Raw genomic sequence first — 144,179 nt, forward strand, 5'->3', positions numbered from 1 at the left:
ACTATTTAAAGCAAAACCCAAAGCAAAGTTGATAAAAACCTGATAAAAATTATAAGGCTAAAGCAAGAATCGTAAGAGCTCCTTAATCATCTGCAGAATAAAGCTATTTAAATATCATAGAAACAAATACTCAACTACCATCACACATAGTAGTTTAAGTGAAATATTTTCTAGACCTTTCCAGGTTTCAGGTTCCTTTTTAAATGTATTGAAAGAACATTTTGTCTTCTTTATACCATGTTCTATCAGCCTTCAGGTAAGAAGATAGACAAAAAGATATTTTATTTGAACGTTTTGTGCATGCTTTCCTCTCGTAACAACATTTAGTCTTCAATTATTTTTTTCCCTACAGCATTTAAATTGTTTTACATTTAAACTGCAATTATTTAACGCAAAAAAGGGATGTTTACATTTTACCTTTACCTTTACTCCTCCCTAAAGTTTTATTTATTGCTTGTGAGTTCATCTGTCACCCAGTGGAGGAGAAGGCTGAGTATCCTAGTCACATGTCTTGTGTGCAACCTAAGAAAGGGCAGCACAATTAATTCTATTTTTGTCATCTTTTCTGCTCCTATGTATCAGAAATGCCCTAAGCCACGGGTGTCAAACTCACCGCATCACATGACGTGTCACAATGTATCACAACTTTTTTTGTATTGCTGGAGCTGGGGTGGGCACAGCATCTGTATGATGCAACCGGCCCACAGGCCAGCAGTTTGACACCCCTGCCCTAAGCTATGGAACCTCTATGTGTCTTATCCTTACAAAATGGTAGTTACAGCTGTAGTCACCCAGCTTCTAACACCACTTTCTAATGCCTTGGTAAGACCACACTTGCATCCAGTTTTGGCCACCACAATATAAAATGATGTTGAGACTCTAGAAAGAGTGCAAAGAAGAGCAACAAAATTAAATAGGGACTGGAGGCTAAAACAAATAAAGAATGCTTGCAGGATTTGGTTATCTCTAGTTCAGTGAAAAGAAGGACTAAGGGTGACATAATAGCAGTGTTCCAATATCTCATTGGTTGCCACAAAGAAGAGAGAGTCAAGCTATTCTCCAAAGTACCTGAAGGCAGGATAAGAAGCGATGGATGGAAACTAATCAAGGACAGAAACAACCTAGAATGAAGATGAAATTTCCTGACAATTAGAACAATTAATCAGTGGAACAACGTGCCTCCAGAAGTTGTGGGTGCTTCATCAGTGGAAGTTTTTAGAGATTGGACAACCATTTGTCTGAAATGGTATAGGGTTTCCTGCTTGAAGACCTTCAAGGTCCCTTCCAACTCTGTTATTCTGTTATTCTATTACCAAAAGAAGAAGGCATGGCCAGGAAGTGTCAAAACCAAAAGACTTCCAAAAGAGGAAGATTCACATTTCCAACTGTTCATCCTATACGCCTTATCCTGCCTTTAGAAAAGCCCAAAGCCTACCCTCTCAGTAGGCTGCCAAGGAAGAAACTGCTTCAAGTTAACAAGATGTCTAGATGAGAAAAGCAAGGATTGGCAAGCCGGCAGATAAGAAATCCACTGCTTTTAGGTGCAAACTTTATTTAGTCTTCTGCATTTTTTTACATCCAAAAGATAGAAGCTACATTCTGATCACAGTTAGAGGTTTCAATCATGGCTCCTAAATGGGCCTTCTGTGTGAATGATAATCACCTCTCAAGGACTCTGTAACATTCAGGCTTGCTTTTTTGAGAGCCTTCTTAACACTACCTAGTTGAATACCAAATGCCATATACTGTTTAACAATAGGATAAAGCTCAGTAGAAGCCAGGACAAAGTGAGCCACAGCTAAAGTCTGGTCAAAATGTATATGTTCCAATACATTTCAGAATTACTTTATCTTGTTGACAAGCCATTTATTAGTTCCTGGTTTAAAATTGTGTCTCAGAAAATTAGTCAAATTAACTTCTCTCCAGATCACTCAAGTTTTCTTGTTCAGTTTTATCCCAGTTTTGTCAGAATTAAAAAAAATGGCAGGAGCCTATTAGTAACGCTAACTTGCTCTGTTCTCCAGTTCTTTTTTTAATTATTATATGCCATCACATCATTTTCAACTCCTAGTGACCACACAGATTTTCTCCATAATGATCTAGCCTTAACCTATTCTTTCAAGTCTTCCAATGTTGAATTTATTCCGACCATAACTGAGTTTGTCTACCTTGCTACTGATCATCCTCTTCTTCTCTTTCCCTCTATGTTTCCCAGTATTAGAGCATTTTCTAGAGAGAGATGAATCTTCAGATAATCTGTTCAAAGTTGGATAATTTGAGCCTGGTGATTTGTGCCTCAAGTGAAAGCTCTGGGTTGATTTGTTTGATGATCCATTGGTGTGTTTTCTTGGCTATCCATTTTTATATCCTCAGGAGTCTTCTCAAACACAAAAAGTCCAAACTTCACTTCCAGAGTGTCATAGGGAATATCACTGCTTATGCAGTTCTGATCTTTGTTGGGATAGACACATCACAGTATTTGAATATCTTTTCCAGTGCCTTCATGGCTGCTCTACTGAATGTTATTCTGTGGCATATTTCTTGACCTTCTTGTTCCTTTGCAGTTCTTGGTTGTTCCTAAAAGGTAAAAGCTATCTACCATTTCAATATCTTCATTGTCAGTTGTAAGGACAATTGTTCCACCTGTAATTTTGGTCCCACTTTTTCACTGTGTTCTTTGACTGTTAGTACTGGGTTTGCAGACCTTTTGCATTTTTAGCTATCAGGGTACTATCATCAGCAAACACAGGTTACTGATAACTTCTTCAAACAGTTTAAAAATCATACTCATCTTCCAATCCACCAATTCATTTAGGTATTTATTATTAATATCATTAGTGTATGGCCTCATATTTAACCAATCTAAGTCACAGTACTCATCAAAACACATATGCAAAGACCTTTGGAGGGGTCCTGTTACAGGGGTCTTCAAACTTGGCACTTTTATGACTTGTGGACTTCAACTCCCAGAATTCCTCAGCCAAGGACGCTAGCTAAGGAATTCTGGGAGCTGAAGTCCACAAGTCATAAAAGGGCCAAGTTTGAAGATCCCTATGTTAGAAAGACTCCAAGTTATATCTCTGCCTTTGTAATAGCTTAGAAGTAGAGTTGATATTTTTGATTTGTGGATTGTATACTGATTTGAGACAAAATTTTATTTCCCTTTCACTATTTTTTTTTAACCAAGCAGTTTAAATGATGTATATGCACATTTTATTTTACTTCGCTATCATGATTAGTTGCAAAAAGAACTACTTTCTGAATGATTTTAAAACATGAAAAGTAAAAAAAATATGATATTTTTTGTTGTTATGTTTGTTCTTGGGTCTTTTGACTGGACTAAACTATTCAACGTCAAGTGACAAGGCATTGTGATGAAAAGTAAAAGGATTGGCAAGTTGCACAAAAGAAATCCTTCATCTATGTGGTTTGGGCAGTTTGTGGCCAAATAGTAAAAAGCCCTTCAGTTTGTATCCTCTATACAAACCTTAGTGCAGGGGTCTTCAAACTTGGCCTTTGCCTGGCTGAGGAATTCTGGGAGTTGAAGTCCACAAGTCATAAAAGGACTAATTTTGAAGGAAACTCCCTCCCCCCACTCCCTTAGTGTATTCCAACAATTGCCTGGAGATGTGGTTAACAAACAACAGTTGCTTTAATTAAGTATATAAGGAAGATTTTCAGGTGCATGTAAATTAACAAATAAAAAACCACAGGATTTTAAAATCTATTGCTTCATATTTACAGTATACGCTGATCCATTAAGCAGTGGTTTGCAAAATTTCAACAGTAATTTCTCTTTTTCTAGTGTTTTTTCCAGTTAGTCACTACACCAACAATCCCAAATTTAAAAAGCCTTAGAATAGGAGGCAAGAATCTCCTGATCCTTACCAACCCTAACAATTTGTTCCCAGTCTCTAACTTTTCTTTTTCTCTACCTCTACCTTCCTAGAAGAGACCACAGTTACAGCAAAAGCTATTAGGATATAAAGACCAAAGTTTCAGATTCATTACATATCAAGTGATTAACAGAAACCAATAGTTTTGTGATCCTTGCCACATTGCACTGCTTAGATTTTCAGGTCACTTTCAGTCCACTGTAACCCAACTTTCTTTGTTGTCACCAATTGTGTATTGCAAATGACTTTGGGAGCTTGTTACTTCTGGCTGAATAGCTATAAAAAGTGAGATGAGACCTCATGTGCGGTCAGTCTCTCCAAATAAAAAACCCCCAAAGCATTGGGGAAATGTATTGAAATATGTTTTCCAAGTACAAAGTGAAAGTTTAAGGGCAGAGGAGATCAGCAATGTTTGCAATTGAAAGCAAAACACCTGGTAGCGGATGCTTTGGCTTTGGGAGTGGTTATAAGAATCCTTGTGTGAATGTTTTGTCACCTAATTCTGTGGCAGATAACCCTGCCTTTCACCTGGACATGGTTCATCCCAAGGTTAGCACTTCTCAGGTGTCAGATATGAAATAATCAGTTGGCCAACTCTCACAGGAATAAAACCAGAGGCCTAAGAATTGAAAGCACTTGAAATGATATCTGGAAAACTGATATTTTTTTTTACAAGTAATTGACATCTCACATTTGGATACTCAATCTTTAATGGAACATTTTATCTTAAAACTCAAGGAGCTTCAGATCCATTGTTGTTTCTTTTAGAGTTTGGCACCCATCAAACATGAAAAGTTGTTAACTGTCCGTGTTAATTACTAATATGCTTATACTTTATATCACACATCAGTGATGTACTAATACTGTTGGGTGCCTGTTATCAAGTACTAAATCCTATTGTGATTATCGTTCAGTAATGCACTCACATTTTATGCCAACTGAATGTTTAACTGGCAAGTAATACTATCCAGTATTTATATTTAGTGTTTATCATTTACAACAAATATTATGTCAAGAAGCATCATATATTTGGATGTTCTAGAAAATGGTCAGTGCTAGAACAAGTAATTAAGAACTGTGTGGCTACTTAACAAGCAGAATTTTTATCATGCTACCACATTCACCATCTTAAGTTTTTGCCTCAGCTGCCCAGAGTCACCTTACAGGGAGATGAGCAGCATATAAATGAATGAATAAATAAATAAATAAATATACATACATATGCTATGGCAGTGATGTTGAACTTTGAGGGCTTGGCATGTCAAAAATTCAGAAAATACTTGACTTTGCTGGTATGCCACACACGCATACCCCTCAACAAATGACAATTCTCTATCTTTCCCCCCCCCCCAAACAACAAAAAAATATTTGGGCCCTCCTGAATACAGCACCTGGCACTGGAGTAGTGTCCCTGCTGCTCAAAAAGGCCGCCTTGCACTATTCCCCAAGACTCATAAGCCTTAGGGCAGGGCTCTTCAAACTTGGCCCTTTTATGACTTGTGGACTTCAACTCCCGGAATTCCTCAGCCAGACATGCTGGCTGAGAAATTCTGGGAGTTGAAGTCCGCAAGTCATAAAAGAGCCAAGTTTGAAGACCCCTGCCTTAGGGAATGGTGCAATTGGCCCCATAGCCCTACACTCCCCAGAATCTGCTGCATACCATTTACCCTCAAACAGTGTTGTATTTCTGTTGATAGGACCCTTTGACCTACCTGAGGCTGCTCCAGGTTTCAGGAGGCCATTTTTCCTGAAACAGCTTCAGGGAATGATCTTGCGCAGCTTCTGCAGCTCCAAAAACCTTGTGAAAATATGCCCCATTCTTGCATGAGTTTTGGAGCCCCCTCAAAAGCACGGTCCTCCTACAAATCTTCTGGAGGGTCCAGAGGCAGCACAACAGTACACCCCATTTTCATGCAGCCTCCAAAAATCATATGAGAATGGGGCATGCTTTTGAGAATTGTTGGTATTGTTGAATGCTGGCATATTATCCAAAAGGTTGTAGCATGTCTCCTTTAACACACAATTCATAGGGATACTCGGAGCCTAACAGATTGTGAATATTTCAAGGCATTAACAAATATTTCAAAATTCAGAATGATGTAACTATTTCAGACCTGCACTACAACTAATAAATATACAACCTATGTCTTTTCATGTACAGCCTGTTTTATTGTTTCAAAAAGGTTTTCAAAGCTAGACAATAACATTGTTAAACTTGTTAATAAACCAGGTTCCTTTGAAGAGCACTCTGAATCATGCTTATGAAAGCAAATGGCCACCAAGATAGATCAATGCACAGCTGATGCAAACCCACTTTAATAATTGCTTGATAAATCAGCATAGTCCACTGAGACTCAAGAACTAGGAGCAAATATTTCCATCTATGTCATTTATAAGGGTTTCTTTCTCCATTTATATATGGTTTAGAATAGCTTCTCAGTGTGCTGTCCCACTCTCTCTCACACACACACCACAGGTGTCAGGAGTCTTTATTAAGGCTTCCAAGCCTGAATTGGTATTCCCAGCAATTCCCTGTGCCAACACCAGCTCAACCCCAAAGAGTTCCACAGGCAACTCAAATGAAGCCAACACTAGTCCTCAAGGCAAAGGTGAGTCCAGTTCACTAGGCAAAAGGAAATTCCCAAGGCAAAATGGCAAGTTCCAAGAGAAAGACAAGTCCACAGGCAAAGGGAACAGCTGAAGACAATCTGAAATTCAAAGCAAGAACACACAGCAAGGGAATGAATACCTTGCTCCCTGCATCATCTCCATCTGTCTGCTGTGATAAATAGCCAGCTTCTGATGCAGCCCATCAAGAGGGGCAAGGCTGCCTCCTCACAAGTAATCTGGCTGACCTTCACTGTTCCTGCCTGTTCTCTGCCTTATGTGTTCTTCAATCAGATGCAGAAGGCAGTTTCTCTTCCTCATCACTGACAAGCTGCAGCTGCATGCTTTCCCCACCTGAAGCCTCCAGGCTGTCCTGCTGCAGCTGTGTTTCAGCCAAATCAGATGGCTGCTTGGAGCTATTGACAAAACTCCCTCCTGATGTGCCTGGAACTGGTTCATCCTCCTGTGAGCCGACATCTGGAGAGGTATCTGGGAAAGGGGGGGGGAGAGTCATCACACTCAGCTTTGGCAACTTGAAGTTGTGTGGACTTCAACTCCCAAATTCTCCAGCCAGCATGCAGGGGGAAGGGGTGTTCTGGAAGTTGAAATCCACATATCTTTAAGCTATCAAGTTTGAGAAACTGATTTTTAGAGTCTGAGGTTCTTGCAAACTATTAGTTTAAAGCAAACATTGGGGACACTTTACAGTGTGACTAAGACCAGACTGAACCTACTCAGAGAGAAGTGACAGAACAAAAGAAAGCAGAGAAAGAAAGGAGAAAAACACCACCATTATATCCTTTCCAAAAAGTATTCTCAGATCTATTTCCAACAGCTACAGCAGCTCTTAAGGCAGGGGTGTCAAACTCAATTTCATTGAGGGCCGCATCAGCATTGCGGTTGCCCTCAGGGGGCCGGTGAGTATGGCCAGGGTGGGCGTGGCCTACTGGGTAGGCATGGCTAGAGTGCATATGGCCTACTGGGTGGGCGTGGCCAGCTCTACATCGTTTGCATCAAGGGTGCCTATGGGGGCCTGAGCAGAAGTGGGACAGATCTGAGGGTCTCTGGCAGAAGGAGGGTCTCTGGGCCAGGGCCAAGGCAGTGGGGGCCGTTCCCTCACTGTTTCCAGGATGGCTTCATGGGCAACATGAAACCACTTCGCAGGCCGGATCTGGCCCCCAGGCCTTGTGTTTGACATGTCTGTCTTAAGGGATATATCATCGGCTAGAGCAGGCAAGGAAATGGGATCAGTGCCTTTTGCAAAAATAATTGCTATACATCACACAATACTTAACAAATTGTCCTATTTTTATGAGATCTCTATTTTTAAGGCCAATTGCAGGATGAATAAGGGCTTGAAAGCTGACTCAAAACTTTCTTCCACTTGTGGTAAAAGAAACAAGAAATAAGCTAAATATGTTGCAAGAATCTAATCCCATTTTCTGAACAGGCATGAGGAAAGTTGATTAAAACCTGATAAATTGCTGGTTAATCATATATTTTTTTCTTTGAAATAATCAGAAGGGTCCACATAATGAGATTCAAGGTACTAGTAATGGTGTTCAAAGCCCTCCATGGCAGGGGGCCGGAGTACCTCAGGGAACATCTGCTGCCGGCATCAAGCTCCCTGCGCCCTGTGCGTTCCCACAGAGAGGGCCTCCTCAGGGTGCCACCGATCAGAGAATGTCGATTGGTGGCCCCCAGGGGGAGAGCCTTCTCTGTGGGCGCTCCGGAGCTGTGGAATCAGTTGCCGGTAGAGCTCCGGATGGCGCCCGATCTTCGCTCCTTTCGTCGCGATCTCAAGACGTTTTTGTTTGTACAAGCCGGCCTAGCCTGATGGGGATTGGTGGGTTTTTTTTATTTTTTGTATTCTTAATTTTATCTTTGGGGTTTTATAATTGTATATCAATTGTTTTAAAATTGGGCAATCATTTAATTTCTTTTTAATATTTGTATTTTGTATTTTACTCTTGCCCTGTGAACCGCCCTGAGTCCTCAGGGAGAAGGGCGGTATAGAAATATTATTAAATTAAATTAAATTAAATTAATTGTCCCAAGGTGTGAAACTTACCACTTCAGGAAGTGTTGTTGAGAGGCATGCAGAGAAACAATGTGTTTACTGAAGCTTGAGACAATTATGTGACCTGGTTTCATTTAAAGTTGCTAGGCAAGTTGCTAGGCCTCATGGGCATATCTAAAAAACTGAAAACAGTTCCTAAAAAGGGACCATTATCAGAAGGATACATTTTGGCCTTCCATAAAAGCTGGCTAGTCATATTTGATTCATTCGCTTAAATCTCTTTTGTATGATTAGCATATATGTTCAGCTTGAAAAATTCAGTCACTGAGTTCTCCCATTTGCAGACTGAAAAGTTAATACCACATGAACAGCTTTAAGTCATCCATTTTATCTCATTTCCCAATCCTTGACGGGATCCAAATTTTCTGTGATAACCCAAAAAACATTACTGGAGACATCTCATGAATAGGCAGCCCATTTCCTCTGAATTCAGGAAGACCATGACTCTGATCAGTCTTTCTGCAAAATTGCACTACCTGACTTCATATGGGTGAATATAGAAAGAAGGAATTAAAGATTAAGGGGCCAGTCCCATAAAGAGTTGATACAACTATGTTGGTACAACAACTTCAATATTCTGAGTGCAAAAGAACAAAAAAGGGAAACACAGCATCAGAAAAACAAGCCTTAAGAAAAGCTGCAGCTTTTCTTTGAAGATACATCTGTGCAGCATAGCTGGCCTAATCAATAACACTAAAAAAGAGCTTTTTAGTTATATACACACTGGATTTTATATTTAAAAAAACCCATTTGACTGAAGTGTTATTTTCTCAGTTTTGGGGGAGAAGTTGTATCTTTGTCCTGCTTTTGTCATCCATCTCAAGAAAAGATGTCATGGAAGAAAAAGGAAAGTGGAGTGGGAAAACTGAAGAAAAATTACAGTGGTAAGAATATTGAATCATATTTTTTTTTCTGAAACCACCCAAAGTTGTATTGGGAATTGAGTTGTCTAAGAATTGGGCAAATGAAAAAATAAATTCCCAGAGCTGGCAACAGCTGTAGAAGATGCAGTTTTGTATATGGCCCAAAGAGTGCAAGCAGGTCATTTGATGGGAGCTCACCCCATCCTGCGGTAGCAACCAGATCACTAGCCTGTTGATTGTCAGCCCAGCATCCTAACCACATGAGCCACTGTGCTCCTAATGAGATGGATTTTATTCTTCCATATATTATAGGATTTCAATTGTTTTGATAAGTTTCTATTCTGTTAATGTTTAAAAGGCTTTTGTTATCATTTTGGTTATTTGTGTATTTTGTGTAAGTGTGTGTGCATGTGTTCTCTAAGCCACCAACATATGTGAGATGGGTAGCTATATAAATTGAATAACTCCAACATCCCTCCAACAATTTAGAGGTACCAACGTTCTTTTTTCAACATTTTCTGTTTTTTTGTTGTCTTTAGGGTTCAGATTATGTATCGATTAGAAACAAAGCATATGGGTGACACACACAAACACACACACAGAGCTCCTTTGTGGGAAACAAAGATCAAGGGTGATTATGCAGAAAAACATGTCCTTTTGTTTATTTACCATAGCATTTAAAATGACATTCTAAATACGGTTCAGTTTCTGTAGACTTATTTTTATCAAGCCGTCAACGGGCTTCTGGGGTCATAATTATGCACTGCTGTAGGTTATAAAAAAGAAAGTTGATTTTTAGAGGTGAGCATCACATGTTTGTTTGCCATCAGTGTGGTCAGGATTTACAGATTTATCTCAATATATTCTCTTCCCTTTCCTGGGATTTTAATTATCCAGCTTGGTTGGAGTTAACTCATTCACTCCCTGTTACAAAGAGAAGGTGTATCGCCTATCAAACTCTCTTTCCTTGTTCCTTACTGAGACCAGGCTGGATGCTCCACTGAGTAGACTCTGTGTCAAGAAATCAGCAGCTGCTCATATATCATGTTAGTCATTAGTGGAAGATCATTCTGGACCTTTGCCCACAGCACCTTGCTGTGGCAGGAAAAGGGCTATAAAACCCTAGGCCCTGTCAGCTGTTGTCATCTAGGTGAGAATTTATCTGGTCTTGGGGTGCCCTCTGACTGGATTATTATGAATAATGAATGAAGCTCTATGCCATGTTGAAGCATTAATAAGACTGGGAGAAATTTTATACAGGAAGGAAATAGCACCTGGGCTGGTCCAGTAACAGGCAGCGGGAATGTTTCCCAGGATTCCAATTTAGGGAGGAAAGGCAGCTCCTCCTTATCATAAAATTTGGTAGTATTGGAGTATTTTGGCTCTGTTGATCAGTAGTCACTATCAAACCATTCATATTGCATGGATTTTATTTTGTAAACATAAATTCTACTACAGTCTGTTAGTTCAGACATTACTTTAGTTCATAATTTCCTACCAAAGGAGTCATCCATTCACAAAAGCCCAGAGTATTTTTGTGAATGAAATGTGACCACTTGAACTTTTGTCAAGGCTTAGAACACAAAAAGGTGTCCCAAGACATTAAATATGAAGGTAGCAAATATGAGGATTCTTGCAAAACTACCTCATTACCATTGCAAATACCAATGGTTGCTAAATGAGGCAGTTGCTAAATGAGGACCACTTGCAGTTTAACATTAGAAAACAATAAAGTAGAGAACTGGACCACTGCCTCATCTAGTTCAGTACCACTTCTACATTGCTTGAAGGCAAATCTCTAGGTTTTTAGACAGAAGTTTCTCTAACAGGACTAACACACACATACCCTAAAATGCACACACCCTGCCTCAACTAAGTCTCAGTAACTCAATTTCAATTGGTATTCCAGGAGAAGCATGGAGTAGGGAACCATTTACTATTTTTGTCTTCCAAGAGCAAAGGGCAGTAGACAAACAGCTCCTTTCCCATCTTCACAATAATCCTGTCATAAACAAAAATGTCATCCATGAATATTGGTGAATTGAGATTTGAAGCCAGGTCTCTCTGAGTTTGCTTACTCTATAATATAGGCAAACTGCAGCCTTCCAGACATTTTACATTACAATTCAACCAGATTAAATAAACACGAGTTAGTATTTCAAGCATTCCTATTTCAACCAGAGCAAAAGACAACATGTTTTAATCGGTAACATTCTTAATTTCCTTGGGATTTTTTTTTTTAAAGGCATACCCAGTGGGGCAAAAAATATTTTCTGTGCAAAAGAAATGAAGAACATCAGATCTCATGAGCAAAGGGAGGCAGCCCATCATCTGTGAGTCACGTATATCCCTCCAACCAAGTTTGGTGGAGTAAGGATGTCTACAAGTAAAATCTGATACCTAAATAGCTATTTGGCATGGCATAATTGTTGCCCTATTTTTGGTAAATTATGCCGATAATGGATAAATCACCCCAAACCTCAACAAAGAAAAAAGAGGTGAACATTTCATCCTCCCCACCATTCCCACACCTCGCAAAGCTAAATCAGAAGCCATTAAAATGAAGTGTCCTTTTCCATAAGGGAAAAGAATGTTCTCTCTTCCCTTAGGTCAGGGGTAGGCAACCTCGGCTCTTTTATGACTCATGGACTTCAACTCCCAGAATTCCTGAGTCAGCATAGCTGGCTCAGGAATTCTGGGAGTTGAAATCCATGAGTCATAAAAGAGCCGAGGTTGCCTACCCCTGCCTTAGGTCCATCTGCCTAAGGAGGACGAATAAGAATCCTAATGAAAGGGATTCTTTATTCTCTCATTACTGTTCAAACCCAACATTCCTCAGAATTTAGAATCATTAACAACCTTAACGCTTCTTTAATATTTGGATTTATGACTTCCAAGAAGGGGGGGAAATGAGTATTTTACATGTTTTAATTCACAGGTCTTTTCTAGACAACCCCCCTCTCCCCGAAAAATGGATTTATTTCCAGCTACTTTCCTTGAGGGACCTTTGAAATGCTATATTGCTACTTTTCATGTTTTTTTATTTGCCCTTTGGAACAATAAAAGCTCAAAGGTTCATAAATATGCATTCTGTAAATGTATTATGCTGACAAAGTGTTGCTCAGATAGCTGTTTTCGCCTTCAGGGAATGAATAAGTTTACAGCATGCTTAAACAACAGAGGAAAGGAGGAAGGGGAATGGGAAGAGAGCTGTGTCAGCGCAGGGGTAGAAAAATAGAACAAAAAGATATCTAGGATGCTCACAAAAGAACCAGGAACGTTGATGTCAAGGTGCAATAAGGAGAAAAGGGAGCAAAAAACATTAACCACTAATGGTCGGGTGCTGTCATTGTTATTTTTATTTTGCTATCAATTATTTTTATCCAAAAAGCCCTGCATAACTTAACTTAAAAACTCTCATTTTTATTCAGCAAGCTTCCAAGGGAACTCTCATTCAACCAGTTCAGTTCAGCCTTTATTAGTACCAATTCCCTATGAACCCAAATATAGTTTGCTGCTCTTCCTTTTACTGATTTGGCCCTCAGGAATTTGGTCAATCAATATAGGAAACATTGGAATGGATGAGAAGAAAATATTTTTCTCCCCATCTCCTTCTCCCATCATTTTATATCCACTCTTAAACCCACCCAAGAAAGGATAGAGCAAAACCTCCACTGTTCCTTGGTTGCAAATATCTGAATAATAGAACATTTTAATTGCCTAATTGCAAATAGCTAGAGTATTAAAATATATACACACTCAAATTCATTGCAATCAGATGATTTGGCTAAGTTATGCCATGGATTAAATGCTACTTCCATCCTAACCAGAGCTTGTTGAAGCAGAGAATAAACATTACTAATGATTAGCATTATTATGTGAACTATGAGGTCTAGTTATGCTGCTGTTGTCTATCTTTTATATTAAAATAAGGCAATTAAATTGGTTGGGAAAAGAGGAGAAAATACATACTAATATTTGTACTCCTTTGTGATTGACACTTTTTGATCTGCTATTCCCTAATTATTTTGTGTGTGTGTGTGTGTGTGTGTGTGTGTGTGTGTGTGTGTGTTAGCCTTTTGTAAGGCAAAAACCTGGCTATGTTCCTGAGCTTGGGTTGCTGAATGCACCAAGAGCCCTTTTCCTGGCTATATTGCTAACAGATCAAATATAGTGCTCCTGTGTATCTTGAATTGGGTGTTTTAATGTCTTCTACTGGTTTTATTGTTTTTTATTTTTAAAAAAATTACATTTCTGATTGTAATATCTGTTCTCAATTGTAAATTGCCCAGAGTCATTTACTGATATGGGAAGCTATAGAAATTGAATGAATGAATGCTTTTTTTTACTTTCTTACAAATCTTCAGTTTTGTTATTTTCCTTCCTGTTCAAAAAGGACAAACATTTGGCATATTACAGTACTACAATACCATTGGCAAAATCATGTAACTCACAACATCTGATAGAATTTCAGAGTAGAGGGAAAAGAAGAAAAGTTGCCCAAGAAAAACAACATAAAATATATTGGACTTACCAGTTAAGGTCTCATTTCTACAGTGGAAAGAGAGCATTCAAGAAGAAATGCTTCAAGGACTTGGTTAAATGTTTTGGGAAAGAAGGAAACCCAAGACATGAGTGCTAGCCAAAGACAGAACTGTGGGCTTGTTAGAGACTCTGGGACGTTAGTGGTGATAGTTCTGATTCTTTCAGGATTCAGGTCTTGAAAAGTTGGCTCAGGAGCTCTTCTTTTCTGTTTAGTTCTACATTATAACAATAAGGAGTGGGGAATAGGTGTATTTCCTTTGCTTGAATATCTGGGTCTTCCACCTGCACTGGCAACTTAGGCCTTGATCTCTAGAGTGAATGGAATCCAAAAAGGATGCTTCTGAAAATGGGGAAGGGAACGGAGAATAAGGGCATTTCCCCCTTTCCCTTGTTGTTCAATCCAATTGGGAAGCCTTAAAACTGCGTTTCCTGCTCTTTTGGCCCCATCCCAAGTTGAATATCTCTGGGGTGGCTGTATTGTATCAAGACTGAAGGAGGCCTTGGTGAAACCAATGGACCTGATTGCTCTCTAAAGTAGGACAGGGCTGCAGCTGAGAAAAGATCATCTCCTCCTACAGGAAGCCACATCAGAACTTCTAGTTCTGTCTCCACAGCAAATTCACCTCAGATTTCCAAACAGCATGATTCTGTTTGCCACAAATGATGGCGTTAAGATTCATTTAGCAATAGCTGAGAAAAAGCACACCACAGAAAGCAAGTTATTTCAGTTCAGCTAAAAGGTTCAAAATACCTTATATTAATTGTATCTGAAACATAGTGAGATATAAATCCAATAAACTTGCTAGCTAATACACCTGCTCAGTTTTTACTGGGAATGCCATAGTATATAACACTATGTTGTTGTTGTTAGTTGCGAAGTCATAGTATATAACACTATAACACACACCTAAACACAGAGACTCAGATCTGAATAAGTCTCCAGTTCCCATGTTTTAGCTTGAACTTTCTTTCTTAAGAGATATGGATATCATGCCACCGTCCTTGGTTTAAGTTTGAAGAGTTGAGTTTTGTGATGTTTGTTTTTTGCAGAAAAGCATTGGAGAAACAGCAGCAGAACTTTTTCACTACCCCTTAGTTGTTAAAAAACAATGTGATCTTTTTACAAAGTTTCTGTCTTCTGTATAATTTGATTTCAACACCATTTTTAGCCTGCAGCTGGCTGCACCCAGAATTGTACTTGAGAAAAGAATAAGTTCCATTCACATGTGTATATCAATCAGATGCTATCAAACTCATGGGAATGTGTGCCAGCTTGCCTTGCATCATTCATCTATAAGGAATAACTTACATAATACCATCAAACATTTCCTATGATCCATCTGAAGAAAAACCCAAGCATAATATATGCTTATTTCCATTTGCAAACAGTTATACTTAGTACTTCATTAAAAACAAAAGTTCGGTTAAGTTTGGGAAAAATTTCCATTCTGACTCTGAGGAAAGCTGTTGCCAGTCTATGACTATCAAGCTAGATTTGATTTGATGGTTTATTCAGTAATAGACAGTTTTGTACATTTCTGAAATACTTGGAAATGAGTGGTAATGCCATTACCATATAAAATTAATACTTCTTGAGACTTCATACAAAACAAACCAGAGTCCCTAAATAACTAATACAATACATATCTGTATTCTAGAAGTTATTTTCTCATCACTTCTAGATAATACATATCTCTAATTTGTTTCTTCCCATTTACTTTTACTAGGTTATTCCAGGTTTATTTTATGCATTTATCAATGTATTTACTATAGCCACCTATCTCAAATGCATGGCTCTGGGTGGCTCACAACATTAAAAACAAAATATATAGCAATATTAACATAAAACAAGAAACAAAACAGATATTCATCAAGAGCCCCAACAGTTTCTTCAGTTGATTATAAGAACTCCACATAATTATTTACAGACACTTGGTTGCAAATTTAGAGGAATTAACTTTGGATTGTATTTGGCAACACATTATAATTTTGAAAACACTGAAGCATGTCTTGGGGATGACTAATAAACTGCTATAAATCAAATGTATATGCATAATCTCCCATCTATACAGGGTCAACACCACCAATCATTTAAGAACTCAGTATAAATCCTTGCCTTGAACTGAAATTCAGATAGAACTTTAATAAAGGGATACATGAATAAAATAACTCATCAAACAACTGATTCCAAGTTAAATCCATTGAAAAGGTTCATGTTCTACTTGAAAATTGACAGTAGAGAGACTTTGGCCAAACAGAAATAAATCAATATGTAAATGAAAAGAAAGAGAGAAGAAGAAAAAATAACCAGTGACTTTCACATTTTGGTCATTAAATTTACACTAAATTCTATCATGCCAAAATGTATCTTTCTCCCACAGTTTCATCTCCAACCAAGTCTAGCTGAGGATAGGCATTGAGATTTAGGAAATAATTCACAATAAAATCCAATGTTCAAGAGATTTGTTCAGCAGGAAGAAAAAAGAAAGTAAACGTATCCTTGCTAGAATGTCACTTAAAATGATGCACATTTTCAAAGTTCTCAATCCCCCGGTTCTGCATGTTGCATGTGTCAAAAAGAAATGTGCTTGGGGCAAACCCCAATCAGACCACACTTATGCAAACATTAGCCAGCTTTCCTCCTATTCACTCCCCAGAGCTTTATTTCACCTTAAAAAAGAAATGCTGGGACATCCCCTACTCCTAATAAGATGCAGAATCGACATAACTATTAAATCAAAATGAAACAATGCGAAGTCTATTTAAGACACACAGAAAAGAACGAACTAGGACTGAGTCTTGCCTTTCTGCAATTGGTGTAAAATTGGAATATTAGGCATAAACTGGTGTAACAACTGCCAGAGAAAAACCTCCAATGGCTCCCTCCAACACTACTATTCCTTTTCCTTCTTACTGGAGAATAAGATGAAGAAACCCTCTCTGGGCTGCACAAGCTCAGACTGTGAGGGCTTTCAAAGTGTTTTCCCACATATGTACACATACATGCACAGGAAAAGGACAAAAACACTATCCTGACCTTCTACATTACATTATGTTAATATAGGATTTATGGGAACAAAGGAAAGCAGTATGATTCACACTCTGCTTTATGTCCTCAATCACTCTTTGCAAAGTTTGCTTTGAGTAATATTCTTTTTTGTCCATTCCCCCCCCCCAAACAAATCTGGCAGTGGAAAAGAGGTTAGAATTGGGATCTTAGTCCACATGGAAATCACTTTCTCCCCCCATTGAAGCTATTGTTAGCTTCAACAGGAAAGAATCGCCAATAGGTGTAGCTATGATTGTAGAACTCTGACAATGTAGCTTCCAATGGAAGAATTAAGTATATTATCAATCATCATCACTATCATTATCAATAGAAACGGGCCCATAACATTGCCATGCAGAAGCAGGTGGAAATAACATATACACAAGCGTATATGGTCTCTCTTCTGCCAATCATGTCTAGCAAAGCTCTGCTGACAATCATTTTCCTCTCTTTTTATCCATTGATAGGATTTTTTTCATCTATGTAAGTGTTTCTTAATCAAAAGAAAGATTTCCACACAGCTCCAGACATCAAACGAGTACTTTTTTCCCCTTTACTATACTTTTCTCTTTTTTGAAAGCTATTATGGTATCAAAGACTTATTCTGTGTGGAATCTAAGGTGAATCTCTAAAATAATCCTTCTGGGATACAGATGAAAAATGGAGCATACGTGTTGGCCAGAAATATCTAATGCAATCAATTTCAAGAGGGGGAAGGAAGGAGGGGAAAAATGGGGAGGAAAGCTCTAACTTCTCTGATGAAGAAACTGTCCACTATTACAGGCAGTTTTCTAAGCCTATTGGCTTTCTGGATTGATAAATTTGCTTCTGCAGAGAAGTCCTGCTGAGTGCAACATAATAATAAATTCTTAAAATCTTGTCACAGCTGATTAGCAAGAACTAGGTGGAAGTGATCGCTCATGGATCAAAAGATTTTAGAGCCAACCCATGGGTAAGGGTTAGAAAAGATGTCAGAAGTAAACAGCAGAACTGTAATAACAATGATCAGGATGAATTTGTCTGATAAGGACACATGGAAACGTTTCTGTTGGACACAAATGTGTCCAAGCCAGTTATCTGAGCCTTCATTCCAAATCCTTGGAATCCATCACTAAACGTTGGGCAACAGAATGGTTCTCCTCCCAGTGACATTCAGGACTCCTCAGGATATTTCCTTCATTAGCACATTTTGGATAATTGGCAGATTTCCTCCCTAGCTGCCCATTGGCAGCATACCAATAAACAAACAAAAAACAGTTTCCTTTGTACAAATTGAGAAAGAACAGAGGGTGGTGTATGTATGCCTCTATCAATATGGGACTGATAACATTGATCTGGGAGTAGAATGGGTTTGGGGGAGATGTGCAGACAAGGGAAAATCAGCTAATCAAACAGGAAGGCAATATCTATTCCAGATGTTGAAGTTTTTGACTTACACCTGTTAACCTTCTATATAGTGTTATCTTCTGCAAAGTAAAAGTGGAAAATATTGATCAGATATGCAGGAATATTTCAGAATTCTCTACAGTATTTATAAGAGCTGTGCATTTTATAATGATGGTTAGTTTTGATTCATACAGTACATAATGTTCTAATTTGCACATGACACCTGAACTTATGTTAGTACAAGGGCCAGGAGGGACATTTGGAATTTTAAGAATATGTCTTAGAACTTTCACAAAGTGGCTAAGATGGAGAATGTGGTAACCCATAACAAATCCTCTACAGAAGCTGAAGATGGTGAGGCAAGATCCAATGGGCTTATGACAAACAGAATTATCTTGTAAACATTGAGCAAGCCTTCCTTATACCTATGCTTCGTTTGTTACTGATGTTTTCTGTACATCCTGAGCAATTAAAGTCCAGAATAGTATTAACTGTAAATGGGCAATCATAGACAAAACTAGCTTGGAGAATAAAAGGCATCTGATATATCTCCTGTGTTTTTGTTCCAAGTTACAGGTGGCATTTGTTTCACTGAGCCCCTTAGACTAAATTCAGTGTTGAAACATAGGAGAAACATAGGACAATCTTTTCAGGATTTCCTATCATTTTCTTTCTTTCTTTTTTAAAAAAGTCTTATGCTATTCTGTGATGGAAGCCTTAGACTCCTAATAGCATGCTGAGATACAAACTTAGTGATAAAGGAATAAGTGACTATCAAAAAATGTCTCAAGACATTTCTCATCTTACAAAATTCTGAAAAACAAAATATTGCATGTAGTCTTGATTTCTTCCTTACTTGCTGGAACATGGAAACGTGGACTAGGAATTCTGAGAGTGCAGTTGCCACACATCTCAAGGGTAACAGACTGAAGGTGAGTGTTCTCATTGATTTCAGGTATTGTGAAAAGCCCTGGTTTTTAGATCATGCTTTGTTGATGAAACCATAGTTGGTTGGGTTCACAAACTATACTAAGCCCCAAAACACAGTAGCTAAATTCCATTGATTGGTTTTGTTTAGGGACTCAGCCAATCTTATGGGATACTTTTCATTCTAGACTTACAAATCATAGGTTCATGATTTCCCAATTTTGGTCTACAACAACCAGAAATATGTTTATATAGTGAAAATCTAAACTGAGTGTGAAGAGATTAAAAAATGCCTAATAAACAGTATAAAAAGAGGTGAGAGGATTTAAAGCAAAATAAATAGGAATCAACAGAACAAAATGAATACTTGTCATACTCTAAATTATAACTGCACAACATCTTGCAATAACAACATTCCATGACAAGAAAAATATGAACAACCACTAGACTGCAGCAAAGAGAGAGAATTTATCGTGGGATTGCACAGATTTTTGCAGACCAGAGATGAAATTTCTGTGTTACATTTCATGGTTTAAGAAAGCAGAGTCATTGTATATAAGTTGGGTTTTTGGTCACTCATAATCGACTTACACAAGCAATGTTCACATCTTAAAACTGGATGTGGAACTCAGGACTACTAATGTCTAAATTAGATCTGTAATCCATTTTGCTTTACTACTACTGATAGTAAATAGAAAAAAACCTGTGAAATAAAACTTCAATCTGGTCCAGCCATTTAAACAAACCCTTAGCTGACTGCTGCAAGAACTAAATGATTACTATGGGAGTCTTAACTAGGATTGGCTGTACAAGGGATTCCTTAATCCTTTGCTTAACGTTATAATTAGGAAAAGAACAATCTGAACAGATGGGTGTTGTTTAATATACTCATTAATGATGTGGAAACAGAGGGTGAACAATTTGCAAGTGACATAATTATTTAGGATAGATATAATTAGAGGCAAATGGGCCTTTAAGGCCAAATAAATGGTTGAATTCATAATAGCCAATCGTAGTGGATGGGAGAATCTGTATCAATCAATTCAAGATAGTATATATAACAATATGGAGTTGAACCACTTTCATACAGGGAGTGATAGGCCCAAAGTGGCTGTACTAAAATCAAAGTAGAAATGCTAGCATGTAGCTCTTGATTCGGGAGAGGTTGTATGTGTTTTGCTTTGAGTGATTTATTTTGTTTTTTTGAAAGCAAGGTATATGCCTTGGCATAATAAATTTGCATAACAATAATTGCGATCTCTGAAAAGTGCAATTTTACTGCTATCTCAAGAAGCCTAAGTGCTCTACTGAAAGAACTGTATACAGCATTAAAAGTAAATATATATGCATATTTATTGCATACTCAGAGTTATGTGTAAGTACTGGAAATTAACTAATAGAACTTTAATTTTAGGGTTTGAGCCTGCAATAGATCAGTATGTAGAATTCTTGGATAATTGCAAGGAATCTTGCTGTCTTTCAGATCACTTGCCCTCTTCACTTGTGCCACACAGTAACTGAGTTTTAAAAAATACAGAATATGCATTAAACAGATGGCATTGGGGAATGCAATTCCATAAGCTAGATTCATTGAAGAACCTTTCCCCAATAGTCATCTGCCACAGGTCAAAGATTATGTGCATATGTTATAATCATTACAGATACTAAAGCTGTTCTTGCTTCAAACATAATGTGGTAAAAAATGCTTCAGCACTTCTCTGCTAATTAAAGCAGCTACATCTTTTTATTTTTATTTCTGCATGAAAACATATTATTGCTTTAAGGAAGCTGGTCATGCAGAAATCTGGATAAAGATATGCTTTAGTAAATAATACAGAGGTGCTTATGGTCTAAAACTCCTCTTACAAATCATTTTGAAGCTAGCAAATCTTATAGGTATCTGCAGTTCCTCTCCCACATTCAGTTCACTCACTGTTTTGTAATCTGTACATAAAAGTAAGTTACGCTCATAGAGACATTACACATGCAACATTTTGCCTTAACCTATTTTAGAAGGGCTTAGGATGCATTTATAAAGAAGAGGTCACTTACAAAAATGGATAGCTGAATCCATCTCAAGCCATTAGCAGGCCATTATATAGACCTAAAAAGTGATAAATGGAAGGATGTACACTATATAAAGCTTTATTAACCTCATTTCCATGACTTTTTGTTTGAATAGGTTTCAACAAACTGAGAGTAAAACCTTGATTATACAGCTTAAGTGTACTTTCCCATTCTTGGTATCATGTTTTATTTGGAATCACTAGAACGTACTTCTGTATAGAAATGTATCTTATTTGACCCCTTCCTGCTCTACTTGGTCAATAAATGCTTGTTTTGGATATTTTTAATTAGATTTTTTTTGTTTTAATTTTTAGAAAAACCTAATTGCAAATCTATGTATTTTCCATTGGTCATTCTAATTCATATTATTTAGGGAGGCCACTTGGAACATTTCTTATTCCTATAGTAGAACGGGCACAGACAGGGCATTTGCAGATGAATGTTTGACTTATTTAGTGTTAACAATACTGCAGTTGTTAATTAGGCCACTTTTCATATTAGTTATATGTAACAAAGAACTACAGAAGCTACAATCCTTGCAGAACTGAGATTTGATTTACAAGGTTAGCAATCAGACTGACAATTGAAATCAAACTGCACATTAGTTTCTCCACATTCTGGACAAGCGGGTCAATTCCTCCGATTGGTTATCCCTAGAGGGAAGTAAAGCATAGTGGAGGAAGAACATATTATGGCATAATACTCCTGTGCTAGCTATTGGATCAATAGCCTCTATCAGCAGGACTCTACTTAATGAAGCTTAGACTGTGCCATAAGTCTGCTAACAGCTGTAAGTTAACACCAATTCCAATAAAAACAACCGTTGAATCCAAATAATTGCTTCATTTTTTTTCCTACCAAAGAGATTTATGAAGAAATCACACAATGTGCATAAGACAATTGGGCATCAAACCTGCAGAAGCTAAGGGAGAAACTCTCAGGTCATCTGAAGGACAGCAAAATAGAATGCAAGACAAGAGTTGATATAGCTGCTTATTTTATTTTTCATAGCCAATAATTTTATAATCTGCTGATTTTATTAATCATATAATATAGCTCATTTATACTCAGTTTAAGACTTACATATGAAGTGGCAAACTGTAGGAACAGTCGTGTGTGTGTGTTTGTGTGTGTGCGCGCGCGCATGCGTGCATTTATGAGTGATAGTTATCTGGAGCTGTTTATTCTATAAAAATAGTGATCATTAGAAGACCCCAAGTTAATTAGCATTGCAAGAAATTTCTGGAAACAGGTCATCCTCAACATATGACAATTGAGGCCAAATTTTAGTTGCTAAGCAAGTCATCTGGTGAGGTTTTCAGTGATATTGTAACTTTGAACTGTCACTAAATGAACTGTTGTAAGTTGAGGACGACCTGTTTTCTAGTACTTATAGCAATAGCACTTAGACTTATATACCGCTTCATAGTACTTTACACTCCTCTCTAAGTGGTTTATAGAGTCAGCATATTGCCCCAACAATCTGGGTCCTCATTTTACCGACCTTGGAAGGATGGAAGGCCAAATCAACCTCAAGCCCCATCAAGATTTATATCGATATATTTACTGTATGCATATGTGTGAGAGAGTATATACACAATATATATTTTAGCCCAACATTTATACTATGGGGGGTGGGGGGGAAACGGCAGCGATGGCAGGGTGATCTGCATGGCAGGTGGGAGGGAAACCTGCCCCACTTGTTTCACGGCCACTTTCGGCCAAGCCGCATTACAGCAGCATTGGGTCCAATACGCGAGGCAGCAAACAGCTGTATCACGCTGAAACTGGCCGTTTGCCACCTCCTGCCCAATGGTGCTGGCATGAGACTGCGGAACAAGCCGGGTGACAGTAAGAAACCAGTATACCAGTTACTTGCCTCCGCCCGGCTTGTTCCGTAGCCTCATGGCAGCCACATTGGGTGTGGTGTGTGAGGCGGTAAGCAGCCATGTCGCGCCGAAACTGAGGGGCCATCAGGCTGTGGCTGCTGATGGACACAGTTGGTCCCCATGCACTCACTGTGTGTGGGAGGCCGATGGTGTCAGGTAGCAGTCGCCCCGGCCCCTGCCTCGCCTTGCCTTATGGTAATGTCACCCCTGCCCTGCCCCCCTGCCTTGCCTCACCTCGCCCCACAGGATGAGCCTCCTGCCCGTTTCACCCAGCAGAGACCCCCCTGGATCTCCCCCAACCCTGCTTGGCACCCACAGGCGTTTCTCTCCACGTGCAACATCAAGGTAGCCACATCCACCCAGTCTTCCGTGACCACCGCAGCCACACCCACCCAATGGGCCACGCCCACCCGCACCTGATGATACATAAGTGGGTTTTGGGTTGCAGTTTGGGCACTCGGTCTTTAAAAGGTTCGCCATCACTGGTATAACCAATTAAAAATACATTGATGTAGCTTACAATGCTCAATGATTACTTTACAGCACAAACAGGAACACTAATTCATAGAATAGGATAATAGGTGCATGATGCAGCCTTTGCTTTCCTGTTCTACTGTATTGTTCAGTATATAGAACTGCATGCAAAAATTATTTTCTTGTGCTAGAGAAATATAGCATTAATATTTAATAACTCTTACGATTATAGAAACAGAAATTTAAACATGCAAGGTATTGGGATATTACATTCTGATTAAGGGTGAACCTTAGGAGAACATAACCTATTCTCTATTCTCTAAAAACTGCAAATAAAAATGCTTAATTTTCACATCATCATCAACATAAGCATTCTTCAAACCTAGGCAGGTCTGAAAGAAAATAAATGTAGGTGGGTTTATTTTACCATATATTTTATCTGTGTGTTCTTTATATTAAGATATGGTACAACATAAAATTCCGAATACCGAGTACAATCATTGTGCAAGAGCAGATTTAGAAATCAAACACAACACAAATATTCATAAAGCCACAAATATTACATTACTGGATATCAAACCATGCATATTATGTCTTGTTTTGTTTAGTATATAGAATAGAAGCAAACAGCTTGGTTAAAATAAATACAGCAAATGTATTAACAGTTCACATACATGGAATCCAAAAAGAAATATTAAGGCATTTGTTACCTAGCAATTGCTAACTATGTAAAACGGTTTAGCTTGGAGAGAGTTGGGCTACCCGATTTCCCCTGTAAAAAATCAACGTTACTAAACAGTAGCTGAACAATACAGAAAAATGCTTTTGGCTGCCATCTGGTAGTTTCCAGATATATGCAATCCAGATACAGTACTGCAATGATGAAGAGAACTTGTGTAAGTTGTTTTCCTGGGTCTTGCCCTGTTGATCTTGGACTAGAACTTAAGAGTAGATCTTCCAAGAATGAAGGTCCAGAGGCAGAAATGGCCCAGCTGCCCTCCTCCTGCCTTATACTGTCAAGAACCTGAGTTCCTTTTTGGCCTCTTATGCAAGTTACCACTTTTTATTATTTGGGTGAGATCGAACAGGTGGTTGACATACCGCCCCCAACACACACGCCTCCCTATCAAATCAAGATACTAAGAAATTTATTTTGTATTCCAAAGCATCAGTAATAGTTCAAGGTAGTAAAAGTTAATGGTTCTTACACTGCTCTAGCACAGTTTGATGGATTCTTCCCTTAGCAAAGCATTATGATCCAATGATGGCTTTGGAAGATCCTACACTGCCAGTCTTGACTTTCTAGCCTATGAAGATTTGCCTCCTCACATTCCCTAATATAGCTGACTGTGGACAATCAGAGTTGTAGTCCAATATGTTTGGAGATAACTCTTCTCAGTATATCAGTGTTCTGGATGGAACTTCATTATTTACTGCAATGAATGAAAGGGATTTCTGTGCCACCAAACAGTGACTTGATTCTATACAAAGGGATGGTACTAGGGAGGAGAAGGAATTATCCTGATCATGATTTAAGGATAATCCTTAAAAATAAAAGGATTATCTTGATCTTGGTTTTGCCAGTATGTAGTGGGATTGGGGCAAACTTGCTCTTTTTAACAAGGCTTAAACCTATCCAATATGTCTGATGATAACAGAAGATATATGAAACCAGTAACTTTTTCATACTTATGCAATTAATTTACACACTCAGTCCACATCTTTATTAGCAACATCAGAAAGTTTTACAAATATGTCTTTGGTTTTCATTGGAATTAATGTCATAATTATTCCCAATATTTATTTTTAGAAGCAACTCCCCAAAGTATTTTGTGTAAGGTAGCGATACATGCGCATGTGGGCATGCGTGCACACTCACACACAAAAAATTAGTGCCCCGTACTTGGAGTGAATTCAGTAAAACTTTGTTTCAAATATGCAATGCCAGAAGGCCACATGAAGATTATGCTACTTTAAATGCTATAGCTTCTTCTCTTCAATGGGAAAAAAATACAGTATTCTGAAGTATTTTTGCATAGGAAAGCATGAATGTTGTGGTGGGAACAAGGGACTGGGATATTATTTTAGTCATTATTTTAACAAATATTAGGTTAGTTTTATCCATAGCCAAAAAAAAAAGTTTAAGAATCTTACAGACATTAGCATTTTTCATTTTCTTTGAATTTCCTGTGAAGTCAAACATGTGCTAAGGGAGAAGACAGAATTTCAAGTTTCTCCCTCATGGCTTCTATGACTACATGCTGTACTAAAGTTTTAACTATACTCCAAATATTACTGGAGATGGAATTTAAAATCACATTAACATAAGCTGATGCAACCAAAAGCATGAGTTCCATATCTGTCCAATTAGTGACCATCAGACCTCATTATTCCCACTAATCATGTATTAAAAAATCCTGATTAAAAAAAATCAGTCACCTAGCTAAGGTTGAACAGCAGGAGCAGAGAAATGGACAATGCTGCTAAACCTTTGAGAGACAGATGGCATGTATCTTGTTTTACTTAGATCAGGGGTGTCAAACTCAATTTCATTGAGGGCCACATCAAGCATTGCAGTTGCCCTCAGGGGGCCGGGTGGGCGTGGCCTACTGGGTGGGCATGGCTAGAGTGCGTATGGCCTACTGGGTGGGCATGGCCAGCTCTACATAGTTCTCATCAAGGGTGCCTATGGGGGCCTGGGCAGGAGTGGGACAGATCTGAGGGTCTCTGGAAGAAGGGCCAGGGCCAAGGCAGTGGGGGCCGTTCCCTCACTGTTTCCAGGATGGCTTCGCGGGCCACATGAAACCACTTCGCGGGCCGGATCTGGCCCCCGGGCCTTGTGTTTGACATGTCTGACTTAGATCATTGCAAGGAGGACAGAACAGGGCTGGCTGTAATCATGAAATGACACATATTTTATAGTCATGAATGTGACTGAAATAAATGGTGAATTGGTACTAATCTGTTAAGATTAATATTCACAATGAAAGATTGAAAACTTTCTTTTTTTCATTACCCCTTTCTTATGATATTATGGATTTCAACTCTGTATGTTGAGAACTTCAGAGTAACGTCTGGGAGACACTATCTTAGGGAAGCCTTGTTTATGATCTTCAATATCTTAAATAATCAAACCTTTATCTACATAATTTCCTGATATCAAAAATTAATATTCTTCCCTTTCATGATAGAATACTATTTGTTGCTTTATTGATCTATTTCATTTCAGGTAATTCTAACAAAAACATCACCAATTCAAAACTTCTTTTTTTTTAGTTCCAGCCAACTATTATTGTCTTTTAAATTAATAAAGGATTTTCAAAGCAAATACTTTCACTGTAATAGATAATTCATATCAAATCCTGCCCAGCAGTTACCTATTGCCATAAGTCTTAACCACAGTTATAATATAACTTTATCATTAGGCTCCAATTGCATAAACAAACATACACAATGGCCTCCATTCAACATTATGAGTCACAGCATATGGAGATATTATCCTATGTAAATCATTTGAAGGATCTTCCAAATGACTGTAATTTATTTTAAGTGTCCCTCATATTTCAAATATCTTGGGATTATTTTCCCACACAACGCCTTTTGTGACTTCTGTAATATTTTCTATAGCCACCCAAGCATCAGAGTACCAAAGTAACAGTAATGTAGCTTTATATTATTTCAGCAATGGCTGGATGTTACTATGAAGAAACTACATTTCACGGCTTGGTTCATCCAATGTGTAGGAAATACTGTTCTTTAAAGCAAATTTCTTTTAAACCCCAATCTCTTAGGTTCTTGGAGTCAAAGTTAAGTTCTCTACTAGTGCACTAATTGTATGTGTTTAGCAATGTAATACTGACATAAAAACTAATTTATAACTGGAGCTTACCCTTAGTAGCTACAAATTTGGAGAATGGTTACACTACAGCTACAAACCTGAACCTTAGGGCAGTAGAACAAGCTGACTTGGGAGACATTAAGTGCTTCTTTCTATTTAAGCCGTCTGTCAGAGAGATAGCAGAGAAAACCTGTGGTACAAATGAAGAAGGGAATTGGACCAGGTGATCTCAACATCCCTTCTAACCTGATGACTGATTCTAACTCCTAGACATTGTGCAAATTCTCTCTTTTGTTGAAATCAAAGTTAGGGATTGGGGTTATAATACAGTACAAGACTAGACAACAAACAATTTGACTAGATTTCTTTTCCTTTGTTTCCCCAGTGTGGGACAATATGCCAAAAAACAGATGAAAAAGCCACATAATGTTGAATAAATATACATTTTTTTGACAAACAAAACTATACATTATTTTTTAAAAAATATTTTTTTAAAATTCCTGGGAGAAGGGTAGAAAGAAAACCAACAATAAATTTACTAATTAATAATAAATTCAGTACTTATGTTTTCATCATATTCATATCCATAAATTATTACAACATTCAAGATTTAAAATTTTGCGTGTAGGAATTAAAGAGTTATCTTCCTATTAAAAACCTGCAACTCAGACATGTTATACAAAAGCTAAAACTATATAAAAATGTTTCCCCTTTATTCAATAATTGTATAGTATATAAATGAATTGCAATTACTCTAATTTGTAACAGTTTACCTATGTTCAAAACTATTTCATACCTTAAAATTTAAAAATATAAGTAGTCTTTACTTCTAAATTCTATAACAAAGGTGTGACTATATTCTTGGCACATAAGTAAATTTAAAGCAATAGACAATAATAAAAAAATTGGGGAGAAAGTATATCAATGTTTAAATGTTCACAACTTATTTTTGTTCCTCATACAGGGCAAGTCTTTTAGCTGGTAGCTGTGCGGGCGTGCATGCGTTTTGCTACATCATAAACATAGGCTATATCTGGTCGTTTCTCTGGATCTGGGTTGATGCAGATGTTAACTAATTGTCGGAGCTAGAAAAAAAAGAGAAAAAAACAGCATATAAAGAAGAAAGAATTAAAAAGAAAAGAAAAATACTCCTGTAGACAAAATTATGAGAGTGCTTTTGTACTAGAAGTTCAATGCAAGTTATAAATGCTGGGGGGAAAAAGCAAGGCAGTAACACTTAAATATGTGTTTTCTTATAAAAACAGTATTCTTTAAACCACTGCATTTCCTTTTATATAATTCTTTACATACTTTTAATCACAGTAGCAGGACTCCAGGCTATATTTAATAGTACAAATCACCTATTATATATCTAAGTACAAGATATATAAAATGGCCACACTGGACAGCAGGATGCTTAATGATGTTTCCATGATGGATTTTTCACTAATCTTAAAGTTGCTTAAAACTATTATGGAAAGAAACTGGGTTCTCTTTTCAGTGACTTTGCAGAGAGCTGAGAAATGCCTGCATGGAATGGAAATATTGTCATGGTTTCTAAGACTTGCTATGCAGAAAGGAAAGACACATTATAAAATGAATATTTTAGGCTACAAATCTATTTGTCTAAAACCACTGAAATCAACACAAACACTGATCACTCTTTGGTTTAATATGTAATGATAGCATCCAATCTTGAATTTTATTTTAGATGTGCAAAATTAGTACATTTTTTTCCACAAAATGGACTCTTTCCCCCTCTTTTGTTTTCAGTATAATAAAGCAGCAAGGAAAGTATGCAAAGTATGCTTAGAAAACATATTCGGTAAATAAAAAATTATAAAAGAGAGCACTGTTAAAACAAATTATATAACAGGAGCATTCATTCTTCTAATTGTTCATCTGCTAGTATTTCCAGGTTACTGCAGTCCTAGATCACAGGAGGCTTACAATATAATGACATACAGTAGAACAATTATATTTTGATCTAATAATAAAAAAATCTCCTTCAGCAACATCAACAAATCACCAAATAACACTGGAGCATTTAATAATATTCTTGAATATCAATAGAAGATAGTGATCCTAATTTTAGACTGATTTCAGAACGAGGAAGCCATTAGCTTCTGATACCCACCCTTTATCTTCCAGAGTAAACACAAAGACAGCAGCATACCATCCCAGCCAGTCCATACTTGGAACAGACCAGATTTACCTACGTAGGACTCAAGACTTGTACAGTTTATACATAAAATCAGCATCATCATTTCATATGCTGCCCAATTCCCTTGACTTGTACCTGGAAACAAATTGCAACCAGTGTATTTCCAGCATCAAGACATTAACCAGACTTAAAGGCTCTTACCCATTAAACACACAGACAGCTGCAACTGTGCAGCTGCAGCTTTTGAGTGGCTTTCAAGTACAACCCTATGTAGATTGAATTACAGTAGTTCAGGCATGAAAGTGACAAGGGCATGAACAACTGTTGCCAGTGCATCAATAGCAAGCATGCATAACACAACACAACACCATTCCCAGCATTCCACAGAGTTCTTAGCAGTAACTCTTCAAGCACTGCAAAGATAGATAGCATATGATTCTGAAAGTCTAACATGACTAACAAAAACCTCTGCTTTTCAGTTACTTCTCAAAGTCAAGCTGGCAAAAGAGGCAACGTATTGCTTAGGTTGTTACAGAATAATGTGAGACCCTCAATTAGTTCAACTAGCTCCAGAAAGCCAGTTATTCTTTCTGCATTTCCATAGAACTGATTTAAAGAAATATATACTGTGGACCTCATCAAAGAAGAATGTGAATGTATGCAAGACAGAAAATATATAATTAAAATGTATCGTATGTTATTAAATATTCACTAATGAAAATGCTTCTACTGTATTTCAGTAACATCTGTACTGTAGTCAAACTTTCAGCTAAAGTTTAAGGGAAGGAATATGCATACAGACACATATTCTTAATACTGTTTTCTGATCAAAATATTATCCATGCTCATTTACTGGAACAAAAAAGAGGGAACAGAAACAATATAATCTAATTTTGTTCCTTTTCTGAATATTGACCTTGGGTTTGAAAACAAAAGGGTAGAATGAGGTAGATATCACGCATTTTAATAGCTGTGATTGGGGAGAAGGGCCTGTAGGTTTGATTTAAATCTTTCTAAGTAAGATCTCTGAAAACCTTGTCAGAATATGAGCATTTGCACTGTACTCTATGAACATCACTATGACCTTGAAGCATAAGAAGGCACGTTGAAAGACCATGATTTCTTACCCAATAGTCCAGTAGCACGATGAACAAGCCCACACCGTTCTAAAAACTGCCAAGAAGCTATTCTATTAACATGGAGCTTATGGCATCATTTGTATATGGCTGCCTTCGAAAACAGTAATTTGAACTGGGCTGAGTTAGAGAAGTCAGGATGGTTGCTTATTTCCCTTAACCTGTTCTGTGAACGTTGCCCAGTGACAGTATTTTGTCTGAAGCTTAACCAGTTGGTGGGACAAATTTCTTTTTTACATTAACAGCAGGTTTGTCAGTCTCCAAGAGAGAGAAAGGGAGACAGAGTAAGAAAATGTCCCCTAGGTCACAAAGGAGGACTAAAGTACCCTGGCCATGACACCAGCAAACAAGTTAACGGAAATCTCCTATAAAAGTACCAAAAAAAACCAAACAGGCATGCTCATTCTGGCAAGGATACTCAATGTATTACTCATTATGAAATAGTGATTAAAGTGTAAACAAAGGCTTTAGTAGAAGCACTGTCAAGTGATAGATATGGGAAAAACCACAAATACTGGGAGAGTGGACAGGAGCTTCTCAGAAAGGGATCTCACGGTTGTATGGCGAACAGTTTGGAATGTCAGCCCTGTGCACAGAAGCAGTACAAAAGATAAATTTCATATCATTACATATATTTCAGTTCTGTCATTTTCCTTTCCTAAATTTTAAATTTTTAATAAAAAATCCTAAGGTTATACTTTTTTTTTTACTTTTCCAAAAAATCCAAATTGAACTTTTCCAATTTCCATATGGCTTCATTGACCTCTTTTTCCCTTTGTGGAATTTGTTTGAAACGTTTAGTGAGTGTGGTTAGGAAGTAGGAGTTTTGGCTTGACACATGCAGGGGAGAAGCATCATTTATTTTTATTTATTTTTTTAATTCCATTTTATATCCCGCCCTTCTCCGAAGACTCAGGGCGGCTTACAAGCTTAGCAGTGATACCTTGGTTTAACCAGTCTGAATCTAGTGATGGTTTGGGAGTCTTTTCTAGATATAATAGAAATTAGCACAATTCTGAACCGATGCCCTAAATTGTTACTGCTTTGTCAAAATTAGATTATTATTTTTTTTGCTATGGTTTCAATGGCATCCAGAAGCAATATGAAAGTATTTTTAAAAATATATCTCTGATTATATAAGCGGAATTCAAAATTTAAAAATACAGTACTATCAATAGATTTGGACAGATTACTATGTAAGGAGCCTAATTGAAATAGAGCAACTGAAGTGAAATCATATTTTTGCTACAGATATTTTATAACATAGTTTATATTAGATTTTAGGAAATTCAATGCACTGATATGGAGGCTTATTTTAGAAAACATCTCTCTCATTTCTAACTTTATTTGAACAAGTATTTTGCCTCCACAATTTCTATTCCAAAGACTATTTAAAAATACTGTAGGGACTACATATATTAATTTATGAGAGCCAGGAAAACTGCAGGGTATAGTCTAGGGCAGTCACCAGTATTGAACACTGACTTAAAGGTATCAACCCCCCAACCCCCCCCCAACTTAAATCCTTATTTTCCCATTTTGTTACTGTTAAAATTAATTTAAATATTAATTGCATAATATTACAAGATTCATTATCTACGGTAAATATTTTAGTTAAGAAGATGCATCTTTTTATTAATTAAAATTAGGTAATGAATCATGTAACATTATGCAATTGCTGTATTATTTAATTTAAAAATTAACTCTCAACTTTTCCTTTCAGTTTGCATATAATAAATAAAAGAGGAAAGAATTGTAAATAAAACTGCCAATATCATATAAACATCTATTTGTGAAATGTATTTAAATACTGTATATACCTGCAGTCAAAATATAAAAATGCCCTCAGAGGAAATGGAATTTTCACATACTTAATCAATGCATTATGATGGAATTTTAGTAAGCATTAAATACCTTGGAGAATCTTATTTTATATAGATTCACATTAAATATATTCCAATTTGATTTACATTTCATGGGGTATAATATTTTGTTTTGAAAATTGAGCACTCCAGTTCATATAGTCAACGCTCAAGAGGGAAACTATATGCTAAAAAGGAACTGAAAATAAAAAGGATTGGAAATAAAATTCATAGTAATTAATTCCACTTGAAACTGGAAGAGGTATAAATATATGTAGTTTTGACACACATATGTTCAGACTTTTTAGAGTTGGAAATGATACCCAAAAGGTATCCCCCATTCTTGATCTTTTTGTAGAGGGAAAGCATTATTATTCATCTGTCATGATACCATAATTCTTGACCAATGGATCTTAATTGTGGAAAAGCTGGAACAATGAAAGCACAGACCCAACGTTTTTAGCTTATGGGCAACTGAGCATTTGCAAGAAGGACAAATAAATGTAAATACAGTTGGAAGAAACAGAAATGTTTCCTTTCTATGAACTTCCCTTTCTCTCCCTCTACAATTTGAACTGTCCCCAACTTGTTGGATATTTAAATAATTCTAGGTCTAACCTGTGCCCTATACATATGGATATAAAATAACAATGATGGGCAGTTAGAATTCATGCTTTGACTGGATTTGTGCCTGCATGACCAGAAAAAGGATGAAGATAATCTAGGTTGCAAACACATGCTTCACGAAGACCAGAATAAGGAGCCTTTATGGTAACAGCCTAAGAAGCAAAAAGGAAAAATGCAAACTTTTGGGGAAGCAAACTTACTATCATCTTTTTATTTCTATATCATCATTAATGTAAAAATAAAAAAGTCTCCAAAGACAAGGCTGTCAGATTTTTCTGCTAGTAAAATTCTCATTAATGAGCTGACCTTGAGATCTAGCACATATCCCTATACTAGTTTTTGGATGGTGTCTATTCATTTGCAGTCAAAGTCAGCCTTAGATCGCGTCAGTGAGCTTGCTAGAATTAGAGAGACAAATTGTATATATAAAATTACTGCCCAGAACACACATAAAACATTGGTTTGTCAATTTCTCTCCTTCCTCCTCATCAAATATTTTTAACAACAAAAAATAAAAAACAACATGCTGTCTTTGAAACCAATACAGTAATTAGCTAATTTCAGAATACTGAAATGAGACCTCCCTTTTCATCAATTAGAAGCACTCTAACTGTTCAGACATTAAAAGAAACATGGAAATTAAATGTAGTTGTCAGCCTAAGGATGTAAAGAAGCAATAGAGCTATTCACAGAAAGGGCTTCAGATAAGGAAAGGAGCAACATTATCACAGGATATTGTGCTGGCATATGAAATGAGGAGTGTTACGCGAGAGTAAGAAACAAAAATGGGCACTCAAAGTTTTATCCAACTAGATCCTCACTTAGGAAGTATCAATTGGTTTACATGGTGGGAACTAACGTACACAGTGGTTCAAATGCTGAAAAATATCAAATGGAATAAATCTTCACTGTAGTAACTACCTACCAAAAATGGAAGTACATTAAAACAGATTTTAATTAAAAATATTTTCTTTATCTAAAAACCTTCTGTCAAAAACAGGCAGAGGTTGATGCAAAAACACATCTTTGTACATATTTCTTTGTTCTGTGACCCCTTAATTCTTCTATTCAACTGGAATGAACCTTTCAGTCTACAGAAAAGTTTAGCCTAAATTTTCTCGAAGTCTTTTGGATGCTGTGGTAGATACAATACAGTCTTCTTCTGTATTACAGAGCCTGTGCAAAACACAGAACATTAAAATGTACAGTTAACAGGGATTGTAACTATCCTTCTTTTACAAAAATACCAGTTTTGTTCTAAGTACAATTTTGGAACAATGAACTGTTCACAGTAATAGCACATCCTCTATTACTGAATTTTTCACTGTCAGGAAGTGATTTCCATACTTCTAATAGATCAGGGCTTTCCTTCTCCCAAATGTTATTGTATAGAAAAAGGGTTTTAAAACAAAGACTGTGAAAATAAAGTCCTTGTTTCTGAATAAGGGGGAAGTGCAGCCGGATATTTTTAAAATTCCCCCCTCTACTATCTATATAATAATAATTATTGTTATTATTATTACTTCCCTTTCTGAATACCAGGGCTTCCATCAGGCCTGGACTTTGATATCTGCCCCTTGGCTGAGAATCTATATATCCAACTTCACACTTAGCTGCAGTGAAGTAGCCCTCCAGGCAGGCCGACTTCAACGAACCACTAGTGGTATCATCATTAAAATCCTGCTGAAGGTCACCATGGCAACCGCCTGCTGAGGCTTCACTGCTGCACGCGGCATCTCCTAATCAGCTACCATGTGAAATGCAAATTCAGACAGTCTGAAAATTAGTCAAGAAGAATAGAGGATGAGGATGCAGGTACGTGAAATATTCATGCGCTTCGTGGAAAAAGGAAGACAGCATGAATGACACAACAAAGAACGGCCCCTGACATTCTTGCTATCATTTTGCATTATTGTTCACACCCTAACGTATTTCTAGGCCTCCGGTTCTGAAATTGCCTCTATGAAATGCCATATTTATATTCTGCACAATTGTCATAATTAAAAATGGCCACTGGAAAAAAAGAGTTAATTGGAAAAGCTACATTAAGTCAACGCTGCACACACCAGCGAAGACCATCACATCCACTTCATCGTCTTCCTAGTCATCTTTAAAAGCATAGAGAACTTCACAGTCAAATTCTCCATGTAATAAAAGTGCAAATATTATACAATGATTTTTTTAAAGAGATCCATAATTAATGGACCACAGTTTCTAATTAATAACTAAAATCTTTAAAAGCAATGAGATTCGGAGTTTGGAGTTATATTGTTCCCCAATTCCCTAAAGACAGTGAAATTTTACTGTTTACAAATTATGAGGATTTTATATGTATTTCTACATAGTTTAATTTACTTTTTCTGCTATTTTACTGTGTTTAAAATTTCAAAAGAAAATATGTTCATACATGGTAATCACACAAACACATAGTCATCTATGTATTAGTTACAAGAGACGTGAACATATCCATCCTTAGCAGAAATATTAAGACTTTTTTTGCTGTGTGTATCTAAAGTTTTTATCCTATGACTTTGGAGGCATAACTGTTCCTTGCCAGGGCACTGCATACTAATGGACAAGAATCTCTGTAAAGAATGTATTTTTCCTCTCCTCTGCAGTTACGTATGAATATACAAATAAGTACTGAATTGATTGTCAGAGAAACTGAAAGCATTTCCATTCTCTGCCACCTTTGTCCAAACAACCAACATTGCTAGAGAAGGTATGGAAAGCATACCACTGGTGCCCATTTTGTTGCAGCATGATGTGGTAGTTCCATGTACATCTCTGAATGCACACTCAGAATAACAGAATAGTGAACAGGTTTATGATGATTCCTCTATATATATAAGTACATCATGTTGGAGATATGCCTTGCATTTGAAATACAATTTGTGATATATAATAAAATGAGGTTTCCAAGATTTTTCGTATGTGTGCTTTTTGTTGGTTAGGGCATCATACATACTGCAAAATTATTATTAGGGCTACACAAGGTATTTCAAAAAGGTTGGTTTGCAAAACCTTAAAACATCCAATGTATTTCAGTCAGTATCTTCAATTGTCTTCCCATACCTCTGCGTGCACAGCCACACTGCTTTGTTCATTGTCCCACTGAGATAACCAAGGTAAGTCTTTGAAACAGCCATGCTGAGCTTTTCAGATGACACAGTTGCTTTAATGCTTCAAGGAATTCTTGCTTGCAACAATGCACTTAGTGGTGTTCATAAAGCATCCCTCTCAAATACTATGCACAGTTCTAGCCATTACTCCTGAACAGAGCGTAACTACTTTCTCATCACATCCATGTAGGCACTTAGATCACAGTAAACTGAGGGTTTCATTCTTTCACAATGTCTTCAAAAGGGTAAATAAGAACACCACAGGATATATCATTCAGAAGATATTCTATATAGCTGAAAATCAGAAATTCATGTTGTTCACCGTGGTGTAACCAATCTAAGCAAAGAGGATTTCAGGGTTAACTGCACTCAGTTTAAGCAATTTTCCCCTTATAACTTGGAATTTTAATGCCTTGCACAGAGTTGCAACTATAAAGAAAGCACAAGCAGAAGATATAAAAAATACTATGTAGAACATTACAGCAGTTCTTTCAAAACCATGGCACATTTAAGGTTCACATTTGCAGCCATATTTAAACAGCATTTTTTTATAAGTTCGGCTTCCAGGAAGAAACCAAGTCCTCTCACATTGAAATTAATGAGAGCTGTGCAAGAAAATCCCAGCTATGGGAAACTGCATGCCAGATCCTAGGAGAAATAGGATGCTTTTAAAAAGTAAAGCAAGTTCAAACAGCCCACCAAAAAGGAAGTTACTTACTTCTTCCGAGTAGTGGTCTGACGGAAGGGGTGGATAATCACATTGTTCTATCTTTTTACATAAAGAATACAAGTTCATTTTGTCACCATAGAAGGGGCTTTGCAATGCAGCCATCTGTGTGGAGTAATAAAAAGGATATACTTTTACACTGGGGTGGCAGAGAAGACTCAAATACAGAGGCTTGGCTTTATTTTTTAAAAAATCCCAGTTTAAATTAGAGGCAAATACTTATTTTCTCTCTATGCTATTGGTTTGAGTCACTTACTTCTTACATCTGATGTTCAGCATATTGGATTAGATCATTTCTACAGCATTACACTCAGCTAACATTCCTGTTGCATAAATTAATTGAAATTTCTTATGTACCCAGAACATTATACCCAAATTTTGATTAATATAGTATTTTCTCTATATAAAAAACCAAAAACCATTTACAATCACCTATACCATGAAGTTTCAATTAGAAATCAGAGGAGCTTTGGTAGAATTCACCTAGCTTACAAAGGCTCTGATTTTGTTTTTCTCTGATAAATTTTATGCTCCCTGTGACACACCTTGTATCATGAAAACTATCATATTCTAAATTACAAATTTTCACTTGGCAGATAGAATTATATTCAAAACCAAAAGACGTTTTCTGCATCATGAATGTATTTGTTCTGTTTCATTTAAATATTCTTCTTTAAAAGTTATGTGAACTATGAATAAATATTAATCCAAGCTATAAACAATAATAAGCAGTAAAATGAATAAGTTTATTATTTAAAATGAGAGTGGGGATAAATAGAAATATTTCTGCATGCTCCACTTTCTTCTGTTTGGCTATTTTTTGCCTATAGTCTTGGTCACTTTTCAACTGGTTAAGGACATTTCTGAAGGCTGTAAAAGCCATCAACTGATATGTACTGAAAAATATTAAAAATATAAGTAGTCATCCATCAATTTAAGACTTTATTTTCTGCAACTATCAAGAAGCACTTTGTTGTTCACAGAAGACAAGGAATGCAATTCCCTGCAAAGAACTGTTTGCTTTACATCCCTCTAAAATTAAACATATGCACTGTAAGGTCTGTTTAAGTCATATTTCTAGTATTTTTCTAATAAAGCATTTAATCTATTGAAGCGGTCCATTTTGCAAACATGATCCCGGTTTTACCCCCAAAACTCCATATATTTGGTATAATTATTTTTAAAATGTTGGAACTATTATCATTAGTGTCTCCACTGCTTATTTTAAAATGTTATTGCTTGGCTTTTCAAAAGCAAACAAAAAGTGCACCATACTGCTAAACTTCAAGAGATTTGTACAGAAATGTTCACATTGCCTCTGAAAGCCTTTAAATCTCTGAACCACAGCAGCATGAGCATTGCTCGAAGTGCAGCACTGCCCCAAAGTCAGTCACCCTTTTCTATATGTGCTAATAAGTTTGATTTTGGAAGGACAATGTGTACATTCCCCAGACAGGCAAAGTGTGTGTGAAACACGCTAGTCCATGCTGAGCTACTCAGTGAGCTTCAGCAGGGACAGGACAAGCTGAAAATGGCTCTCATCTGTCTTGTGGTCTTTGAGACAAGAGCATTAACTCCTTCACGACCAAAAAAGGATTCTCATTTTGATAGAGGTGCATAAAGGAATAAAGGAAACAAAAATGAAGAACTAATTAAATTTATAGCAAGAAGATCAAAATTGGATATCATAAAGGTTTGAGACTATCAAGGAAAACAATGATTTCCAATTGTATTGCTGCCATAATATTAAATCTTGAAACCACCTAATTCATGCAGTGTATTTTTATTTCAGTGCAATTAAATACAGAATTAGAAAGTTTCACCACCCAATCAGCATGCATGCACAATTGCAAAATAAACACAGAGATACTCAGCATGGTATAAAACACGTTCATTAAAAAGTAGTTCTGTTTCAATGCTTTAAAAAAGAGAGAGAGAAAAATGAAAAGGGGGGGGGAGAGAAAGCTGAATGTCCCCTAAGGAGTTAAAACAGGACTACTATATTTTCATGCATCTCCTGCTTTGACAGATGAAAAATGTCAACTGTCCTGTTTTTATTTTCAAGCTTTTGCACTATTCATCTGGTTCATTAGTGCATCTTGCTGCTGCCCCTGACAGCTGCTCGCCCTCTCCTCCCAGCAGCTGAATTTTTCAGGCTAATTTGATCCTCCACACTGAGACGATCGCTAGAATGATTGACTTGCTCCCTGACCTCCAGGGTCTGACTTTCCTGATTAGTATTCTAGGGGTGTCTGAGGGACGAAAGCCCACTGTCTGTCTTCAGGGCTGGTGGCAATGCTCTCCCCCACCACCTCACTCGCTCATTCTCTTTTTGGGGAGGCGGGGAGGGAGGAAACTGTAAGCCACCAACCTACGACCCTGTAAGGATGCAATTACTGTGCTGAACAATAAAGAAAATGTGTAATATCTACTTTTTCATGTAAAGGTCCATGTAGTGGAAGCATGGCATGTTGATTTTAATTAGTAAAGTCTACCTTGTTGCATATCAATTAACACAGGGTGATTAGAGTGTTTTGAATTGTTTTTTAAGCATTTCCAGAATATTTGAAAGTCTAATTTTCTGACTGTAAAATTAACCTTCAACAACAACAAAAAAGGTAAGTAGTTAAGGAAAGAGAGCAATTTTTAACAGACTGTAAAACCAGCCTTCTCCAATCTGGTGTCTTCCAGATGTTGTAACTTCAACTTCTAGAATTCCCAAGCCGCAACACTGGGCATTGCATTCTGGACACATCTGGAAGGCAGCAGGCTGAAGAAATGCTATATCATAGAACAGCAGTGAATAGAAACCACACTTAATTTTAGATTCAGCTAAAGTCCAACCAGACTGCCAGATATTAACATTCAAATAAAATATTGGCTGAAGAATTATTTACGGGGAAGCTATGTAATCTTTTAGGAAAATCTCATGAATATACAAAAAAAATCTTATTGCCAATCTGAAAATAATATAAACCAATGGAACTAATAATATAAGTAACTTAGAAATCCTTAAATGCATTTTATGTTGAATATATTGAGCAAGTCAAGAGTAAATTTCAGTATTAAATTTGTACCATAATTAAATTGCTAAGCACATTGATTTGTGCTTCTTAGATTGTAAGCCGCCCTGAGTCTTCGGAGAAGGGCGGGATATAAATGGGATAAAAAAAATTGCAGTATTCATGCTTTTCAACCCTCCTATTATTGGAGCTATATTGAGAAAAATCTTACTGTTCTGTAAAGTGCCCTACAATTATTTAATTTTTATTACAAAACTAAAGGTCCACAAATTCCTGTTTTTTTACAGAAACAATGGCTGAGTAAAAACTGAGAAAGTGAAATAAAATTATGGCCACTTATAATGTAAGATAACATTCCTTTATCATGTTGCTTCACAATATGCCATTAATGTGCCCCAATCCTTAATTTGTTTGCTAAATTTTAAGGTAAGTAGAAAATTAAATTCTTTAAAACATGATCTTATTACATAATTATAATTATCTGTCAAAAATTAGGTAACATGACAACTGTGAGAAAGAAAAGAATAATGTAAATACAAATCTTAGTTACTAATTTCATTAATAGTACATGTTTACAAATAGCAGCATCACAGGAAAAATATTTTTTAATAAATCCCAGTTTAAGATATAATAACTAATAAATGTCAAAAATAATGCTCTCATTAAATATTTATTTTCTTTATAATTCAGTCATCAAGTGGTAGTTGAGATAAGCAATTATATATAGCAGTAATCTAGACCAAATAGGCTTTCTGTATACATGAGTCTGAGAGAAAATAACCATTTACCCATTGAATTGTTTTGTTTTCTTTTGTTTTAAAAAAAAACTTGTCATGGTACTCAGAAAATCCTAATATTGTAGGGTTTTTTTCCCCTTGATAGAGTTTTGATGAATTCTACTGAACTGCAATGAAAGTGATTTATCACTTCACCTTGCATGTAATTACAGAAACTTTTCTAGAGAGCTTTAGAGTGAAAGACTGCAAGCCAATGGGTAAAACCATTACAGCTAGTTATAAAAATCCAGGTTTTTGTAGAATTTGGTTATCTTACTGATCTCATTATAATTAACATTTTACAAGCTAGAATTACAACTAGTTTAAACAAATCAAATGAAGGAATATCTTTTCCTGATATTATTTTTCCATAGATCCTTTACCTCTGTATCAAAGTATTAATGATCTTGTGTTTAGTCAGTTATATACAAATAGTCAGCCCCTGATATACTGTATAAAAAGGACAGAATACTAGTTTCTTAAGCTATCATCAGACTTAGAAGAGTTTAGAGATGTTAAACTTTAAAATTCAAAAAACAAAACTTTAATAATTAATGAAATAATAGCTGATACTACAAGTGTTGACTGGAGTATGTCCTTGCTAGGTCCATTTCATGTGAAGATAATGTTTTCAATTTCAAATTGTCACCTTGGCAGTTAACCTTGATACTGAAAGATGAAGACTTTGAAAGAGATTATTTTGCAAAGTATATGCCCCAAATTTTTACAAATATTTGTATTATATTTTCTTTATAATGTGAACTAAGGCAAATATGCAAATTTCACCACATATATCTGTAAAATGCCAGATTTCTTTACTTTCAGACAGTACTAATTTATGGAATGAAAAGTATCATAACACAAGTAGAAAAAATATTTTGATCAACAAAACATATCACCAACTTACGTGTATTAAAAGTTGTCAATCTTACCTCATATAACAGACATCCTAGAGACCAGATATCTGATTTGAAGTTATACCCATTTTCATGGATTCGTTCTGGAGACATATAATAAGGTGTTCCCACTACATCAAATATAAATACATAATAAACAAAAAATTAAATCAACAAAAATGATCTTCCAACATTTGCCTTGAAAAGAGTAAACTTCAGTAACTGAAAATTATTCCAAATAATTTAAGCTTTGTTTTATGAAATTAATTTCATGGTAACCTATTTAAAGAGTAGCAAAGTTTTCCATAATTATTAAGAAACCAAATTTTTTAGAAATTTAGTAATTTAATGTTATATTAACCTTACTAATGTTGTCAATCACAAAGTGATAAATTCTATATGGATATGTTTATTTATGTAGCATTTATTAAATAAAAACATATATTGGTTTTATAACTAAAGGGGTTTCCCATTTATTTTTATTTCCTTCATTGAACAAAACTCATTAGACATATTTTTCTTAAAAGCATAGGCAACATACAGTTCGATCTTTACATTATTTAAAATAAGCAGAAAAATGTTGTTTCTAAGATAATCAATAAATCTTTTTAAAGGAAATGGCATCTTTATGTTATTAAGGCAAAAAAAATTAAAAAAAGATTTTTTCCTAAAGCAGTGAATTTATGTGTATGGAGATCTGTATGTCGATCTGTCTATAACTCCTTTTAACTCAATTTAACATTTGCCAATTCATAAAATTTAACTAAAATAATAATCCAACTGTAGTTAATAGAAACAGAACTGGAAGAACAACAAAAACAGGAAAGTTTAGTAAGGAATATGTCATCTTGCTCTAACAGGTGTTTCATATTGGACAGCAACCTGAGTAGGGTTTCTTATAAAGCATTATACACCTTGAATTGATTCATTATCCCAGTTTCAGAAGTAATTTTGTATTTACCTATATAATTATGTACATAAATTTTGCTTTTATATAAGATGAAATGTTGGAAATTATTTACATTCCCTATTTGATAACTGATTAATTTGTTTTTAAATAAGTATAGAAACATTTCAAAATAAACACTGCCACAGAACAAAACTTGGAGTCTACATTATCTTATGTTTTGTATGGAATACATCTTGAAACATGTTAAATATTCTGGTTGTAAGAAACAATGGTAACGTGGAATAAACTCTTTTCCCTTATTTTTCATGTCACAGTCTCATACCAAATCCTCATAACAAGTAACAGAAACTGCAGATTAGGGCCTTTTTGAAAAGCAACAACCTCACACAAAGTAAAAAACACAAACTAAGAAAAAAACAACCTACCTTATCAAAACCTAACAAATGAAATTAACATTTTGCCTCTGCATTCTTACAAACACCCTTAATTACACTTGACCTTATACACAGATGAAGGATCAATAAGCCAACCACACCAACATAGTAGAACCTTTAATTTAAATGCATTTTAAAAACAAGATACAAAAGTATACTCTGAATGTAAATTGCAAACATACCAAATGGTTTACTCTATTATTTGTGTTAAGAACTATGTAAACTTTCCAGCACTTCTGTGAAGCATGATACTGTAGACATAAACTTTTACATTTACCTAATGGTTATTTATGTGGATTTCATTATAGCACAAGTACCATACTTACCAGGTAAGCAAAAAGTTTCAAGTAAAATAATTTCCTTATCTCTGGACAGGAAACTGCTATCTGGAAAAATCTCCAAATTAATATACTGCTCAAAAAAATAAAGGGAACACAAGATAAGACATCCTACTATTAAATACAGTACATTGTGTTGTTTAAGTGTTCCCTTTATTTTTTTGAGCAGTATATTATCTGTGTATTAACACTAGTCTCAGGGCAGTCTCTGGTCCAATACACTCTGCTTGATCCAGGTGAATCAATGAATGGGCATACGCTTTTGGAAGAAGGGACCACAGATGGATGGATAAGGTATATAGAGAGCAGCTCCTGAATGGTTTAGTGCACAGGTGCCAAACGTGCCACGTCATGTGACAGGTCATGACGTACTGCGACTTTTTTTGCATTGCTGGAGCTGGGGTGGGCTCCAGCATGAAGCAACCAGCCTGCAGCCCAGCAGTTTGACACCCCGGTTTAGTGACTGAAAACCTAACCTAAATGATTCCTAGACTGAGATTCCTAGTCTCCTGGTGGATATCACTCAAATGTTGTGGAGCAGAAATTATGCTTGAATCACTCAGGAAGGGGAAGGATTCTCTATGATTGATCCACGTGTGCTAGTATTTGCAGGCCAGCATTCATCCAACTCTAGGCAGTGGGCAGGTGGCTGCCAAAGATTTGGAAGACAAGGTAACAGAGTAGCCCAACCTGTTTTCAATGGTCAGATCCAGATAGTGGAAGCAGAACAAATTCAACTTAGGAATTAACCATCAAGTCAACATCAAGCTGTAAGCAGAGTGACAACATGTCATGTGCTGAGAAAGGAGAACCCTCTCTTCGCAGGAACACTGATTGGTGGGCAAGATACATATTCTTGTCCACAACTGATCTACGGGGCAGAGTGGGGCGGGCGGCGACCAAAGAAAGCCCCTCCAGTGGTGGAAGCAGCTGATGCACAGTGGCGGCAGAGGCCTTTCACCGTCACTCCCCCCAGGCTCTGAAATGGTGGAGGGGGACCAGGTAAGGTGACTGAGCCTCCCCCACCCATCCTCCATAGCATGGCAGTCGGCTCAGGAGGAGAGTGAAAGGGAAGAGGAGGGCGGGCAGATGGGTCATTGAAAGGGTAGGGGGAGGTCGCCGAGTGGGGAGTGGCCTGGCTGTGGGAGCCCTGAGATAAGCAGGTGCAGGGCACATGGGGCAGTTCTACCCTACCTGCTTTGCCTCACCTCATGGCGGCACCAGTGTGACGCATGTGATCTTCTCCTCCATTATGACCCTGAGCAACCAGACAAGTGGGATGGAGTGGGTAGGCTCTTAACTAGGGCTTATTTTGGGGGTAGGGCTTATATTAGGTGCATGCTAGAAATCATGCTACGGCTTATTTTCTGGGTGGGTCTTATTTTTGGGAAAACACAGTACAACCAGTTTCCATTATAAAAAACTCATTGCAGACAATGGATTCACTTAACAACAATGGTGTTTTGCTTAACCACAGTGATTCACGTAAAGACTACTTCAAAAAAGATGGTAAAATCAGGCACAGTCATGTGGTGATCCACTTATATCTTATGACCGTAATTCCAGGCTCAACTACAGGTAGTCCTTGACATACAACCACAACTGAGCCCAAAATTTATGTGGCTAAGTGAGACATTTGTTAAGTGAGCTTTGCCCCATTTTATGACTTTTCTTGCCACAGTTGTTAAGTGAATCACTACAGTTGTTAAATTAGTAACATGGTTGTTAAGTGAATCTGGTTTCCTTATTGACTTGGCTTGTCAGAAGGTCACAAAAGGGGATCACATGACCCCAGGACAATACAACTATCAGAAATATGAACCAGTTGCCAAGCATCTGAATTTTGATCACATGACCATGGGGATACTGGAATGGCTATAAATGTGAAAAACAGTCATAAGTCATGTTTTCAGTACATTGAAACTTGGAACAGACATTAAATTAACTGTTTTAAGTTAAAGACTGTCCGTACAGTAGTAGGCTGATTCTATCTGTAATTGGTTTTGGACATCCTCTGGGATACTATAACATTGAACTGGCCATGGATATCTCTTTACCAATCCTTGATCTACCACATTAAGAGGAGCAACTTTAGACAAAATTTGTAAAGGAATGGGAGCAAAACGCCATACAAATTCACTGAAAGCAAACAGGAAAGCTTAATGAGAAACAGAATCCTCTTCTGGGTGAAAGCAATATATCATTGGTTTCATGCTAACACTTTTGGAAAAAGAAATTAGCTTAATGGCACTTGACAGAAACTAAACTATTGCTGCAAAAGACAAGAATATTCCCAATGAGTGCACATCACACATCATTGGACTTGAGTGGATGAAGACCAGCTGGAAATATAATGATTTTTAATATTTATTTCCAAAGCAGCAAAAGATACTGCAGTGTCTATAAGATAATAAAGGTATTTCTTTTCTTCTCAACCAAAGACAGACCCATATGGATTCATAAAAACTATCAGCTGTTAAGCAAAAGCAGAGCAGCACACGAGGGCATGAAACCAAGAAAAAAAAAGTCTGCAATAGTAGCTCAAAGGCCTGATTATATATAACACAGCGTGATGACTAAGCAGAATAAGGGGGCAAAGATTAGCTGTAAGACCTGTGACTCTGAATCTACTTTGCAACAATTAGGAAATCAATCAATCAATAAAAATCAGTAAAGACCAAAAAGAAAGTGAACTGCTTCAGGGTCCAAATCATCCGTGTACATCAAGCCAGTTTGAAGATGTGAGTTTAGGCTAGATTGTAAGTGTGAAACCAATGGAGTTTTATTATTGTTTTCTTTTTACTAGGGTACACCATATGTTACAATCTCTAGTCTTCCCTAACAGCATGACAGTTTACATGACTAGTCTTCTCTATATGATTAATGCAGTAATGTATGATCCAAGCACATGCCCACTTAAGTTATCTTACATGGTGAATGTATAGGATAATAGCAAGAAATCTTGACAAGAGGGATCTCCTCTTGCTTTGAATCTCACCACACCAATAAACACATTTCTTGTAGAAAAAATAAGTCCCTACCATAGGCTGCATTAAACAAGCATTCAAACCAAAAATAAAGACTGACACATTTGAAAAACTACATTGTTTTGTAAAATAATCTATTAAAATCCCATTCAACAAGAATGCCATCAAAATCAGTTATAACAAAAACAGCTTAATTTTGAATGGATGTTTTTCAATCTATGCAAATGAAATTTATTTAACAAACATATTTTAATCTATATCAATAGACAGCTAAATTCTTTAACTAAAAATATATCATACAAAAGGTCTGCTGCATATACAGTACTCTAGATGTGTAACATTAACTTCCACTTTTAATTATACATACAAAGAAATCTTTCTGACCTAGAGAATGTGCTGCTGTGGTTTTAGAGCTGAAAAATCTTCCCAATCCAAGATCTCCAAGTTTTACTACTCCTGTAGCAGTAATGAATACATTTGCAGGCTTAATGTCTGTAAGAAAAAACAAACCATGGTGATTTAGATGAAATTTCTATACAAGAGCAATCCATAAGAAATAATAATAATAATAACAACAACAATAATAATGAATTTTGTGCCACCATCCAGGGCACCAATGACAAGGAAAAGACAAGCTTTGCTGCATCTATGGCCAGTGATGGAGCAATTACAAGAAGTATGTTTCCCTGCTTTTTGCAAGAAAGAAAAGTTTGATCTAAATACCAGCTGTGGTACAACTACAGAAACCAAAGAGGTATAATCTGGGCTCCATCCACTAGCTACAGATACCATCTAAAGGGCTTTTGGATTTTGTACGTGTACATACATTTGCATAGATTGGAATATTTCAGTTTCCGGTTTTGTATAGGCTGCCCCATGTAATCAAAAGGCAGGGTATAAATCTTCAAGATACATTAAAATAAGAATCTACCACACATAAAACAGCATGCATATGAATGTAGATCACTTATTTTAATTCAAATGATTTTATATATATACATAGACATACATGTTTGTAACTGACTGGAGCAGGTGATAAAACTCATTAAAAATAAACAAATGTAACTAGAGAATAGAGAATATGTCAATGGTTTGTTTAAAAATGACATACATAAAAATGTATTTTATTTGCCTATTTTAATAAATAAGAACAACTGGAAGGCGCCATCACTTGTCTTTGTAGCTCATGTAATATATACTACAGTTCTTATATTTGTACAACAGTAGTTGGGATGAAATGCAACTTATTACCTCGATGCATGACACGACGGGAATGCATATGTTCCAAGGCACTGCACAGCTGAACAAAGTATTTCCAAACTGTCCTTTCTGGGATCAGCCTCTTCTGCTTCTTAAAATGCTTTGAAATAATAAAATAATACTGCAATCTGGATTTGTCATTCAGTAATGATGCAGAAAATTATTAAAATGAACAAACGAGAAATCATTAACACAACTGAAGAGGCAGGACCATATTTAACAAAGAGAAAGATAGTTCCTCAGGGACATGCTTTCCATGAAAAGAACAGGAATTCAAGAAAACAGCTTGAACCAAAGGAAAAGTCTGCTAGGGTAAGATGAGACTGGAAGCTTATGTGTAACTTAAACTGAACCTTTACTTTCACAAGTGATAAGTCCTCATTTGGTTATGTCTTTCTTCTCCCTGAGTCTAATGAATATAATTAGATATTAGATCATGGCTTAGAATAATATGAATTATACAGGCTCACACATTCTCTTCTGGTGCATTCTTCAAGAACAACTATATACAAGAAATAAATCGCTGTTTCAATTTTTTAATTAATCACAATTTAATATTATTTCTGAATCTTAAATTGCAATTAATCTTAATAATCATTGGTTGACACAGCACCAAAACCCATAATTTAATCTACACTATGATTTAAGTCTAGCCAGAGTTGTCCCAATTTTTTTTGGTTATATATATTTAAAATATATATTGCCCTTTCCCATGTATATTTCTCCAAGAAATATACATAGATTTGCTCCAGTATTTTCCTCTTAACATCCCTGGAGGAACATCTTAGGCTGAAAGAAAAAGGCAGATGAGTCTGACCGTATAGAAATACCAAATTGACTCTCAATAGGTAATATTTAAAGGGTACCTGGTATGTTCATTTATATATGCACAGTATATGCGTACATATATGTACATATATATAAAACAAGTATATGACAGACACTAAATGCTGAAAGATCAACTTAACTAAAAAAAGTTAAACAAAAGTAGGGCTATTTAAGAAACCCATCTGAAATTGAAACCACAGAAGTTTTGTGATTCAGAATTCAGAAGGACACAGGTACAAACCAGATCATGATAGATAAGCAATCTATCTAGGATTGCATTTTGGCCCCTCTTGCTTCACTAGTCAGTTTGGTCTAGTAGTTAAGGCACCAAGGCTAGAAACCAGGGGACTGTGAGTTCAGATCCCATCTTAGGTATGAAAGCCAGAGGGGTGACTTTGAGCCAGTCACTCTCTCTCAGCCCAATTTACCTCATAGGGCTGTTATTGTGAGGAAAATAGAAGAAAGGAATCTTATGTATGTTTGCCACTTTGAGATATTTATAAAAATAATAAATCTAAAAAAGTCTTCTCAGGGTGCCACCGGTAAGAGATTGCCGGCGGATGACACCCAGGGATAGGGCCTTCTCAGTGGGTGCGCCTGCCCTTTGGAACCAGCTGCCAGTGGAGCTTAGGACTGCCCCCGACCTCCGTTCATTCCGCCGGGACCTGAAGACCTGGCTCTTCGAGCTCTCTGGCCCAGGCTGAGAATTTTAATTTTAATTTTAATTTTAACTGGGGTTTTATTTGTTTAGGGACGGATATAATTTTTTTAATTGTTTTTAACTTTTGTATTTTTGTTTTTAATCACCCTGTAAACCGCCCTGAGTCCTTCGGGAAAGGGCGGTATATAAATGTAATAAAATAAATAAAAATAAATAAATAAAAAATAAACCCCCAAGGAGTTTTCACTCAGGTCCATCAATTTCTTTCTTAACCAATTAAATAAACCAGGCTTTGATCATAATCCAGATCTGAACACAGATATTACTGATAGTTTGATCAAATTAGCTTTTGAAGGGAATCTCGTTAGCCTGGCTTGTGGCAAACAAAACACTTATTAGTGGGTAAAATAAATAATAATAGGGAGAAAGTTTCATGCAATAGCAAAAAGGAAGATGGAAGATTCAATCCTGTAACTTGTTTTTTTTACCCCTCAATTGCCATTTGAGAGAGCAAGAGAGTGATATTATGGCTGAGCTTTCCTTAAGACAAGCAACAGCATAAAATATTTAAAAGTATTTTATATTTATTTTTATATCATTTCCTTTTACAATTTTTAAAAGCTCAAATAAGGCAATTAAATGCCAGTTGCTTGAATGGTGCCATGGCTGAGACCAGGATTGAATCCAAACGAATTCAGTGAACTGTTGTCCCTATAGCTGAAATTTGCATATCAGAGAATTGTTTGATGTTGACAAGAAGACAGAGACCAGAATTCTTTTTATATATAAGTGAATACACAGCTTCAAGAATATGAATATAAAGCATACTTCTTTGTTTTTAAAATTATCCCTGAAGATTTTAGCATGTACTTCTAAACAAACTTCCCTATTTACAAAAAACTTACCTATCTGGATATCCCATCCCTTATACATCTTAATAATAATAATAATAAAGTTGGAAGGGACCTTGGAGGTCATCTAGTCCAACCCCCTGCTCAGGCAGGAAACCTTATACCATTTCAGGCAAATGGCTGTCCAGTCTCTTCTTAAAAACCTCCAGTGTTGGAGCATTCACCACCTCTGGAGGCAGGTTGTTCCACTGGTTAATTGTTCTAACTGTCAGGAAGTTTCTCCTTAGTTCTAGGTTGCTTCTCTCCTTGACTAGTTTCCATCCGTTGCTTCTTGTCCTGCTTTCATGTGCTTCGGAGAATAGCTTGACTCCCTCTTCTTTGTGGCAGCCCCTGAGATATTGGAACACTGCTATCATGTCACCCCTCACCCTTCTCTTCATTAAACTACACATACCCAATTCCAGCAACCGTTCCCTATATGTTTTAGCCTCCAGCCCCCTAATCATCTTTGTTGCTCTTCTCTGTACCCTTTCTAGAGTCTCGACATCTTTTTTACATTGTGGTGACCAAAACTGGATGCAGTATTCCAGGTGTGGCCTTACCAAAGCATTGTAAAGTGGTATTAGTACTTCACTTGATCTTGATTCTATCCCTCTGTTAATCTTTAGCAGTATAATATGTACATCTGTATTTGTATCTGTGTTCTGCTTTGTGTTTATTTATGTTGGGATACTGCATGGAACACAATCACTGTTACCACCACTGAAAATTGGCTATGGTAAACTCCCATTGTGGTAATTCTAGTCAAGTAGAAATATCAAATATCCATTTGTTAACCAAATTTCTTTATTTGACTGACCTAAATGGAAAATGTTTTAAAAAGATCTGCATGGCTACTTCTTTAACCTGCAAATAGGAGCTGCTGGATCAGGAGACAAACTTAATTTGACCCAAAGGAGGAAATTTCATCTTCCTTGAAAGCATGATGAGGAAAGATTCTTTTTTTTCCTAACCTGAATCAGAGGCTAGAATTTTTGGCAGCCTAGTGATGCAAACTAATTTGGACATTAGTGCATACAAACTTAGCATTTGTAGGTGTTCTCACAAATATTCACAAATTGTTCAGCAAATGTTTGAACTTATGATGGCGCTGAATTAGGAGAGCTACAGCCCGTTCTTGAAGTTGTGTCTGTTGCAGCATCCCCACAGGCAAATGGTCACAGTTTGGGGGCTTGGCAACCAATGCACATTTATGAAGTTGCAGCATCCCATGGTCATGTGATTATCATTTGCAGCATTCACTGTCAGCTTCTGTAAGCAAAATTAGTGGGAAAGCTGGCAGGAAATTGCAAGTCATGGTTGTGCTTAATGACTAACATGAAATTTACTTAAAGACAGAAACTGCCAGAAGTGACATCATGTGCTTTCTTGCTTTACGTCAATGTTGCTTAGCAACAGAGTTTGCAGTCCTAATTACTGTTAACCTTTCTACTTCCATCTTTGAACTTGACTGGTTACTAGCGATGCAGCTAAGAGGAATTCAAAACTGACTTGAGCAGAGACAACAAAAATTCAGCTTCACTCACTGAGGCAATACAAAATTTATTTTTTTAAAAAAAATTCCATTTATATCCCGCCCTTCTCCGAAGACTCAGGGTGGCTTACAAGCTTAGCAGTAGCCTTCATTCTATGTATATGCCTGCTTATTAGGGCTTTCACACACACACCCCAAGCGGCATTATTACAAAGTCAGCTTAATTGCCCCCAACAATCTGGGTCCTCATGACTATGCCATTTACAACAAACTAACCAGATGACTTTGAGAAATCTCCCTTCGTCTGTTTTAGTTAAAATAAAATGAACTGCACCCAATAAAAACAAATAAGCATATAGCACCAAAACAGAAAAATCCAAAACCTGATCTCATAATAAACTATAGTAGAAGTTTTAACAACGAACGACATATTCCTGGCATCACCAGACACCACTGGAAAAGGCATTATGGAAGCAACATGCATTCTTGATCCTACGAGATTGTTCTTAAAAACATCCAATTTTTCAATTTTTAGAAAGGTTAAAAAAAACAACCCATCAACCAAGCATGATGAACAGTGGAAATGACTGGTAAATTAATGTAACTCTGTTATTAGGAAAAGTAACATAATATAATTTGGTAAAATAGCTCCATTGTAATACTAAGAGCTAGAAACTAAGTCAGAGATTCAGGATAGATGGTGGAATATTACCGCTTGATCTAGCATATCACTGGAAACACTATTTACTTAAGAAATGGAAAAAATATGGCATTTTAATATAAATTAATTGGATTTTTCTTGAGTTGGAACCTAGCATCATGTGCAGGGAAGATAAGGGGGTCAAAAAGGGAGCAATATTGTTGCACGAGCACCTCCCTTTTTCTGTTTTTTGTCACACGGCACAAATGGGTGAAACTGGCAATCACAGTACTGCTGTCGTCATTCTAACAAAACAGGAAGATCATTATATTAAGAGCACACAAACAGGTTGGCAAATGTTCCTTTTAGCACATAAGTTAAGAACTGGCATTCAAGTAAATTATCTACTGCACCCACAAATCTCTTTGAAAGAACAGGCTATTTAAAACAAAACAAAACAAAAAAGCTGGCCTAATTAAGACACAAAAATCAACATCAAACAATAATTAGAGGTAGCTTCAGAACTCATAGCAACAAAAACACAAGTAAACAGTTCAAGGAGTTATTTTTATCTTCCTTAAGAAAATCATCACCATCTTGAGGTCTTGCCATCTAGTTTTATAGCTGCTTCATTCAGTACAAGAAATACTATTTTAAAAAGATCAGAGAGTGTATTTGGGGGGCATAGAGCTTGTGTGAATTGTGATTTGAGGAGGATTGTGGAATTGTTTCCAAATGCAGAGAAGAAGGTAAAGTTGAGGGTATGTGAGTTTACGGGTAGCCTTTGACTTATGACCACAATTAAGCCCAAAATTTATGTTGCTAAGTGAGACAGCTGTTAAGTGAATTTTGCCCCATTTTACAACCTTTCTTGCCATAGTTGTTAAGTGAAACACTGCAGTTGTTAACTTAGTCACATGGTTGTTAAGTGAAACTGGGTTCCCCATTGACTTTGTTTGTCAGAAGGTCACAAAAAGGTGATCACATGATTCCCAGGACACTGCAACCATCATAAATATGTATCAGTTGCCAAGCGTCCGAATTTGGTTCACATGACCATGGGAATGCTGCATTGGTTGTGTGAAAAATGGTCATATGTCACTTTGTTTGGTGCTGTTGCCACTAAGTGAATTGTTGTAAGTCAAGGACTACCTGTATAGCAGGGGTATCAAACTCAATTTCATTGAGGGCCGCATCAGCATTGCGGTTGCCCTCAAGGGGCCGGGTGGGTATGGCCAGGATGGGCGTGGCCTACTGGGTGGGTGTGGCTAGAGTGCATATGACCTACTGGGTGGGCGTGGCCAGCTGTACATCGTTCGCATCAAGGGTGCCTATGGGGGCCTGGGCAGGAGTGGGAGAGATCTGAGGGTCTCTGGCAGAAGGAGGGTCTCTGGGCCAGGGCCAAGGCAGTGGGGGCCGTTCCCTCACTGTTTCCAGGATGGCTTCGCGGGCCACATGAAAGCACTTCACGGGCTGGATCTGGCCCCCGGGCCTTGTGTTTGACATGTCTGCTGTATAGGAATTGAAGGGAAGCGTAGTTGCCTTCTGTAACCCACAGTAGACAAAACTGAGGCAGGGATTGAGAGTTGGAACAGGAATCAGGATAGGCAGAGGAAGATATGGTGGGAAACAGGGAGTCTGCCACATTTAGAGAAGGTGGTTAGTTACTTGAGACAAATTTCCCATTTTCAGCCCCTGTCTTCCTCCTATCTTGCCAGATTCTCAGAAGATCTAGTGGTGTATTTTGAGTTATTTTGATATCTGTCATAACTTATAACCAAAGTCAAACATTTTTCTCTACACTGTCTTTAAGGCATGCAATTTCTTCTTAGTGCATCAGAAATTGGTATGCCACTAGAAAGGTACAAAACACAACAGATACAACTTATACCTGTCCAGGAACTTCCTTTACACATTTCCCATGCACTGGAAGTATCTCCAATGGAATGCTGAAATACCAAACCAGCCAGGTCTATCTTTAGAAATTCTCCTCCAGGTGTTTCCAAACTCTAAGGCATGATATTCTTTAAGTCAGACATGTCAAACTCACGATGTCACGTGACGTCGCGCGACGTATCGGAACTTTTTCCCATTGCCGGCAATGGGATGGGCGCGGTTTCTCCGTGACGCTCCGGCCCGCGGGCCGGCAGTTTAGTTTAGTTTAGTTTTATTTGATTTCTATACCGCCCTTCTCCCTAGGGACTCAGGGCGGTTCACAGGGCATATATAAATAACGATACAAAAGTTAAAAAGAAATTAAACCAGTGCCCAGTTAAAAAACAATAATAAAGTACTAAAAAACACCAATTTAAAAACCCATATTCCCCATCAGGCCAGACCAGCTAATTCAAATAAGTGGGTCTTCAGCCCGCGGCGGAAGGTTCGGAGGTCTGATGCCATCCGGAGCTCAACCGGCAGTTGGTTCCATAATACCGGAGCGCCCACAGAGAAGGCCCTCCCCCTGGGGGCCACCAGTCGGCATTCCCTGACCGGAGGCACCCTGAGGAGGCCCTCCCTGTGGGCACGTACTGGGCGGAGGGAAGTTGACGCCAGCAGCAGGTGGTCCCTGAGGTAACCCGGACCCATGCCATGTAAGGACTTAAAGATCATAAACAAGACCTTGAACCTCACCTGGAAGACAACTGGTAACCAATGCAGCTCGCGGAGCAAAGGTGTAACATGGGAGTACCGGGAAACTCCCAAGACAACTCTCGCGGCCGCATTCTGTACCAGTTGGAGCCTCCGAGTGGTCTTCAAGGGAAGCCCCATGTAGAGAGCATTACAGTAGTCAAGGCGAGAGGTCACGAGCGCATGAGTGACCGTACACAGGGCATCCCGGTCCAGATAGGGCCGCAACTGGCGCACCAGGCGAACCTGGGCAAAAGCCCCCCTAGTCACGGCCACTATATGATCTTCCAGAGTAAGCCGTGAATCTAGGAGGACTCCCAAGTTGCGAGCCCTATCCACGGGGGGTAAGAGCTCACCCCCCATAGAAAGAGATGGAACATTTTGAATGTCCCGGGATGCCGGAATGCACAGCCACTCAGTCTTGTCAGGGTTGAGTTGAAGTCTGTTCCTCCCCATCCAGACCCGAACCGCCTCCAGGCAACGGGACATCACAGCGAGGGCATCACTGGGGTGGTTTGGGGTCGAAAAGAAAAGTTGGGTATCATCGGCATATTGATGATACCCAACTCCAAAACCACGAATGATCTTACCCAGCGGTTTCATGTAGATGTTGAACAGGAGAGGCGAGAGAACCGACCCCTGAGGAACTCCACAAACGAGAGACCTAGGGGCCGATCTCTGCCCCCCTGCCAACACCGACTGCGAGCGTCCCAGGAGATAGGAGGAGAACCACTGAAGAACTGTGCCTCCCACTCCCAATCCCGAGGCGCCGCAGCAAGATACCATGTTCGATGGTATCGAAAGCCGCCGAGAGGTCTAATAGGACTAGGACAGAGGAATATCCCCTATCCCGAGCCCTCCAGAGATCATTCACCAGAGCGACCAATGCCGTCTCCGTGCTGTACCCGGGCCTGAAACCCGATTGGTAGGGGTCCAAATAATCCGCTTCATCCAGGACCAGAGGGAGCTGATGCGCCACCACACTCTCAACAACCTTCGCAAGAAAGCGAAGGTTGGAGACTGGACGAAAGTTGTTCAATACAGCTGGGTCCAAGGCAGGCTTCTTGAGGAGAGGTCTCAACACCGCCTCCTTCAAGACGGTGGGGAAATAACCCTCACTCAAAGAAGCAGATATAACCGCCTGGAGCCAGCCTCGTGTCCTCTCCCTAGCTGCATAAACCAGCCAGGAAGAGCACGGGTCCAATAAACATGTGGTGGAGCTCAGCCTTCCCATAATCCTGTCCACTTCATCAGGGGTCACAGAATCAAACTCTTCCCAGATAACATTGACAAGACCGCCCGTGTCCTGATCGCCAGACTCTGCCCAGCTGGAGTCCAAACCGGTCCGAATCCGAGCGATTTTATCCGACAGATGTTGACTAAATTCCTCGGCACGACCCTGCAAGGGATCCTCCCTCACCTCCTTGATTAAGAAGTGAGCGAGTCACCCTAAACAGGGCGGCCGGGCGATTATCTGCGGACGCGATGAGGGTGAAGTAATTACACCTCGCCACCCTCATCGCTGCGAGATAAGACCTAATATGGGTTCTTAACCGCAACCGGTCGGGTTCGGATCGGCTAGTCCTCCAACAGCTCTCTAGGCCCCGTTTCCGACGCTTCATCTCCCGGAGCTCCGCGGAGAACCATGGAGCTCGCTGGGATCTGCACCGGGTCAGGGGCCGCAAGGGTACAACCCGGTCAAGTGCCTCAGTGGCTGCCCTTTCCCAGGCTTCCACTAAGGCATCCGCCGAGTTGTGAGCAATGGAGGCAGGTGGGGACCCCAGCGCCGCTTGGAATCTATCAGGATCCATTAAGCATCTGGGGCGGTACCATCTAATTGGCTCCGTACCCCCACGGCGGGGGGTGGCAAAACAGAAGACCAGCCGCAGGAGGTGATGATCGGTCCATGACAGGGGCATAATAAATGGAAAGCCCCCACCAAGATCATCCAACCACCGTCTAGATAAAAAAATCAGGTCAAGGGTGTGGCCTCCCTCATGAGTTGGTTCAGAAATTACTTGCGTCAGGTCCATGGCCGTCATGGAAGCCATGAACTCCCGAGCTAGCTCAGATGAACCTCCCAGGGATGGTAGATTGAAGTCTCCCAAAACTATAAGTTTGGGAAACTCAACCACCAACCCCGAGAGGATATCGAGCAGCTCGGGCAGGGCTGCCGCTGCGCGACTAGGCGAAATGTACACCAGCAGCAAGCCCAACTGCACCCCAGAACCAAATCTCACAAAGAGAGACTCACACCCGACTATCTGAGGAATGGTGGTCTCCCGCGGACATAAGGTCTCCCTAATAGTCACCGCCACACCCCCACCCCTACCATGAGCTCGTGGCCGATGTAGCACCCGGAGGCCTGGTGGGCAGAGGTCAACCAAAGGGACCCCACCCTCAGGGCCCAACCAAGTCTCCGTGATGCAAGCCAGGTCCGCATGCTCACCCTCAACTAAATCCCTAACGAGGGGAGCTTTGTTAACCACGGACCTGGCATTCAGGTACACCAGCCGGAGCTCAGGAGGCTGCAAATCCTCGCTCCCGGAACCTCGGGAAAGAGGCAGAGGGTCGGAGCGCCTCACCGCTTGCAAATAGCGGAGACGGCCCTCCCGGTAACGATACGGCCCTCTGTCTATCCACCTGCTGCCATTCCCCGTCGTGGGAATCGGTGATCTCACGACCCGCACATGAGCCCCGGAGACAGCCACACCCCGTTCTCCCCCCGAGCGGTCGGACCCAAGTCTGGCCTGAGCCATGGTTGATTGGCCACCCCCCATAGCCAGACAACCCCTATCTCCCATCCCTCTCCCTAACCCCATAAAAAATTTTGATAAAAAAGTAATCAGAGGCCTTCTATTAAATTTGCGTTGACGGCCCCTGCCCCTGCCCAGCCATCTCTCAGGGTCCCAAAACTCGGGCCCGTCATCGAGGTTGAGAGTGTTTAAGGAGGCGGGTCGCACCCAGGAGAGGGGGGCACCCCTGAGGGCGTACAAGTCCGTGCTAGTGTATCGTCGCATGAGTCTAGGAAGTCCAGGATAGGCATCCCATTAATTGTCCATGGGAGGATCGAACATGGAGACAGATATCTGGGTCCCCACCCAACTTCACTGCCACTCAGTTGGGTGCCCCCAGAGACAGGCCGCTCCCCGCCCTCTCACGACGGGTTGAGACTCCGTTCCTGGGGGTGGACCAGATATCCTCTGGGTAGGCAAACCCCATAGAGCTCCCACCTCTATGGGGCTGCAAATGGAAAAGTCAAGCCACTCTCCCACAGTGGCCGATACCCAGGTGTGTCCAAAATCCAAGGGGAGAGGGGGGAGGGTAGGCAGGCAGATGATAAGAAAATATGTCCAAGGCAAAAAGGGTAGGCAGGCCAGAATAGAAGGGATGGTCTAAGTCGCCGTCGTCGCTGCAGAAGCAGTCCAAAGGCGATGTGGGAGCCCCATGTCGTCCTTGCTCCAGTAAGATGACCCACGGTCGTCTTCTTCGCCACCAAAGCGGCCCGAAGACGCCGTCGCCGTAGAAGGCAGCCCGAAGCAAGGATAGAGACCACCATCGCCGCCAAGATGAATAGCCGCCCTCTCCGCCGCCAAAACGGCCCGAGGGCGACACCACCGCCAAAGCGGGCCAAGGCGGCCTGGGGCAACATGGGAGTCCCGCCGCCGGCGAAAGGGGCCAAAAGCCCAAAAAAGCACCAAAGCCAGCAGCCGGCCCCCGCAGACGAGGCAACAATCCCAGAAACGCCGGTGCAGATAGAAGCGGCCCAAAAGCAAGCTGTTAAATTCCAGGAGCGTCCAGAGCATGCCACCGTCACCAATTTATTTTGTTTGCTTATTCTCCCTTAGGCAGCCAAGTGCAAAGTTTCTTTTTTTAAGCCATATAGTTATAAATTTTCTTGTAAATTATAGTGCAAAGTATATAAGCTTATTTATGCTAATATAGTTATTAAAATAGACATGAGGACCCAGACTGTTGGGGGCAATAAGCTGACTTTGTAATAATGCCGCTTGGGGGGGTGGGGGCGAAAGCCCTAATAAGCAGGCATATACATAGAATGAAGGCTATTGCTAAGCACGTTGATTTGTGCTTAGATTGTAAGCCGCCCTGAGTCTTCGGAGAAGGGCGGGATATAAATGGGATTAAAATAAAAATAAATAAATAAAATAAATATACATTACATAATATTTATTTATTATAATGTTTTAAAGCACTGTGTTCCTATGTCTATTTTAAAGGAACTTTCTGACCTGAAAGAAGCATAGCACTTTTTGGCTGATCATTAAAAAAAAATATCTAATCTTTTCCAGATTTCTATGAAAGCCTGGAAAAAAGATGCCACTGGTTTAAGAAATCCACTCATTACAGTTCAGGCAAGTCTTAAAACAGTATCTTCTTCTTCTTCTTTTTTCCAGACCTGCCCAACAGCCTAACAGAGATTGGACTCTTTAATGAATAGCCAAGAGGTGTGATGCCTATAGTCAGCAGGGCCTCCAACTGTTTTCAAAGAATGCGCAATGCTACAATTCCATGCCAAATATACACCAAAAGAATCTAATGAAATTAGGAACAGAAGCCCATTAATATCTTAATTTAATTACTGCTTCTTGAGTTTAATTATTGATTCTCTCTGTTCACATAATAAGCAATGTACATTTAGAGGCATTATTGTTTTTCTATTGTGTTACATATCATTTCTCCTCAAATTGTCACCTAAAAAGTATCTGGAAATGCATTTCCCTCCCAACCTCCTATATTTCTAACATAAATTCATACTACAAGAACTAGGAAAATGTTACTATACCATGACACTTTATGCATATTTAAACATAGCCAGATCAAGCTGTCATTAACTTCAAATGGTAATCTGAATTCACTACATAAACATGATGTGTATGTTAAGGGGCAACTGAAAATACCATTGAACAGAACTGGGGGGGGAATAGAATCAAATCTGACCATGGACAAAATCTGGATTAAAACAGCAGGGGGAAAAGAGTCAAGTACAGTAACATTAATTGGTAAATTTACTAACCATAGATTCAAACTGTGATTTATACAAGGATATGATTACATTCAGAACTGTCTTCTCCGAAGAACTACCTAAGAGGTAACGGTATTAAAAGTAAATCAGCATTCCCATTCTGATGCTCTCCAAAAAATGGAATGGAAGCCTAACACCTCTATATAATGTGGAATATTATGGAAAATTCCTGTAATTAGAAATTCTGTAAATCTAGAAAACTATACCAAATTATTTTTAGTTCACATTTTTTCAAAAGAAACTGCCAACCATATCACTGGAATCAAAATAAAAGAATATGTATTAAAAGCAAGGTAATTAAAAGGAAGACAACTATTTCATACCTTGTCCCTGCCACATAAAAAGGCCAAAATTAAAAATAGGTAGCTAGATTATATTAATATGCATTACACATTTAAAAGAGAAAAACACACCGTATTACTTAAGCAAATGCATTCAGTTTGGTTAATTTACCAAAACATTATCCATCTATGTATCCTATTAATTAGCTTAACTTAAAACTGTCATTTTAGCAAGAAACATTATTCAAAGTAAAAAATAAATTTATTGTATTCTCTTCCAAGGAACATACAAAATAAAGTTCTATTTTCAAAGTGTAGTAGCAAAATAAAATTGTACTTCAACAAACATGAGACACTGTATTGACTTGTTAACTAATATAGTCTGAAGAACAATGCTACTGTGGTTGAAGAAAAATTAGGATGAAATGAAACAAAGAAATTGTATAGCTTTGAAATGTGTATATTACACATACTCATTTTATAGTTATTTACTTAAATATACAAATTGGAAAAATGAAAATATTTGACTTTTGGACTTTTTAAACAATATGCCAATTAGAAAAAACAAGAGTGGATATCTTTAGAACATAATTTAAATAAGTTGCCCGTCTATAAGTTCACCAAATGTTTATTTCTAAATTTCATATTTGGTTACTGAAATATTTCATAATAGAGTATGTTGTTTGTGTTGCTATACAGGTACTCCTCAACTCAGAACTGTATTTGTGTGAATGCTCCAACACTGGAAGTTTTAAAGAAGAAATTGGACAACCATTTGTCTGAAATGATATAGGGTTTCCTGCCTGAGCAGGGAGTCGACTGGAAGACCTCGAAGGTCCCTTGCAAATCTTGTTATTCTATTATTCATAAGTCATGCTGGTCATTAAGCAAGTCATCACGTGATTGGCCTGATTTTATAACATTTTTTCTGAGGTGGTCATTAAGCAAATGCCCGAGTTGTGAATCCACTGTTCACAATGGATGTTTTTTCCCAGAAATCTAGCAAATTGTCGTAAATTGTGGTCATGTGACTGTGAGATGCTGCAACTGGCTGTAAATGTGGGTTTACATATTTTTTGTATTTTATATTTAATATAATATGAAATGTTAAAATATATTAAGGATTTTCATTTATAGCAGAGGAGTGCAAGGATATTCTATATTGATTCTCTGGCATTAATTTCTTTGGGGATTCACAGAATCCTCATATTTTATACTTATGTACTTTTCTTCTTCAATGTAACATATTTTAGAGATGTGAATAAAAACAATACTGAAAATGTGTCTGTGAACATACATGTATGTATGTGTGTGTGTGCATAAGTAAAAACTATTTTGATCGTAGACCAATGAACGATACTGAAAGATGAGTATTTCCTTATTTTATTTGTTGTATAAAATATCTACTGCATTGATTTACAAACATTTAGCCAAACATGTTTCATTTTACCTGCTAATATTAATCTACTTTTAAATATAAATAAATGTATGTTCTTTTTGGAATACAATACACTTACGATTTGTTATAGAAACAAATCAAAAAAGGAAATAGAGGGAGGGGTAAGAAAGTAGATTAATATAGGTGAAGAAAGAAGAGATCATAATAGGCTGCTTGCCTCAGTATTGATTCTAGTTCTGCTTTAGAGAATCCAAAAATAGGTTAAAAAAACAAACCTGTACCAGTTGCCATACTAATTCCTAATTCATCTTTCCCCACTCCCAAACAATAGAAAGAGAATTGTATAGAATTTTTATAAGCAACTTTCAAACAATAAACTGGAGTATGACTGCTGGAAAGTATCCACATGTCTTTTGGGGAGCAATATGTGTATTCCAAAGACACAATATATAAATATGTCTGGTGGACCCATTCTTATTTATCATATATTCAAGTTCGAATTAGTTTTTATAATTGAATTCTGGGTCAAACCTGAAGGGCATAGGAATCCAATTATACTATTAGGGCTCATGTGTCTAATTTCGGGGATAATTCTGTTTTTCTTTTATCTATATTATCCTATATAATTTATTTGACAATAAAATATAATCTTTAGCAGCTGGTTATATTGTAAACATCTCAATTGAATAAATAAGATGTACATATACCTACTATATGAAATACAACATTAGCTATTTTTTCTAGATTGAATGAAATTTACTCCTTATCATTAATCAAACTAAATATCTATATGTAATTCATTCTAACAAGAAAAACTCATACCTTGATCATCCTAGAAAGGTCTCCAGCATCTGCTAATTCCAGCACGATGTTTAGTTCATTGTCTTCAATAAATGATGCATAATATTTGATTACATTCGGGTGGTTCAGTTGCTACGAAAACAAATATATTTCAGCCTACAGACTACTATTCACAGATACAATACACCAGTAGTAAAAATGATAACATATTTATATGATAACTATTACTCTGCCATTTAAATCTCCCCAAGTGGGAAAATAACTTTTCCTATTTTATAATTAAAATTAAAATTATATCCATTCTTTCCATACTCGCCAGGTTTAAAAAAGAAAAAAAAATACCTGAAGAACCCCCAACTTACAAATCAATGCAATCCTTGTTAAGGCAGCGAAAGTAAACCAAACTCAAATTTTCGGGCTGTCCCAAAAGTGCTTTTTTTAGAAGGCAACTGAACTTTCTTGTTTTCTTTGAAGACATTTCACTTCTCATCCAAGACGCTTATTTCATCTTCTTGGATGAGAAATGAAATATCTTCAAAGAAAACAAGAAAGATCTGACCTGGAAAGTTAAGACAACCCAGGTGGCCAGAAAGGCCCAACAGAGACTTCACTTTCTCAGGGTCTTGCGGAAGAACAGGGTAGAACAATGGCTTATGACCCTTTTTTACCGGTCTACTATAGAGAGCGTCCTCTTGTATGGTATTGTGGTTTGGTATGCTGGTCTGACAGCCGCGGACAGGAAAGTATTACAGAGGGTAGTGAGCACAGCACAAGACATTGTGGGCTGTCCCCTGACACCACTGGATGATATCTCCAGGGCTCGCTGCCTTGGAACAGTGAGGAAAATTCTTAGGGATGACTCACACCCTAGTCGGTATCTCTTTACTCTCCTACCATCGGGTAGGAGATATAGGACCATAGCCAGCCGTACCAACAGGCTGAAAAACAGCTTTTATCCATGGGCTGTTAGGCTTTTGTATGAGAAATAATTTTATAAACTTTATGTATAATTGACTTGTGAGGCCGGTGCATTGTGCAATTAGCTCACATGGTGTAATAAGATGGAGGTTTTGTGTCACTGTAACTTGGGGGGTGGGGGCACGAAGGGAGGCTCAGCCAATCTCAATGTATACATGTTTGTACTTTGACAATAAAGGTTCATTCATTCAGTTGCCTTGTTAAAAAAAATCACCTTTGGGACAACCATGTCCTGGATGACTAAGAATCTCTGTAGACAAGTTTTCAGGATATTCACCTCTTTTATTTTAAAATTAAATATATTTTATTTTTAAATTGTAATTATATTCATAGTATTTATTATTATAATATAAAATGCATTTTGTTTTTAAAATATAATACAATTATAATAAAATTAAATATTATGTTTTATTTACAGAGCCAGTTTAACATAGTGGTTAAAGGCACTGGGCTAGAACCCAGGAAAGTAAGTTTTAGTCTTGCTTTAGGCCTGAAGCTACTTCATGAGTTTGGGCCAGACATTTTCTCTCAGACCTAGGAAGAAGGCAATGGCAAAGAACTTCTGGAAGTCTTAAGAAACCTGCAGGGATTTGTTCAAGTAGTCACAAGGATTCAAGATGTTGGCTATACAAAAGAATACAAATAACTGCTTAGTGACAATTAGGAAATAGATTTTCTCTATGCTGAAACCTGTTCTTGCAAGGATCTATCTTCTGCCAATGCCCAATGTTGGCATTTTTTAAAAAAAAAAATCCAATACTAACACTAGCGAATGCTGTTCTTTTCAATGGAATAATATAGCATTGTACATAAAACAATACATAAAATAATTTAAAATCTAAAGACTTTAGCTTTTCCAGTGCAAAGTGCAAAGGTTTGATGTATCGTTTCCAGCATGCTGCAGAAGAAATTTTTGAAAAGATAAAATTATGGACAGATTAATGTACAATTGTACAGATAGCTGCCTGCAATTAGTGCAGGTTCGCATCCCACCAGGCTCAAGGTTGACTCAGCCTTCCATCCTTCCGAGGTAGGTAAAATGAGGACCCAGATTGTTGGGAGCAATTAAGCTGACTTTGTAATAATGCCGCTTGGGGGGGGGTGAAAGCCCTAATAAGCAGGCATATACACAGAATGAAGGCTACTGCTAAGCTTGTAAGCCGCCCTGAGTCTTCGGAGAAGGGCGGAATATAAATGGAATTAAAATAAAATAAATAAATAGTCTTTTGACTTATGATTGTAATTGATCCCAGAATTATGGACATAAGTCATGCTGATAGTTAAGTGAGTCACCTCAGGACTTTTCTCAATTTTACAACCTTCCTTGGGTTGGCTTGTTATACAAATGTGGCTGTCATAAAGCAAAGACCACAGTCATTAAGCGCATCCATTGTCTGAAAATTGGCATTTTTTGCTGAAAACTGAAGTAAATGACAGTTTTTTTTTGGGGGGGGAAATGTAGTAAATTGTGGTGACACGACCTCAGGACACTGCAAGTAGTCATAAATGTGGGGTCAGTTGCTGAGCACCCAAAATGTGATCATGTGACTGTGGGCAAGTGACCTAGCCATCAGAATTTCAATGAGCTATATGAGTAGCCCCAGAGAAGTGTGCCATAACTTTGCATGGTCACTAAATGACCAGATATAAGTTAAGAGCTATCTGCATAACTAAAAGGTGTAAACATAATAAGTGAAAAATAGGTTACATACCTAACTAATTTTTAAAATCATATGTTATAATAAACACTTAAAACAAGCAGCATATATTTTCCTATAGCAAACACTATCTGCAGATTTTAGAAACATTTTAAAAATAAAGCAAAATGGAAACCAAATACTTTACAACAGGGGTCTTCAAACCTGGCCCTTTTATGACTTGTGGACTTCAACTCCCAGAATTCCTCAGTCAGGGCCAAGTTTGAAGACCACTACTTTTACAAGGTTTGACAACAAAAAAACCTCAGTAATTGGTTCAAGTGTAATACAATACATATAAATAAACTCAGCTATGTGCTTTTTTCTTTTTGTGAATATGTTTACGTTCCTTGGCCAGTGCCTTCATCATACCACCCATATAACAAACCTATTTCAAAGTAAGGGAAGGCAGTAGAGAAAGGTAGCATGTTAACAAAAACAAGAACTCTATAACCCATGAGCAAACACTGATCCTTTTTAAAATTATAGGTAACTTAAAATAAAATTTCAGTTATGTTCTAACCTAAAATATAGCATATACCGGTAATCTATTACCATGTGGAGAAGAAACACCCAAAACTTATAAAATGTGTATGCTGAAATTAATTTCTAGATGGAAAGCCACATTAGTCTATAGAGAAAAATAACAAAAATTCATATAGGATCTTTGGTTTAAAGGTTGGATCAATTTATTATCGGGTAAAGTTCTTAAATTATGGCTCACTTTATCAAGTACATCTGGTGTATAGTAAGATCAGTAGGTGAGACCTGTTCACTCAGTTTTAAGTTGCTGGAAGACCTTTGGTGCCTTTTCAGGATTCATTCTCATTCCCCCAGGAAGAAAGTCACTAGGCCAGATTTAGTCTGCTTCAAATTCCACAGATGAATGTGAATCTGACATAAAATTTTAATTCAAACTGACCTATTGACTATTCAGTGAAGCTCTAAGCTAAGATAGCTTGCTACTCATATGTAATGACATGCACAAAATTACCTATATCCAATAACTTATTGGTTCTTTTATTATCAAAATAGTAATGTTGGAATATATTCATTTCAGAAAAGAAAAGAAAATTACCTTAAGAAGATCAATTTCCTTAATACAATCTGCACGTGCCTTTGCATCCATTAAATCAAATATCTTTAAAAGAAAATAAAGGGGAAAATTACTAGTTGATAATACATTTACAAGAAATATGTGTTCAATGTTTTCTCTTTAACTGAAAATGTGCAAGATAAAAGCAACCCATTGCATTAAGAAATTCTCAAGTACTGAACCATGAGATATAAATTAGACAAATTAAATTAAAGCCTCATGGAAGCCCAAGATACAAATTCATGAGACAGCACAAATCTTTGTAACACCTCAGCATGAATTACTGTTCCAGCTCTGCCTCCTTCACAGCAGGAGAGGTGAATAATTCTGCCCAGCTTTTCTGAATGAATGGATCATTCAACCACACTGATGCAGCAAAATAGGTGTTCTTAAAGGAAAGTCCTGGAGTCAGTGCTCTATGATCGCTTGAGAGATGTTCAGAAACTCACATTACATTTTATCACAACAAGTTCTCTACAACGTGTAAACTTTCCAAAATCATTAAGAGAAGTACCCTGAATTTGAATTCAGAAAATGAGCGTATCTTAGTTGCATGACGTCAGAAACACTGTCAGGTACAAATGATGAAATATGACATTCATGTTCTAAAAGCATTTGGGATTATAAAATAGTGACATAATTGTGCGCTAGTCTTTGACTTCCGGTTTGGCATTCGACGAGATGGGTGGAAGAACCCAGGTCTCCAGCTTCTTAGTCCGATTTCGTTCTGCCCGGCAACCCCAAGGGGTCGGAAAGTTGCCCTGGAGAGGCAATGAAGAAGGAGGGATGCCTCAGGAGTCCTGACCAGATGACTGAAGAAACCTTCTAAAAGGACGGAAGAAAGGCCCCCACCATCTATGCAAAAACAAAATTCATCGAACTTTGATGCTGTCGAGCAGAGACCTAGGACTGTGCCTCAACGTTTCACGAGAGCAGTGAAAAATCTTGATGTCTTCGGCCTGGTTTTAGTTACGAAGGAAGGTGCTTGACAATTCCTTTGACTGTAACAGCCCAGAAGTTTAGCCAAATTTTTGTCTTCCTGTTCTGGTCCTTTCCCATCCAAATTGCTGGCTTGTCTTGATGGAGTCCTGACCACTTGCTTTGATCCAGTGTTGTCTGTGCTTTGAAGGACATAAAATGTACCAGAGTTTGGCACTTGCTCCAAATCCTAGCCAATCAGCCTACCCCCATGATTCTAGCAATTTCCTGCACTCCCCAGCATGTCCGGCGGTGTACGTCCCCACCAGTCAAGTTTCCTCCATGCTCCAAAGCCTACCTGCAAAGCTGTTATCCCACCCACCATGGCCATCCTCTGGGTGGCCACCCTGGGTGGGGTCAGCCAGCCAGTGCTAAGGCTTCTCACTTCAATGCTGGCAGCCCTCACCCACCGTCTGGTTTTTCCTACACCCACAGCCCTCCTGGGGGGAGCACTGCTGGTCAAGATGGGAGCTAACAAAGTCCACTGTTGCTGGGCGCTGGAGGGCGTGACCAGTACGGCAACACTCTGATGTGCTCTGTCAATGGATCCTACTCCAGCCGGTATCCCGGTGCTTATGTGAACCCAGCAGAGATGCCTCCATCCTGGCCTGCCAGCCATTTTGAGAGCAGCATCTTGCATAGCCTCCAGACATGACAAGGAGCCTTGCATGACCAAAGATCCACGTTCGAGTTCTTGGAGGAATACCCCGATGGCCGAGAATGTGTTAACTGTGGGGCCATGTCCACCCCCTTATAGAGGAAAGATGGCACAGGGCATTATCTGTGCAATGCCTGTGGCCTCTATCACAAAATGAATGGGATCAACAGGCCTCTTATCAAGCCACAGAATGTCTTCAACTCATCGAGCTGGTCTTTGCTGGATTAACTGTCACACGACCAACACAACTCTCTGGAGACGGAATGCAGAAGGGGAGCCAGTGTGCAATGCCTGTGGATAATACACGAAACTCCATGGGGTGCCAAGACCTCTGGCAATTAAAAAGGAAAGCATCCAGACCAGAAAATGGAAACCTAAAAATGTTGGTAAAAGCAAATCCTCAACAAACAGTTCCACAACTTCAACCACCAATTCTCCTTCCTCACTTACAAACTCAGTGAGCACAGTCTCTTTAAAAACCGAATCCGCCATTACCCCACAATATCCGGGACAAGCAACAGTATCAACTTCCCAGCATCCAAGTAATTCTGAAAACAAGCTGGAGGACCCCCATCCCCAGGTCAAATATGAGCCAGAAGGCTACACTTTCCCAGCAAACCTTTCCCCAAACCTCTAAAAGGCTGCCTTGTAAGCCCAGACAGCCCAAGTCATCACTAGCCAGAAGAAAAGCGAGGAGCCGTGGCGCTCTGCTAAACAGCTGATTGTCAACAGCGTGCTGAAACTGGGTGAGCCTGCTCTTTTTCCTTTTCCCTTTGGACCTAAAAATGTTGATCCCCTGATTGGGAAGAACTATAAAGATCCCAGAAGGACTAGGGGAGAAGAGAGTTAAAAGCGGCGAGCAACTACAGAAAGGGGAAGGATTTTAAGGAATATAAAAGAACACTTAAAAATTGAACTTAGACTGACTCAAAGAAAGACTATTTAACCTACAGGATGTGGGAAAAAATTTAGATACAATTCCTAGGGTAAATAACCTATAATGAACTTTAAAAGAAAAACTTTGTAATAATCTTTTAAAACCAGATATTGACAAAAACAGTGTATGAGGACATCTAGTGGTGAAAGAAGATACTACAGTAACATTAAATAATAAAAGAATCTGAAAGTGTTTGACCTTGAAACGACACCTGGTGTAAACCAAGTGCCTTTGTATGAGTTTACAAGTGAAAAGACTTTCTACAATTATATTTGTTGACTCTGGATATAACCAAAACAAGAATTACTTGGAAACAGCGGATGTTTTACATCTGAGACTCGACTGGAGGATTTGGATTTGGCCTAAAGTAGATGGCTCATTCTTTTTGGCTGGATTTTAGCCTAAAATAGTTGGCTTTTTTTTCTTTTTTCCTTGTTTTATTTTGTTTTGTCTCCTTGAGATATTGGATTTAGCCTAAAGCAGTTGGCTCCTTTTACGGTTTGGATTTTAGCCTAAGATAGTTGGCTGAAAAAATGAGTACATCAAATCTCACCAGACTTATGAAAAAGACTTCCTCTGCACTCTCTGTTGGAACATCTAGCCCAACAACCCAGGGATCTATTGAAACAATGTTGCAGAATGAGAAAATAAGCACGGTTCAAAATGAGATGCAAACTACGTTAAAATTAATTCAAGAATCAATACAAAAAATCATGAAGAGACAAAAAGTAATTTTGATAAATTAAGTGAACAAATCTTGGACATAAAGACACAATTTGAAGTCCACCATCAAATGATTGTTAAAAATGAACAAATAATTCAGAAAATGGAAAATAAATCAGATTATATTGACAAGAAAATGGAAATACTAATACAAGAAAATGAAAAATTAGAACAAGCAAATCAAAATCTGGAAAGGGAGGTGGCGATCTTAGAAATGGAGAAAGCGGAACACTACTTAAGATTTCAAAATATCCCTGAAGACAGAGAAGAAAATATAGCAGTTGTGATTATTGATCTCCAGGCAGAGCTTTGAAAGCAGACAGAGCAGAGATGCAAATGGAGATACACGAAATATTTTGAATGAATTCAAGCTAGGTAAGGAGATACAAACTACCCAGAGAAGTGCATGTAAGATTTATAAAGAAAACAAGATGAAATACTGAGAAAAGTTAGAGATGAACCATTACAATATAAAAATAAAGAAATTGTGGTCTTTAAGCAGATACCCAAGAGAGTAAGAGATACTTGAAGACAATATCATTTCTTTTTTTTTATTGAAAAGTTTTTCAATACATTTTATCTTTAACAACCCCTCCCCACCCACCCCCTTCCCAGCCCTACCCAACCCTCCCCCCCTCCCCTTCCCCCCTCCCCGTCCCCGACTTCCCAGAGCTAAATACAAGGTATAAAAGTAAAAACAATCATAAACAACCATATGTTAACAACAATGAACTATTAAGTCTGTCGCACTTTAGCTCTTATAGAGTGACTACAAGCAATACAAATATCACATCAATACTTATTCAAATGCTAAATGAAACTTTTTAGTCCCATATTTATTCTGGATATAATCAATCCATTTTTTCCACTCCGTAATATAACGTCGTTGCGAATGGTCTTTCAAATACGCCGAGATCTTTGCCATTTCCGCCAGGTTAGAAACTTTTAAAGTCCATTCTTCTATAGTCGGCAGTTCCTCCTTCTTCCAATATTGACCTACTAAAAGTCTTGCTGCCGTAATTAAGTTCAACATCAACTTAGTGTCCACAACAGTAGTATCAGTAATAATGCCCAATAAAAACAATTGCAGACAATATCATTTCTTAACTACAAAGCTGATTGCAAAAGGCATAAATTTCAGATGATTAATGCCAGAAGGGATCTTAATCAACTGGAATAATACAAGATACCAGTTGGATTCAGTTTGGAAAGCAGAAGATTTTGATGAAAGAAATTGAGCATTCTTAGATGAAGGAGTGCAACATCAACAAGAGGAGAGAAAAGATCAAAAACAAATAGAAGAAGCAACTGAACAAGTAATTATACATACAGGAGAACAGAAAGAGAAATCTAATCAAGAGTGAAGGAATCGCCAGAGAACAGAGAATCATGAGATCGACTAGCCTAAATATAAATAATTGAAATGGAGAAAGAAAATGGATTTTCTTCATTGAATATAAATGGACTAAACCAGTGATGGCACCGAGTGTCCCAAAACCGCCCTGCCCCACGCACTCCCCCCTGCCCCACCTGCTGGCAGGGCCACCTACCACCTCCATGGCCCACCGTAGATCGCCCAGGTGGCCCTGCAGCACCATGACAGCCACATCCTCCACCTGCACCCTGTAGCATCATTTGGATGCGACGGGGCATGAGAGTGCAGTCTTGTCCCTGCTGCCTGGATGACATGTCCTTGGCTGCGCTGCTCTGCGTGGGCCACGCCCAGGGGCAACTCTCCTACGGGGATCTGCTGGTGAGGAAGGTTTTTTGGAAGGTTATTTTCTTCCAGATATTGGATCTTAGTCCAGTGGTGAACCTATGGCATGGGTGAGACCTTTCTGTGGACACGTGCACCATTGCCCCAACCCCGCCTCCCCCTGTGGCCCCCTCATCCTCAAAATCATTATATAAGAAATGCATTATTAACAACATGGGGAAAAATAAAATGTAAAATATATTTGAAAATTCCAGGGTGTTGTCAACAATGAAAGCATTTGTACACCCAAATTTAGTGAACCTTGAAAAAATCTGGACATATAGAGATATTCTAAACTCTGAAGGGAATTTAAAATCTAAAGAAGAAATGGAAAATGAGGGTATCAATCTATCGTAATGGGCACATTTGCAAATGCAAGCTAGATATGATAAAGATGTTAAACTGTAAGGATTTTATAAGGAACAAACTGTGTTTGATAAGATATTGTTAACTTCTGATGAGAAATTAATCAAGAAAATGTATAATTTTCTATTAACTTTGAAAATGGAAAGCGAACAATTTAAAGAAACAATGATAAGATGGGCGAAAATTTTTGGATATCATATAGAATTAGAAAAATGGCAAAATTTATGGGAAAGAAAATACAAACTGACAATGTCAACTTCCTACTAAGAAAATTTATATAAAATGTCCTATAGATGGCACTTGCCACCAGCAAGACTAGCAAAAATGTTTTAAAACATGTCAGATAGATGTTGGAAATGTAAACATAAGTCAGGCACTTATTATGATGTTTGGTGGACATGTGACAAAGTAAAGAGTTATTGGAAAAAGATATATACCTGGCTAGAAAAGATGATGGGAGAACATGTAGATTTTAAACCTGAACTTTTTTTATTAGGTATAATTCCAGAAAAGACTAACAAACAAAGCTTATATTTGATTTTGCATGTCACACCAGCAGCAAGAATTATATTCGCGCAATACTGGAAAAATGAAGGAATACCATCAGATGAAGAAATAATTTTAAAAAAGTAGAATGCGCAGAGATGGATAGACTGACTCTGAGACTGAAAGAAAAAGAAGAAATGGAATATTATCAAACTTGGGACTTATTTTATCAATGGCTAGAGGAAAGAATAAAGGATTAGGAATTAAATATGTATTAGCAAATGTAAACTCAGACAGCACATTTGTTGAAAAATTATTACTGAATGTATGGGAAAAAACCCAATAAAAACTTTTACCAAAAAAATTGTGCAGCTAGTTCTCAATGATCCTATTTCATGTAAGTAATTTTTTTAAGATTGACTCCAACGCATCTACAATCTTTTGAGCAAAACAAGAGATACCATACACATGATAATGATGCCAAGTAGAAAGGATCAATTCTCATACATCTGTATGGAGTCATAATTTTTCTACTTGTGTTTGTTTTTAAACTACATTAAGACTACTTGGTGCTTATACTGCTTTTTTATTTGTTTTAATCCAAAATTACAGAAATCATGCTGCCAATAACTACAACTGCTGACAGGGCTCTGAGGACAATTTATCTGTTCCTGATCTAAAACTAAGCTTCACAGTTATGATTAGAAATGCAATTTTTTTTATAAATTTGAAGCTACCAGGAAAAAAAAACTAGAAATGTTAGAGGAAATGCAAAATATACAACTCATTTTCAGCATTATTGTTACTTTATTTAGTTATTAACTTCATTGATTAGTTCATAAAAGTATGTTCATTTTAAACATTAAAAAGCACACTTTGGTCAGGTAATAACTGTAAACCTACTGTTTTTTACTTTTGAGTAAATTTAATTTTTGTTATAAATGAACTTCAACTTATTTTAAAAAATTGTTTCATTTTTCCTATTTTATAAAAAGCAGACCAAACTGTAATGTTAAAATATCAGTAAACAACATCACATTAAAACAAAGAGACATATTTTTAAAAAATACAGGAAGCACTAATTGACAGAGGAAATGGGTGGGTGAAACCAAAGCTTTTTGCATAGTCAATTTTAATTTCTGAGTCTACTATTTTTTAACTTCTTTTGTAAAATATATCTATACAGTATTAAGAACCTTTCTACCCTTTCATCTGTTAATTTGATTTAGTGTGAAAATTCCAAATATAGACCAACTTCCTTCACATCTTAATTGCCTCATATAGTATTTTAAAAAATTAGGAAATATTCATAATACCATTTTTTAATCTGACAGAACAAGCAAAAAAAGACCCTGGAGCTTTTTTTAAAAATCCAAATATTTCTTTTTTTCCCCCATTGCTTTAATCAAGAATCTAGAAAGCCAAACATCTTCATAATTAGTTTCTGCACAGAACCATCTAATTCATTTTACTATTTCAGTGTATGCATAAATTATAATAATGCACAGAACATTTACTGATATAAGAAGCCTTAAGTTCTTTTAAAAAATATCAGTGACAAATTTAGTGTTCCCCTTACATCATAATTTTTCTTGACAAAGATTCTTGTCAGGTTCCAATAATCAAGAAAGACACATAGTAATACTTCCAAGCAGTTTTGTTTATTGTTCCACACCTATAAACAGAATCTTGTCAAACTAAAGCAGACTATTACCTATAAGAAACATATTCTGGGAATTATTAGGGAGGGTTATCTTCACCCTCTTTCTATCACACACACTATCTAAAAAATTCCCTTTCTTTGGAATGCACCCCTCCCTCCTGGGAATCCAGAGTACATTCCATCACAGACTTCTCCCTAGCCGTAAAAAATCAAGGACAGTATTATTCCAACTGTTCTCTCCTTCTGATTCCATTCCCAGTTCTTCTATTCTTAATATGTTTACATTTTATTTCATTTTCTGTTACAAGATCAGGAATACCATGTGTACACATTCAATCCTTAAAACTAAAGGAGTAAAATAGAAAGAATGCAACTTCAAAAGCCCAGAGTAACTGCATTCAGTACTGAGCAATCATTAACTTTCAAAAGTAATGAACTCTAATACATAATTTATCCACATATTTTTAATGTACTGCTTCTTATATTTTTTCCTTAAATATCTTTATTAAATTTCAAAAATCAATATTAAAATACAAACTAACATAAAAGGAAAAGGGAATGGGTTCGGGGTTTGTTTTAATGTGATTTACAGGATAAGTGAAACAGTGATGAAACTATACATCATTTTCTTTATATTGTAAACTATTTTGAGATGCTTCAGCATAGAATACACACACATGCACATACAGACACACCGTCTTTTACTGGTATTTTTTGAAAATACCTTTCATCTCATGTTAACAATACATCAAAACATGTCTGTAAGAATGTTCTTTTTAATTTCCAGGAATCCTAAACAAATTGTATTTCAGAAATAGGAAATATCTGATTATTGAAAAAGCATTGGCGTGATGTAGGACTCATAGTTAACTTTCAATATTCAACTTTCTTCATTTTTCCCCTGAATAGCCTGATGCATCTAATAGAATTATAAATATATTTTAAGCCATTCTAATTGTTAAAAAATAACAAGTTATGAGTTTTATTTATCACTTTCATACATTGCAAATTCTATGACGGCAGAAAGCACCGCCTCTAATTTGGAAGTTATGACTCAGGAAGGAGACTGAGTAATATTGCACTACAATAGTAGGATATGTCAACAGAATGGAATGTGAAGATTAAAGCTTGACAAATGGAAAGGGGGAGTATATTCAGGGTTTTTTTAATACATACTGCAAAGGAAGTTAACGTAGATGAAAAACTTAGAAGTATAGATTTACAACTTCACGTTTACAAGTGAGCACATACAGTATTCAGACCTTTAGACAAGAATGCAAAATATTCTATTTTAGAACACTTTGGCACCAAAATTCCAAGATTTAGCACACATAGCCAGCTTCCAAAGATCTGACTGCCTCTGAGAAGACCTAATGGGCACACATTGTTATTATTTGTCCAGAAGAAATCTCTGAAGTTATTGAGCTACGCTTTACCTTTAGCACTTCACATCTGATTCTGGCTCTTTCAAATTTATTTGTACACAATTTTCTCTCTAGTTTCTTGATCCATCACTTTAAAAAAAATGGATAGATGAGTCAGATTAGTTCAAATCTCGTGACCTCCCGTTTAGACTACTGCAACGCTCTCTACATGGGGCTGCCCTTGAGGACCACTCGGAGGCTTCAGCTGGTGCAGAATGCGGCCGCGCAGGTTGTGATGGGGGTTTCCCGATACTCCCATGTAACACCTCTACTCCGCAAGCTGCATTGGCTCCCGGTTGCCCTCCGGGTGAGATTCAAGGTGCTGGTGATGACCTATAAAGCCCTAAATGGCTTGGGTCCACCGCTCAAGGAATGTCGGCTAATGGCCCCCAGGGGGAGAGCATTCTCAGTGGGTGCGCCAGCCCTCTGGAACACCTTACCAACCGAAATCCGGATGGCCCCTGACCTCCGTACCTTCCGTCGCGACTTAAAAACTTTCCTATTCCAGCAGGCTGGCCTGGCATGATAACGTTAATTGGGGTCCCAGTTTGTGTTATTAGTGTTTCTTATTATTTTATTGTTCGGTCTGTATACCTTCCTTCCTCTGTACACCGCCCCGAGTCCCTCGGGAGAAGGGCGGTTTATAAAAACTAATAAATAAATAAATAAATAAATAAATATCTGAGGGAACACCTGCTGCCGGCATCAAGCTCCATTCGTCCAGTGCGCTCCCACAGGGAGGGTCTTCTCAGGGTGCCACCGGTAAGAGATTGCCGGCAGACGACACCCAGGGATAGGGCCTTCTCAGTGGGTGCGCCTGCCCTTTGGAACCAGCTGCCAGCGGAGCTTAGGACTGCCCCCGACCTCCGTTCATTCCGCCGGGACCTGAAGACCTGGCTCTTCGAGCTCTCTGGCCCAGGCTGAGAATTTTATTTTTAATTTTAATTTTAACTGGGGTTTTATTTGTTCAGGGACGGATATAATTTTTTAAATTGTTTTTAACTTTTGTATTTTTGTTTTTAATCACCCTGTAAACCGCCCTGAGTCCTTTGGGAAAGGGCGGTATATAAATGTAATAAAATAAATAAATAAATGAAGACTGAATGGGAGGAAGCATGTAAGAGAAGCTTCCAACAGCTTTTTGAAATTGAAATTTTATTTTATCTGTGAGGCAACTTCTGAACAGCCCCAACGATAAGTTAAGTAATAAAAGGTCTGAAGCTCATAACAGCTCTCAGTAGCTTCCATGGTCTTGATCTGAACAGAGTTACTCTCATTCTTCTTTTGGTTAAGAAAACAGAAGTGGCAAGCCGTAATTCATTTTGAACTAGTATCTGTCATGCCTCCTTCGGAGCGTGAATCTGATGAGGAAAATGAGCTGGAACAGGACCCTATGGAGGTTGAGGGAGAGGTGTTTGTGGCTTCAGAGGAATGTGGGGAAGAGCAGGCAGAGGCAGGCCAGGGCTTTTCAGGATTGGGACAGGATGAACAGGAGAGACAGAGTTCAGGCGATGAGCAAGGGCCACCCTCTCCTGATCCTAGAGTGTGGAGAGGGAGGGAGCAACGCAGGCAGGCTCAACTACTCGGGAGGAGAGCATCCCGCCCCTCTCCACAAAGGCACACCTGGAGACTTTGACTTAAGGAGACGCTGTGGGGAGAGGCATTTGTCAGGAACAAACACTGATTCCTTGGAGTTTTGTGTGTTGTTGCTGATCTCTTGTTCTGTGTTGTGATTTCTGCTTGGAAACCCGGAAACTGGGACTGACTGACAACGTTGCTTGGATGTTCCAAGACCTTGGATTATATTTTGGCTTCTCTTCTGAAACTGCTCAGGTAAGCTTGTATTTCCACAGACTTGTTAGATTTTGGATGTATGTGTCATTCCTTGTTATCTCCGTGGCCTTGAGTAAATTACTCTTCTAATCAGACTGTGTGTGAAACTACTTGCACCCAGAGGCGGCTGAAGGTGTGTGTGTGTTCCTTTGTTTTGAGGCTTGCCAGAAATGTGGGAGCATTTGGGGAAAATTTGGAGCAATTAAAGGGCGGTTTGAATTGCCAGCTGACTGCATTGCCTCTGTGCTGTGCCCTGGGTCATCACAGTATCCATAACATATCACTTTACCTAAAATCCAAAAATTAATTAGACACATAACAGCTTTTTAAAGGAAGGACACCCAAGTAATCAGTTTACAATCATAATAGTCCAAAGAGTCAAAGAAAGGTAGAAAGAAACAGTAATCTGCTTTGCAATATGAAATAATGTTTAATTTGTTAGTGTTTAATTATATCAAACATTAAAGTAAAAAAGGAGATCAATGAATATTTGACTGTCATCTATTAATAAATACATGATTTCTAAGAGGACTTGCATTTATTCCAGTAGCATTCTTCTCCCTTTCAAACCTGTGATGCAATACAAAACTGAATAAATTATTTTATTTGGTTTAACACCTAAATCTCATATTGTGTAAATTAAACATCATGGATTTTACAAATGCATTATAGGAAGGAAAAAACCCTGAAAAGTAACTTTTCTTTGCAAAGTACAACAATCTTAATTTCATCTTCCCAATTTAAAGCTATAGCTATGCACAATCGGTTCATAAAAGCTAAATTACTAAAAAGGCAAACGTATCTTGCAAAATATGCCCACGATAAACCCCAATATGATTCTATGAAGTAATTGTGTGCAAAAAGCAGGCTGCTAAGAAAATTGCAGGCATATGTGCTGCCCGTCTCTCTTATTTGAACCTTCTCCCCAACATGGCAGAATTGCTTATAAAAGCTACAGCCTTGAAACAGGGTGGAGATTTATTTATTTATTTTAATCCCATTTATATCCCGCCCTTCTCAGAAGACTCAGGGCGGCTTACAATCTAAGCACAAATCAAATGTGCTTAGCAATAGCCTTCATTCTATGTATATGCCTGCTTATTAGGGCTTTATGGTTTGCAAGTTCTGCACCAACACTCAGAGAAAGCAAGTAAAAGGAGCTTATTGTGTTTATTTCATAAATTTATATGGCCGCTCAACTCACACACAGGTGACTGAAGGGTCTGGAGAGAAATAAAAAGGCTAAGCCAAGCCAAGCCCAACATTGAGAAAAGTACCAGTGTTTTACCTACTGCCCATTAAGAAAGAAGAAAAACAGAAGAAATCCTTGGGGGGGGGAATTAAAGACAAACCAGCGTTTGTAAAATTTAAAACACTGTTGTATACTGGTAATAGTAGCAATATAATTGAAATTGTATATTATAGCACAGAACTACAAGTTTTATAGAGTATAATAATAAAATATAGAATGAGGAACAATGTCTACAGTAGTTGAAATAGAGTATAGAAATCAATAGACATAGAAAGATTTTGTGAAGTATGTTATGAGTTTCAATTTTGTGCCTTGGATATTTTTCCAACATAAAACATCATCCCATCCCTTGTAGGGAGATATAAAAAACAAGTTGTCTAGAGTCTAGTACTTTTGATGGTTTTTTTGAGCTTGAATCAATCAAATTTGGGTATAGTTTAAAAAGAACCTGTGACAAAGTGATTTTTTAAAAAATTTAGATAGCATCTAATGAATATTAGATCCTATCAGTATCTGAATTATCATTTCTAAGTGATGTTTCCATCAGACTGATGTACATTGGGTTCTTATTAGCCCATTACAATTACTTTGTTCTAAGAAATGATTGTACATAAATCTGTTAGCAGGAGTGGACACCTCTTAATGTTTATTTTACAATAATTCTTTGATTATCCAAGTTTTCCATAGACGTGGTAAAGGGGCATGCTAAGGACACTCTAGTTTAACTGGAAGTGTCTGTAAATTGCTTCCACACATGCAATTCTCTTTTCACAGCAAGACATATGTCCTGTTGCATACAAATTTGCTATTTGTATACTAGATGCACTAAGATCCCTATCAATTGGAATAGTTCCTGCATATATACCCTTAGTTTTTAATGTCTATAATCTATTAGGGTAAGCAACAGAGGAAACAACACTAAATGAACACAGAAGCCAAAGAGCAGAGACAGACTTGCTTGCTCTTAAGATGAGAGTCAGCAAATTGGGGTGTGAGAATAGACAGGGAGGCTCTGACACCTCCCCCCCCAATCTAAGTGGGTGAGAGTCAACTGCAGATTGATGGGGAATGGGTGAATGATGGGATTTGGGAAGATTATTGAACTGGTAGTGGGTGGGATAGTCAGACTTCTTTTTTTAGCTGCAGCTGAATCTTAGTTGGGTGTTGTCTCTGGCCCTGTTGGTTAATTAAGGAGGCTAGGAAGACAGGGAGTGAGAAGAGGATAATGGAAACAATGAAAAAGGAGTATAACAGAAGATGGGGGTGAATCAGTCCAAGGTAGGAGAAGTTAGAAATCTGGCATCATTCTATACTTCAGGTTCCACTATCTTATTTTATAAATCAGATATCCAGAATACTGAGTGCTCTAGGCTCACAACGATGCTTTTCATCACCCAGTCACTCTTTGTAGTAAATCTAATCTTATCCACAATGAAGTTGAACACAAGAGGGCAGCCTTGCTGTGTGCACCAATAACTGGCAAGCTAATGAGAAAGTAGTATTCAGAGATCTATTTAGCTAGGTTTTAAGTGGTACTTAAAAAGTCATGACCTTGGTGTTGGTGCTTAAAAATCATGACCTTAAGACAGGACTAGAAATTGCAAGCTGTGAGTCCAAGAACTGGGAGAAGTGCTATTCTGCAAGTTGTTGAATGTTGAGGTCATACTTTTGAGGTTGGATCAGGGACTGAACAAGTTGGGGTTGCTGCTATTGTGCATCCCCCATATGTACAGCACCTTCCCTTTCCAACTGCTTGATCTCACTACAGAGGTGGTTGTAGAATCACATAAGCTATCGGTCCTGGGTGAATTTAATCACCTCTTTGTAAAATTATTAATCCATTCTTGTGAAATCCTTAAGGAAACGTTAACTTGATTTGTGTAACTTGCGACTGTTTGCCTGACTACTTCATGGGGGAAATTACTAAAAAAAACCAAGTAGATAGAATTTGATAAGATGACAGAGACATCTTCCAATGTTGGGGGGGGGAGGGAGCTTTGAATTTGAGGAGATGGACAGGTCTCTTTGTAAATCAGCTCTATCACAGGTAGACTAAACTGACCACCTACTTTATTAGGATGGTAAGTATAGGCACAGATAGCCGAAGCCAGGTGATAGGCAACATGGGTTTGAGGGAGGAGATAGTTTCAGCAGCTTTGAAGGAGGTGTTTGCTAGTCCAGGGGTGCCCAAAAACCGGTCCACACAAACAAGCAGTCTCATCCATGGGATACAGGCAGCATGCGAAACCACGCCTCCTTTGGCCAGGGAAAAACCTCTCTCCACGGAACCGGTCTCTTGGAGGCTGCTATGCTCGTCCACCTGCTGTTCAAGAGACCTGCCTAAATCCATTTTGACTAGTGAACTACCATCCTATCTCCATTTTCCCTTTGGTGGGAAAGGTTTTGAGGATAAAAGGTATACAATTGCAAGGAGACATCAGGATTCAGACATAGGGTTAGGACAATAGAAATGATGCTGGTTGTTTTCATGGACAACCTGAGATTTGGATGAAGGAATCTGGGTGGAAAGAGCATGATCATCCTTGTCTTGCTGTCTCAGTGTTCTTCAAATGTTTTGACCATGATATTCTATAGACCACCTAACAGTAGTAGGAGTTGGGAGCACTATTTTATGGTTCTGCTCCTATCTAAATGGACAAACATTGGTGGGGGTCATTCCGTGCTTGGTTCTCTCCCAACTTGTGTTTTAACACTCCATAAAATCATAAAATCAAGATGAGGGACTATCAATATATTGGTTATATCCAGCTGAGGTCAATGAAGGATACAAGAAACTCTTAATTAGAAGCTTGGAGACTGTTCTAGTTCCTTTTTTAGGCATAGCTGTCTGGTTGATTTTGAACCAGTTATTCTCTCTGAACACAAGCTACATCACAGGATTGTTGTGGGGAAAATAGCAACAGGAAGTATGGAATATGGTCTCATTGATCAAACCAAGGCAGAATAAAAAATAAATAAAAATGTCACTAGAAAACAGAAACACAAAAAGAGGGCACTTGTCCCCCTCTTTTCGCTCTTCTCTTTTTCTAGTCCTCAAGCAACACAGAAAAGTGAAATTCGAATGTCATTTTTCATGCAATTGATTACTATGGCAAAAGGACTCAGCATTTCCTGAGATCAAAAACTGGAAAGATTTAGGCTTAAGAACTAAAATCAAATTGCTTTCTAAACAGGTTTACTTTCTCTGATAATTTGGATCATTTGGAGGGATGGGAGGCTTGGTGGTGCAATGGTTAGAATGTAGTATTGCAGGCTAATTCTGCCAATTGCCAGCAGTTCGATCCTGATCGGCTCAAGGTTGACTCGGCCTTCCACCCTTCCGAGGTTGGTAAAATGAGGACCCAAGTTGTTGAGGGCAATATGCTGACTTTGTAAACCGCTTAGAGGGCTGTAAAGCACTATGAAGCAATATATAAATCTAAATGCTATTGCTATTACAGAAGACTGTTCCTATATTGACAAACCCATTATTGTATCTTTCATTCATCATTTTACAAATGCAACTGTATTATGAACAGTATTATTGCATGAATGAAGGCAAATATACATGTCCCAGGATAATGTTGCAGGATCCAATCTGCATTCCTCTTCTAAAACCTTACCATAACTAATAAATGTAAAAACGACATTCCTGTGTAAATACATATTTATTTCTCATTAAAAATGTTTTATTTATATCTTAATGAGATAGAATCACTATCCTGGCAAAACCTTAGCAGCAGCAGAAGCAGCACTTTGTAGAGGTTTAAATCTTGTCTACTCATCTGCCTCATAACAGCAGAATTGTCAGAAAATAATGGGGGTTACCTTTTCTTTGCTGCACGCATGGAAGTTTTCTGCCCCAAGTGAGCAGCCTGGGGTGCAGGAAAGGTTTGAAACTTCTCCTGAGGATCTATTTCCCAGTGCCGTCTCTAGAGGTTGCAGAATGACTATATTCAGCTGTCACTTCAATTATGACTTTAGGCTATCGCTCTGGCCTCTGGACTTGCCCTCTTCATTGCTTTCAGGTCACTTCTGACTTTTCCAGCAGCTTCAACATCTTACCAGGTTCCAGCTTTCTGAACCTATGAGATCTTACTTTTGCAGTTGACGGACCTTACACACAAAGTTGGAGAAAGCTCCTCATCCTTTAGGATCCCTAATGCAAATTAGCCCCAAAGCAAGCATGGGTAGAAGCTATTTAAAAGCAGTTAAAAACACAACTGAATGCTTATGCTGTCATACTACAAGCAGCTGAGGAAGAAGTATTATTTTTGGCAAAACCACAAGTCATTTTTAATTCTAATTACGGTAACCTCCTCCAAGCCACCGTGGCTTTATTTATCTATTAAAAAATAAATTACTTTCATGCGCTTAAATGCAATTTGTTTTGCCTCCAAAGCACACACAGAGAACAGGCCTATTTCTGGTGAAGCACTTATGATGTGTTAGTTGCCGGGATATTAGGATTTTGATCAAAGTGAACAGACTGTTTTAAGAATGTAAGCCAGTGATGATTAATATAGATACACTGTCTTATGCATTAAGCTGAGAAGTAAAGGTGTGTTATTTTTCAAACACTGAGCAACTGAAGCCTTATTGCCTACCTTATACTATTTGCAGTATTTTTGATTGATCAAATTTAAAGGAGGGAGATATGTGATATGTAAGAAATGGATACACTCAAGCAATAGGAGATTGAATAATAAAACTAAAATGATCATATTGGACATGTGGAAATTAAAGGACTATTGAGCAGATTATTTTTTCCCAGGTTTGTCCAAGCAACACACAGCAGCTTGGACCAATTAAATTGATTGCCTTGAGATAATTCCAAAGGCCAGATTACTATTTAAGAGAAGTTGATTGATTTACTGTAGAAGATCCCATTAAACATTATTAATAAGACTACATTCCTGGTTTCAACACAGATTCTAATTATCATAACCTACTGGCCAGCCAAATGCATACACTTTCCTTGCTTCTTTATCAGCTAGAAAGGAGTTTCAAATACTTTTGAGGTTAATCTTGATAACATTAAAATAGGTATCACCCTTTGTTATAATTTTCTGTGTCAATTTAACAGCCAAACTTAAAACTTTCTGAAAACCATGAAGGAAGCGAAGGATTGAGAGCTTGTAAAGATCAACACAATTAGATGTAAGAATGTAATCTGATAATTGAATATTTGTTTCATTCTCTCTCCAGTGTAGAATAACAGTACCTAAGTCCATAAAACATTAATGACAAGATCCTTGAGCATTAGGTAATGTGACTATAGGAATTTGTGAAAAAAGTAAGTTAATTCTTATTACATTCCTGAAGTGATATAAGCCCACCTCCCTGACTTTCAAGAGAAGCAAAATATGATGGATTATACAGATTTTTTTCATAACACTATTTTCTCATAGTATTTTGTTAACAATGATTGATTCAGAAAGGAAAACTATTTTAGTATAGATTTGTATGGAAAAAAAATAGTTAATGAGCTAAAGGAAACAAAGTTTCAGAAAAAGGAGCAAATTATCCTAAGGCTTGGCTTAGTCAGAATGAAATACTTTTGCAGTGAAAAGTAAAGAGAGCTGAGAAGGGATTTATTTTGGATTCTGTGGCAATCTTGTCATGTTTGATGAACAGCAGATATACACTTCTATACAATGCATAAGGAAACAGGTATATAGTTTAAAAGCAGGATTTTTGAATTACTAGATTATATGTTTAGCTTGGGGTCAAATCTTTTGTAGGATATAAACTTAAATTGAATCTAAAGCCAGCCCAGTTACATATATACTTTTAATATAGCTTTTGTTTACATATTACTCTTAACATTACAAATACAGTAGAAAAAGTAACAATCACAAAGAAATATTACTAGACATGTGTAGTTACTGAGATTAGAAGGATAGTTCTCAATACCTAGAGCACAGGTGTCAAACTCGCGTGTCATGTGACGTGTTGCGACGTATCGCAACTTTTTTTGCATTGCAGGAGCTGGGGTGGGAGCGGCCTCCATATGATGCAGCTGGCCCACGGGCTGGCAGTTTGACACCAGACCCAGAGTCTTTCAGTAATGGTCCAATACAAAGATGGACAAACTTTGAATCAGACAAACACTTAAGCTTTCATTTTTTAATTACAAGCTTTACTGTCCCACTTCCCAGCTTAATACTTATTAGTTGAAAATAATTAAAACAAAAATAAAAATTAAAATCATGTTTAATCATTTAATCAATTCATAATTTAAAAAGGCACTAGGGTTACACTATTTGAGAAACAAAAATCCAGACAACCTCTAAACTGGAGTAAAGTGTTTCCTGTATATCTTTATTGTCATTTACATTTGTAGTGCCATACAAAATCCTGCCAAATGTGAAGGTGCCAAAGGAGTACTGCTAGTGAAGTGGAATGTAGTTTGACCATCAATTTGGATGTCTATTGTGAAACGTTATGAAAACTCAGATGAGCCATCCATAACAAATGTCAGGGCATGCTGACTTCCGGTGTGGTGTTGGTTCACGATAATGCTCGCCCGCACACCACTACACGCACCCAAGAACTTCTGAAGCAGTTCCGTTGGGATGTTTTTGACCACACACACACCCCATAGCCTAGATTTGGCACCAAGCAACTACTACTAAGGAATTTGAAACCTCATGAGATGTTAAGACAAGTGCCTCAATTTGAATGGTGATTATGTCAAAAAGTAATGTAATGTTGTAGTTTTCTAATGTGTATAATAAAAGTTCTGTATCTGCGAGTGTTTGTCATTGATAACCAAATGGAGATTTCCAAATTGCCCTCGTATATTAGGTATACAGTAAATTAGCTAGACAAGAAAGCAACACATTGTAGTGTAGTTAGAAGTAGTTCTAAAATAGTTCTTAAATTCAAAACTTACTTTTCTTAATCCAATGAGCTAATTTAAGCCTCAACCTTTGAAATCAATTAATCTATAGATACATCATTTGGAACACCTTACATAGAAGCAATTATAACACTCCTGTAAAATCATAGGTATTTAATTCAAAGAACGGCTTTTTTATTAGAACATATAAGCTACAATCCAATCTTTAACAATGTAAATATTAGAATCTTAAAATTAAACAATATTAATTAGGTTTTTTTAAGGAAGGTGGCACAATCTAATAGGAATGAAAAGTGATGTAGCAAACCCCTTGGAATTGCTAGAGATACATAAACAATAACATAGTTGCCAAACATTAAAATAAAATGGAGAGGTATTTAACTTTATGAAATTAAGATTATATTTCTTAAGAGCAATGCAATCCTCAAGAGGCAATTGACTGACAACATAAAATAAATAATTTTGCTCCAGGATAAAAGCAACCTTTTGTCTGCACCTTCTGACAAAAACATGGAAGTAAATGCAAGAAAGCACTAAATTCCCTAAGATGTAAAATACAAGAGAGTTTCTGGCAAAGTTCCTGGGTAGACCAAGCATACTATACTAAAAACTGCCGTAGTGCATGCACAGAGAGCAACACATCTAAAACTTTTGTTGTTGTTGTTGCTGTTACTGGGCAATTCACAATCCTGCTAAGTTCCTAAGCTTAAAAAGAGTTTACTAAAATACAACACTGGTTTTTGACTTATTTATGGGATGATTTAACACTATTGTACCGTGCTTTCTCCTCTTCACTATTTTCTGTTACACCTCAATAAAAAGGGTTTATTTAAGTTGGTCTTTAAACTTTAAAAAAGGAAGGGAAAGGAGAAAGAGACTTCAAAACATGACCTACCCAAACATGGTTAAGAATTAAGCCTTAAGAACGGTCTATGGATCTACAGATTTCCTGATGAGAATTGGGCTAACAATCCATTTAAGAAGTGACTAGTCTTTGTTAAATAAACTGGCCTAGAAAAATAGTGAGATTAAGCTATACAAACATCCTGTCCAGATTCTATCATGATCTGTCACAGTATGACAGCACAAACACTGACAATACTTTGTAAATATTAAGTAGAAAGGGTGGAAAAAGCAACCTAAAAGTTTATTTTATTTATTTTTATTTTAATCCCATTTATATCCCGCCCTTCTCCGAAGACTCAGGGCGGCTTACAATCTAAGCACAAATCAAATGTGCTTAGCAATAGCCTTCATTCTATGTATATGCCTGCTTATTAGGGCTTTCGCCCCCCCCCCCCAAGCGGCATTATTACAAAGTCAGCTTAATTGCCCCCAACAATCTGGGTCCTCATTTTACCTACCTGGGAAGGATGGAAGGCTGAGTCAACCTTGAGCCTGGTGGGATGCGAACCTGCAATAATTGCAGGCAGCTGGTGTTACTTAAGGAGGCATTAGCCCACTGCTCCACCAAGGCTCATTTTGGAATAAGGAGGTGGGAATCATTGTGTTTTTGTTCTCTCTCACCCTCTTAACCTACATATCCACACAATCTTCTTATCTAGGAGAAAAGGCTTCATCTTTACCTTTATCTATGTATTTGGTAGTGCAAGGACCTGTTCTAACAATCTTAGGCTTGATTCTCTACAAATCTTGCCTAATTTGCTTTAGTCTGCAACTGCAAATATGTTGGAAGAAAATTTTATTGACACCAATGCTTTAGTATCACAAAACATAATGGTTATCAGCAGAAAGCCAGACAGCAGTATGGAAGGGTCAATTTCTTATTTTAGTCCATAGCCTGGCTTTATTATAAGAAGACTGTATCCTTCTTTTCTATCTATTTCACATCTGCTACAAGTATTCATTAGATCTTGTTTTCTAGTGTTAGTGAGAATAAAGCAAGTTTACTAGACTGCTACAGACCCACAATGAACACAGGAATAATAAAATGTTCTCATGGCAGGTAGAAATTCTCAAAAGGGTTGTACCTGACGTTGAGCTGAGATATAATTTCTAGGCAACTCTAATGCTTTGGATTCTTGCTTTGAACAAGCAGGAGCACAGACATAGCTCTTAAAGCAGCTGTATCTTTTTTGTGTGGCAGCTGCAAAGAAAAGCCAAGTGAACTAGAAAAGTTCCATAGCAAAGTGTAATTTTTATTAATTCCATTATAAAATGTTATGAATGTTGCGACTGAAAATATTTAATGCTGAGAACTCAACTGCTTCTTAAAAAGGAAGGTCTTTGCTGATTATCATTTTATGAAATCACTATCCTTTTCACAACATTGTTTCGGAAACCTAACAGGTTTTTTTGTTTACTTGTTTGTTTACTGTTTTATGAAGCATTTGTAGTTCTTCAAGCAGAACTGACTCTAAGTTATAAGGTTTGGAAAGAACAATTAAATGGCTTGCCTTCAGAAGTTGTGGATGCCCCATCATTGGAGGTTTTCAAGAAGAGACTGGACAGCCATTTGTCTGAAACGGAATAGACTCTCCTGCTCAAGCAAGGGATTGAGCTAGATGACCTCCAAGGCCCCTTCCAACTCTTTTATTCTATGTTTTACATTCTATGAAACAATATTTAAGCAACCATGTTAGAATTGACAGATTTTTTTTCACTTCCTAAAGATGCTTACCTGAACTTTTTTTAAAGCTACTGGCACACCATCCAACAAGCATGTAGCTCTGTAGACTTCGCTAAATTGTCCACGGCCAATCTTCTTTTCTATCCGAAAATTGGCTAAAGTATTATAGCCCATATCAGGTCGTAAGGCTTTCTGCAATCCAGGAAACAAAAACAAACATTTAAATAAGCTTTCTTTTATCACCCCCCAATAGAACTAGTTGTTCAGAATATTAACTCCAGAAAAATAAATGTGGGAGAAGATATTCATGGAAATATAAACTTGCATGTAGTGGCAGGAACAAGGAAATACTCTTTATTGGCAGCTATATTCAAGTGGGTGCTTGAAAAAAATTAAGCAATGTTTGTTCTGAGTTTGAAATGCTCACTTGAGAAATGGAAACATTATACAAACTATGAGATAATATATCTAATTTTAAAAATGAATTCTAAGTGCCAGTAATTTCCCACTTAAAGATCTACAATTCCCTCTATCTTTTTAAAACTGACAAACAGGTCTATGCAGTGCTTTTTTTTTTAAAGGTGCCGGAACTCACACACGTCATACAACCCGCCTTGCCTACCCTACAAGGTTCCATCCCAAAAAGGTGCCGGAACTCCGTTCTGGGCGTTCTATGACAAAAAAAGCCCTGGGTCTATGTTACCAATGGAAGGTTTGATACTTACAGCATACTTCCAGGTTCAATTTAAGCAACTAGCTTTGGTCTTCAAAGTCGTAAAAGGCAAGGATAATGTTTCTGAACAGATGCAGGGAAAGGGAGTACAAGTTCCAAATAAATCATGGAGTTCACTGGATAACCTCAAGTATGTTACATGGTTGCTCAAGTATTTGATAAGAATGTAGGAATTGTTAGCCAGTACAAGGCATCATATGAAGTGGTAAATTCTCGTTAATTGGAGGTCTTCAAACCAAGGCTATGCCACCATGTTTTTAAAAACTGTTCTAGTGGTTCCTGCACTATGCAAGGGGTTTGACTAGATGCCTCTAAAGTTCTTTCCAGCTCTAGGATTTGATGAAAATCTATCTTTGATAACTACACATTACATTTAAGTACAATGAAAGGTAAAGGTGCCTCTTAAATCTTTTCAGCTACTATTCCTTGCTATTTGCCATGTAGGGCAGTCTTAGTGGAAACTGAACTCCAAAATATTTGAGGGTGCCAGACATATGGATATTTCTTCTAAATATCTCCTTGGCACGTGTCAATATTATATGTATATATGTATGGTATATGTGTCTATGTTTGTATATACACACACACTTGTGTGAATTGAGAGGAACACACATATATATTTTACGTTGGTCTATCGGTCAGTTTAATATTGTTCATATAGGTATTACATTCAGAAGACAACTCCTAGAGAGAAAACAAAGCTTCCTATGGGCTACAGCAGACAAAGCAGAAAATATGAAGGAGACATGGAATCCACCATGGCATTTCATTACTCCAGAGAAAAACTAAAAGTTTAACTCATTACTGATGCAAATACATGGAAGAATATGTACTAAACCACAATCAGAACCTGTGTGAAAACATTTGCAAAGACATCAATTAAGCACCCCTTACTGTACTGCTTTAAACAAAATCAAGATGAACACAGTATTAGAATCTACAGTTTTCCTCCACTTCCATTCTTGATGTTCTTTTACAATTTACTATTTAAACAGACTCACACTTGATTAATATACAGCTGACATTTTATATATACAAGGCAAGACAATGAGTAACTTAGTATTCCAGACTGTATTTTGCTCTGTTATACTGTATAATGTTTGTAACTTAAAGTTTTACAGATTTGTGCATTTAATACAATAGTCTAAAGTGAAATAACAAGAACAAAAAAAAAGATCTGGAGGAGAACAACTTTCTCATTTCTAGAATTTATATTTGAAAAGCATACCAATTCAAAATGATTTGGGAACAGAAATACTCTCCTTAAAATTTCAGCAGCTACTAAACATCAACTCAGACTTTTGACTCATCAGTTAGTCAGCCCCACAATCAAAAATATTCACCAGATGAAGCAGAGTCCAAACATGAAGCTGCTTTGATAGGAATGGCAATATACCAATTCAGGAAAAATGTACTCCGAGTGCCTATGCAGGTTTAATGAGTTCAGCTTTAGCAGTTAGAGAAAAACATTCAAAGTTGGGGAAACTGTCTCTTATTATTCAAATGCTCAGACTACAGAGAAACAGAATGTAGCTTCATTAAGTTTGGAGTATTTCTGTGGTTATTTAACCAGCTTATATTTCAAAATTGGAATAGTGAATTGCATCCTCTGTCTGCACAGCAACTTGACAAACATTAGCATGAACTACTAAGGCAGTGTGACAGCCGCATGCTGAGAGCAAAGTCTCCCTAATGTGTTTTGGCATGCAGGTTTGTAATCACACATTTACATATGCAATGACCTACATTTGCATGTCAGATCACACACTGTCTGGCTTTATTAAGACCGGGCACCTCTCTGTGTTTGGCGGTCAGAGTGGCGAGAGAGGGCCAGAGGGTGGTGGGTTTTTTTGGCAGCGGAGAGATGAACTGCCACTGAGAATTAGACTGAGATAGCCTGAGCATTAGACACTTCATTAGAGGTAATCTGTTTAACAGTGGGCACTGTATGTAAACTTCACAGCCCATTTGCAGCATCTTCTCTGCCCACCCAACCCCAGTGGTCTTCCTTCAAAGGGCAGTGTGGCTGACTGACAGCTTGTCTCATCTGCTCCCTTGTTCTGTCATACATTTCAGACACAGAGACCTGACATGAGAAGCAACATAGCTGCACATCTCCAAGTATATAGCGGGACTCCCTTCCAGACATAAAGGAATTTGGAAAAGGAATAAACCCATGGATAATAGGGCCATCAGTTGGTCAGAGAACATATTATATAGCAATGATTAGACTGCGTTGTATTTTTTTAAAAAAATGGCAGTATTTTCTATAGTATCTAACAAGGGGATTCTGATTTTTTTTAATAAAGCAGAAATTCATATACTGAACTAAAATGACCTATTTTAACTCATTCCTGTATTCAAAATAAATCCATAATTTGTGAATGAGATGAGAGTTACAAGAACAGACTCTCATTCTCCTTGCCTCTTTTGACATCAGTTCTTCCCTCCTTTCCTTGGTCAGTAGACAGTATGATTTGCCTGGTACTGCATACAAAGATAAAAATTTGCAATATGCCATCCAAAGTGTAATCAAACAAGCATACATCACATACCAAGAAGCACATATTGTCACATTATACTTATAGGGAGGAAAACATAACCACTATGTAAACTGTATTTTCAGTCCAAATTCGACTACTTTGTTGAATTTGGACCCTGTCAACAGCCTTTCCCACTCCTTACTAAAGAACTGCAGCTATAGACCCGGTTTCAACATTTTAATTAAAAAGTTGCATTCCACCACAATGGAGGTCCATTCTTCCAACAATAGCAGGGCCAACACTTTTATGAAGGCTTGAAAATGATGCTTGCAAAAGAGAAAGAGAAGCACATTCTTGCTAATGATTTCCAAAATCCAAGAGGCAACTTTGCTTTGTTAACCATTACTTTCAATTATTTATAGCTGCACTATTTTGCACTGACTTAACATTCTGTGGACCCAACATAGTACATTTTCTCTTTTAGGACAATAGAAAAGGGTTCCAACATGTAAGTTTCCCTTGGGACTATGAAAAAACGCTGCAGGGATACCAGTTACATTATAGCACATTATCTAAAAATCACCTTGCACACTGCCTTTCTCCTAATTACACTATTTTGCTGCTCTGATTATTTTACAGAGTATTTATTTTTATCTCTGGTATTATTCAAGCATGATACAGGGGTGTTTTTTTCAGTCAGCTGAGGTGCCAACATCTGACACAAACCCTGTCACAAATCAGAGAGCAAGGACAGTCTTCAAATTTATGATTTAACGTTCTGCTCTGAAGCACAAGTCACAAGCCACATCATCCCTTGCAGATGTTTAGTCACACTCTACCCCTCCAGAGGTTATGATTGCAACTGTATATTAAACTAGTTTTTTATTGCATTTATCTTCCCCACTCCTGAAGCACTTTAAATAACTGTCCTGTTCAGATATACTCTTGAAACTTAAGATTGTTGAAAAATGAAATTTCTATGTCACTTTCAATATGAGGGATGGGGATGGGGAGCTGGCAGAAATACTCACTTGCAAGAACAAACTGAAGGTAAAAATGTTTTCATTACATTACGGTGAACAACTTGAACTCACTTGCACATTTCTATTCTTCTCAAAATACAACAACGGTTCTCAAGGTTTGAAGCAATTCTGGAGCCTGGCTAAATACTAACATGAGAACATATCACTAGAAACCAAAATACCTTTGAAGAAATGCAAGTAACAAAATCTATTCCTATCCACTTTAGCAGATAGGCAATAGTCAGCTATAGGAATATGTTGAAGGATTTTTCCTTAAAAAAAAACTGAAGTAGAGAGGATAGACAAAGAATAAGGTTAGGTTATTCCAATTGTGATTTTTCCTTGGAAACATCATTGTGGCAAAAATCCATTTTCTTTAAACTGTTAACTTTACAACCAGATTGAGCTATAAATCATCAATCTCCAGCTTTGTAATCTTACTACAATTTCTCAGCTTAATTTGGCAGAATACTCACAGACAATGCTCAGCTAGATGAGAATCTTCACTGCAGACAAAAATGAATTCTTACCAAACAGATAGAAAGCCCACAGAACACAACACAAATCTGGGCAGCTCACAACAACAATGTATTTGTCACCTCCCTTAATGGTCTTAGACAATTGTGATATATTTACAGAATGTTCCTCTCTTGCCTGAGAACCATCAGTTCCCACCTCACGAACCACAGCTCTCACATTATGGACATTTTTGCTGGAGCTGCAGTATAGATAAGGTCACTACATCCAAAGAAAAAAATGAAGCAATTAACTGTGATTACACACTTAAGTTTTCATCAAAAACAAAAAAATAAAAGAATATAGCATCAGAGATTTAATTTTAAGGCAAGGAAATACTTCTTGAAAATATAAAATTTGTGTAATTTCTGTTAAGGTAATTGCTAGTTTCAGGAGAATTATTTAAATTTGGCTTAAAAAATAAAAGTATATCAAAAGTGATACTTTTACTGTGATTAGTTTGAGTTATATAATCCTTCCAGGCAGTGATGGGATTCAAATATGTGAACAACCAGTTCTCTGTGTAGATGCTGCTTCCGTTCTGGGCCTGGGCAACAATTAGCTACCGGTTCTGCCATAGTGGGGCAAACTGGCTGAATCCCACCCCTGATTCCAGAGATCTGTTATTGGATGAATTAAAATTTTGATAAAAGGCTTCAATTTTGCATTGCTCTTTTCTTTCCTTTTTTTTTTGACAGTGTTCTTCATTACCCCCATTTAGCCCTGTCCATGTTCCCCTATCCATGTTTCCACTGGTTCCAGAAAAGGGAATCAGAATCAGATTCTGGAATAGATAATAAAATTGGCATTCAAAAGACCTTTCAGTCTATACAATAACAGTTCTTTTAATATTAATGTACTCCTGACTATCTACTTGTAATAGATTATCTAGATTAACTTACCTGTGGTTGAAACTGAGACACAGGAGGACCTGGCAGGCCCTGTGATTGTTCATCCATTATTTCAAATCACAATCCTTTTGAATAACCTGTATTAAAACAGGATACAACGAAAACAGATTTTTCCTTGCATTTTTATGAGACACTTTACAGGGTTAACATGAGCAAAGGATTATAATCATAGTAGTGATAAAAGAGGAAACCACAGAAAAAATAGTGAAGTCAATGTGTTTACATACAGGAAGAGCAAGTTCAGTCAGCCAAAGCAACATCAAGTGATCTTTTGCATGTAACCTTTAACCCAAGCTCATATTTAAATATCTGTGCCCTTTTCTTTTCATTTTCTACAGATGAAAGCTGGTGGCTCGCAATGTGATCTACTGTTGTGATTCAGGGTCAGCCTGTGGGTTCGGCAGTTGGGTCGGATGACTCAGAGGAGGAGGGGGGTGTTGAAGAGCTTGCTGATGAGAGCCCTCAGCCAGGCCCCTCCCACCTGGTCACGACGGAGACCCAGCTGTGTGAGCCTGACAGCGTGGATGAAGATGACCCACAGCTGGCCCTGTTCAAGGACGCCCGACGCAGGAGGCAGTCAATCAGGAGTAAACAGAGGAAGGCAATGGGGCACCTCGGAAGGAGGCAGAGAGAAGCCATGCCCTGAACTGTATAAAAGGGGAATGCGTGGGAGGGCTGGTTTGCTGAAGGCAATCGCTTGAATAGTTCCTGTTTCATAGCTCCTGTTTCATGGTTGGTGTCTTGTTTTGCTCTGTTTTATGTTAATAAATTTGGCAGGCTTAATTCCAGCCTCTTGCCGTTTGTAAAGGGGTTGTCCCTGCCTTTTCTGCAGGGCCGATAGCAGGCTGGTACAGAACATCTACATAATCTTTTTGTAACTACAGAGACATCTGCAGGATCCAAGGCATTCATCACAATGATTAAACCATCATTGTGCTATACATACAATACTATAACATATATACAGTGCATTCAGAAAGTATTCAGACCCTTTCACTTTTGTCAATTTTGTTATGCTGCAGCCTGATTCTACAGTTGTTGAAATTCATTTTTCTTCTCATTAATCCACACTCAGTACCCCATAATGACAAAGTGAAAACAGAATTTTAGAAATGTCTGTAAATTTATTAAAAAGGAAAAACTGAAATATCACATTGCATAAGTACTCAAACCCTTCATTCAGTACTTTGTTGAAGCACCTCTGGCAGCAATTACAGCTTCAAGTTTTGGGGGGTATGACACCACAAGCTTTGCACACCTGGATTGGGGGATTTTCTACCATTCTCCCTTGCAAATCTTCTCAAGCTCAGTCAGGTTGGATGGCGACCATCAATAGACAGACATTTTCAGATCCCTCCAGAGATGTTCAATAAGGCTCAAGTCAGGGCTCTGGCTGGGCCACTCTAGGACATTCACAGTTGTTCCTAACCGCTCTTGGGTTGTCTTGGCTGTGTGCTTAGGAAAGTAAACTTTCGGTCCAGTCTAAGATCCTGAGCGCTGTGGAACAAGTTTTCATTGAGGATATCCATGTACTTTGCTCCATTCAGCTTTCCCTCCACCCTGACCAGTCACCCTGTCCCAGCTGCTAAAAAAGATCCCCACAACATGATGCTGCCACCACCATGCTTCATTGTAGGGATGATATTGGCCAGGTGATGAGCGGTGCCTGGTTTCTCCAGACATAACATTTAGAATTGAGGCCAAACAGCTCAATCTTGGTTTTATCAGACTAGAGAATCTTGTTCCTCACAGTCTGAAGTCCTTCAGTTGCTTTTTTTCAAACTACAAGGCGGCTTTCATGTGTTTTGCACTGAGGAGAGGCAAAGATTGCCCAGATTGCTGCAATGATGGTTGTCCTTCTGGAACTCTGTCCCATCTCCACACAGGAACTCTGGAACTCAGTAAGAGTGGCCATCAGGTTCTTGGTCATTTCTCTTATTAAAGCCTTTCTCACCCAATTGTTCAGTTTGACTGGGCGACAAGCTCTTAGAAGAGCTGTGTCAAACTTCTTCCATTTGAGAATTATGGAGGCCATAAAGCTGGCCAGCATCATCACCTAACAGCATTCCACTAGTAAAAGCACTCCTTGAATTATTGATTTTATTTAAACAATTTATGCATCAACCAATTTCATAGCAATGACTCTGGATGACACAAAGGATTAAAAAATAAACAATACACAAAATATAAAACATCCAAAACCACTCATTTAAAATAGTACTGATAATATAACATGTGCTTGATGTCTAAAAATCATTTCATTTCAATTGATAAAAACCAGAACAGACAAATTCACTAATACTGATGGACTTAGGTTCCCAGCCCAAAATGCCTGAGGGAACATCCTACTCTTTAATGCCTTATGAAAGGCCAAGAGGTCAGGACTATTCAGCAATAAGGAGGTACATTGTTCCATAGGAAATAAATTTCTCAAAAGAACTCAGGGTCAAGCAAAAACAAACAAACCCTGTAAATGTAATCTAACATCCATTTAATCACAAAAAAAATCCTATTGAAATTTTTAAAAAGTCCCAGAGAACATTTTTATTGCCAGAGAAGCACTGTAAACATACTAGAAATAAGAGTTCATGTCTACTTATTCTCATTCATAAATAAATAAATGAGACCCTCTAAATAAAAAGTGAGCAGACATGTAATTCTGTAACTTTCTGAGGTAAATCCAACGTAAATTGGTAACCCTCATGTAAATTCCACAAGGGCGAGTTGGTACTGCCAATAATATACTTCTAAGGATTGTAGATTTGCATGCAATTTTTTTTTGAAACATGTGACTATAAAATAATAAAAGGCTAAGTACATACACAGATTAGCCCAGATTTAAATCCTATGGATGAGTTCCCAGAGGAGTAGGATTTCTTCAATTTCTCCTATTTCCAGAGCCCCAAAGGCATTAAACATTTAGATCAGTTTGACAGTTGGCCCAAATATATTTCTTCCCATTGGAAGCAATAAGAGGAAATATTTTTCCCAAATAAGAAAAAAAAGGCAGTGACAATGTTTTTATCCTGCCAGTCTTGTTACCAAACGGGCATCTGAAGCTTTTGGAGAAGGAATTGAGAGTTCTGTTCAAACAATAAGAACATTCTGCCAGTAGCAGCATGAAATGACAATTTTTAAAAGTCACATTATAAAAGCCATGAAGATAATTCTTTATTATCCATTTGTTCAAGAAGAAGCTATGACTGAAATTCAGCACTGAGTAAAATGAAAAAAAAAACGAGTACACTTTATTAGCTATAATTTTTTCCCCAATAGTATTACCTCAGGTCATGTAGATCTGAAGTAACATTAACATAGTGAAAACACTATGGAGGATATAAAAAAATGTTGCAAAGAACGGTAACAACAAAAATGCATATCTACAGTTCCTCATTAAAGCCAAGCCAGAAATCCAAATATATTGATCATAGAAACACTGAAAAAGTCTATCCAACAGAATATCACATAGCAGTATTACTGACATAATAGTTGCACTTCTAACACTGAAAGCTTTTTTAAAGTGCTATAAATAATGTAAGTTAAACTAAAGTACAAATAATCTTTCCTAGACATTTTTCACCATCTCTTATTTTCACCTTGTAATTCTCTACACAACAGTCCTTAAGCCTCTGCACTGTGCTTGAAACGTTACCAGAAAACTATTCCACAGTAGTATTTCCTTCTGCTTTTAATCTCAAAATAATTGTAACTGATGCAAACAGCATACATCTTAATAACAACCTGTACACTTAAGACCAGTGTTTTTGTGTGTGCCCATATCAGTTTTTATGTGTGGTTTTTTTCCATCCTCTCTCCATCACACACAAACGCTATACTAAAGAATCCTAGGGTTTCTTAGAAACATTAATATGATCCATAACATTTTCCATCTTCCCTGCACTATGTTCAATACAGGTGCTTTCAAAAACCCATTCATTTTCACTGGTTTAGACCAGTGTGTGTGTGTGTGTGTGTGTGTGTGTGTGTGTGTGTGTGTGAGAGAGAGAGAGAGAGAGAGAGAGAGAGAGAGAGAGAGAGAGTTAAGAGCATCCAAATCTGACAATATAAAGGCCCTCCTGTGAGATAAAATCCATAAATGATACAAATACTGGGGGATTGTAAAATGGGACTCTGTTAACATTGTAGCAGAAGTGAGAAAATGATTTTTTTTGATAAATCAAAATCTAGAATTCTCTGCTTGACTTCTTTCCAGGTTTCAACCAAGCCTAGCATAGATTGGTGGGTGAGTCCACAGTGAACCATGTCATCCATTATTTGTTTCTTCCAAGAAAACTGGTTGGTATCTGTCAGGACTCATGGGGTAGTAATTCATCCCCCCAAAATTTGTTTAAGCTAAATACTTCAATTAGCACAGACAAGAGAAAGGCACAGATTGCATAAACTCTACAGTGTTAATGAGCCAGAAGTCAGCAAAATATTGGCTCAGGCAGTATTTAATATTTTATTAAATATTTTATTTTTTTATTTTATTTTATTTTATTAAATATTTTTTATTTTATTTAATATTTTATTGTTATGTATATGTAGGGGTGTGGGTCTATAAATATGTTGTATATAGTATGTTTTAGGTGTGTCATGTATGTTTCACTTTGAAGCGGGCAACTAAATTTCATTTTTGATGTGTGCCATTGTGCCCATAGTAAAAAATGACAAAAAAGATTATCCTATCTTATCTTATCTTTTAATTGCTCTATCTAAACACTTAAGCAGTTTCAAGCAATGCTACTGCACTTCTCCAGCCATTTAATAAGACATAATATCTTAATCCAAAATGAATAAAAATATATTTGTAAGGGGAGGGGGAGATAAATAGCAGCTTCTGCTAAGTGGACTGAAAACTTAACTTTCCCTTGAAAATGCCTTTAGAAGTAAAGGTTTCTCCAAATGTAGTTCAGTTTGTTTACACCCATGGATCAACTTAATACCCCAGGAAATTTGATCACGAATGTCATCTCCTTTTCATTCCTTTAGTAAAATTTTGAATTTTACTAAACAATTTTGTTAAGAGGTCTAACTAACAAAGAGAGGTTTTCTTCTCCTCCTCTGTCTCCCCCCCCCCATACCCCATTTTTGACAAACACAAACTTATGTTGGATCCACTGGCATTTCTCTGCAAGATACAGTATGTATGTATGTTCAGTGCAACGCTTTCAAAACTGCCTAGAACTCAGAAGTCAAATTCCCACGGACTTTCACTGGTGTTCATTCCTGGATAAACGAACCTAGGCTTACAAAACCTGGCACCATATTCATCGAAAAAACTCATCTCTCTGCTAGCCTCAGCCTGATCAGGCTGGGTTAAATACTGAAGCCGGTCTGCGGCCCCAAGGCCTACGCCTTGACTTAAAAACCAGGATAGAGAGAGAGCAAGAACCAAATTGGGGCTGGGCTACATTCTCACTAACAAACTCCGCTTCCAGCAAGTCAGTTGCGGATGCCGTCCCCCAACAAATCTGGAGAGGATACCCATTCGCGTACTTTACTTACTATCTACTTACTACTTACTTACTTACTTACTATCTACTTACTACTTAAGTAATAGTTCTCATTAACTGGCTGGCTGTTCTCGTTTTCTTGCAAAGCCGAAAACCAACACCAGCCCGGCACTCTTTCTCGCTTTTCATGCTAGCGTCCCCCCAGCCGGCTGCACTCGCGGGAAGTCCTTCCTGAAAGTGCTGCCGATTTGGGGCTGAAGGAAGAACGAGAGAAGAGGAAAAGGAAGGAAAGAAAAGCTGCACCGGTTCTCGCCTCGCGCCAGGCGGTCTTGCCCTCTTTTCAGCCAGAAAGAAAACCAGCAAGCAGATCCCCCCTCCCTCTCCTCCCCTCCCCTCCCCTCCGCCACCACGTGAGCGAGGAAAGCCGGGCCACCGTCTCAGAAAAAAGGCAAGCCAGGAGAAACTACCTACCGCCCGAAAAGCGGCGAAGGACGCCAGCCAGGACGAGTCGCGGAGGTGGAACCGGGGAGGCTCAGCAGAGCGCACGCGTGACGGGACGCCCGGGACTCTCGCGCGCTGGGTCGGCCCGGGAGTGGCGTTTGGGGAGGGGCGACCGTGGGCTAAAAAAATTCCCCGGCACCGGCTCGGCAGCTTCGGAAGCAGAAGCTTTTTCAAAGCCCGGGAAGTTCTTACGTTGAGAACTGAACTTTGGAGGGGGTGGGGTGGGGGGTTTGATCTGAAAGAGACGCGCTCATAGATTGCAGCCGCCCGGCCGTGCGGTTTGGTTTTGTTTCGTTTTTTCCTCTTAAGGGCCCGCAGTGGTGTTTTATTTCCTTTTCTGAGCCTGAAATTGCTAGTTGTCGTTACGTAAGTCAGAATTTATCGCGAATGCTTCATCAAGGAAGAGGCTGGGTTCCGTTTGCTTCACTAGAGGATTGAATTTGGACTGAGCGGAGAACTTGGGCTGGAAGACCTAATGTGACTGACCTCTTCCAGTTTTTGATTTAATACAAATGAAAATTGGAAATGTCTTCAGTATAACCTGGACCTTCAACAACTCTCTTTCACATTTAGAAAAAGATTTATAGCAAGGAACCGATCGGGTAAAAATAAAGCGAAAAAGGCAAAAAAAAATCATTTCTGTGCTGTTGACACAATATTTTGCTCATTGACAAGGGTATTACATATCAAATATCGGTTACAATCATCCTAATTAAAATCCTTATCTGCAAATCACAGCCTAGCAAAATGGTTTAAAGGATTTCTAAGCACAGTGACTACTTCCTTATGACTAGTTTTCTGTAAATTTTATTTATAAAATTTATTAGCCACCCATCTCATCATAGGGTAATTCTGGGCAGGTTACAGTTACACAAAATCTAAAACAAGGTTAAAACCAAAACATTAAAACCAATTTTAGATCTTGATTTGTTTTGCTTCAGGGATGTTATTGTCTTTCTTAAAATTACGTGTAAGGGACAAAAACAGCTGTCCCTGTTTTATTCCTCTACTAGTATACTTATATATATCTTTGCTTAAAATGTAAATTTTAACTTGAGACAGAAGAAAAGGCTACATCCCTATGGATCTGACACCTAGTTATGCAACATTATATCTATTTTCCTCAAACTTCTAACTAGAGCCTTTGATTTACATTCATAGAAATGCATAAAATCTCCTTCTTCAGACTTTTGTGAAATATCTTTTGTGTTGAGTTCAAGGATACAAAGTGACCAAGAAAAACACCTCTATTTCTGTCTATTGGAGGAGTTCAAATACTTTTGTAAACTGTATATATCTATGAATCTAATGTGCCCTTTATCGTATTACTTCATTTCAGAAAACTGAATAAAGGCAATGTAGCCATAATTTTAAGGGATAGGTTAATGCTGCATTTTTCTGCTAAACAGGAATACTAATATTAAACACCTATGGAAGGGAGTTACATCTTTATGATGCTGCCAACTGTTATATTTTAGCTTCATTAGTAATAAAGGAAATATATATTAGAAACATGCATCTCTCATTTGTTATATTTATTTTGCTGAAATAAATACAATAAATAAGAGATGTATGTTTTAAATTCCTCACTATTTCATCAGATATGAGTAGGGCACTTGGCTAATTGGAGAACTTACTTTATTTTCTCCATTTTCCATTAGATGTAACAAACAATTATGAGAGTTTCAGAGATCTTTTTCAATGAAATGTGCAGAGTTCCCCAAACCTCTTACTAAACTTTTTATACAGATAGTCCTTGACATACGACCACAATTGGGCCCAAAATTTATGTTGCTGAGACATTTGTTAAATGAGTTTTCCTCCATTTTACAACCTTTCTTGCCACAGTTGCTAAGTGAATCACTGCAGTTCAGTTAGTAACATGGTTGTTAAGTGAATCTAACTACCCCATTCACTTTGCTTGCAAGAATGTCGCCAAAGGTGATCACATGTCTCTGGGACACTGCAACCATCATAAATATGAGTCAGTTGCCAAGCGCCTGAATTCTGGTCACACGACTGTGGGGATGCTGCAAAGTGTGTGAAAAATGGTCCTAAGTCACTCTTTTCAGTGTCATTGTAAGTTTAAATGGTCACTAAACAAACTGTTGTAAGTTGAGGACCGTCTGTAAATAGCACCAGCCAGATAGATGGCTGCTTCCTTGGTGAAAATCACATTATTGGAACTACTGTTTGTTTCTAACAGTAAAATGAGAAGTTTTGCTCATAGAATTTTTCAAAAGGGGATTGGATAAATTTATGGGAGATATCTAGCCTTCTGGAATGTGAGTGTTCACAGGACCTTACTACATTCATCAAAAGGACATAAACAATGTCCCATTGCACTGCAAGCTGCTCCTATTTCTTATGTATGCAAGTATCACTCTATCTATACTGCTTTGGTATTCTGCCCCTCCCTTGCCTGCCTCTCCCATAGATACTGCTGGTCTTAAAATGGTTAGTCATTACAAGAAACAAAACGCTGAACTAAGATGACCCTTGACTTGATCCAGCAAGGCTATTATTATGTACTTATTTCTGGACTCATCACTGTTGTCTCAGTGACTGTGTTTGTGTGCCAGTTTAGACTGCTACACCAGCCACAACTCCACCTGGATAGAGGCATCCTGGCAAAACACACCAATGACTTCTAGCTGGATTATTGCAATGTGCTGAATTGAGATTGTGGCTGCAAATGGTTTCAAAAACCTCAATTACTTCAAAACAGAGCAGATGAACTAGTAACTGGGCTGGCCAGTACAATCACAAGGTGCTACATTGCAGCCCACCAGTTTCATTACATTTCTGGGAGGGGAGGGCTGTCCAAAGTATTTGTGCTATCCTATAAACTAAAGACTTAAGTGGCTGAGGCTCAGATTACTTAAAAGGACATCTCCTCTCACATGTTTCTATTTGGTTAGTGAGATTTTTATCATTTCTCCATGATTGTCTTTGAGAATATGGCAAAAGCTGCAAGCCACTTCTTATGTATTTAAATGCATGAAATACATAGATACATATTTATTACAAAGGAAATCAATGATGTTCAAGTACAGTTGTTGAAATATTTAAAAATAACCAATATATAATATAGTAATATAAATGCTTTATTAATGCATTAAATCAATAACAAGGCAAGCTAAATTTCTGCTAGAGCTTAGTGAAAATAAAGTTATACTATTTTCCCCATCCAAATGCATGAACCCCTTGAACTCTGTCTAGAGTAAGGATCTCTGCCCTAGAGAATGTGGTAAAGTAGGGAGAGACAAAAGAAAGAACATTTTTAATAGTGATGTCCTATTTCAAAAGTTCACCTGCTCACTGCATTATGATCTTTTTGACAGCAGGCAAATACCTTTCTATTTCTGTAATTCATTTTGCTGTAGTGACTGCTAGTTTGAGTGAGCTCTATCTCCTGTTATGTGACTGTTGTTATTACTGAGGATCTTATTGCTTTGCCTAAGGCTGCTGGTTTATTGTTTATAACATTTCAATATTGAATTTCTAATTATATGAACCAAATGTCTTTTAAGCTATAACAGAAAAAACATTAAATAAATGGACACGTTCTATAGGTAATTTTATTATATTTTAATCTGTACATGCTTCACTCAGGTAATAGCTGATTTATAATATAATATAATGCAATCTAATGCAATGTAATGTTATTATAATATAATATAATATAATATAATGTAATGTAATGTAATGTAATATCATTAATATCATTAATATCATATCATTAATATAATATAATTAATATAATTTAGAATAAAACTGACATTCCAGGTGGATACAGAACATGAAACTACTAGTGGACAGCCTCTTTTGAACTTTACAATTACAGTCATTTATGCAAAATCACAGCAAGTGTCAATGGAAGAGTTTTATCTAATTTTTACTATAAAATACTTGTTAGTAATTTATAGCAGTTAATTTTTTTTCTTTACAGTAATTTTACATAATAAGAAACCTCAATGTTCTGCCTTTTGGGGTCTAGAACTGAATCAGGAGCTTAGCTCTAAGACATAATTTGTTTAACCATGGTTGAGAAAATCAAAATTGGCTGAATTCATACAACATGCAATTTCTGAACATACAGTTTGTAAATTACAGTGGGTGAATTGACTAAGATGTTAAGACAAAACAAAATGAGACCCATTATGCCTTAATGCAAGATATGAATCCAGCCACATTCCCTTTGTGGAAATTAAGTTATGAATGCAGCTTTCCTGGGTAGAAATATTTTGGCCATAAATATCCCTGCCATCTATCTTAATTGTTATCCAGAGGTTTATGAAAGTTGCATATTATTTAGAGACCTAAAACAATAGGTAAAGTTCGGTAGCTTTTTTGACATTGCTCTGTTTCTATTGAGATGTTTATAGCATTATAAACTGTTTAGTTGCCAGACAATGTCACTTCTCTATCTATTCAATAACTATAAATTCCTTTGACCTTGAACAGTTGCTCAGGACCAAGATAATGAATCAGCTGAACGAATAGAGGAAGAAAATATGTTTCCGAGCAGAAGATAGTATGATATCTCTATGAACATCGTTTGACTATTGTTTTTGTATTTTGTTGGATCTGTTGGCTGTAGTTCAATATAGAAATTCAATACTCCCCATTTGTGTAGATTTATTAGCAACAATAAATGGAGTATAGCATTGGATTTTAAAGGATGCTGTCAGTTAATGTATCATTCAATGTATTTTCTGTTCTTTAACACCATTATTAAATGTTCTGTTACTTTAATGGCTCCTATATCTTCAGCAAGTAATAATCACTATTACATCTATGAAAACAAAGAAGTCTTCTGGCTCAGATGGTTTTCCTATCATTGTATAAGACTTTTACTGATTTTTTTGTTCCAATAGTGTATGTGATAGAAAGATGGTGTGACTCAGCAAAGAAGGGAAGATAAGGCTGTTATTAGAGAAAAAATATTTGAGTAGTGGGAAAATTCAAAATGTGGGTGAGAAACCCCACATAACTCTGCCTTAGAGCATTAGGTATAAGCTGAAGTAAGGAAGGTCTTCAACAGGCTTTCAAGATTTTCTTACATTATCCAACCATATTAAAGTGCATTCTAAGAGTACCAGCAATATCTGTTTCCTGATTTTGCTACTTCAAAGGACTGACATTGTTTATAATGATGCTTTTTTGAACAAAGCCTCCCCAGGTTTCCTTGCTCAAGCTTATATAACCCCAACTTTAAAGGCAGATAAAAATTCAGCTCATTATACAAACAATTTCCCAAACCCCTTGTTCAACGTTGATGCCAACATTTTGATAGCAGCATTAGCACACAGACTACAGAATATTACCTTTGATTGTCCATCTTGCACAAATTGTTTTTATAAGGGAATAATAAGCATAATATAGTAACAGTTTATTGATTGATATTTTGGACATGAATTCAAAAAAATTGGAATTGATAGCTGTGGTCACAGTTTGAAATAAATAAATGGTAAAAAAAAATCCAAGGAATTATGGAGGAAGGTAAATATTGTAAAAAATGGATATAGTTTCAGGATAGATTATATTTGGAAGTATTATACTGTTAATAACTTGAAAGTATTTTAAGCAAATTGATGAATTATTAGAGTAACGTCTCCATCCAAGCTTTGTCCCTGATTGTTCTACAAGCTCCTGGGTGCAGTTGAATTGAATTGTAAAACTATTTATTGCTGCACACGTTGTGGGTAAAGTTTTGATAATCCTGCTGCTGAATCTACAACTGTGGTGGCAAGCCTATGGCACATGTGCCACAGGCGGCATGCAGAGCCGTCCCTGTGGGCACGTGCGCCATCACTCCAGTGGGAGGCGGGGCAAAGCTGCTCCCCTCCAGCTCTCCACATGCGCCTACGCTCTCACTCTCTTTCTGTCTGCACTGGGAGTCAGGGAGCAGCTGCAAGAGCTGGGTGGATCCAGGCTGGATGGTGGAGGCAGCTGCCAGTTATGTCTGCAAAGCGATTTTGCACCTCTCTGCAGGCATAGATCCAGGTGGCAGAGGCCTTTTCCAACCCTCTGGACCTCATATCATGCCTGCGGGGTGATTTTGTGGCACCCCAGTGGCCCAATCTGGGCTTCAGAGGCCTGGAAAAGGCCTCTGCCATCTGGATCTATGCCTGCAGATTGATTTTGTTTCCCCCCCACAATGGCTAATCCAGGCGGCAGAGGCCTTTTCCAGGCCTCTGAAGCCCAGATCAGGCCACTGGGGTACTGCAAAATCACCTCACGGCCATGGATCTGAGCTCTGGAGGCTTGGAAAAGGCCTCTGCTGCCCGGATTGGCTGGGGGAGTGGGTGCAAAATCACTTTGCAGGCATAGATCTAGGCAGAATAGGCCTTTTCCAGCCCTTTGAAGCCTGGATCGGGCTGCTGGGGGCCCCACAAAATCACTCCATGGCTATGGATCCAAGCTCCAGAGGCTTGGCAAAGGCCTCTGCTGCCTGGATTGGTCCTGGGGGGGGCGCAAAATCACTCTGCAGCCATAGATCTGGGTGGCAGAGGCCTTTTCCAAGCGGCTGCAGTGGCAGGGCAATCCATGCAGTGGGTGGTAGGGAAATGGTGGCAGCAGCACGATCCGTGTGGCAAATGGGAAACGGTGGTGATGGCAGCGCGATCTGTGCAGTGGGTGGGGGAAATGGTGGCAGCAGTGCGATCTGTGTGGCGGGTGGGGGGGAAACGGCAGCGATGGCAATGTGATCCGTGCGGTGGATGGGGAAAACAGTGACGGCAGCGTGATCTGTGCTGCGGGGGAGAAATGGCGGCAATGGCAACGAGATCCTTGTGGCGGGTGAGGGGGAAATGGCAGTGGTGGCAGGGCAATCTGTGCGGTGGGTTGGGGGGGAATGGTACTAAGGGCAGGGCGATCCATGCAGCAGGTGGGAGGGAAACAGTGGTGGTGGCAGCGCAATCTGTGCGGCAGGTGGGGGGGAACCTGCCCCACTTGTTCCACAGGATCAGAGTGGTGGGAGAAGGGCACTCTCCAAGGGTTGGGTCGGTGCAGCAGAGAACGGTACTCTGCGAGAGTTGGGTCGACACACGTGGGGCTTCTGCCTTGCTTTCTGTGCCATGCTGGGGCTGTGCTGGGCTGGGCGTGGAACCTCCATGCTGCTTCTTCCCCTACACACATTGGGAGTGCCACCCCTCATCCCAGGGCAGCTGCCACCATCCCACGCTCTTCAGCCTGTTGCCGGCCAGCCTCCGCCTGAGGACACATGTGGGGAGAGGCACTGCCCAGCTCGGTAAGCCATGGTCTGTTCACAGGAGGAGGAGGAGGGCTGGCTGAGGACAGGTGTAGCGCTACCCGTGGGGGGAATCTGACCAGCCCCAGCCTGGAGTGGGGGGAGAGGCCGAGGAAGCCTGAAGAGAGGCATCCTGGCATGCACAACTGCCTGACAATGGGCTGGAGAGCGCCGGATGGTGGCAGCTGCCCCGGGACAAGCGGTAGATAGGGTGGGCACTCCTGATGTCCGTAGGGGAAGAAGTGGCGAGGAGGCTCTGCACCCAGTCCAGCCCAGCCCCAGCACAGCAAGTGAGGCAGCAGCCCCAAGTGCATCTCCAAGCATGAGCATGCCCTCACCTTGTGAGGCAAGCAGAGCCACGGCATCTGCGGCAGAAGAGCGCAGGTGGGCAGCGGAAGGCACGAGGAGCCCCGATCCCAGCACACAGCCTCCCCACTCTCCTCCTTCTCACCCCTTGGAAGAGTTGCAGGGCTCAGGAGCCTCCCCCCACCCCCCAGGGAAGAAAACCATCGCAAGACACTCTTCTGTTTTAACTTTTTTTCCTTGTTGCTTTTTGGAGTTTTCATCCTGCTTTCATGAGATAGCAGTGTTTAGGAGGGGATGTAACTGCCCCCTTCCCCCCAAGCCATCAGCTGAGCAAGATGCCCTCCTGCCCACTGCCCCACCAGAGACCCGCTGGATCTCCCCCAACTGTGCCCACCCCCCACAGACATCCTTCCCCAGGAACAACATTGAGTTGGCCATGCCCACACTGGCCACGCCCACCCAGTCTGCCATGACCACCGTAGCAACACCCACCCAGCGGGCCACACCCACTAGCGATACATAAGTGGGTTTTGGGTTGCAGTTTGGGCACTCGGTCTTTAAAAGGTTTGCCACCATTGATCTAGAACAGGGCTTTTCAACCTTTTCACCCATTGTACCACTTTTAGGAAATGGCAACATCCAAGTACCACCAGTCACCCAGCAAGGTGTCAAAAACTTGATGACCAAAAAAAAGGGGGGGAAGTGATGAAGTACAGGTAGTCCTCAACTTACAACAATTTGCTTAGTGACTATTTGAAGTTACAATGGTTACAGTGCCCCCCAAGCCACAGCCGAGTAAGACACCTGCCTGCCCGCCTGGTGGTGCTCTTCCTCCTGTCCGAGGTTTTCATTGTTGTGAGCATTTCTGTTAAGGATTGGAAGTGGGGGTGGGGGTATTTGGTTTTTATCCCCCTCCCCTCTGCTGGGTGGTTGCAGCAGGTTTTGGTCACTTCACATGACCCTGGGACACTGTAACCATCATAAATATGAATCAGTTGCCAAGCATCTGAATGTAAATCACAAGACCCTGGAGATGCTGCAACATCGGTGCTTCTTCTGGGCTCAGCAGAAGCACTGGGATCAGTGCCAAGCTCCACCTGGAACCTGGCGCTGATCCTGGCACTTCCGCTGAGCCCTGACAGCCCCAAAGAAGCGCTGATCCTGGTGCTTCCGCTGAGCCCTGACTGCCCTGAATGCAAAACATGTTTGCTTTTCTTCAGAAGAAGAAACACTGTTTCCATTCATTTCATAATCTTACTGTTCTTGATGAATCTAAATATCCTGGCAGCTCATTCGGGGGCACATTGTCTCTTGATTGCACATTCTTTCTTCCAATCCTTTTTTTTTTATTGAAAAGTTTTAACATACAATTTTTCTTTAAACCCCCCCCTCCCCCTCCCTTCACCCTCCCCCCCTACCTCTCCCCCCTCCCCCCCTCCCCCCCCCGACTTCCCAGAGCTAAATACAAGGTATATATATAAAAAAACCAATCATAAACAATCATATACTAACAACTATAAGCTCTAAAATCCATCACTCTCTAGCTTATATAGGATAAAACAAACCTTAGTAATATTAAATATATATATAAAAAAAAACTAAAAGAGAAAAAAAAAAGAAGAAAAAAGAAAGAAGACTTATTCAAATGCTACATAAAACTTCTTAACCCTATACTTATTCTGGATAAACTCAATCCATTTTCTCCATTCCATAATATAGCGTTCTTGCGAGTGATCCTTCAAATAGGCCGAAATCTTCGCCATCTCTGCCAGGTCGGAAACCTTTAAAGTCCACTCTTCTATAGACGGCAATTCCTCTTTCTTCCAATACTGACCTATCAAGAGTCTTGCTGCCGTAATTAAATTCAACATCAACTTAGTGTCCACAACTGTAGCATCTGTAATTATTCCCAACAAAAAAAGTTGCGGACAAAACTTTATCCTCTGTTTAAAAATCTTCTGCATGTTCCACCAAACTTTTATCCAAAAGGCCTTAACCTTTTTACATGTCCACCATATATGAAAATATGTTGCATCTTCATCACTGCACCTCCAACATTTAGGCTGATAATTCGGATACATACTTGCGAGCTTTTTGGGATCTAAATGCCATCTGTAAAACATTTTGTAAAAGTTTTCTCTTAAATTTTGAGCTTGTGTAAATTTTACGTTCCTCACCCAAATCTTTTCCCACGTGTCCATTGTAATAACTTCCTGGATGTTTTGGGCCCATTTTATCATACAATCCTTAACAAGTTCTGTTTCTGAATCAATCTCTATCAATGCAAGATATATCCGTTTAATATGTGCCGGTCCCTGATTTCTAATTTGCTTTATCAAATTTTCATCAGTCATTGTAAAACCATTTTTCTGATCTTCTTTCCACCTGGCCCGTAACTGAGTATATTGGAACCAGTTTTGAACAACCTTCTCTTCTCGCAAGAGACTATATGATTTCAAACACCATACATTTCTTTCCAAACTTAGGATCTCCTTGTACGTAGTCACATCATGTTTGAAACCAGCATGTATATTTTCTATTGCGTGTTTTGGAATTGCCCACAGTGGTATCTTGCAATCTAGCTTATGTCTGTACTTCTTCCAAACTCTCAGCAATGCCTGTCTTAAAATATGCACTCTAAACACATTGTCTACCTTCTTGTCATACAACAAATTTGCATGACAGCCAAACAACAAATCATGGCCCTCAAGATTTAATAATCTCTTCTGTGTCAAATTAATCCAATCACTTATTCCTACTAATGCAGCAGCTTCATAATATAGTTTAAGATTGGGCATTTTAAGCCCACCTCTCTCACGAGTATCCTGCATAATCTTAAGTTTAACTCGTGGCTTTTTCCCTGCCCACACAAATTTATTGATACCTCGCTGCCATTCCTCCAAATTAGAATCTTTCTTAAGAATCGGTATCATTTGAAATAGAAATAAAAATTTAGGCAGGACATTCATTTTCACTGCTGCAATCCGTCCCAACAAAGACAATTGCAATTTTTCCCAATTCTCCAATTCTTTTTGAATTTTCCCCCATAGTTTTTCATAATTATTTTTATATAACTTTGTATTAGAGGGCGACAAAAACACCCCCAAATATTTAACCCTTTTAACAATCTCAAATCCAGTTAGTCCTTCTAAAAGAGCCTTTTGCGAAACTGTCATATTTCTGACCAAAATTTTGGTTTTCTGTGTATTAACTTTAAATCCAGAAACCTTCCCATATTGTGTTATTATCTCCATCAGGTCCACAACAGAGTTCTCTGGCTGGGTCACTGTAACAACCAGATCATCTGCGAATGCTCTCAATCTATAATCCTGATCTCTAATTTGTATCCCCTTAATTTTTTCCGAATTCCGTATTTTAACCAATAATATCTCTAATGTTAACACAAATAACAAGGGCGATAACGGACAGCCTTGCCTTGTGCCCTTCTCAATATTACATGCTTCTGTCAGGCTATTATTAACTATAATTCGGGCAGTTTGTTTTTGATATAATGCCCTAATCGGTTGCAAAAAATTTTCCCCAAAATCCATTTTGTCTAAAACTTTCAACAAAAATTGCCAATTCAATTGATCAAAAGCTTTTTCAGCATCTAAGAAAATTAGCGCCGCAGAGATCTGGTTGTTCCTTTCCAAAAACTCTAACACATCAACTATATGCCTCACATTATTTTTCATTTGCCTACCACTAATAAACCCCGTTTGGTCCCCATGAATCACCTGTTGCAGAACCCTCATCAATCTATTAGCCAAAACCTTAGCAAATATCTTGTAATCTGTATTTAAAAGCGATATCGGTCTATAATTTTTAACTTGAGTAGCATCTTGGTCTTCCTTCGGAATCAAGGAAATAAAAGCTGTTCTCCAAGACGGTGGCACCTTTCCCCCCTCTGGATTGTCTGGAACAGTTCCTTTAACGGTTTTATCATCTCTATTTGTAGATTTTTGTAATAGGCCGCAGTCAAACCATCCGTACCTGGTGCTTTATCCACCTTCAATTCCTTAATTTCTGTAACAATTTCTTCTTCTGTAATCAATTGATTAATCCCTTCTTTTTGTACTTGCGTAAGAACCGGGATGCTAGCATTTTCCAAATATATATCAATGTCTTTTTCATTAATTTTCTCCTTAGCATATAATTTAGAATAAAAATCCACAAAAGCGTCCTTGATAAGGTCCTGTTGAAACACAACCCTTCCTTTATGCTCAATCTTGTCTATATTAAAAGCCCTTTGTTTTTTCCTCAATCTATAAGCTAACCATCTACCTGGTTTATTAGCGTTGCAAAAAGTATTATGCCTGGCAAACCGCAAATTGGTTGCCACTTGGTCAGCCATTAATTTATCAAATTGTCCTCTTAACAATTTAATAGCCTCCTTAGTTTTCACATCCTCTGAGTTCAAAATCAAAGCCTTTTCTTTTTCCTTTATTTCATTCTCCAGTTCTTTCCTCCTAGCTTCCACAGCACGTCTATGTTTATTATTCATATATATCAACACCCCTCTCATGTAGGCCTTGCTAGCATCCCAGACCATATCCATAGAGGTACCCTTGTTCATATTAATTTCAAAAAAATCCTTCATCCGCTGTTTACATTCTTCCACATTTCTCTGATTTCTAAACAAATTCTCATTTACGCGCCACGAGCGCCTGTCTCTTTTCTCCTTATCAATCTCTAACCAAACTGGACTATGATCAGAGATAGTTCTTGCACAAATCTTCACCTTTTTAGTCCTCAAAAAAAAGTCATTAGTCACCAAAATAAAATCAATCCTCGAAAAAGATTGATGTCTATCAGAATAAAAAGTATAATCCTTTTCCTGCAAGTGTCTCTCACGCCAAATATCTCGCAGTTCCAAGTCATCCTTCATTTCAAAAAAAGATTTAGGCAGTCTAGCATGACTTGGAATGCGCTTAAAAGCTCCAGCCTTATCCATCTGTACATCCAAAACACCATTCCAGTCCCCCATAAAAATAAAAGATTTATAATCCAACTGGGTAAGCTTTGTATGAAGTAAACTAAAAAAGTCAGCCTGTTGTTGTTGTTGATTAGGGGCGTACAGTCCAACTAAAAGCGTCTTTTTGCCTTCTAGCAACAAGTCTATCAGTACATATCTTCCATGCTTGTCTGCTTCAATTAAGTCCGCTGTTATGGCACTTTTAATATAAACAACCACTCCATTTTTCTTATTCATTGCAGAGGCAACAAAGTGCGTACCCAGTCTTGAGTTCAATAAAAGCTTTTGGTCCATAGCCCTAATATGCGTTTCTTGCAAACATATAACATCTATCTTGAATTGTTTTAAATATTGAAAAACTTTCTTTCTCTTCTGTGGTGAATTTAGTCCATTAACGTTCCAAGTCAAAAATTCTTCCAATCCTTTATATCAGCCTTATGTTAGGCAAGGTGGTGGTCCTAGATATCAATCTCTTACTTCAGGCAAGATGGTACAGATAGCTTACAATGCAAGCCCCACCCTTTTCTGTTTGCCTTGCCTTGCACACCATCTTGCCTGTCTTAACACAGAGAAAAATCATAGATGCTGTTGACCTTCTCCAACCTGATCCTATTAAATGTGTCAGGACCCACCCCAATTCACATCTTAGGAAATAAGGACTATTGGAGCCGAGTTGTCCAAAAGGAAAAAATTTACTAAGAATAAGATTGGTTGTGGAGATATGAGACAGGATCTGGTCTTGAGTCACATTTCAAATCTATATAAGCATTCCCGGTTCAACCCACTCCCCTCAAAACTCCATTTGGTTAGGATCCCATCAATTTGGTTGTCAGGTCCTTCCGTGGGAAGAAAGGAACTTTGTGCATTCCTTTGTTGGTTGCCTTCTTCCTACAGCCCCAACAGACAGATCACTTCCCCCACCTTTGTTCCCTCAGATCAAAGGTTCTTTGAAAGCAGCTACAGATAGACTGAATAAACAACCCCCTCCCTCCTTCTACCAGTATGGCAGAATCCCGGTAGGCACAATATTTTAACCATACATTTATGAATGTGATATCAATGGATTCTGACAATCTGCTCTCCTTTCAAAAGAAGGATAGGTCCATCTGCGGGAAGAAGAAAAGAGGAAAAAAATATATATATAAATGTTAACCCGGTTTGTTTGGATAATCTGTATGAAATCTCTTGAGCAACTTTGGTGCTCTAACGTGGTGTTTATTAACCCACCCATTTTCCGAGGAAGGGAGGTGTTTCCATGCCACTAAATATTGGATCTTTCCATGGTGTTTTCTGGAATCCAAGTTTTCTTTCACCTCAAAATGTTGTTCTCCCTCCACCATGATTGGGGGTGGGGGGGTTCTTGTTCGTAGGGGTGATTGTTGTTCTCTCTTTATTAGACTGCAGTGAAAGGTTGGGTGTATCCGTCTAAGGGTTTTGGGTAGTTCTAATTCGACTGTCACTGGGTTTATGATCCTTTTAATTGGAAAAGGACCAATATATTTTGGACCTAGTTTCTTACAGGGTTGGAGTGATTTGAGGTATTTTGTGGATAAATAAACCATCTCTCCTACCCTGAAAGGTGCAGGATCAGTTCTTTTTTTGTCTGCCTGTGTCTTGTATGCTTTTCTAGCTGCTTGTAATGCTTCCCGAACAATTGGCCAGGTGTTTTGTAATTGAGCAGTCCATTCATTCAGCTCGGGAATGACCGGTTCCTTTGGGGTTAGTTCTGGTATTGGGTTAAAGCTCTGACCTGTAGCTACTTGAAAAGGAGTGTAACCTGTGCTAGAGTGGACTGCATTATTATATGCTACTTCTGCGAAAGGCAGTAGGTCCGTCCAATTTGACTGCTGGAAATTAAGAAAGCATCTTAAATATTGTTCAAGTACTGAGTTCAATCGTTCAGCCGATCCGTCCGACTGAGGATGATGACTAGATGACAGTCCTTGGGTGGTTCCTAAAAGGGATAAAAATTCTTTCCAAAATGCTGACATACATTGCACCCCTCTATCAGTTATGATGCGTTGTGGTGCCCCATGCAATCTGTAAATATGCTGTATGAAAAGTTTCGCTAATGCTTTTGCAGTTGGGATTTCTTGGCAAGGAATGAAATGTACTTGCTTAGAGAACAGATCTGTGACAGTCCAGACTACGGTGTTTCCATTACTTTCTGGTAGTTCTACAATAAAGTCCATGGCTATTTCTTTCCATGGGGCTGAGGGGTTCACTACTGGTTGTAGCAGTCCTGGCGATTTCCCTTGCAGCCTCTTAGCCATTGCACAAGTTTGACAGCTGCCCACATAGCTTTCCATGTCTTTTTTCATGGATGGCCACCAAAATTGCCTTTTAGTTAAATGTAAGGTTTTTACAAACCCAAAATGTCCTGCTGATTTTGTATCACGGCACAGTTGCATGAAATTGATTCTCTGGGTGGCAGGTATATATAGCTTCTCCCCCACCCAAGGAAGTCCATCTTTAATTGTGCACACATGTCTATTTTTCTGGAACCATTCATCACTTTCCAAAGCTTTCCGGAATTCTATTCCAGTTTGGCCATCCACCTTCGGCTTCATTTTTTTTTGTGCCCTGGTGGTGACTGGAACTGCCAGTTGTTGTTCAGGCACAAGTGGTTTAAAGACAGTAGTCCTTGTGCTGTTATATTGGGGCAAGCAGGATAATGCGTCTGCCAGGAAATTTTTTTCCCCCAGTAAGTGTTTGAGCGTAAAGTTGAATCGGTGAAAATGTTGGGACCAGCGCGCTTGCTTAGGAGTGAGTTTTCTGGGCGTTTTTAGTGCTTCCAAATTTTTGTGATGTGTCCAGACTTGGAAAGGTATTTTATTTCCTTCTAAAAATTGGCACCATGTTAGTAATGCCCACCTCAACGAAAATGCCTCTTTTCCCCATATTGGCCAACATTGTTCTGTTTCTGTGCGTTTTCTGGATGTGTATGTGCATGGTTGCAACGTCCCCCCATCATTTTCTTGTAATAATACAGCTCCTACCGCTACATCACTCGCATCTGCCTGTATTACAAAAGGTTTGTCGGGATCTGGGTGTTTTAGGACAGGTTCAGCAGAAAAAAGTCTCTTTAGCCTCTCAAATGCTGCTTGATACTCCATTGTCCACTTTACAGGCTGGCTGGATTTCACGGGGGACCCCCCTTTCATTTTCAACAAGTTTGTCAGTGGCATGGCTATTTGGCCAAATGCAGGGATGAATTGGTGGTAGAAATTTGCAAACCCCAGGAAACTTTGCAATTGCTTCCATGTGCGGGGGTGTGCCCACTCTAATACTGCCCTGACTTTCTCAGGGTCCATTTCGATGCCCTCTGGGGATATGCGATATCCCAGGTAGTCAATTTTTTCCTGGTGGAATTCACACTTCAATAATTTAGTGTATAGATGGGCAGCTCGCATTTTTTTCAGGACTGTTCTGACTAGTTTGATATGTTCCTCTTTGGTCTCAGTGAAGATAAGTATGTCATCTAGGTAAACCAGGACCCCCTTATATAGGTGCTCTCTTAGCACATCATTAATTAATTGCATAAAGACTGCGGGGGACCCATGCAGTCCAAATGGCAGTACTTTGAATTGGTAGCAACCCATTGGGCAGTTGAATGCAGTCTTCCATTCATCTCCTTCCTTAATCCTAATACGGTAATATGCTTCCCTCAGGTCTAGTTTAGTAAAAATCCTTCCTTTCGATAGGTGGGATAGCATATCCTTCATCAGGGGTAAGGGGTACAGATTACATTCACTAATTGTGTTCAAATTTCTATAATCCACACACAAGCGAAAATAACCATTTTTCTTCTCCCTGAACAGGACTGGGGCGGCCACTTTGGGTTTGGCAGGCTCAATAAATCCTCTTTCTAAGTTTTTCTTTATGAATCTTTCCATTTCTGCCATTTCCCTTGGACTCATGGCATACATCCTGGGTTTTGGGAGTTTTGCCCTGGGTTTGAATTCTATAGCGCAGTCTGTGGGGAGGTGTAGGGGGGGAGCTCATCTGCCCGTTCCTCACTGAAAACCTCAGCAAGGTCCCTGTATTCCTCTGGTATCTCTGGTAACTCCTCTTTCCCCACTGCTGCTGTCTCCTCCCTTCAGGTTGGAGGGGTGCTTTGGGGTTTTAAGCTTTTCTGCTCCCCCTTTGGGAAGTTGAGTTCTCCTGTCCTCCAGTTTATCCCGGGGTTCCATTTCTTCAGCCATTCCAGTCCTAAAACCATTGGGCATTCCATGCCTGGGGCCACTATAAACGTTATGTCTTCCTCATGGGACCCCAGGGATAGGTGAATTGGTAAAGTGGCTAGGGTAGCTGGTCCCCCCTGCTATTGATCCATCTAATTGACTAAAAGAGATTGGTTGTTTTAGCCTCCTCACTGGGATGCTCAATCTCTCCACCAGCGTTGGGCTGATGAGGCAGCGGATGCAACCAGAGTCTATCAGAGCTTTTATTTTGGCTGCTTCAGGCATAGAGGAAGCTAATATAGTCACTGTCTTAAGTATGGGTGGAAGGGGTCCACTTACCAATGGTTCTCCCTCTGAGCTGTCTTCTGAGTTGTCCACGGTCCCTGCGGTGCAGGCCAGAGTCAAATCCCAGTTCCTGGCAGGAATTGTGGACTCTACAGCCCCTGTCCCCTTCATGGAAGATTCTTTTGTGTTGCCTTGGGGTTTCCCTAGTTTCTTGGAGGGTGATGCCTCTGTTTTACGCTGGGGGGGGTTGAGTGGCATTCTGCAGCGCAGTGACCCTCTCTCCCGCATTTGAAACAGCCTGTTGATTTTTTAGCTGTGGGCAGTGGGTTCTCCCTCTCGCGTGTTTGCTCAGTTGGTGGGCGGCCCCATGGTTTCCCCTGATGGTGTCTCTTCAGTAGGTCTATCTCCCCCTCCTCTTCCAGGACATACCAGTCGTCGAGATGGTGTGGGTCTCCTCAAGGCAGGCAAGCATCATACAGGTCGTAGTTTAGCCCGTCTTTGAAATGGCTAAGGAGGATGTCTTCTGGCCAGTTCAGCTTGCTGGCAATGGCTTGAAATTCTTGGGTGTATTCAGCCACTGGCTGTCTGCCCTGCCTGACTGTTTCGATTCTCTCTCTGGCTTTACGATTAGCCAAAGGATCTTCGAAATGCCACCTCAAGGATGCCATGAATCGGTTGAAATCATTGACTTCTGGGGCATTGGAGTCATGTAGGTTCACCACCCAGTCTGCAGCTGGTCCGTCCAGGGCAGATTGCACAATTCGGATGCGGGTTTTGTCACTGGGGATGTCCTGTCCATATTCTTCCATATAGCTAAGGACTTGGGTTAAGAAAAACCCCAATCGTGATGGCTCCCTCTTGAATTTTGTTTCCAGGGGCGGGAGTCTTTGACTGGAGTGTTGTCTGCGCCACGGACGGTATCGCTCCTCATCCTGCTCCCCGTCTGTGGTTCGGGGGGGTACTGCTGAGGCAGTGACTCCTGTTCCATTGGATGGCCCCGGGGTTTCAGGTGCTGGATCCCCTCCGTTACCTCTCCAGTTGCGGCCCCAGGCGCTGCCTCAGTTGCGGTTTTCAGCTCTCTCCTCCCTTAGTGAGCTCAGGGTTGCTTTCATCAGGTCAATAGCTTTTTCCAGAATCTGCTCCTCCTCACTGGAGTGCAGGGAGCTCTCCATCTCTTGCCTCCATTCCGGTTGGTGGTTGCTCCGTCTCAGGGTCACTTCTCCCGATGCCTTTTCCCACTCACTTTTCCTTCCAATGCCCATCAACCACCAGGGTTTTTGGTCGTGCTGCTCCACCGCTTCTTCCCCAGGGAAATATGCCGCTTCAGCTTCCCATCGTCTCTGGGATTCCATTCGGGGGGAAGACTCCCTCTCCATGGGGCTTCCCTCCTCTCTTGCTTCGTCGCCAGACATAGTATTTCGTGCAAAGTCCCCCGGTAAGGTTTTCCCTTCCAGGTTGACTCTTATAGCAGATCCTGTCTACTGTCAGGACCCACCCCAATTCACATCTTAGGAAATAAGGACTATTGGAGCTGAGTTGTCCAAAAGGAAAAAAATTACTAAGAATAAGATTGGTTGTGGAGATATGAGACAGGATCTGGTCTTGAGTCACATTTCAAATCTATATAAGCATTCCCGGTTCAACCCACTCCCCTCAAAACTCCATTTGGTTAGGATCCCATCAATTTGGTTGTCAGGTCCTTCCGTGGGAAGAAAGGAACTTTGTGCATTCCTTTGTTGGTTGCCTTCTTCCTACAGCCCCAACAGACAGATCACTTCCCCCACTTTGTTCCCCCAAATCAAAGGTTCTTTGAAAGCAGCTACAGATAGACTGAATAAACAATCCCCCCCTCCTTCTACCAGTATGGCAGAATCCCGGTAGGCACAGTATTTTAACCATACATTTATGAATGTGATATCAATGGATTCTGACAAAATGTTTTGAAATTCTAAGAGGTAGCTCTTTGGAAAAAGTTACCTTATACTAATACTATGCCTTTCATTTTTATGGAACCAATTAGCATCAGGCAAACAATGTTTTTTCAGATATGTAAATATAGATGTAAATATAAACCAGATATAGATTAAGATAATTTGCCTTAATTTCCAAATTCAACCATTTCTTCTAGATGCATGTCTTGTTCTGCCCTTTTCTGACAAACACATCTCAAAGGAAAGGGGAAAAAACATTGTATACAAGGCAAAACAGAAGCAAAAAATGATTTTATGTCATTCAGAGATGTCAAAGCTACAAGCTACATGCTTTCTGAAGTTTGGACTCTTTTAGAAGAGACAAGAGCCAGACAGACTACTTTTAGAAGGGAGGTGTGAAAATGATTTCTCTGCTTACATCAGACTACTAGTTAATCACATCAGCTTACTTATTTAAAAGATTTATATGGCCACCCATGTTAGAAAGCACAACTCTGGGCAGATCACAACAACAATAAACACCAAAAAACAGTAAAAACCAAACAACAAAAGGTGGCATCATCCTCTGATGCATCCAACTCAGCCATTTGCAAGCTGCATATTTATGACTTTCTAGAAGCTTAAGAGAGGCATGGCCAGCCAGGTCTCAGGTAGAACAATGTCCCACAGGGCAAAGGCCACTCCTGAAAAGGCATACTTCTTCAGTCTCATTAAATGGAAACATTCAAGGGAAATAACATAGAAAGTGCCCACTCTATCCAACATGGTGGAATAAGCAGATACTCTCAGGGAGATAATCTGCAAATAATCTGTCCCTGTGCCACATAGGTTTTAAAGATGAAACCCGGTGCATTGCATCTGGAAAGATACCGGGAGCCTTTGCAGCTTGCACAACAGATTTGCAATATGGGCAAAGCAAGTGGCTCACAATACTGCACATACTGACCAGTTGTAACTTCAAGGAGAGCAGGTTGCCATAAGCCTACCAGATGTGAGTAACCATGAACAAACAGTCTAGGAATGGCACATTCCATCCCATAACATCTTTTAAACACAGTCATGTATAAAGGCAGATACTTTTAAAATTAACTTCTGTGTCATTGTTCAAAAATATCCTTCAGTATGTCCAACGTTAAAATATTTTACTCTATTTTGTATTAGTAAATCAAATTTAAATGTTCTCCTTTAATTGTAATATTGAGGTTTCTTCTAGTTCTCTCTATGTCCAACCTTCAAAGTCCCATACTATTGTGTTGTTGTTTTTTAAAAAAAAGTCAAAACAAAAGCATTTTCCGAGGGGGAAGAGTCTTAGATTTCCAAAAATGTATTTCAAATCCATCTGAAGGTCTACGGAGATTCTCAATCATCCAAGTATGGTTGTCCCAAAGGTGCTTTTTTCAGGAGGCAACTGGACTTTCTTGTGCTTCTTTTGAAGAGGTTTGTTTCGCTTCTCATCCAAGAAGCTTCTTCAGCTCTGACTAGATGGTGGGAAGGATTTATATTGCTTGCAGATAGATGGTCATTTGCATTCCTTTAGAGAGTCACTGAAAGCCTGTGCCTGTTTTCAACAGTGAAGGGACACAGGCAGAAAACATCCTGCAGCCAAGAAGGCTCCACACACATTTGCACTTCTCAGGTTACCCTGAGGACATAGGCAAACCTCCAAAAATGGTTTCAATGACTCTCTAAAGGAATGCAAATGACCATCTGTCTGCAAGCAATATAGATCCTTTCACTCCCCATGATTCTAGTCAGCACTGAAAAAGATTCGTGGATGAGAAGCGAAACATCTTCAAAAGAAACACAAGAAAGTCCAGCTTGCCGCCTGAAAAAAGCACCTTTGGGACAATCCATTTGGACCTTAAATCAATTAGCAACTTTCCAAAAATCAAAGTTGTAATCACTTTTTTGCTGTTTCTAAAAAAAAAAGTCCTTAACTTTGTATTTAAAATTTCATTCACTAAGGATTGAAGGAAGCTGTTTTTAACAGTCAAAAGGCATTTAACAAGCAATTTCCAAAAGTTTTTAGAAAAGGAAGGATGTGAACCCAGTGTCCTTTTCAAGGGACTGACTATGACACCATTGCCTTGTAGTTATCTCATGAGGAATAACTATCTGAAGCACCTGTGGGTGATCTCAAGTCCTCTCCTTGTCTGGAGAGGAATTATGAAGTACCTGTATACTCATCAACTCTTTATTCTATCACTGTCATTGGCTCTGCTTTTAGCAGAGCTGTCTTCAGTTCACCATTTCTTCCATGGAAGTCACTACCTTCAAATTCCTTATTTCTCCTCATCTCTCCTCCTGCCTTATCATTATTTCACGAAAACACACATTCACACACACACACAAACAAACAAACACATGCATGAAATGTACTGCAGTCTGCATCTTGGTTGGTATTGTGGGAAGAATCCAGAGAAAGAAATATTTTGGGGAATATTAAAAAGGCAGAATATATTTCCCCAAAAGAATAATGGAGAAGATCTTTAAAAAGACAGAAACCAGCCCTCAGAAATCAGCCCCAGCCCCTAGGCAGAGGCCAGCTTTTAGAAATGCAAATTCAATAATCCATTCAGGAAGGTTGGAGCCAGGAAGCTATTAGAAAGACAAAGACACCTAAAATCTACATATCCCCACCCAAATTCTAAGGACCGAAGACATAGTAGGATTAACCCACCAATACCAAAAGGGCACACTCAGACTCAGGTCAAAGTATATGACACAGGAAATAAAAAGCCTCAAACAGGAACAGGAAACTTAATTTAATTTTTAATTTAATTTAATAATATTTCTATACCGCCCTTCTCCCTGAGGACTCAGGGCGGTTCACAGGGCAAGAGTAAAATGCAAAATACAAATATTAAAAAGAAATTAAATGCCCAATTTTAAAACAATTGATATACAATTATAAAACCCCAAAAATAAAATTAAGAATACAAAAAAATAAAAAACCCCACCAATCCCCATCAGGCCAGGCCGGCTTGTACAAACAAAAACGTCTTGAGATCGCGACGAAAGGAGCGAAGATCGGGCGCCATCCGGAGCTCTACCGGTAACTGATTCCACAGCTCCGGAGCGCCCACAGAGAAGGATCTCCCCCTGGGGGCCACCAATCGACATTCTCTGATCGGTGGCACCCTGAGGAGGCCCTCTCTGTGGGAACGCACAGGGCGCAGGGAGCTTGATGCCGGCAGCAGATGTTCCCTAAGGTACTCCGGCCCCCTGCCATGGAGGGCTTTGAACACCATTACTAGTACCTTGAATCTCACCCGGAAGGCAACTGGTAACCAATGCATCTCACGGAGCAAAGGTGTAATGTGGGAGTATCGGGAGACTCCCAACACAACTCTGGCGGCTGCATTCTGTACCAGTTGGAGCTTCCGGGTGGTCCTCAAGGGCAGCCCCATGTAGAGAGCGTTTCAGTAGTCCAGACGAGAGGCCACGAGCGCATGAGTGACCGTGCATAAATCATCCCGGCTTAGATAGGGCCGCAACTGGCGCACCAGGCGAACCTGGGCGAAAGCCCCCCTAGTCACAGCTCCTATATGGTCTTCCAAGGTGAGCCATGAATCTAGGAGGACTCCCAGGTTGCGAGCCCTATCTACGGGGGGTAATAGTTCACCCCCCATAGCAAGAGGTGGAATGTCCGAATAAACCCGGGATGAAGGTATGCAAAGCCACTCAGTCTTGTTGGGGTTGAGTTGAAGTCTGTTCCTCCCCATCCAGACCCGAACCGCCTCCAGGCAACGGGACATCACGTTGAGGGCATCACTGGGGTGGTTTGGGGTCGAAAGGAAAAGCTGGGTATCATCAGCATACTGATGATACCCAACTCCAAAACCACGAATGATCTCACCCAGCGGTTTCATGTAGATGTTGAACAGGAGAGGCGAGAGGACCGACCCCTGAGGAACTCCACAAACGAGAGACCTCGCGGTCGACCTCTGCCCTCCTGCCAACACCGACTGCGAACGTCCCTGGAGATAGGAGGAGAACCACTGTAAGACCGTGCCTCCCACTCCCAATCCCCTGAGACGCCGCAGCAAGATACCATGGTCGATGGTATCGAAAGCCGCTGAGAGGTCTAATAGGACTAGAACAGAGGAATGTCCCCTGTCGCGAGCCCTCCAGAGATCATTCACCAGTGCGACCAATGCCGTCTCCGTGCTGTGCCCGGGCCTGAAACCCGATTGGTACGGGTCTAGATAATCCGCTTCATCCAGGACCAGAGGGAGCTGATGTGCCACCACACTCTCAACAACCTTCGCAAGAAAGCGAAGGTTGGAGACAGGATGGAAGTTATTCAATACAGCTGGGTCCAAGGCAGGCTTCTTGAGGAGGGGCCTCACCACCGCCTCTTTCAAGATGGCGGGGAAGCTACCCTCGTTCAAAGAAGCCGATATAACTGCCTGGAACCAGCTGCGTGTCCTCTCCCGGGCTGCATAAACCAGCCAGGAAGGGCACGGGTCCAATAAACATGTGGTGGTGCTCAGCCTCCCCATGATCCTGTCCACTTCCTCCGGAGTTACAGAATCAAACTCATCCCAGGTGGTATCGACAAGACCGCCCGTGTCCTGATCGCCAGACTCTGCCCAGTCAGAGTCCAGACTGGTCCGAATCCGAGCGATTTTGTCCGACAGATGTTGGTTAAACTCCTCGGCACGACCCTGCAAGGGATCCTCCCTCACCTCCTGATTTAGGAGGGAGCGAGTCACCCTAAACAGGGCGGCCGGGCGATTATCTGCGGACGCGATAAGGGTGGCGAAGTGGTTAGACCTCGCCTCCCTTATCGCAGCGAGATAAGACCTAATGTGGGCTCTTAGTCGCAATCGGTCGGATTCGGATCGGCTGGATCTCCAACCGCTCTCTAGGCCCCGTCTCCGACGCTTCATCTCCCGGAGCTCTGCAGAGAACCATGGAGCTCGACGGGATCTGCACCGGGTCAGGGGCCGCAGGGGTACAACTCGGTCAAGAGCCTCAGTGGCCGTCCTTTCCCAGGCTTCCACTAAGGCATCTGCCGAGCTGTGAGCAAGGGAGGCAGGTGGGGACCCCAGCGCCACCTGGAACCTCTGGGGATCCATTAAGCATCTGGGGCGGTACCATTTAATTGGTTCCATACACCCACGGCGGGGGGTGGCAAAACGGAAGACCAGCCGCAGGAGATGATGATCGGTCCATGACAGGGGCAAAATAATTGGAGAGCCCCCACCAAGATCATCTAACCACCGTCCAGATAAGAAAACTAAGTCAAGGGTGTGGCCTCCCTCATGAGTCGGTCCCAAAATTACTTGCGTCAGGTCCATGGCCGTCATGGAAGCCATGAACTCCCGAGCCAACTCAGATGATCCTCCCAGCGATGGTAGATTGAAGTCCCCCAAAACTATAAGTTTCGGGAACTCAATCACCAGCACAGAGAGGACATCGAGCAGCTCAGGCAGGGCTGCTGCTGCGTGACTAGGCGAAAGGTACACCAGCAGCAAGCCCAACTGCGCACCAGGGCCGCATCTCAGAAAGAGAGACTCACACCCGACTATCTGGGGAACGGTGGCCTCCCGCGGACACAAGGTCTCCCTCATAACAACAGCCACACCCTTACCCCTACCCTGAGCCCGAGGCCGGTGTAGCACCCGGAAACCTGGTGGGCAAAGGTCAACCAGAGGAATCCCACCCTCTGGGCCCAACCAAGTCTCCGTGATGCAAGCCAGGTCCGCCTGCTCACCCTCGACCAAGGAGCCTTATTAGCGACAGACCTGGCATTCAAGTACACCAGCCGGAGCTCGGGAGGCTGCATACCCTCACTCCCGGGACCTTGGGGCGGAGCCAGAGGGTCGGAGTGCCCCACTGCTTGTAAGCAGCGGAGAGGCCTTCCCTGAGATCGATACGGCCCTCTGCTCCTACATCTGCTGCCATACCCTGATGTCGTGGGAATAGGTAACCCCACGACCAGCCCTGAAGCCCCGGAGGCAACCGAAACAACCTCAAGAACCCCAGAAGGTATAAAAGCCCACCACTCTGTTCCATGTGGTCAGTTTTTCCAGAACCATCTTTCGATCTGGATCTCCTCTTCAATAAACTACAACCTTCTTTCTCAAGCAGTCTCCATTTTGATTATTCCCGGCTTGGACTGGACCCTGATGAAGATTTTTCTTTCAACAGTATGCATGTTGAGTTCTTTAACATCCTATTCTTCACTGCCTAAAATATTAATTTGTAGATCCTTATTGGGATAATGGAGAACTTCATCTTGTGACAGGACATTAGGAGGGTAGAATAAATGATAGGAAGGTATGATATTTGTGAAATTTTAAATTGTCAAATTCAGTCTACTTCTAGAACAACTTTTTTATTATGCCTTGCACTGTTTACCCCATTCACTAAGTTTTTAAAAGAGGTTTAGAACTTTATGTTCTTCGTTTGCAAGCTTCCTTTGTTGTGTTACCTTTTTCCTTCCACAAAAAGGTATTTTAAGAAAGCAAAAATGATAATTTCACAGCACATGTTCTGACAGTAGCACTTTGGGCAAGAGCATCACTACAGTTCAATATCAGATCATCTTACACAGAAGTACAGATGTAATGAAAGTGGGTAAAAATCTTGAAAGTACACTAAATCTTGATGTACACTAAAGTACATCAACCATGAGAGTGAAAGAATAAAAAATATTGCACACCTCTTGGAACTGTGTCTTCGTGTGGGAAAAAAGGAAGTTCTATCACATTAGGACATTAGGAGGGTAGAAATGGTCTGAAATGGTATAGGGTTTCCTGCCTGAGCAGGGGGTTGGACTAGATGACCTCCAAGGTCCCTTCCAACTTATTATTATTATTTATTCATCATACATACTGTAATAGACATAACACACAGCACTATCTTCCTGTCTCTCTCTTTCCCTCTCTCTCTCTCTCTCCCTCCCTCTTTTCTCATGTGTGAATGTGTGTGTGTGTGTGTGTGTGTGTGTGTGTGTGTGTGTGTGTGTGTTGTTTACTATCACATCATTATATGTCAAGATTTCTACAGGAATCTCTGTATACTATAACAATATCAAGACATGCTTGCTTTGAACAACTACAGATAACTGATCTAAATACCAACTCAGGTGCTTCATTTTTTAAATCAAATGTATGCAGGCATTTCTTCTATTACAAAGTAAATTCACAGGATTAGAGGTATTCTGGGTAACATCATTCTAACTTAATTTTTATCCCCAACCTGGCAGGGCTCACAGTAGTCATCATATACTGTAAAGGAGATGTTGTTATTCTCCTTTTCTCCAGAGGAACTTTTTAAAATTTATCCTCCCTCTAAAATCACTCCATTCTGGACTTTTAAAGTGTTTGTAAGCTATCCTTAAAATGCTTTATTTTTAAGGCTGTCTGGTTGCCTCTTCTGATAAAATACTACTGATACGCTTTTCTTGTGTAAACAGAATCTGGAGAAAGTTCACTGTTGTTACATCCTAATATCTTGCAGGTAAGTGGAGATTCAGCAACACAGTCAGATGAAAGTAAACCAAAAAAACAAACAAACTCCACAATCTTTCCATATTCCTTCCATACAGTATTTCCAGGAATATAACCAAAGAAAGGTGTCTGTCTTTTGAAATATCAGATTATAATCCCCACTGTCCCTACCAACATTGTCATAGCTTATGTGGCTCTTGGGGATGATAAATATTATAATCCAACATCTCTGGAAGACAACTGAATGAGAAAATGTGCTGTAGAAGGCTTCCAGTTGCCTTCTGAGTGAAATTCAAGGTGCTAGTGATGACATACAAAGCCCTACATGGCATGGGTCCGGATTACCTACGGGAGCACCTACTGCCAGCGTCAACACCCCTCCGTCCTGTGCGCTCCCACAGAGAGGGCCTCCTCAGGGTGCCACCGGTCAGAGAATGCCGGCTGGTGGCCCCCAGGGGGAGAGCATTCTTGGTGGGTGCGCCAACCCTTTGGAACTGCTTGCCTGCCGAAATCTGAATGGCCCCCGACCTTCCGGCGTGACTTAAAAACCTACCTATTCCAGCAAGCCGGCCTGGCCTGATAGATTTTGGGGTTTCATTTGTTTTACTATTGTTTACTGTATACTACCTTGCTCTGTACACCGCCCCGAGTCCTTCGGGAGAAGGGCGGTATATAAAAACAAATAAATAAATAAATAAATAAATAGTAGAACATATTCATTACTTACAAATCATAGAAGTTAAGGAAAGCAACTTCCACAAGGACTGTGCTTTGTGATACATCCCTGAAGTGGGAAGCTCCTTATATAATATATTCAAGCAATGTCTTCCAGACGGTCAACTTCAATTTCTGCGAGATTCGATTCTGTCAAGTAACACGCTTTATGCTAAAATATTCTTGATGCTGGCATCAATCCATAACTATCACTAAAGTACATCAACCATGAGAGTGAAAGAATAAAAAATATTGCACACCTCTTGGAACTGTGTCTTCGTGTGGGAAAAAAGGAAGTTCTATCAGCTAATGGAAGCTGCAGTAAGACAGCCTGATGCCACCTGAGAGGCATATGTTCCCTTCCATCACTGAACTGGGGAGAAAAGAAAAATGGAATTAAACAGCTAAAGAAAATGTAGAATATTTTACAGTTACCCACTCTTCTTTTTTTATTTATAAGATGTATAAGTTATTCTGGTTCAGAGGGTTCAGATACTGTACAAAATCAAAGCGTCAATAAAATTCTAAGTAATGGCACAGATCTTTTTCAAGCTGTATAATCTTAAAAAGTGTGTTTAACTATATTTTGGAAGACTACAAGACTACAAGAGGCTGTTTCAGAAAAAGGGAGCAGCCGCTGAGAACACTTGCTTTCCAAGATGTGGGGTTTTTAAAATATATTTTATATTTATATATATATACATATAAACACTTATACGTATATACATATCCCCTTCATGGATTACTGCCTTGTCGTGGTGAAGGGTCTTGCGTAATTCAATGAAGCTATGAGCTATGCCGTGCAGGGCCACCCAAGACGGACAGGTCATAGCAGAGAGTTCTGACAAAACGTGATCCACTGGAGAAGGAAATGGCAACCCACTCCAGTATCTTTGCCATGAAAACCCCATGGACAGTACCAAAAGGAAAAAAGATATGATGCTGGAAGATGAGCCCCTCAGGTCAGAAGGTGTCCAATATGCTACTGGAGAAGAGCAGAGGGCTAGTACTAGTAGCGCCAGAAAGAATGAAGCGACTGGGCCAAAGCCAAAAGGATGCTCAGCTGTGGATGTATCTGGTGGTGAAAGGATATTCTGATGCTGTAAAGATTTTTTTCTCCATAGGAACCTGGAATGTAAGATCCATGAATCAAGGAAAGCTGGACGTGGTCAAACAAGAGATGACAAGCCTGAACATCGACATCTTAGGAATCAGCGAACTAAAATGGACAGGAATGGGTGAATTTAATTCAGATGACCATCAGGTATACTACTGCGGGCAAGAATCCCTCAGAAGAAATGGAGTAGCCTTCACAGCCAATAAAAGAGTAGGAAAACCAATACTGGGATACAATCCCCAAAATGACAGAATGATCTCAGTTCTAATCCAAGGCAAACCATTCAATATCACAGTAATCCAAGTCTATACCCCAACCACCAGTGCTGAAGAGGATGAAATTGACCGGTTCTATGAAGCCCTACATCACCTTATAGAACTAACACCAAAAAATGATGTCCTTATCAGAATGCTAAAGTAGGAAGCCAAAAGATAACCAGAATAACAGGTAAGTTTGGCCTTGGAGTACAAAATGAAGCAGGGCACAGGCTGATAGAATTTTGTCAAGAGAATATGATGGTCATAGCAAACACTCTTTTCCAACAACCCAACAGACGGCTCTACACATGCACATCACCAGACGGTCAACACAGAAATCAGATTGATTATGTGCTCTGCAGCCAAAGATGGAGAAGTTCTATACAGTCAGTAAAAACAAGACCAGGAGCTGACTGTGGCTCAGACCATGAGCTTGTTACCAAATTTAGGCTTAAACTGAAGAAAGTAGGGAAAAGCACTAGGCCACTCAGGTATGAATTAAATCATATCCCTGACGAATATACAGTAGAGGTGACAAATAGATTTAAGGAATTAGATCTGATAGACAGAGTGCCTAAAGAACAATGGACAGAGGTTCACAACATTGTACAAAAGGTAGCAACTAAAACCATCCCAAAGAAAAAGAAATGCAAGAAAGCAAAATGGCTGTCTGAGGAAGCTTTGCAAATAACTGAGGAAAGGAGGAAAGCGAAAGGCAAGGGAGAAAAAGAAAGATATGCCCAATTGAATGCAGAATTCCAGAGAATAGCTAGAAGAGATAAGAATGCCTTCTTAAATGAACAGTGCAAAGAAATAGAAGAAAACAATAGAATAGGGAGGACCAGAGATCTCTTCAAGAAAATTGGAGAGATGAAGGGAACGTTTCATGCAAAAATGGGCATGATAAAGGACCAAAACGGCAGGGACCTAAGAGAGGCAGAAGAGATTAAAAAGAGGTTGCAAAATTACATAGAAGAACTATACAAGAACGAACTTAACGTCCCTGATAACCACGATGTGGTGGTCACTGACCTTGACCCAGACATCATAGAATGTGAAGTGAACTGGCCATAGGAAAGCAACAACAAAGCTAGTGGAGGTGACAGTATTCCAGCTGAGCTATTCAAAATCTTAAAAGACGATGCAGTAAAAATGCTACACTCAATTTGCCAGCAAATTTGGAAAACTCAACAGTGGCCACAGGATTGGAAAAGATCAGTTCACATTCCAATTCCAAAGAAAGGCAGTGCCAAAGAATGTTCAAACTATCGCACCATTGCACTCATTTCACATGCTAGTAAAGTCATGCTTAAAATCCTACAAGCTAGACTCCAGCAGTATGTGGATCGAAAATTACCAGAAGTACAGGTAGGATTTTGAAGAGGCAGAGGAACTAGAGATCAAATTGCCAACATACGCTGGATTATGGAGAAAGCTAGGGATTTCCAGAAAAACATCTACTTCTGCTTCATTGACTATGCTAAAGCATTTGATTGTGTGAATCACAACAAACTGTGGCAAGTTCTTAAAGAGATGGGAGTACCAGACCATCTTATTTGTCTCTTGAGAAACCTATATGCGGGTCAAGAAGCAACAGTGAGAACTGGAGACAGAACCACTGATTGGTTCAAAATTGGGAAAGGAGTCTGGCAAGGCTGTATACTGTCGCTCTGCCTGTTTAACTTATATGCAGAGCACATCATGAGAAAGGCAGGGTTAGATGAATCAAAAGTTGGAATTAAGATTGCTGGGAGAAATATCAACAACCTAAGATATGCAGATGATACCACTCTAATGGCAGAAAGTGAAGAGGAACTAAAAAGCCTCTTGTTGCGGGTGAAGAAGGAGAGTGCAAAAGTTGGGTTGAAACTTAACATTAAGGAAACCAAGATCATGGCATTCGGCCCTCTCAATTCTTGGCAAATAGATGGGGAAGAAATGGAGATAATGACAGATTTTATTTCCCTGGGCTCCAAGATCACCGCAGATGGGGACTGCAGCCAAGAAATTAAAAGATGCTTGCTCCTGGGGAGGAAAGCCATGGCAAATCTAGACAGCACACTAAAAGGCAAAGACATCACCCTGCCAACAAAACTGCGTATAGTCAAGGCTATGGTCTTCCCAGTTACAATGTATGGCTGTGAAAGTTTGGCCAAAGAATTGAGGCCTTTGAACTTTGGTGCTGGAGAAGACTCCTGCGAGTCCCTTGGACTGCAAGGTAATCAAACCAGTCAGTCCTAGAGGAGATCAACCCTGACTGCTCTTTAGAAGGCCAGATCCTGAAGTTGAAACTCAAATACTTTGAGTTTCACCTAATGAGAAGGAAGAAGAACTCACTGGAAAAGAGCCTAATGCTGGGAAAGGTTGAGGGCAAGAGAAGAAAGGGACGACAGAGAATGAGGTAGCTGGATGGAGTCACTGAAGCAGTAGGCGTGAGCCTAAATGGACTCCAGAAGATTGTAGAGGACATGAAGGCCTGGAAGAATGTTGTCCATGGGGTCGCGATGGGTTGGACACAACTTCACAACTAACAACAACAACAATATATACACATATACACATATACACACATACACATACACATACACATACATATACGTGTATATATATATGCTTCTATTTGATTTGTTAAACTAGGGTAGAAATTTTGCATTAGATGTAGTGACTGAGGAATTCTGGGAGATGATGCCACACATCTTAAAGTTGCCAGAGTTGAAAAAAACTGCCTTCGGGATTGACCATATTAGCAAGTAACATATACTAGAAATATCCCCCATAGTTGAAAACTCCTGAAAGTTGCTTTTCATAATTATCTCTGCATGTACAGTATACTGTGAAGAATTTACTTTTATGTTAACTCCCATCAAACACATTAGGATGTGAGTTTATATATAAGAGGACAACAGAGAGACGTAGAGTCCAACACAAAGTATGTAACATTTTAGTCAGCCTTTCCCCCCAACAATGTTCTAATGTAGGTTGGATTATCAATACAGGTAGTCCTTGAGTTACGAATGTAATGGAGCCTGCCCATTCCATTCATAACTCAAGAATTTGTGGGGAGTTAATCTCGTACCTTGAACAAGATCACTCCCTGCTTTCGCCCATGCAATCACTAATCAAATGTGTGGATGAATGTGTGGTTTGTTAAGTGCACATGAGGTATCACAGGGTGGGGAAGGTCATGGGGGGGCCTAGTGATGGAACGGGCCACCAAGGTCTCCCCAACCCACTAAGAGACCTCATGGTTGAGTGCAAGCCGGGAATAAACAACATGGTGACTGCTTTAGAAAGAAGGTTGCAGTTTATTGAAGGGGAGAGCCAGACAGAAAGATGGCTCTGGAAGAAAAAAGAGAAAAAGCACATGTAGGGAGTGGATTTTTATATCTTCTTGAGTTTTTTGTTTGGAGTTGTTCTTGTGGCATGAACTTTGTCCTGAGTCTGAGTGTGACTTTCTGGTATTCTGATGGTGGTGAGTTAATCCTATTATGTCCCAAAGGTCATATCCTGCTTCCCTGAGGCTGTGGCTGATGACTCTTAGATTTTTGGTGTGAGGGAGTGTTGATTCTAGGGATCTTTCTTCCTAATCCCAGTTTCCTGACTCCAGTCTTTCTGACAAGATTATCACATCTGCAATTCTGTTTGGGACAGAGAGACTTGGGGGCGGGGTTGGTTTCTGCTTTTAAAATCCTTTAGGGAAATATATTCTGCCTTTTAAATATTTCCAAAAATATTTCTTTCTTGGGGAGTTGGGGGGGGGAACTGAGTTCCCACAATACATTATGATCTTCTCCAATTCTTTGTCTTCTATTCTGTTATCCCTTAGTATTCCCACATCAATTATCCACGCTTATCCACACTTCCTGCTTTTCAGCCACAGTTAAATCTCCTGTGTTATGGGCCAAGACTTTATCAGTTTGTATTGAGAAATCCCACATTTTAGCCTGTTCATTTTTTACTATTTTTTCAACTATATTGTGCCATAACTCCTGCCCTTAATCAACAACTTCTGCCATGGCCCCTGCCCTTTGAAACATCATGCCCCCCAAGGGCTTATACCCTGAAGTACATTGTCTGCTGTGTAATTTACTCATGGAATATCCTCAGTAATCATTTCAAGTGGGGACCAAATAGAGGTATATAGCTAGACCTTTAGCTTGGCTCTGATAATAAGGCTGAAGAATATTACAAATTACATGGACTTTATTTAATCATTTAATATGTCAAACAAATAGAAATAAAGAGGGTTCTTCATCTGTTCTTCAGCTAATTTCCCCAGAAAATGATATTTTCTAACTGCTGCAAATATTGTGAATAATAATAATTTTTACAAGTCCTCACTCCTAGAGTGGAAGAGCAAGCACACAAATAATAGTAAGCAGCAAAATCATTAGCTACATTTTAAAAAATCTGAATTGTTTATTTGCCATGCATCAAAACCTTCTTAAAAACTCAAACTGAACATGCAACAAATAAATAGACAAGCTCTGGAAAAAAATTGAAAAAATAATTTAAACTTTTAAGTGACAATCATTCTGAAGTACTTCAGCAGAGTAGTAAGAACCCATTAATAATCATCTTATGAGCAAGTTACCTTTATTAATTAATTATTATCAGTCCTAGAAATATGTTTCAGAGACATTACAGCATGCTGAGAATTTATCAACTATTTTGTATAGTATAAACAAATAGTGGTTACCTAATATATCCATTATCGTAGGTAAGCAGACATAAGCAATATTTATTTCTGACATTCCATCATTAGCTTTTTTAAAAGATGTCTGAAACCTCTATATAATAAAATTACCATAGTAAGAAAAATATTTTCAGTTCTGAAAAGGCAATAAATGATGGGCTGATTAAAGATGATTAATGAGTTTGTGCTTCAATGTTTCCCTTTGTTTCCTTGTTTTAAAAAAGCACACACACAATGAAATATATTTATCATGTCAAAAAATTAGTTTTCTGGTGTTCAAATGTTATAATTGGATGAAAAATAACACTGCTGCCACCCAAAGAAAGTTGTTAGCATATAAATCATTATAAAGAATCCAGCATTTTAAACACATTAAAGATATCCATGACTGCATAGTGATTTTACTTTTTGGCTTGGAAGTGTTTTATCCTTTCAGTCAGACATTCAGAGGAATCAAGAAGTAATTTGAAAGTAACGTTAATAAAATTACATTTGGTATTCCTAGCCATTTCAGCTCCAACCACAATCCTAGATATTAAGGCGCAGACAAAGGTTGCATTGGTTTGTCAGTTTAATTGTGGGCAGCCAAGAGCCAGCATAAATAAGGAAGATGGTATACAAGTGGGGGGGCAATGGAATTTCCAGATGAAATTATATTTTGGGGTTTGGAGAGAAAGGTTTCTTTTTTGGTAATTTAAGCTTAAAATAAAGCATATACGGTACAACTTGTTAACCATTTTCCCGGTTCCTAAGGCAAAAAACAAGTCCTCCATTGCTCAGGGGTTTTCCACCCAAGGACATTAGTGTAATTTCTTAGTACTTAGAGAAAGTCACACACACACACACACACACACACACACACACACACACACACACACACACACACCAATAGTCGTATTCAACCTCAGGGCCGTTGACTATCTTTCTCTACTTCCAAATTCCTTTATTTCAAGTATGCAGCAGCACAATAATTTGGCACAATAATGCCAAAAATTCAGGGATATGAATATTGAAAAGGATATGATTCTAAAAAGAGTAATTAGTAATTACTTTCACATAGTCAAATATGTTCAGCAAATAATGCAGGGCTATGTCTCTTTACCCCTAATGCCTGTAGGGCTCAGGCTGAAGCCCTATGTATAGATACTTGAGAATAAACTCTATTACAATTTCTGGAATGTTGTTATAAGCAATATTTTAAGATCCAACCTTCCCATACCTGCTTCAGAACTCTATGATTTTTCTGCTTTCTTCAGCTAAACAGGAACTTTTCGTAAGCTCGTCTTTCAAGCAACAAGTGAGAGGCATATGTCACTGGAGCATCAGGTTGCCAGGAAAAGAATCCAAAGGTATGGAGTAAACAAGAGCCAAATACTGTTAACAAGAAGTAGAAATAATAATGGAAAGAAGGGAAAATGCAAGGAAACTGTAAGAATCTCACTTTTCCCCCCTAAGGTTAGAGAGGTTGAAATCAGCGAACACTTTGATGCAAACAAAGTCATCACTAAAAGCCAACATGGGTTTGTCAAAAACAGATCATGCCAAACAAATTTTATTACATTCTTTGACCAAGTGACAAAATTAGTGGACCAGAGGAATGCTGTAGATATAATTTACTTGGACTTCAGTAAGGCATTTGATAAAGTAGATCACAACTTACTACTTGATAAGATAGAAAAATGTGGGTAAGATAGCATCACCATCAGATGGATTCGTAGCTGGCTGACAGGCCGTACTCAGTGTGTGGTCCTCAATGGAACTGCATCTACATGGAAGGAAGTATGTAATGGGGTGCCCCAGGGCTCTGTTCTGGGCCCAGTGCTCTTCAACATCTTCATCAACGATTTGGATGAGGGCATAGATGGGGAACTCATCAAATTTGCAGACAAGCTGGCAGGAATAGCCAATACTCCAGAAGATAGGCTTAAAATACAGGAGGATCTGGACAGACTCGAACACTGGGCGCTATCTAACAAAATGAAATTCAATGGTGAAAAAAGTAAGGTTCTACATTTAGGCAGGAAAAATCAAATGCACAGATATACTATAGGTGGTACCTTGCTCAATAGTAGTAACTGTGAGAGGGATCTCGGAGTCCTAGTAGACAATCACTTCAGTATGAGCCAGCAGTGTGCTGCAGCTGCCAGAAAAGCCAACACAGTGCTAGGCTGCATTAACAGAGGGATAGAATCAAGATCAAGTGAAGTACTAATACCACTTTACAATGCTTTGGTAAGGCCACACCTGGAATACTGCATCCAGTTTTGGTCACCACGATGTAAAAAAGATGTTGAGACTCTAGAAAGGGTACAGAGAAGAGCAACAAAGATGATTGGGGGACTGGAGGCTAAAACATATAGGGAACGGTTGCTGGAATTGGGTATGTGTAGTTTAACGAAGAGAAGGGTGAGGGGTGACATGATAGCAGTGTTCCAATATCTCAGGGGCTGCCACAAAGAAGAGGGAGTCAAGCTATTCTCCAAAGCACCTGAAAGCAGGACAAGAAGCAATGGATGGAAACTAGTCAAGGAGAAAAGCAACTTAGAACTAAGGAGAAACTTCCTTACAGTTAGAACAATTAACCAGTGGAATAACCTGCCTCCAGAAGTGGTGAATGCTCCAACACTGGAAGTTTTTAAGAAGAGACTGGACAGCCATTTGCCTGAAATGGTATAGGGTTTCCTGCCTGAGCAGGGGGTTGGACTAGATGACCTCCAAGGTCCCTTCCAACTTATTATTATTATTATTATTATTATTATTATTATTATTATTATTATTATTATTATTATTATTATTATTATTATTATTATTATTATTATTATTATTATTATTGACAAGATTGTTCCTACTGTAAAATGCCATCAAAGCCCAAAGCAACCTGCTCAGAGTATAAATGAAATACTTTGCTTTAAAAAATTAACCTGGTATTAATTGTATTAAGATTTTATATTGTATAAATTTTGTGGAGCAGGGATGTCCCATAGGCATACTGAGGCACGTCCATTATTGCCTACACTGAGGGGGTTTGGACTAGTTGCAGCTTCTAAATGATCTTCAAGGACAGCCTCCTCTAGGGTGCATGGCAATAATCCAACCCATAACTATGAGGTACCAATATCATCAATCAAAGAGTATTATTTCAAATTTAATCTTCATCCTTTTTTCCATTAAGAGTTAGCACCCAAACAGCAAACTGATGGAGGACATTGATATGTTTATATAATTTTTTTCTCACAATTTAAATGCTAATCATTGATGATTTTATACAAATTGTGATCATTTGTCATCTTTCTGGGTAAGGGGTTTCTTAGTTTTGAATATTGCCTAAATGATCAGTTTATACTTGAACATAATTCACCCTAACAAACTAAAAAGCAGGAAATTAATTCATAAATTCTGTATTAAAAATGAAGCTAATGGACAGGATGTTACCTTATGCAGCACATTGCCGCCATGAGACTGTACAACATTCTTTGAATTATTTGTGGCTCTTGGCATTGTGGCCATTCATACTTAAATGAGCATTTCACTGCAGCCTAAAAACATACATCTCTAATCTTAAATCTCACTTGTCTCTATCATTTTTGGAATGCATTGAAGATAGTTTCTAACTATTTCAGAATGTCTAAACCCATATAAGGGCGGAAAATTTGTTCTATGATGCAAAGTGTTAGAATTGGAAAATATGCATGGAATACATGTATGAACTTACTGCATACTAATAAATTAAATAAGAATCCAGAAGATGCAAAGGAATATACAATATAAACTTTTCTATATTTCAGAGAGAAGTGAATATGTGCATGCACAGCCGCGGTCTATGTAAAAATAGTCACATTTTCCAGCACTTGATTATCTAGTATAGGAATGATTCCTGCCACAATATGATTACACATATTATTAGAGATTCTTATTACTATGGTTTTGTATTAGCACAAAATTTTATCAATAGGCTTGTGGCATTGAAACCTAAGAGCAAATTATCCTTTCAAATCTAACTTGGCCATTGAAAATATTGGGACATATTATACATGGAATAATGGTATGCTTCATTGCTATAGACATGACTATGAAGAAAAAGAGAAGGAGGAGAGTTGGATCTTAGGAAGAAAAGGCATCTAGATCATGTTTGACAAATCATTATAATCATCAAAAATATTACAAGTTTTGGAATTTAGCCTTTGCCACCATTACTCTTATACAGTGCTTTTTTTGTAAAAGAAAAAGGTGCCGGAACTGACACACGTCATACAACCCGCCTTGCCTACCCTACAATGTTCCATCCCAAAAAGGTGCCGGAACTCCGTTCTGAGTGTTCTATGAGAAAAAAAGCCCTGCTCTTATACATACATACAGTACATACATACATACATACATACATACATACATACATACATATGCAAATATTTGCTGTCTTTAGCAAAGTTAAAATGAAATTTATGGGTGTGAGAGAGGAGAAATAAGGTGAAGAAAAAACTTATGATGGATGAATGGACTTAATATAAAAGAAAAGTGAGACTTTAAAGAATAAAAGGCAAGCTATGACATGGTGTATAGAGGTGGAAGAGCAAAGATGGTTTCTAAGGGTAGAAAGGTATGAAAACATACACCAAGTGAGCTTGGTATAAACAAGGTTTAGCTATAATTCCTTTCCTGTTTATTATCTCATGCCTTTAATTTCTTTTGCTTATTATATTTTAGTCCTTTTCTGTGCTATGCCTAATGTTGCTTACCCCCAATATATACGTAAATATATTATTATCTACATATCTGCTAATAATAAAATAAAAGCAATTAAAGCCTGAAAAGGTGAGTTCAATTTTTAACCACATATTCACTATAAAGACGAAAAACAATATTTCTCTTGAGTATAAAAACAGCATAGCATTTTTTACCCTAGAAAGAAACACTGAAATGTTATCAAGCAAGCTAGTAGTGAGATGAATGAATTGGTATCCCTGTGTATTTAAATGAGATTTATTTCCTTCACTTATTCTCATGAAAATATCCCCATAGCAACCTCTTTTAGTTTTTAGATCAGCTATTTATGCAGTATATGCAATGATATCTCTAGCAAAGGCCCAGAGGAAATTAGTAAGTCAGTCAGGCTCCCTTCTCTAGAGTCACAGAATCATCAATAATTCAGCAAACGTTGTATTTAATATCACATTTAGGTAATTGGGCACATTCAGCTGAAAGGAACAGCCTTGATGTTGGAAAGGATTGCAATTCTGGTAGTGCAAGTGCCAGTTTAGCAGCAGTGTTTTTTAAGTGGTACTGCCTCAATTAATTTATTTATTTCTGGAAGAGCATTATTTTAAAAATGGTCATTGTGGGGTGGGGGAAGCATGGCATATGTGCAGGATCAGATGATGTTCTTGCTAGCACTGTGGACACAACTCAACAGAGTGCAGCAGGCCCTTTGCTATTTAGGATATTTAGCAAGGTGAGCCAATTACTGGCTAACATGGTCATTACATTTGGATTCATTCATTACATTTGGATTCCAATATCAAATACAAATAAGAGATGCAGCGAAACTGAATTAAAGTTTGTTTCCAGATGGACAAGCAAATTTTTGCCATTTTAGTTTCATATAAAAGAAATATACATCTAGGCAGACAGATAATAACAAGTTTAAAGACATCCCATAGTGTTCCCCTTCAGTTGCTTGCATATATTTCATTATCAAAGTGCTGTTTTATTCTGATTTGGGTTTTTTACAGATGCAAACATATCTAAACCTCTTATGAACTTAAGAAGCTGCTTTATCAATTTTCAACACAGAAATCCAAAACAGGTCTCTTATTATATTATATGGTTCTCAGCAGCCTCCTATTTGAAAGATTGAGGGCAAGAGAAAAAGGGGACAACAGAGAATGAGGTGGCTGGATGGAGTCACTGAAGCAGTAGGCGTGAGTTTAAATGGACTCCAGAAGATGGTAGAGGACAGGAAGGCCTGGAGGAACGTTGTCCATGGGGTCGCAATGGGTCGGACACGACTTCGCAACTAAAAACAAGCCTCCTATTTAATTAAATTAATAGCTATTCTGGAGGATGTTGTCTGACAATTTTCTTTTACTGTTTCAATTTATATATCTTTTTTTCATGAAAACACACACATGACAAATATGAACCATAAGCTTAATGCAAAAAAGAATATTTTTTTTTATTGAAAAGTTTTAAGGTACAATTTTCCTTTAAAAATCCCCCCTTCCCCCTCCCTCCTCCCCCCCCTACCTCCCCCCCCCTCCCCCCCTCCCCCCCCCCGACTTCCCAAAGCTAAATACAAGGTATATATATAAAAAGCAATCATAAACAATCATATACTAACAACTATAAACTCTAAAATCCAACACTCTCTAGCTTATATAGGATAAAACAAGCCTTAATAATATTGAATATGTATAAAAAGAAAACTAAAATAAGAAAAGAAAAAAAACACGAAAGAAGACTTATTCAAATGCTACATAAAACTTCTTAACCCTATACTTGTTCTGGATAAACTCAATCCATTTTCTCCATTCCATAATATAGCGTTCTTGCGAGTGATCTTTCAAATAGGCCGAAATCTTCGCCATCTCTGCCAGGTCGGAAACCTTTAAAGTCCACTCTTCTATGGTCGGCAGTTCCTCTTTCTTCCAATATTGGCCTATCAAAAGTCTTGCTGCCGTAATTAAGTTCAAGATCAACTTGGTGTCCACAACTGTAGCGTCTGCAATTATTCCCAACAAAAAAAGTTGCGGACAAAACTTTATCCTCTGTTTAAAAATCTTCTGCATATTCCACCAGACTTTTATCCAAAAAGCCTTAACCTTCTTACATGTCCACCATATGTGAAAATATGTTGCATCTTCATCTCCGCACCTCCAACATTTAGGCTGATAATTCGGATACATACTTGCAAGCTTTTTAGGATCTAAATGCCATCTATAAAACATTTTGTAAAAGTTCTCCCTTAGATTTTGAGCTTGAGTAAATTTTACGTTCCTCACCCAAATCTTTTCCCAGGTGTCCATTGTGATAACATCCTGGATGTTTTGGGCCCATTTTATCATACAATCCTTAACCAGCTCTGTTTCTGAGTCAATCTCTATCAATGCAAGATATATCCGTTTGATATGTGCTGGTCCCTGATTTCTAATTTGCTTTATCAAATTTTCATCAGTCATTGTAAATCCATTTTTCTGGTCTTCTTTCCACCTGGCCCGTAACTGAGTATATTGAAACCAATTTTGAACAACCTTCTCTTCTCGCAAGAGGCTATATGATTTCAAACACCAAACATTTCTTTCCAAGCTAAGGATCTCCTTGTACGTAGTCACATCATGTTTGAAGCCAGCATGTATATTTTCTATTGCGTGTTTTGGAATTGCCCACAATGGTATCTTACAACTTAACTTATGTCTATACTTCTTCCAAACTCTCAGCAATGCCTGTCTTAAAATATGCACCCTAAACACATTATCTACCTTCTTATCATACAACAAATATGCATGCCAGCCAAACAACAAGTCATGGCCCTCAAGATTTAATAACCTCCCTTGCGTCAAGTTAATCCAATCACTTATTCCTACTAATGCAGCAGCTTCATAATATAATTTAAAATTAGGCAATTTAAGGCCACCTCTCTCACGAGTATCCTGCATAATCTTAAGTTTAACTCGTGGCTTTTTCCCTGCCCACACAAATTTATTGATACCTCGCTGCCATTCCTCCAAATTAGAATCTTTCTTAAGAATCGGTATCATTTGAAATAAAAATAAAAATTTAGGCAGGACATTCATTTTTACTGCTGCAATCCGTCCCAACAAAGACAATTGCAATTTTTCCCAACTCTCCAATTCTTTTTGAATTTTCCCCCATAGTTTTTCATAATTATTTTTATATAGCTTTGTATTAGAGGGCGACAAAATCACCCCCAAATATTTAACCCTTTTAACAATCTCAAATCCAGTTAATCCTTCTAAGAGAGCCTTTTGCGAAACTGTCATATTTCTGGCCAAAATTTTGGTTTTCTGTGTATTAACTTTAAATCCAGAAACCTTCCCATATTGTGTTATTATCTCCATCAGGTCCACAACAGAGTTCTCTGGCTGGGTCACTGTAACAACCAGATCGTCTGCGAATGCTCTCAATCTGTAGTCCTGATCTCCAATTTGTATCCCCTTAATTTTTCCCGAATTCCGAATTTTAACCAATAATATCTCTAATGTTAACACAAATAACAAGGGCGATAACGGACACCCTTGCCTTGTGCCCTTCTCAATATTACATGCTTCTGTCAAGCTATTATTAACTATAATTCGGGCAGTTTGTTTTTGATATAATGCCCTAATCGGTTGTAAAAAATTTTCCCCAAAATCCATTTTGTCTAAAACTTTCAACAAAAATTTCCAATTCAATTGATCAAAAGCTTTTTCAGCATCTAAAAAAATTAGCACCGCAGCGATCTGGTTGTTCCTTTCCAAAAACTCTAACACATCAACTATATGCCTCACATTATTTTTCATTTGCCTACCACTAATAAACCCCGTTTGATCCCCATGAATCACCTGTTGCAGAACCCTCATCAGTCTATTAGCCAAAACCTTAGCAAATATCTTGTAATCTGTATTTAAAAGCGATATCGGTCTATAGTTTTTAACTTGAGTAGCATCTTGGTCTTCCTTTGGAATCAAAGAAATAAAAGCTGTTCTCCAAGACGGTGGCACCTTTCCCCCCCCTCTGGATTGTCTGGAACAGTTCCTTTAACGGTTTGATCATCTCTAATTGTAAATTTTTGTAATAGGCCGCAGTCAAGCCATCCGTACCTGGTGCTTTATCCACCTTCAATTCCTTAATTGCTGTGAAAATTTCTTCTTCTGTAATCAGTTGATTAATCCCCTCTTTTTGTACTTGCGTAAGAACCGGGATGCTAGCATTCTCCAAATATATATCAATATCTTTTTCATTAATTTCCTCTTTAGCATATAATTTCGAATAGAAATCCACAAAAGCATCCTTAATAAGATTCTGTTGAAACACAACCCTTCCTTTATACTCAATCTTATCTATATTAGAAGCCCTTTGTTTTTTCCTCAATCTATAAGCTAACCATCTGCCTGGTTTATTAGCGTTGCAAAAAGTATTATGCCTAGCAAACCGCAGATTGGTCGCCACTTGATCAGCCATTAATTTATCAAATTGTCCTCTTAACAGTCTAATAGCCTCCTTGGTCTTCACATCCTCTGAGTTCAAAATCAAGGCCTTTTCTTTTTCCTTTATTTCATTCTCCAGTTCTTTCCTTCTAGTTTCCACTGCACGTCTATGTTTATTATTCATATATATCAACACCCCTCTCATATAGGCCTTGCTAGCATCCCAAACCATATCCATAGAGGTACCCTTATTCATGTTAGTCTCAAAAAAATCCTTCATCCGCTGTTTGCATTCTTCCACATTTCTCTGATTTCTAAACAAATTCTCATTTACGCGCCACGAGCGCCTGTCTCTTTTCTCCTTATCAATCTCTAACCAAACTGGACTATGATCAGAGATAGTTCTTGCACAAATCTTCACCTTTTTGGTCCTCAAAAAAAAATCATTAGTCAGCAAAATAAAATCAATCCTCGAAAAAGATTGATGTCTATCAGAATAAAAAGTATAGTCCTTCTCCTGCAAATGTCTCTCACGCCAAATATCTCGCAATTCCAGGTCATCCTTCATTTCAAAAAAAAAGATTTAGGCAATCTAGCATGACTTGGAATGCGCTTGAAAACTCCAGCCTTGTCCAGCTGTACATCCAAAACACCATTCCAGTCCCCCATAAAAATAAAAGATTTATAATCCAACTGGGTAAGCTTTGTGTGTAGTAAACTAAAAAAGTCAGCTTGTTGTTGATTAGGTGCATATAATCCAACTAAAAGCGTCTTTTTACCTTCTAACAGCAGCTCAATCATAACATATCTTCCATGCTTGTCTGCTTCAATTAAGTCTGCTGTTAAGGCACTTTTAACATAAACAACCACTCCATTTTTCTTGTTCTCTGCAGAAGCAACAAATTGCGTACCCAACCTCGAGTTCGCTAAATACTTTTGATCCAAAACTCTAATATGCGTTTCTTGCAAACATATAACATCTATCTTAAATTGTTTTAAATATTGAAAAACTTTCTTCCTCTTCTGTGGTGAATTTAGTCCATTAACATTCCAGGTTAAGAATTTAGTTGCCATGCATATCCTCCCAAAGCTCTTGGAGCACAGCTTTGATAGGACTATCTTCTTTAGGCCGTGCTCCTCCCACTGCTTGGCTATGAGTACGTTGTGAAGATTCTGAAGACTTTTGCTGGTCTTGTTCTTTTATTTTCTTTGCTCGCTTTAAAGCAGCACGCGTTACCCTTTGCTCTCTAGGATCGTCCAAAGAAGTTATAGCTTGATCTCCTCCAGCACCATTATCCTCTGTTTCATCCTCTTGATGTTCTCCTTCTCCAGATCCCTTTGCAGCTTCCAGAAGTGTTGATGGGGTTGCTTTTAAAACATTATTGTAGAAATCACGCGCTTGCTTCACAGTAATCAGCCGATACCTTTTACCTTCATGCATCACCATCAGCCCGTCTGAATCTCCCATCTGAACCTTATATCTCGTTGCTTGAGCTCTTGCACAAGAAATGTAAAGTCCTTCCTTCTCCTTAAAATCTTTGGAGGGATTTCTTTTAAAACCAAAACTTCTTGATCAGCAATCACAACTTTAGCATCATAGGCAGCTTGTATAACTTCATCTCTGATTTCTCTTTTTGCAAAGTAAACCACCACGTCTCTAGGCAACTTTCTCTGTCTGGCAATCCATGAATTCACACGGAACACTTTATCCATAGCTGCTCTTATTTCAGATGCTGGCTGGTTCAATACCACTTCGAGAGCCTCAGAAACCAGCTGCTTTAAATCTTCCTTAATATTCTCCTTTAAACCTCTGATTCTAACAGCAAACTGCATCTGGTAATATTGGGCAAGGCTTAACTCCCTTTCCATTTTGTCTCTTAAATTTTCATTCTCCCGTACTTTTACTTCTAATATTGCATTCTTTTGGGTCAAATCATCCACTTTTTCATCTAAATCCTCCACACATTCCGCCACTTTATGCACTGAAGACAAAATGTCTACCTTCATCACGCTGCACTTCTGTTCCATCCTCTCTTCTATTCTCTCCTCCAGTTTCTCCAATTTCTCCTCCATCTGTGCAAATTTATCACCCATTGATTGGTTAATTGATTCCAAAAGTACCTGGGCATGTTTATCCAGCGCATCTCGTAAATCCTTCGGTGTCAATACATCAGGAGGATGCAACGCCTGCAACGATGATTGTTGCACCGGAGAAGATCCACCACTCCGAAGAGTTTTAGGGGGAGGTTTAGTCGCCATCTTTAACTTTCAATTATGACGCACTTTCACTTAAAGTTTAAAAAGTTCACCAAGCTCGAGAGTAAAATAAAATAATCCTCTTCACCTTTTCCTCTTGTACCGCTCTGCCTGCTCCTTTTAATC

At 38.9% G+C, this 144,179-nt stretch overlaps 1 protein-coding gene and 1 pseudogene across 4 annotated transcripts; one reads left to right on the forward strand and one right to left on the reverse strand.

The window, feature by feature from the left end:
• Window positions 1-24,081: 24,081 nt before the first annotated feature.
• Window positions 24,082-99,628, reverse strand: NEK7 (NIMA related kinase 7). 3 transcript variants are annotated; one of them, XM_081326138.1, is made up of 10 exons: window positions 99,445-99,628; window positions 93,509-93,594; window positions 87,904-88,044; window positions 66,304-66,366; window positions 62,572-62,682; window positions 47,875-47,983; window positions 47,008-47,115; window positions 41,991-42,085; window positions 37,251-37,364; window positions 24,082-28,706 (listed from the first exon to the last, which is right to left on the reverse strand). In XM_081326138.1, exons 2-10 carry the CDS (start codon window positions 93,563-93,565, stop codon window positions 28,596-28,598), a joined length of 909 nt encoding a protein of 302 aa, XP_081182264.1. In that variant the 5' UTR covers window positions 93,566-93,594; window positions 99,445-99,628; the 3' UTR covers window positions 24,082-28,595. The 3 variants fall into 3 exon arrangements, with proteins under 3 accessions (XP_081182264.1, XP_081182266.1, XP_081182265.1); XM_081326140.1 differs by lacking the exon at window positions 87,904-88,044; XM_081326139.1 differs by lacking the exon at window positions 99,445-99,628 and having other exon boundaries at window positions 93,509-93,660.
• LOC308667038 (transcription factor GATA-5-like) lies at window positions 67,436-68,689 on the forward strand (annotated as a pseudogene). The gene has a single exon. The product of its transcript is annotated as a transcription factor GATA-5-like (transcript).
• Window positions 99,629-144,179: the final 44,551 nt, after the last annotated feature.

This window comes from Vipera berus (genome assembly GCF_964194415.1).
Source record: "Vipera berus genome assembly, chromosome: 3".
In the NCBI taxonomy this organism is placed as follows: domain Eukaryota; kingdom Metazoa; phylum Chordata; class Lepidosauria; order Squamata; family Viperidae; genus Vipera; species Vipera berus.

What these genes read in the sequence shown, in the direction of transcription:
- NEK7 (XM_081326138.1), bottom strand. Translation starts at nt 93,565, where the DNA reads ATGGATGAACAATCACAGGGCCTGCCAGGTCCTCCTGTGTCTCAGTTT. An exon ending in AGGAAATTGATCTTCTTAAG is followed by an intron (nt 62,683 to 66,303) that starts GTAATTTTCTTT and finishes TTGTTTTCGTAG; the next exon opens with CAACTGAACCACCCGAATGT. An exon ending in CAGACCACTACTCGGAAGAA is followed by an intron (nt 28,707 to 37,250) that starts GTAAGTAACTTC and finishes TTTTTTTTCTAG; the next exon opens with CTCCGACAATTAGTTAACAT.